At 33.8% G+C, this 144,179-nt stretch overlaps 1 protein-coding gene and 1 long non-coding RNA gene across 2 annotated transcripts; one reads left to right on the top strand and one right to left on the bottom strand.

Annotated features, from left to right (window-relative positions):
• Positions 1-20,238: 20,238 nt before the first annotated feature.
• On the bottom strand, positions 20,239-45,114 carry LOC116423133. The gene is made up of 4 exons (XR_004233599.1): positions 44,702-45,114; positions 31,545-31,635; positions 30,165-30,244; positions 20,239-20,595 (listed from the first exon to the last, which is right to left on the bottom strand). It is a non-coding gene; the product is annotated as an uncharacterized LOC116423133 (long non-coding RNA).
• TXLNB (taxilin beta) lies at positions 41,722-105,540 on the top strand. Its single transcript, XM_003769504.3, has 10 exons — positions 41,722-41,915; positions 55,513-55,974; positions 69,532-69,623; positions 81,857-82,027; positions 90,894-91,088; positions 93,553-93,672; positions 94,935-95,009; positions 99,000-99,092; positions 102,963-103,058; positions 104,286-105,540. The coding sequence occupies exons 2-10, from the start codon at positions 55,527-55,529 to the stop codon at positions 105,072-105,074; spliced, it is 2,079 nt and encodes a 692-aa protein (XP_003769552.2). The 5' UTR covers positions 41,722-41,915; positions 55,513-55,526; the 3' UTR covers positions 105,075-105,540.
• The last annotated feature ends 38,639 nt before the right edge of the window (positions 105,541-144,179 follow it).

Consider the following 144,179-nt stretch of genomic DNA (forward strand, 5'->3'; position numbering starts at 1 on the left):
GATGTGCCCTAAGTCACACAGAAGTTAAATATCTCAGGTCAGACTTGATTTTTTCTTTCTCACTACTGGCTCAGCACTCTATCCATTGCACTACCAGCTGCCTCAAATAATCCTGACAGAGAAAAAAAAACCCAAAATTTAAAAAACAAAATCATTTAAGAAGCTGTGCCTTTGAGAACTGCTAAAGACACAAGGAGGTGGAGGTTAAGTGATTTGCCCAGGATCATACTACCAGTATGTATCAGAAATGGAATTTAAACTTATGTCCATTCTGATTTTCAAAATCTTTTATCTACTTTGCCACACAGAAGCTCCAGCTCCCTCCCATCTTGAAATCTCTGAGCCTATGATCCTGCAACCCAGATGGGTAACTTATCCAATATTTTCAATTATCTTCATGAATATGGCCCTTTGATAAAATGGATAATAAAGACTTTATTAAAGAAATATCTCAGTTTGCTAGAATGTGTCCCCTTCCCCCTCAACAATGTTTCCAAAACAATGGCCAAAGAGATGCACAATTAAATATATGAGATTTAAAGGATAAATATTGGACCTGTGATGTCACTGATGCAGAGAACTCCAAGATAAACAAACAACTACCTTCTCTGCAATTTAAGAATCTTAGAGTCTTAAGTAGAGCAATGGAATAGAAACTAAGCCATTGATCCATACATAAGGATCCTTGCAGTGGCACACTGACTTAACTTTAAAATACAGTTATCCATATTTTATTGCATTATTGTTTATTATGTTGTATATTTCCCAATTCTATTTTAATCTAGTTCAGGCCTCACTTAGGACTGTTGACCATATGTTTCACACCTCTGACCTAGGAATTGTTGTTGTTGTTCAGTTCTTTTTTCAATCATGTCTGATTCTTTGTAACCCCATTTGGGATTTTCTTGGCAAAGATATTAGAGTGATTTGCCATTTCCTTCTCCGGCTCATTTGACAGATGTGGAAATTGAGGCAAACAAGGTTAAGGGACTTGCTTGGGAACAAACATCTAATAAGTACCTGAAATTAGATTTCAACTCAGGCAGATGAATCTTCCTGATTCTATTCATTATGCCACCTAGCTACCCCTGATTAAAAGTTTACTTGAAAAAAATTTTCAAAAAAAGTTAAAAATAAAATAAAAATAAAGTTTTCTAAAAGTTTAAGGGTTGCATGGCCAATGTTAGAAAAAAACTTAAAACCCAGGACTTCTCAGCTCCAAAGCCCCACTACTGCATTGCCTTTAATGATAATAAAACTTTAAAATTAACAAAAACAAAACAAAAAATCTTTTCTCAAAGTGCTTTGATGAGAAAGAAAGCAGGAAAGCAGAACGCATCTAGTTTTGCATAGAGATTATCTGGTCCAACTTTTTCATCTTATAGATGGGGAAATTTTTGGAGATTGACTTTCCTCCAAAGCCAATATTCTTGCCCTTGTTTCATGCTGTCTGCTTTTCAGGTTAAGAAACTGATACTCCGAGAGATACAGTGACTTGCCACACAGCTGTTACTTAGCACATCTGGAACTAGAATTCAGTTCTCCAGGGTCCTAGCCCAAGGCCTTTTCCACTAATCTGTGCTCACTAACTCTCCATTATACCTAAGATTTAATGGTTTCAAGAAATATATTTTAAGGGCAATTACATACCCAGGTTCAGTTGTGGCATTCTGTCACCTCTTCTTTTTAGGTTCTTTTCTATTTTCTTTCTCATTAATAAATCTTCTCACAATTAACTTTGCCAAATTACAATTTTATATGTTCAGAAGGCAGACAAATATTATTTTGTAAGCTGGTGCTGGAAAGTTTCTCCCAGTGATTAAGAGCAGGGCTTCTTAAAAGTTTTCCATTCATGATTCCCTTGCTGCCTTGAAATTTTTACATGATCTCAGTATACAAGTATATAAAATAGGTGTGCAAATCAAATATTTTACTGATAATAAAACATCAAGAAATTTATTTTAAAACAATTCTGCTATACATATAACTTTACCATTTATTAAAGAAGGATGCAAATTTGCATACTAATGAACGGATGTACTTGTTTATTTTTACATAAATAATTAAATCTTGGCAAAATATTTGATATCTTTAACTGTTGCCAAATTTTTCATGATCCCCATATTCAGTTACACAATCCCATATAGAGTCACAATCCATAGTATAAGAAGCTTTGATTGAGAAGTACTAGGCACCAGCTTTTTTTCCCCCAAAATCCCCCAAAAGCCCCTTAATAGACAATAAGCCTCAAGCCTAATGCAGGGCTCTGAAATATTTTTTTTCTGGACTGATTTGTAACTTAATTGATAAAGGTAAATACTGGTGAAAAAACTTCCTCTGCCAATACAAATCAGCATCTTTCTCCATAATTTACAGTCTAACAGCCTGGAGGTTAAGTAAGAACCTTGCCTAAAGACAGTGTGTATTGCCAGAGGCAGGACTTGAATTTGGGTCTTTCTGACTCCACTGATAATTCTCTAGCTTCAGTACTATACTAAGTGTCCTGCTGCACATAGTAGATATTTAATAAATGTTTGCTAATGATGAATGAATGATAAAATGTAAGCTCCCAATTTCTCTCCCTAAGAGAATAAAGTGTCACGATAGATTTTGCAGATCCACATATTTGTTGGGAATGCTAATGTAAAAAAACCCAAGGCAATTAGAATTGTTTTTAGAGTTTATTCTTTCATTAACTATTAAAAAAATTTAAGGAACTAATTAAGAGATAAATTACATTAACACTATAAAATATTTGCAAAATTCAGTCTTTGGCCACTAGATGTAGCTGAAGGCTTATGAGTGATTTGACTAACTTGTTATTTCCCAAGTAGTTATGTCAACATCACCAACCAAAAACCCAATTAAGCAGTTATATGCTTAAAGAAATATTTTTCTCTTCCATATGATTATAGCATAAAATAGCTATTTACTTTGATATTTAAAACTAGAGTTACACCTATATATTTTGATATATTTTTGACCATATGCAACCATATTCTATATATTTATCCTCTTTTTCATTAAGATACACCTAGACAACTTAAGGATCATTTTACTGTTTTATCCCAGAACCTCGTAACTGGCCATAGATAGCACCAGGCCTACTTTTTTTCTTTTCACAAATTATAGATAAAGGAGGAACTTCTAGGAAATGGTTCAGTATATAATGGTTCATTATATACTTATAATAAATAATATATAAACATTCCCCTTATATTTTCTATTTAATTATGTTATAATAGCATTGTTATTTTGTCATGTATTAATGTGACTTAAAAAGATGATTGTTTATACAATACAAATATAAAGGATCTAGAAGATTTCCTAGATATAAGGTGAAACACAAATTTGGATATTTCTTTAATATTAATGTTTTTGAATTATATTTTATATCAACCTCAGGCTATAATTTAAAACCAAGTCAGCAAGTATATCTTTCTTGTCCAATCAGTAGGAATCCTGTAGCTTTATAGGGTGGGAAGTTTGTACATGTGCACTGGAATATTTTTTTGTGCAAGTATTACAGAAAAATTAAGAAAACTACAAGACAGTTTCAAGTGCAATATCATTCAGTGTATACATTTTACATTTAACTGCCATAATGGGAATGGAGGTGTGGGGCATAAGCTTTTGGGATGATTACTCTTCACAAGGAAAGAACCTAGAAAATATGGTTCTCACAATGATGTGTAAGGGAAGTCATCTGGAGAAACTGGAGTATGTATAAGCCCACTATTACTAGTTCTGGACAGCCAACTATATGATTAAGATAAGGCATTTTAACTACAGAATCATTCAAAAAGCTTTGTCAGCTTTAACCTCTTTCTCTTTGCCTATGTGTTCTTGGGAAAGCATAGTGAACACTGATGAGAATAAAGTCTAAAATTTTGTGAGTTTGAAAGGTCCAAAGGATTCTTTGATATCCATCATTCCAAAGTCCAGCTTTTTACCCAGCACAGCATCCATGCCCTAAGGAATAAAAACTGATGTGGGGGATTGTAGTCCAGTGAGCCAAAAACTAATCAGGCAGGGATGCTATCTTTGGATGTAAATTTAGTGGGACTTAACTATTTAGGAGCTGAATTAAGTTATGAGCTTAATTTCCTCCCAGTGTGCCACTGAGGTTCTAATGAAATTTTGTGTATATTTGTTAAGTAAATATCCTTTTATAAGAGCCAATGGATGTTAAGTGATAAAATGGAACCAGGCTGTTAGTTATTGGCCTAAATAAATTGGAGGGACACAACTAACAGGTGCTCAAGTAGTAGAAGACAGAGATTCTACACATCACTTAGGACCTAGCTTCTCAAACTGTAGGTCATGACCCCATATGGAATCTTGCTACTTATGATTTATTATCAGTAAATATTTGATTTGTATACTTATTTTATATACCTATATATCCAGGGTCATGTAAAAATTTCTTGGGCGAAAAGGGGTCACCAATGGAAAAAGTTTAAGAAGCCCTGTCTTAGGATACCATAGCATTCTTAGAGAGAGAAATAGTATGTCTGTCACTGAAAGGAAAGGACAAAGAACATTTGATATATAACCTCTCTGGTTAGTTAATGGTAGGCTTTGTAGACTTAAAGAAAATGGAATATTAAATATCTAAAATATGCTGGCACTGCTACTGAAGTACCTCGTGTCACATGGAATCCTCACAAAGTATACATCCAGCCTAGCTAAACCTGTGTTAAATAATTGGTTTCAAAGCACAAAATATCATAAAAACTTTTCATTCTCCTTCAGAATACTTCTTTAAAATTCTTTCATTCTCATTCATTTTTCCTCTTATACAGTCCTACTTAGTGCTCTCTTCTGATTTATATATATATATATATATATGTATTATATATATATATAAAGAATCCAAAGTGTATATACATATATATGTATAGCTTATACATATATATGTATATACACTTTGGATTCTTTCATAAAGATCTTGATTTCTTTATATTATTCACATTTCTGAGTCTTAATTACGTTACAATAATCCATTACATTAAGATTCCACCATTTATTTAACAAATTGCCTATTACTGATCATTTAGTTTGCGTCTCATGTTAATCTCATTAAATAGCTACAATATATTCAAATCTAGTCTAATACTTTCCTCCCAAACCTTCCTTTCTTCTTCAATTAAACCCCAATGTTATATATTTTAATTATTATGTATTATACATAGTTACACATATAGTTTTTGAACAGAAACACATCTATACAAATAACACATGTACATATATATTTACATATACATTATTATATGCACATTGTATATATTTGTATATATTCAAATGCTTAATAACTAAAATAATAACTAGCTTTTATGTAGTGCTTTAAAGTTTGCAAAGTGCTTTATATATATTATCCCATTTGGTCCTTGCAACAATTCAATCCACATTTTTTAAAAATGAGGAATATGAGGCAGAAAGATATTAAGTAATTTGTCCAAAGTTGTACAACTAGTGTCTTCAGGCAGGATTTTAACTCAAGTCTTCCTGATTCCAGGTCCAGCATCCTGTCCACTATACCATATAGCTGTTATGTATATGTATTCACATTTTACAAGTAAAGAAACTGAGTCTCAGAGAGATAATTGAAGATACTTAATGACAAGTTCACATTCAGGTTGCCACATATACCTCTAAAGTCACTAGAAGGAAAGGACTAAAATTCTGAGGAATTGATGGTGTCCAGTTTCTTTTCCTGCCTGGGTTTCCAAAATTCAGTGCTGTTTATTATTCTGCTTCTGTTCAAGAAGAGCTACTTCTTTTCCATATTTACAGTTCAGTAAAAGTAAGTTCTTCAAGACAGAAGCTGTTTTTCCTTTTCCTAACTTAGTCCCTTGCATTTAGTAGGCAGCAAAAGCCTGCTAAGACAACAAACACTAGATGGTATTGGGCCGGCTCCAGGGTTTTTTCCCTTCATTTCTATTAAGCACAAGATATTTTTCAACTATGCATTTAAAGTTGTGTCATTGGCATTTCAGGACTAAGAACTCAGTGAATTCTGCTATTTAAGCAGCAGCTACACTATCTAATGCCTGAACTGACAAAGAATGATTTCCTCACAGGGCTACTCCAGGCAACATTGATTCTCTGATTCTGACATCTTATACCACTCATTGTCTGTATTGTTCATTTGGCACTTACTCAAATGCTGCCTTGCAGTATTTGATAACTATTTCATGTAAGCTGTTTTCCCAGTGAGATTGAAAGTTCATTGATGGTATGTCTTAAAAGAAAAATAATATCTCCACCCAACTAGCTATGTATAGCATAATGCTAGGCACATAATCATTGCACGATAAATATTTATTAAGGGTAGCACATAGAATTTTTTAGCCTAATGCTTTTTTTGCAAAATTGATAGAAATGAAGTTTTTGTGTTTGTTTGCTTCTTCTTGTTGTTTTAGTGGCATTAACCCAGGAAAACTGTTAATAATGAGACTTAAGTCTTTATATATTCTCATGGAATTCTTTTCCAAGTGACCTGTGAGTTATAGGATTCCCAAATAAGCACAGGTAAAGGAGGTATTAGAGTACTTTCTACAACAAAGATAAACTCCTCACAGTTTCTATTCCAATCCTTAGATCTTGACAATGAAAAACCTCTGAAGGACTAATCTAGAACAAAGCTACAACTGAAGAGTTGTTCAGAACTAGACATGACTCAGTTCAGTTCTCTGATAGTTTAGATCAATATTGAAATTAAAATAGCTACTCACAGGCCATTCAGCAGTTAACAACAAGATACTTATTTAACCAAAACAGGAAAAGTATATTCAATAAGAAAATACATGAAGGATATCACAAGTGGATCCATCTTAGAAAAACTCACCAACCTCTGAGTTGCTCATGGTGGTCTGTCAGCCAGAACCAGGTTGATCATGGCTAGTTTTACTGAAGTTATGCCAAAAAAATATGTCAACTACACAATTGTTTGGTCTCCTGTGCCAATCTAGTTAAAAATATGAGTCCCTAAAATTCTACAAAATAGGCCTTAAAGTAAATCCAATAGTGGATTACATTTTCATCTATACTAAGTAAAAAGTACAAGTATACTAAGTATACTGTACTAATACTTCTTCTATACCTGGCTTGAAAAAACTTAAATAACAAGAAGCCATATTTCCATTTGCTAGAATGAATGCTGCTCTTTGTGGTAATACCTGTACCCCCTTTCTAAATTATTCTCTTTCTCCTTTCCTCATCTACATGTCCCCTTCCTCTTCTTGTATATTCACTGAATCCTCAGACCAACCACTCCATCCACTAGTTCTAAACAATCTCCTCTGAGGATCTTGTAGCTATAAGACCCTTCTTCTGGGAGCCACTTTCCCCCACCTCCACACTCTCTCATGGCTAAGTGCTATCATCATCTGCATTTCACAGATAAGGAAACTGAAGCAGACAGAAGCTAAGAGATTTGCTTGGAGTCACACAGCTGACAATTAAGGCAGAATTTGAATTCAGGTCTTCCGGACTCCATTGCTCTATTTATTGTACAACCTAGCTTTCAGGAAGAGCAGAAGTCGAGTTCCAAAGGAAAAGGGTTATGTCCCTCTATTTTTTAATGCGTGTCCAGTGGTGAGTGAGTTGTTAATAATTCTTGGGGAGGAAAAAATTTTGTATTTACTTTCAAGATGTTGTTGTAGCATCTGTTGCTCTGGCATTTGAGGCCCCCAGAAAAGTTCCTCCTGACTCAGGATATCTGAAGCATCCACTCATATTTGTATTCACTCAAAACTATAACCAGAGCTATACAGCTAAGAAGTGTCTGAGACCCTATTTAAACTCAGGTCTTGATGACTACAGGCCCAGTAATCTATCCATTTGCAGATTTCCCCAGATTTTTGAAAGAGGAGAGCAAGATGGTTCAAACCAGTGGCGAAAAAGATAATCTGATCCTTTTATACAGCAGGCATTTATCAGAACACAGAGGTTATGGAGTTATAATGCAAGATTTCAACAAAAGACCAAATGCTGTCAAGGTTGATTTTAGGTCCTATTTCTCATGACTGAAGAGTATCAAAGGACGACTTAGTTCCTATTTCCTCTCTCCTATCTCTGTCTACATATATTGTTTAGTTCATGTTCAATTATTTGTGATCCCATTTGGGTTTTTTTTGTTTGTTTGTTTGTTTTTTGACAAAGAGTGATTTTCCATTTCCTTGTCCATCTTATTTTACAACTGAGGCAAAGAGGGGTCACACCTATTAAGTGTCTGAGGCCATATTGAACTCGGGTCTTCCTGACTCTGGGCCTGGTGTTCTATCCACTGCACCATATTGTTTCCCATTCTGTAAGTTTCCTTTAGATCATTTCTAAAAACTTTCAAAAGTGATGTCTCCTTTATCTAGAGAACACCAATTTATCTGTCTCGGTGGGAGGAAAAGACAAATACATAGATCCAGGCTTATGCTAGGGTCAAATTTTCAGAAGTCTTTAAACCTCAGAAATTAACAAATACAACCAATCAAAGCTTGATTTATTTTTGTCTATGTGCAAGAAAGGGGTGAAGAAAACATTAATAATGAAGAATAACCTTAAAAATGTATCCTACCTATACTTTTATTTTTTTAGGAGCCAGTTGTTAAATATTTGCCAGCCTATTCCTTCATAGAACTGACCACTGCAAGCATTTCTAGACATTTGCAGATTCATTTTCCCTGGCAATCTGAGCCTATTGCTTTTTGTTTTTAATAGTGTCTAATGTTCCACAGAGCAGCTCATGACTCACTTTGATTCCTGAGATACTTTGATTCATTTTTTTAGGCCCTACCATTTCTGATCCATTCTCCCCTCTTCACATAATATCTCTATTTCTGGTTCATTTTCTAGAGCCACTCTTTCTAAAGTAACCTCTTTACCTGTGTGTTATAGCCTCTACAATAGTAAAATCAATAAGAATATTTTTCTTTCTAGACAGGTTTTATTCCAGCTGCAGGGAAGGAAGCACAAGATCATCCTTCAATGTGGATTTTTTTTTTTAAAGAAAAAGAGGTCTAGGGAGAGACCTATTTGCTGAAAGATGTCACCTTTGACAAAGGCTTAAATAAAATAGTAAGTTTTGATAAATCTGTATCCAGTTCAAACACTTTTTCTTCCCAATCAAATGTCTATGAGTCTTTCAGGAACAAAGCCTTCTCCACAAGGACTATGAAGGATTCAGACAAAATCTCCTATAAGAGACCTACCTAAGGGATTCCTTTTTACCTTTAGTGAGTCCATTAACCAGCTTGCCAAATTCTCCGGCATAACAAAATTATAGATAGGTTTTCTCTTGGGTGAGCTGAAATGGTGAAAATTGCCCAGAGAAAATTGAAACCCTGATAATTGATTTTCTTCCTGTTAAAATTTCAAAAGATCTGAGTCTTTCTGAGATTAAATTGAAACAGCTTGGGACAAATGCTACCAGAACCATGGGGAATACCTCTAAATTCTTAGAACAGTTTGCCAGCTAAATCTATGTGTGACACTTCTTCAGAAATAGATGGAGAATTAAATTATTTTCCTAAAATAGATAGTTCTATTCCCCTTGGGCTTGTGCAGAATCAGCTAATTTGGTTGTGTTATTAACTTTGTCATTGGTATCTGGAGTTGAAGAATTAAGGAGGAAAATGAGGGAGTCTTGACTGTGAGAAAAAAATGCTTCAGGTCATGAGATGTTATTGGAAGACAAATCAAAATCTCTTTAGTCCTTTGAAGAAGTGCTTGTGCATAAATTCTGTTGATATAATGGTTGAAATGTGGAGCAGTGAGTTGACATCTGAAAATCAGGCCAAATGGCCATACTATTAAAATGGATCATAGGATAATAGAGTTATCCTACTGTAAGGTTATCTAAAAGTCATCTAGTTCAAGCTTCCTCATTTATAATATGATTTATGTTACCTAATGTACCTTCAAAATGGCACATATAAATATGAAATTAAAAAATACCTTTTTTGACAATGTAAGTTTATTTTGCAAATTTAGTAGCATTTTAAAGAAAATTAGGCCCCCTCCAAACATATCTTAAATATTAAGTGAGATTTTACATCTTTACAGGTGAGGAAACTCAGGTCCAGAGTGGTTGCAAAGTCACACAGCTACTAAATGGTAGACTTGGGATTCAAACCTAGGTGCTTTGTTATCACTTCCTTTTCTTATAGCTACACATAAGATATTATAGCATTCCTCTAAGGCATTTCCCAAATTAGTACTCAGCTGTGGAAGTTAGGTCTCCTTAACAATCAATCACACAATTTTGTTCAGTCATTTTTTTTCAGTCATGTTTGACTCTTCATGACCTCATTTGGAGTTTTTTGGCAAAGATACTGGAGTGATTTGCCATTTCCTTCTCCAGTTCATTTTATCAATAATGAAACTAAGGCAAACATATTTGCCCAGAGTCACACACATAGTAAGGATCTGAGTCCAGATCTGAACTCAAGAAGAAGAGTTTTTCTGACTTCAGGCCCAGCATTCTATGTCTTGTACCACCTAATTGCCTGAATCAGCCAGTAGACTTGATTAACTCCCTGTCCTCTATTTACTATGGCTTCTGCTTCTCTGTCATTTACCTCCTTTAGGGCATCTCCTCCTTCCAATCCTAGACACTCTTCACCTGAATCCCCAACTCTTAATAGGTGAGCTTTTGTCTCACAATTGGTCAAAGGCCAAAAAAAAAAGGAAAGGAAAACAACACCTTGAAAAGTAGAATTAATCATATGGAAAAAGAGATACAAAAGTTAACTGAAGAACATCATACATTAAAAACTAGAACTGAGAAAATGGAAGCTAATGACTCAATGAGACATCAGGAACAAGTCGAACAAACTAAAGAGAATGAAAAAATAGAAGAAAATGTAAAATACCTCATTGGAAAAACAGCTGACCTGGAAAATAGATCCAGGAGAGACAATTTAAAATTTATTGATCTACCTAAAGGCCATGATCTAAAAAAGAGCTTGGATAATATTCTTTAAGAGAACATCAAGGAAAACTTCCCTGAAATACTAGAACTAGAGGGCAAAATAGTTATTGAAAGAATCCATCAATCACTTCCAGAAAGAGATCCTACAAGGAAAACCCCAAGAAATATTGCCACAAAATTCCAGCAAGCTGCCAGGAAAAAAATAATTCAAGTACTGAGGAGCCACAGTCAGGGTTTGGCAGCTTCTACAATAAAATATCAAAGGACTTGGAATATCATATTCCAGAAGGCAAATGACCTGAGATTATAATCAAGAAGAAAAGGGGGAAAAAAACTTAATCAGCATAAAACAAAAACAAAAAAAAAAAAAAAAAAAAAAAAAAAGGTGAACTTACTACCAATAAAGAAGAAATTAAAGCAGCAATTAGGAGCTATTTTTGCCTAAATGTATGCCAACAAATATGACAGCCTAATTAAAATGGATGAATAATTTACAAAGATATAAATTGTTTAAATTAACAGAAGGGAAAATAAATAACTTAAATAACCCAATTTTAGAAAAAGAAATTGAACAAGGCTATAAAAGAAAATCTCCAGAGCCAGAAAGATTTACAAGTGAATTCTACCAAATATTTAAAGGACAATTAATTCCAATACTATGTAAACTATTTGAGAAAACAGGCAAAGGAGTCCAACAAATTCCTTCTATGACACAAATATGGGGCTAATATCTAAACCAAGAAGAGCCAAAACAGAACAATCTCCTTGATCTGCATCTAATATTGGTGCAAAATTTTTTATTTATTTACTTATTTCTGTTTCACTGCTTATCCTTTTTTTTAAATTATTTTTAACTTTAAAAAAATTTTTAAAAAAGCTTTTTATTTTCACAATACATGCAAAGAGAAACCTTGTATTCCAAATTTTTCTTCCTCCTTTATTTGCACCCTTTCCTCCCTTAGACAACAAGTATTCCAATATACGTTTAACACATGCAGTTCTACTCAACATATTTCTGCATGTCATGGTGCAAAATTTTTAAATATAATATTAACAAAAAAGTTATAACAACTTATCAACAAGTTAATGTACTACAACTAAGTGGGGATTGTACCAAGGATAATATAAGGAAAATAATTGGCATAATTTCCTATATCAGTAACAAACTTAACAGAAACCACATGATAATCCCTATTAAAAAATCCTATAGAGCATAGAAATAGATGGAGTTTTCTTTAAAATGATAAGCATTATCTATCTAAAACCATCAGCAAATATTATTTGTGATAGGAAGAAGCTAGACACATTTCCAATAAAATCAAAGATGGAAAAAGGATACCCATTATCACTACTATTGTTCAATCTTGAACTAAAAATGTTGACTTTAGCAATAAGAAAAGAAAAAGAAATCAAAGCAATTAGAGGAGGCAATGCGGAGACGAAACTATCAATTTTTTCAGATGATATGATGATATACTTAGAGAATCCTACAGAATCATCTAAAAATCTGCTTGAAACAATTAACAGCTTTAGCAAAGTTGCAGGATATAAAATCCACACAAAGAAATTCCATTTAAAATAACTGTCGACAAAATAAAATATATAAGACAAATCCAGGAATTACAATTATAAAACACTTTTCACACAAATAAAGTCAAATCTAAACAATTGGATAAATATCAATTGCAAATAGATTAACTGAATTAATTATGACAATTCTATCTAAATAAGTCTACTTATTAAGTGCCAAACCAATTAAACTACCAAAAAAATTACTTTATAGAGCTAGGAAAAAAAATTCATTTGGAAGAACAAAAGATCAAGAATATCAAGGGAATTAATGAAAAAAAAAATGCAAAATATGGTAATCTAGTGGTACCATACCTAAAATTCAATTATAAAGTAGCTATTATCAAAACCATATGGTACTGACTAAAAAACAAGAGTGGTGTGGATCCATGGAATAAATTAGATACACATGATATAATAATCAATGACTATAGTAATCTAGTGTTTGATAAACCCCAAAACTTCAGCTACTGGAATAAGAACTCATTATTTCAAAAAATTGCTGAAAAAACTCGAAAATAATATGTCAGAAACTCAGCATAGGCCTTCATCTCACATCTAAAAACAAAATAAGATCAAAATCGGTACATGATTTAGGTGTAAAGGGTGATAATATAAGCAAAGTAGGAGAGCAAGGGATAGTCCTCCTTTTAGATCTTTGGAGAAGGGAGGAATTTAGTCCAAATAACTAGGGAAGATTATGAAATGCAAAATGGACAATTTTGATTACATTAAATTAAAAAGGTTTTGCACAAACAAAGCCAAAGTAGCAAAGATTAGAAGGGAAGCAGAAAGCTAGGAAAAAATTTTTACATCCAGTCTTTCTGATAAAAATCTCATTTCTAAAATATATAAAGAGCTGAGGCAAATTTTGTAAAATTAAAAGTCATTCCCCAGTGATAAATGGTCAAAAGGAATGAACAGATGATTTTCAGATGAAGAAATTAAAGCCATCTATAATTATATTAAAAAGTTCTAAATCACTATTGATTAGAGAAATACAAATTAAAACAACTCGGAGGTATCACCTTAAACCTTTCAGATTGGCTAAAATGACAGGAAAAGATAATAATAAATGTTGGAGGGGATATAGGAAAACTGGAACAGTAATGTATTGTTAGTAGAATTGTGAAATGATCCAACTGTTCTGGAGAGCAAATTGGAACTATGCCCAAAGGGCTATAAAACTATGCATACCCTCTGATTAACCAGTGCCTCTACTGGGTCTGTATCCCAAAGAAATAATAAAAGAAGGGGGAAATGTGAAAAAAATTTTGTAGCAATTATTTTTCTGGTAGCAAAAAATTGGAAAATGATTAGACGCCTATCCACGGGGAAATGGATGAATTATGGTAAGTTATGGTATATGAAAGTAATGGAATATTATTTTTCTATAAAAATGATAAACAGATTTATTTTAGAAAAGCCTGGAAAGATTTACATCATCCAATGCTGAGTGAAACAAACAGAACCAGGAAAACATTGTACATAGCAACATCAGAAGTATTCAAAGATCAACCATGACAAACTTCGTTCTTTTCAGATGTTCAGTGATCCAAGACAATTCCAATAAACTTTGGATAGAAAATGCCATTGACATCCAGAAAGAACTATGGAGACTGAATATAAGTCAACACATTCTATATTCACTTTTTTTCTTCTGGTTTTTTTTTTCCTCTCATGTTTTTTCCCTTTTGTTCTGATTTTTCTCTCCCTACACGATTTATAAGTAAATATGTTTTTTTTAAAAGAATGTTCATGCATAACCAAAAAATGATATTTTTACATATAATGGAAAAAATATTTTTTCTTTTTTTATTATAACTTTTTATTGACAGTACATATGCATGGGTAATTTTTTAGAACATTATCCCTTGCATTCACTTCTGTTTTGATTTTTCCCTTTCCTCTCTCCAATCCCTCCCCTATATGGCAGGCAGTCTAATACATGTTAAATAAGTTATAGTATATCCTAGATACAATATATGTGCATAGAACCGACAGGAAGAATTGGATTCAGAAGGTAAAAATAACCTAGGAAGAAAAACAAAAATGCAAGCAGTTTGCACTCATTTCCCAGTGTTCCTTCTCTGGATGTAGCTGGGTGTAGCTCTGTCCATCATTGATCAATTGAAACTGAGTTAGGTCTCTTTATCAAAAAAATCCACTTCCATCAGAATACATCCTCATACAGTATTGTTGTTGAAGTATATAATGATCTCCTGGTTCTGCTCATTTCACTCAGCATCAGTTCATGTTAAGTCTTTCCAAGCCTCTCTGTATTCATCCTGCTGGTCATTTCTTACAGAACAATAATATTCCATAACATTCATCTACCACAATTTACCCAACCATTCTCCAGTTGATGGGCATCCATTCATTTTCCAGTTTCTTGCCACTACAAACAGGGCTGCCACAAACATTTTTGCACATACAGGTCCCTGTCCCTTCTTTATAATCTCTTTGGGATATAAGCCCAGTAGTAGCACTGCTGGATCAAAGGGAATGCACATTTTGATAACTTTTTGGGCATAATTCCAGATTGCTCTCCAGAATGGTTGGATTCGTTCACAACTCCACCAACAATACATCAATGCCCCAATTTTCCCGCATCCCCTCCAACAGTCATCATTATTTTTTCCTGTCATCTTAGCCAATCTAACAGGTGTGTAGTGGTATCTCAGAGTTGTCTTAATTTGCATTTCTCTGATCAATAGTGATTTGAAACACCCTTTCATATGAGTAGAAATAGTTTCAATTTCATCATCTGAAAATTTTCTGTTCATATCCTTTGACCATTTATCAATTGGAGAATGGCTTGATTTCTTATAAAGTCAATTATAGAGTCAATTCTCTATATATTTTGGAAATGAGGCCTTTATCAGAACCTTTAACTGTAAAAATGTTTTCCCAGTTTATTACTTCCCTTCTAATCTTGTTTGCATTAATTTTGTTTGTACAAAGGCTTTTTAATTTGATGTAAACAAAATTTTCTATTTTGTGATCAATGTCAATCTCTAGTTCTTCTTTGGTCACAAATTCCTTTCTCCTCCACAAGTCTGTGGGGTAAACTATCCTATGTTCTAATTTATTTATGATCTCATTCTTTATGCCTAAATCATGAACTCATTTTAATCTTATCTTTATGTATGGTGTTAAGTGTGGGTCCATGTCTAGTTTTTGCCATATTAATTTCCAGTTTTCCCAGCAGTTTTTGTCAAATAATGAATTTTTATCCCAAAAGTTGGGATCTTTGGGTTTGTCAAACACTAGATTGCTATAGTTATTGACTATTTTGTCCTGTGAACCTAACCTATTTTACTCATCAACTAATCTATTTCTTGGCCAATACCAAATAGTTTTGGTGACCGCTATTTTATAATATAGTTTTAGATCAGGTACAGGTAGGCCACCTTCATTTTTTTTTCATTAATTCCCTTGAAATCCTTGACCTTTTGTTCTTTCATATGAATTTTGTTATTTTTTCTAGGTCATTAAAAGAGTTTCTTGGGAGTCTGATTGGTATAGCACTAAATAAATAGATTAGTTTAGGGAGTTTGTCATCTTTATTATATTCACTCGACCTATCCAAGAGTACTTAATATTTTTCCAATTATTTAAATCTGACTTTATTTGTGTGGAAAGTGTTTTGTAATTTTGCTCATATAATTCCTAACTTTCCTTTGGTAGATAGATTCCCAAATATTTTATGCTATCAACAGTTATTTTGAATGAATAAAAATGTTTTTAAGTTGATAAGGCTATTTCTACTTTTTGACAAAACCTAAATTTTCACTCTGATACTCTAAGTTAGTAATTGAGCTTAGTCTCACTGGTCATATGGCTTTAGGATGGTATGTGCTATCTTTTTTTAAAAATTCTTAATTATTATTGGTATCTTTGTTTTTATGTACCTTTCACTTCATCTATAAATTTACAGGATTGGACCAGATGATCTCTAAGTTTTCTTTCAACTCTACATTTATTAACATATTCATTCTACCACTATCCAATGAAATATTCTTTATAACAAGAGTGTCATTATAAGGAATATAACAGCAGAGTGAAGAGAAGAAAAGAAGTATGTATTCTCACCTCTTCTCTGGGATCAAGACTGGTCATTTTAATTACATAGTATTCAGTTTTGTTTTCTTTCCATTTCCATTTTTATATATAGTAAATGTGGGTATATATGTATACATGTACATACACATATACACACATGTGATTGTGTGTGTAAATTTTCTGGTTATGTTCAGTTCATCCTTCATCACTTCACATAAGTCTTCCTATGTTTCTCTGAAAATTTTTTATCTATTGTTTCTCATGGTATATTACTATTCCATTATGTTCAGGTACATGTCATGTCTTTATTAGATGCCTCCAAATAGTTCAAAACAGTCTTGTTCCATTTCAAAATTTATGCCTCTTTTAAAGTCATCCATTAAGCGCCTGTTTTCTGTGTGAGCAGATTCCCAATTCTCAACTCATCTACAAAGCAGAGATCACAGTCATATCCTGAATCTAATGAATTAGCTCCTTCTAAGCTCAGATTCCTAGCTTTCTCCTCCTTATCAGATTCTCTGATCACTCATTTCTACTTTCCCTGTCCTCCTACGTACTGATCTACCAGAATCTTATTTTATTTTGGCTACTACATCCTACAAATGGAACAATCAACTCTCTAGTAGAAGATGGGAAGGGGAAATGAAAAGGAATCATAAGATCACAGATTTAGGGTGAGAAAGAATATCAAAGAACATCTAGTCCAATCTTGTAGTTTTGCAAAGAAGGAAACTGAGGCCCAGTGTCATTAAACAAAAACTTCCCTGTGATCACACAGACACTGAGTAGTATTTTCAGAATTTAAACCCACATCCTTGTCCAAATTTAGTGCTCTTTTCTTTAAATGGCCCTAGTTCCTTAACAATCTTTTTCTGGAGCATAAAAAGCAGGGTTCAAGTTGGGGAGTTAATAAATAAAAATGGATAAGCCAGATGGGGTTATTACCAGGATGTTTGAAGAGAACTGAGATTTTAAGAAGTTCAAATGAGCATGAAAACTGAAAATTGTCAAAACATGAATTCAGGGTCAGAAGAATTATACTGGTATTTTTTGTCTAAGCCTATGATTTCATTAGTATAATGAACTCTTAGTAAGTAGATTCCTTCTGCTAAAAGAGATTGGCAACTGTTCTGTGATTTATGGCCTCATTAAGTTGATTTCAACATTGACAGATTAAGAACCTTGTTGATGGTCCTACAACCAGGACTTCCTAATTCTGAGACCAGCTCTCTATCCACTACAGTACTGTATCTCTTTTTGTACTAAATTAGGAAAGTAAAAATACAGTGTAGTAAGAGTGGAAAGCTCCCCTTTGTCTGAAAATTCAGTTCTGATTCAGCCAATCCTGAGTCATCAGTTCTTCCGCCTCTACAATCAAATAGATCTTTTATCATAACAGTACTCAATCCTGAGCCATTTGCAGCACACAGTTATGGCCAGAAACAGACTCCTCAATGTCTCTATATTACTGAATTGGAAACAAGCAGAATGTACAAGCACATATTCTAAGGACTAAAACTAAGCAGGAAATATCTGCAAATACTTCAAAGATAACTCTCCTACAATTGTCCTGGCTTCCCCACCAATACCACATCAATTTCTTACAATCAAAAAGTACAAGGAAGTGGTTTTTCTGGCTCAATTTGTTCCTCTAAAGCTTTTGTATTTCACTGAGTTTTCTGCTTTTTTTCTGCCCAGTATAGCTATGCCAATAAGATCACAAATGAAATCCAATAAGCCTTCTCCTGACTTAGCCATTTCCAATGAGTCATTTCTCCCAGAAATTCCCTGAACTTCCAGGTTATGACTAAATAGAATGGCATAGTTGAAAGATGTCTACAAATTCTACAGGGTACACATAAAATTTTAGCCTCTATAGTCTGTCTTCTAGGAGAAGGCAGGCCTATTACCATTGAGGTACCTTGAACAATGTATTTCTACCTTTCTATTCATAACTTGCAATGTTAGTCAAAGAGCTGAACACTACAAGTATCCAAATTTAGATTTTTATTATTTTCCCCTGTCCACAGATGACAATGTCCATAAACCTAGGGAAAAAAATGACTACTAGATCTGGCATTCGGATCATTTAGAACTTCTGGATGGTCTAAAAGTTTTTTGGATTATTACAGCTAATGCAAATAGTAATGAGGTACCCCCTCAAAGATGATGCTTCCTTCTATCAAATGAAGCTTTACCTTGGAGTAGGTTTTCCTTCCAGAACATATAATTCTTATCAGCAATTATCAGTTTGCAGAGTAATTAGGGGCCAGGGCTTAAAGTTGTCTAGAATGATCTGTTACAGGGCAAATCTCACAATAATATTGACTGTATGAGTACTGCCAAAAAAAACTGTTTTTATAAATCTAGATTATAAAAAGAGAGGCTGAATTCCAATAGACTTGTGATAGAGAGAGCATCTGCATCCAGAAAAAGAAATGTTAAGACTGAATGTGGATCACAACATAATATTTTCATCTTTGGACACAAGGTTTTTGCAAGGGTGAATGTTGAAAACTATCTTTGCATATATTTTGAAAATAAAAAGCTATTATTTTAAGAAAGAAGGGCTTCAGCGTCCCATAATCATTAAAAAATGCCTCCCCTTGCCCTCTGATCTCTAGTGGAAAGTCTTGGGGAATTTCTACAAATCATGGATGCTGACACATTGGAGGGCCTGAAATAAAACAGCCTCAATCTCCTGTCAAACTGAGGAACTACACTGCTGATTGTGAAGGATCTTAAAATATCAGCTTGAAGAGATTGTATCTTATTTTAATGGGGTGAGGGAACCACCCCATTGGGGTTTTTTGAGATTTTTGAGAAGCAAAGTAAAGGGGAGACATATGCTTTAGGAATATCATCTTAGAAGCTACCTGACTTGGAGAAAGAATACCAATTATGGAACAGGAAGCAGAGATAGCAATTATGTAGTTAAACAACAGTCTAGGGGGAAAGTAATGAGGGTCTAGAAAAGGGTCATGATTAACAAGAGACATTGTTTCCACTAAAGGAAGCAGTTCTGTTGCATCCTGTTAAATCAGAACATTATGAATCACCATCCTAACATTCACTGTGGTTATTACTATCAAACACTTTCAGTAGGTTTCAACTTTTGCAGGAAGGTAGGAAGCCAAATTTGGTCATGTTATTTATGGAGCAATCCCTTAGCAATTTGGAATCCAACAGTGATTGATCCTGTCATCTCTCCTTCCATTCTCCCAGCTGCTTATCTTCTCAGTCTTCCTAAATCACTCTGTAATGGTTTTTATCCTATCACCTACTTTACAATTCACTTATAGACAGACTGAAAAACCAAAGAGAAAGAATCAAATAATCATTTTCCATTAAAAGAATAACATTCACTTCTTCCTCCTCCTAAATTCAGATAAAATGTTTTATTTTATGTTCATCTACTTCAATATTGCCTTTTAAAAATAATACAAGTGCCTTGAGAATGGGTGATAATATCTTTCTGAATTTCATATTATTCCCAGTTATTTATTATAGCCACCAAGAGAAGTGCTATGATTTTGATGATGAGTAGAATAAATAAGGAAAGCAGATTTAAATGTTTTTTGGCATTGATAGTAATTGGACCCTTCCCCCAGTAGGTGGTTGATTCTTTCCAATTCTTTCTCCTTTGTAATACACTGACTTTTTTTTTTAATATCTATAACACTTTTGCATCAGGAAAATTATTAATGGAGCAAAGGAGAGAAATTAAAGCTCAAACTTAAAGACCACAGCTACAAAATGCAAAACATGCAGAGATGTAAGGGATTACCAAGTTCCCCTCACAAAAAGGAGAAAATTGGGGCAGTAAGAAAAGTATACAGGAAGAACCAGGCAGAGGCAGTGGAGAGTACTAGAGACATATAGTAACATTTTTATTACCCAAAGCAGTACTTTGCTAGTAACTCTCTACTGGAAATTTTCTGAAAAGAACACTGATCTCTTGGTTGAAGGATCTGAATTTGAGTCCACATTCTGTCATGTTACCCAGAATCTCTGCACTTCATTTTCCTTACCTACAAAAGGGAAATAATATTATTTACACAACTTAGCTCAAAATTATTATGAGTTTCAAATACATAAATATGCATAAAGAGTATTATAACACAGTCAAAGTTCTCTATCGCTCCACCTCTCTGGCAATGCAGAGCTTGATTTTATCTCACTTCTAGAGTACCCAAGGACAAGTGATTTAGGGTATCTCAAAACAAAAGTACTACCGTGTAGGTGGGAAAAGGTAAATTGGAATTTAGAGTTGTTTCTTTTCCAAAACAAGTTTCTCTTTTATGCCCACAATGTAAAATAATTGACAATTAAGTGCCCAATTATTTTCCTCTATGGGTCTTTTAATGGGGTATAAACATGGCCACAATGATGCCTTAAAGTTAACAGCCCATTACAAATGAGTAAGTAGCCATTGAAGCAGTGATACTAGTCATAGAACAAATAAAATTGAAGTGCATTTGATTGATAAACTAAATGCCATTCCTGAAGTTTTGTTAGGACTTTTTTTTAAAGAGATCACATTAGAGTCCACACTTTACAGAAGACAAATTAACATTTCTGAGATTATGAAAAATCAAATGGAATCTTAGAAATTTAAGGAAAAAAACAACTAGTTTCATCTTCCACAATTAGTAGTGTTAATTCCTATAAAAACAAATCCTTGAAAACTACATATTAACCTAGAAATTCACTTAATAATTACCTATTTTTATTTATTTTCTTGAATATTTCTCAATTATATTTTAATTTTGGTTTGGACTACATTCAGGAGTTGGCTGTTGGTTTGACATTTCTGTCCTACATGATGCCTGGCATATTTCGGCACCTAATATGTACCAGACATTATGTAAGCTATTAGATGTGCAAAAATGAGCAGCAAAAAGAAATTAAAAGAGAAAAGAAAGAAAAAAGATAGGAAAACGAAAAGAAAAAAGAAGGAAAAAAGGAGAAAGGAAGGGAAGAAGGAAGGAAGGGAGGAAGGAAAGAAGAAAGGAAGGGAGAGAGAGAAGGAGGAAGGCAGGGAAGGGAGGAAAGAACAAACGAAAGGAAGAGAGAGGGAGGAAGGAGGGTAGGAAGAAGGAGAGATGAAGGAGGGAAAAAGAAAAAAGGAAGAGAAAGAAAAAGAAAGGAAGAGTTTATATTTTATAGAAGCATGCAACATGCATATGATAATAATAATAATATCTAGTATTTATATGGCACCTACTAGGCACAGCTCTATGCATTATACAGTTATCTCATTTAATTCTAACAACAGCCCGAGGAAATATTGTTTTATATTTTACAATTGAAGAAACTGAGGCAAACAAAAGTTAAATGACTTGCCCAAGGTCACATAGTACATGTTTGAGGCTAACTGTGAACTCAGGTCTTCTGACTTCAGATCCAGTGCTCTAATCACTTCATCACCTAGGCAAGGGCATGGGTGTGGGTGTATGTATGTGTGTACAGTTGGGATATATATTTGGAAGAATAAGGAAAAACTCTGTGTAAAAGGTAATGATTGAGTTTAATCCTGATGGAAGAGGACAATTATATAATAGGGAATTGAAGAAAACATGCATTCCAGAGAGGAGGAAAAGGGGAAACAAGATGGAATGTGAGGAACAGAGTAGACTAGTTTGTGTGCACTATAGGAAAGGAAATAATGTATAATAAGATTGGAAAGAAAAGAAACTCAATGAATCATTAAAAATAAACAGAAGAGAGTCAGAGAAAGCTCAGAAGAAGAAACTGACAAATGAAGCAATGACGAAATTATGATATTAGATTTTAATTGTGAAAAAAAAATTCAAGCTGTATCTAACAGGGAAATATATAGTTTCATTCCGAACCCCTCTTTTTTTTGCTTTTCTTTATATATTGACATTTTGCTTAAGTTCACAATAAAAAAGATCATTTAAAACAACAAAAATAAATAATTTAATTTGGTAATTGAGAGATCATTGGTAACTTTGGAAAGAGTTGAGTGATGAGGTCAGAAGCCCAATTGCAAAGGACTGAAAGACAGAAAAGTAGAGCAAAATATTAGAAATAGTTTTGTTTTTGTTTTTCCCTTAGGAGTTGGTTGAAAAAGAGAAGAAATATTTAGGATGACAACTTGAGAGAATGATATGATCTAGTGAAAGTATTTTGTTTTGTTTTTTAAAGGATGAAGACACAGGCACATTTGAAGGCAATAAAGAAGAACACAGTAGAGAGGAAAAGATTGGAAATTGAAAGAAGAAGGGATGATAGATGGAACAATCTTTTGAAAAAGGGAAGGGATCAAGATCATATATATCAGGAGTTGTCCTTGACAAGAAAAAGAGCTTCAACCTATGTTATACTATGCAGAATATATAATGGAGTGGTACTGAAGCCTCAATGTTTGGAGTTCTTATTGACACTTATTATGATAATTTTGTGCCATTGCTATGATTGGAACCAAAACATGTAGACAGATCTATGAGTTTAGAGTAAAGGAATCTTTACTTTTTGTGGCCTACACATTGCAGAAAGATACAACTGAAAAAGGATGACTCCTCTAACTACATTTACAACTATCAATCCTGTGATCATCCACATCAACTTTGTGACAGTTCTTGCCCATGCGGAATTGTTCAAATCTTTTGTGAAAAGTTTTGTCAGTGTAGCACAGAATGCCAAAACCAATTCCCCGAGTGCTGTTATAAAGCACAATGCAACACTAAACAATGACCTTGCTATTTGGTTGTCCACAAATGTGATTTAGTCCTCTGGCTGACTTATGGAGCTACTGATTACTGGGATAATAAAAATATGTCTTGCAAGAACTGCAGCACTCAGAGAAGATCCAAAAAGCAGTTACAGATGATTCCATGTGATGTGGCAGGTTGGGAATTTTCATCAAAAATTCTGTGCAAAAGAATAAATTTATCTCTGAATACTGTGGTGAGATTATTTCTCAGGATCAGGAAGACAAAAGACCAAAGGTTTATGATTAAGTACGTGTGCAACTTTCTCTTCAACTTGAATAATGATTTTTGGTGGATGCAGCCTACAAGGATAACAAAATTCATTTTACAAATCATTCAGTAAATCCCAGCTGCTATTCAAAAGTTATGATGGTTAACAGTGATCATAGGATAGGTATTTTTGCTAAAAGAACTATTGAGACTGGTGAAGACCCATTTTTGGACTACAGATGTAGCCAGGCTGATGTCCTGAAATATGTGAGCATTGAATGAGAAATGGAAATCCCTTGATATCATCCACTCTCTCCTTTTTAAAACAGATGCCTTATTTTCAGGAATTTCTAGTACTGTGGGCAATTTTAGAAAAATAAAATGCAACTTGAAATTCTGAAAAAAAAATTAATGAAATCCCCAAATTTGAAGGTCTTCAAGAAGGGACCAGTCAACCACTTAAGGAATGGAGAAGTGATTCTTAGCCAAGTATACATTGGAGTAAATGAAGTCTGAAATCCTTCTGTGTTATATTTCTGTTATATTATATGTGTGTTATATACATGTATTTGTCATATTCATATCATATATCATGTTATATTCAATTAGGTATAAGGACTTTTTTCCCATTAATGAAATGATAATAATAACTACTGTTAGTATTCTTACTGTTTTCTTGTATTCATCTTTTTTTTATGGGGTTTAGATGAAAGCAATCTAAAAACAAATTACTATACTGGGTATATATTTTTTAAATTTAATGCTCTGCAGACTATTGTGCAGAGAAATAAATTGAATTTTTTTCAATTGAAGAAGTATATTGAAATGTAAACAACTTCTGTGGACTCACTGAAAATGTCTTCAGAACAATTCCCAGAGCAGGCAATGGGATGATATCTATCTTAATCCTGTTCCCACATTATTTTAATATCTCCTACTTTCTACATTTTGAAAAGCTTTTCATTCTATGCAGTTTGGAGATTAGGAGTACCTGGTATTATTAATAACATATAGCATAAACATTCTGAAATTTTTATGGATAAGTATAATATATTGGTTGTTCTTTCTGAAGTGATGTTTTGGGTTTAAATACATCCTTCAAAGAGATAGTTTGCTGGATTTTTCTAGGATATTTCAGGGCTTATATTTTTAGGAAGAGGAATTGTCATCAGTTGTTAGTTTATAAAGGACAGTAAACTTCTAGTGTATTACTATAGTCATCTGATCTTGTCTGTCTAGGTATCTAGTAGATGCTAAATTTGTGTAACATGACTTAATATGTTACATTATTTCTACCACTTCATTGACCAATTGGTGTAGATCATTAAGCACAGACTACTACTCAGAGATAAGCTTTTTGTAATTTCTAATGGCAACAGGTTGATCTTGAATTATTATAATTACCATCTTGTTCTCATCTTTTATATTCATTGTCATCATTACCATTATCTTGTTTATCTCTTTCTCCTTTCCATCCTTTTCCTTCTCAATGGCTCTATGAGTCAGTAATATAGTTACTGCTGCAAGTCAAAAATCCATTTATGCCTTCTCTTCCCTTGTGACTCTCATTCAAGTCCTTCCATAAATTCTTCTTATATGACTCACCCAATGTTAGATGGTAGTCTTCTGGGTTTCTAACATTTCATCAGTGCAAAACATCAGCGTAAAACACTGGTAGGAAGTCTAGTCCTCTAAGGTCACTACAGGAGCACTGACCATTTGTAAAAAGGTAACTTTACTATTCTTTGACTGTTACTAATTATTGCAGAAGCCATCACCAATGTTAACAAAAGTGAAATTAAGTGAGACCAAGATGCATGTACAAAAGGCAGAGGACCAACTGATAGATTTTGTAATAACCCAGCTGAAGATGAGAAGGCCAACATTTTCCTAGCACTACAAGGAGATCTGATCATGACCCTAACCTAATATTGTTGTTTCAGGATATTTGTATTATTAGAGATGAAATTTGGGGAAAGGGTAAAGGTTGGTCCCCCTAGTTTCCAGCCCTGGTATTCCCCCATTGACAGAAAACTGGAAAAAATAGTCATTTACCATCACAAGGCAGTGTTCTCTTAGGGGGACGGTGAATTAGAAGAAATTAAGGGATATTCAGAGGAAATAAGGAGCTTACTGCCTAAATATTACCAGAAGGAAATGGAAGCTTTAAGGGATTGGCTAGTGCATTTGTGGGGAAAAGAAACCAGCACTGATTTATATTCTGATGATAAATTTCATAACTTTAGAGAACTAAATGAAATCCTAGTTGCAAGGTCATTCTGACACCCTATACAGTTGGGACAGGGATATATATCTCTTTCAATGGGCTCAGGTGGGAATCAGGCAGATTTAGCTCTCTAAGGATGAATTCCCTTCCTGATCTGTTCAAAAACTCTAGAATAATTATCTAAAAGATCTGGGAGTTCTTGATTGGCCATATGATATGGAATAGTTGACACTAAAGAAACTCCATTCCCCTTATGAACACCCTGTTTCAAAGGTCATTAGAGCTAAAAAGCTCCTAGAAGGTGCTCCTCCTATCTGGAAGTAATTGCTTACTATGGGACTTCCTCTGTTTGTTACAATTCAGGATATGCTTTTGAAGTTTGAATAAATTGGATCTCCTTGATTTTAAGTAGACACCAGTAGTGCTGCCCTCTCTGATGAGCCACTCTAAAAGCATGGGAATCTAAGAAGTTTTGTTTGGAAGGAGACCAGGAGTCAAGTTATAAAAACATGGGATTATGAGAAAGATTGGTAACCATTTTTTTTTAGCATTACTGATTGGATTAGGGTTAAGATTAATAATAATGGAAGAACATTCCAGATAAGGGCCTGATGAACTCTGAAAGTAGACTGAAATATACTTGTTTCACTTTATCTGAGTTTTTTGTTTGTTTTTTTCCTTTTGGTCTATTTCTCCTTTCACAACTGTAATTAATATGGAAATATGTTTATATATTTGTACATATAATTTATATCAAATTGCTTATCATTTTAGGAAGAGAAAAGGGGAGGATGGAAGGGAGAAAAATTTGGAGCTTAAAATCTTGTACAAATGAATGATAAAAATTGTATTTACAGATAATTGGGGAAGTACCATTAAAAAGTTTTTTTGAAATAATAAAAGAGGAAGGAATAGGCAAATGGGTCTTACCTAGTTTCCACTGATTCCTTTGGACCATAAGCTTATGTGTAATTTAAGGATCGCCAGGAATGGAGCCAAGCCCTCCAAAGTTGTTCAATATTTGTATAAAAATAAAAGTGCTTCAGAAATACTGGGCCAGAGTAACCCCTTATTAGATGGATGGTAAGGTTCAGATCTTTAGGGATCTTCTGGATACCAGAAACCAGGTGATCATTACCTGGAGAGTTCTCATTTGTATTAAATATGGAATGCAGTAGGAGATTTAGGGGAAATCACTATGAGGAACAAAAACCACTAATTCACTAAAGGTAGGGCAATATAATAATGGTATTATATATATAAAAACAGCCTGGCATAGTAGCTAGGTCACTGGAATTGGAGACATTAAATATATGATCATGAACAAATCATTAATCTTCACTGTGCATCAGATTCTCCAGCTGTGACACAATGGCATTTAAGCTTTCTTTCTTCTTAGAAGCCTATGATTCTATTACAGTTACAAATCAGCCTGAGTATATAGTGGGGATAGATGTCTCGGTTTTGTGAGACTTGCTTCTAGTTCAAGTTATTCTTTCCATTAATAAACACAAATTTTAATATAATGAATAGGACCAGAAATATGTTAAGGCTGGGTCCATTTATGCCAGCAGTCATAAAACTGAAAACAATCTCCTTAAAGGTGTTATTCCCAATGAGTTTCTTTCTCTAACACTATAATGCTTAATTTGCAAACAACTCAATCCATTATTGGTATGGTATCCATTGCTGCTCCATCACTAATAAGAACCCAAAGGCTCCAAGACTTAGACAGTACTTATAGGTTTCTCTTTCTAAGAGTAGTAAGGAGTAGTAAATAGTAGTAAGGAGCCTAGAGGCTCAACATTTGAATCATTAAGGGGGATAACCTGTGGGGGCAGGACCAATGAACCATATTAGCACTCCAATGTATGTTAGGGTAGACCATATCAACACAACTAACAAAAAGATATTATCTCAGCTAGAAAAAATAATACTATGGATTGATTCTTTCCTTTTGACCATCCATATGTCATTTTCTTGGCTTAAGGGACTCTACCTCCCATACGGATAAAGAATGTTACCCTCATCTCATGCTAATCTAATTGTTACAATTGTTTGAGCAAAATAATTTCCCTGAAAGCCAAGGAGGGTTTGGCAGAGGAGGGAGAGATGGTGGGCCCATCATAAGGAAACAATATAAAGGATGGTAAGAACACATGGGGAAAGTACTTCAACCAATTAATCATTTTTGCCAAATCCATGTATTTAAAAGTCAGAAAGACAATAAGACCCTTAAGAAATCTGGAAATTGTTGCTCTGGATCAGAGGGTATGGTTTCACTCACCTGTATGAGAAAAAGATGGTAGATAAGGTTTTGGGGTGTATAAGATGGGTTGCTGAACAGGAGAGGAGAGACGTTATCTCAAACCAAAAGACACATTGAAAGCAAAGATTATAAACCCTCAGCTTCTTATTCCAGTTATGTTTCTTTGTAGATATTCTGTAACAAAATGTCTTCTGATCCTTCTTAATTTTCTATTGACCTCTAGCTAGACAATAAACAATAGAACTTTAGAGGTCCAGGTAAATTTCCTCTGGGTCCTTATTACAAAGGGCACCTGAAGTTTCCCCAATGGATTCCTGCCACAGCAAAGGTAATCCAAGTGGAACTGCAAACTCACTTGACATGACAGGTAAACTGTTAGAAAAATAGCAAAGAAAGTCAAATACTTGGGCATTGTCAAATATTTGGGTAAGCAAAACTTACACTATGAAGTCTCAGGGCATAAAAGAAAAAAAATGAATACAAGCCATTTTTAACACCTCATTTTCTTTAATACCATTTCTTCTTCTTCATACAGCATTTTAAGAACTGAAATGTCAGAGTCCAAATGTAGGCATTAAACTGCCATTGGTGAAGAAAATAATTTGCTACAGAAATTTTGGGAAAGCTTTCCCATTTTTCTTGTCTTTTCTGTTTTTATTGTACATCTTCAAATGATCTGAATTAGGTTTCATTCCTTAAAATTTTGTGATTTTTTTTTCTTTCCTTCCTCTGCTTCTCACTTTAAAAAAAATGAAGCGTCACTCTTCATAAGCTTCCATCATTCTTATCTGTAAAGTCTTGACAATGAATCTATATTCTAAACCAATGTTGCACTTGGAAACCATGTTTATCTGCTTGAGAGATAAAGTGTTCGATGTCTGAGAGAGTTCCTAGCTTTTCTGGGTCCCTTTTTTTGTGGTGATTGCTTTACATCTTCCCTGTTAATATTTGCTTCTCTATACATGTCATATATTACAGCAATACCTTATTTAAACAGATCAGATTATAGTTGTTCTAATTGCATGTTGTATTTTATGTTTATAACTTTTAATATGATATTGACTTTAATATTTTCTTTCATAAGGAACTGATCTGACTGTACTTCTTCAGTGATGACTCCCACATTGATAATACAACTAAATTAAAGTCCCTTTAAATTTCAAAATATGTCTTAGAATCAAGCTGAACTATTTGGCATAGGGACATCCCAATGAAGAAATTTTCGTTACTGATATATATTAGCAGAGAGAATTCCTGCAATTCTTTGCGAGTTCCTATTACTATTGAAATACATTTGTGTGGGTCTATGTAGGTACAGTATGTGTGTTGCCGATGTGGTTTATATGTATATGCACATTGCTGTCATTTTTTAGTCATATCCAACTTTTTATGACTCCCTTTTGGGGTTTTCTTGGCAGAGATAGTCAAATAGTTTGTCCTTTTTTTCTCCAGCTCATTTTACAAATGAGAAAACTAGAGCAAACTATGACTTTCTCAGGGCCATACAGCTAGTAAGTGTCTGAGATTGGATTTGAACTTAGGAAGAGGAGTCTTTCTGAATCCAAGTCTAGAACATTATTCACTGCTCCACCACTATATATGCATATAGATGTGTCTAAATATAATTCAAAGGGAGTGTGTCACTGGAATCTTAGTCACCAGTCACCAAGAAAGACTTTGATTATTAGCTGGAGAGTAGAAGATTGATATTATAAGGCTGTCTCACTTTGCTCTCTTCAAACAAGGTATAAGAGACTAAAATTATATATGTCTGTCCCCTAAATATTACTAGTCTAAGGAAAATTGTTTTAGATTCAAGCCACTTTCCTGGTTGATATCCCTTATTAGAAAGGAGTAACGAAAGTTATATCCAAAGAATTGATTCCCTTTCTACCATGTCATTTAGACAAAGGCAATCACAGTGGTAAATAGAGAATAAACTTATAGATCCAAGCTGATAGCAAATAGAAATTAGATAAATTCTAGAGATTGGTTAGTACGAAGTGAGTTTTACCACTGAGAGTAAGATAGTTTAGACTGACCAAAAGGAAAACACCCAAGGGGAAGTTCCTTGAAGTCTCTAGTGAGTAAGCTGGAAAACATAGGTATAGAATATACATATATATAAAACATATACAAAGGATATGTTCAAGATACCAGCTTCTCTTTCTTCTCAAAGTCCTTCTCTTCCTTCAGGACCTCTCTCTGAAGAAAGCCTGGGACCACAAGTATCCTCTCTAGGAGAGAGTAAGACAGAGAAGAAAAAAAAAATTTCTCTCTTTCCACAGTCTGACATCAACTCTCTTCCTTATACAAGCACTGAATGTCAAGTAAGTCTTCTCCCAATCATTCAGAAAACATGCTAGGTCTGAATTCTAGAATTGTTTTTTTCTAAATCTAGATATATAGTCACACTCACATATATATTAACTATAATGTATATATATATATATATATATACATACATATGTAGATATGTATATAGAGCTATGATTTCCCAGTTACAGAAACTCTCAATAACAAAATCTACTGTTAATATGCACTGGTACCTATGTACCAACCTACTTTATATATGCATGTACAAATATGAATATATATACATATATGCCTTGTATATATGTATATAGATGTTGTTCAGTCATTTTATCCACGTCTGACTCTTCATATGGTTTTCTTGGCAAAGATACTGGAGCAGTTTGTCATTTCCTTCTCCAGCTCATTTTACAACTGAGGCAAATGGGATTCAATGATTTGCCCAGAATTACACAGCTAGTAAATATCTGAGGCTGTATTGAACTCAGGTTTTCCTGATTCCAGTGCTCTATCTACTGTGCCACCTAACTATTGTGTATATTTGGATAGACAAAAATATAGAATACACACAGATATATACAACATATACCTATATACTGTTTATATTTCTGTATGTATGTATGCATATCCATATATTTATAGACATTTACCCATATGAAGTATGTGATTTCATTGTAGAAAGACCTTTGGATAGGTACTAAATTAATATTTATTAAATAACAATATATGATTAACTTACCACAGGGCATCTAGTTGCCACTGAAGCATTAGTAACATCAAATTATATATTCTTTACAGTAATTTAATGCCAGTTTAATGAGATTTGACTGTAGTTCTAGTAAACATTTAATTTGAGGACTTTTTCCCCTCTGAACATAATGCATGCATCATTCATTATTTCCAGTCATTTCCTATGATCCATTTCTTATTTATTAAAACCTAATTTCTTGTGGCCCGAACTCTCTTAATAAATTTTCTCTTTCTACAGTTTTTCCCCTGTTTCTGGTCTCCTGATATAGTGGCTTGCCTTCAGTGCTACCAGGAGTTATATAGAATAGAAAGAAAGTCTATATAAATTTTATTCATCTCAATACAAATTCTTTTTCCTCTCTCAATTATTTTGTTCTCTTGCAGAGTCTCAAATTCCCTCGTCTGGAATATCCATCTTTTGCCCTTCACATTTTTAGTAACACAAGCTATTTAAACAGAATCTCAAGCTCTCACTTTTCTCTGGGGATGTGACAAATATTCTGTTTGTATGAGCTTTGTATCCAAATATTCACTTCTCCATTATTTCATTCATTTGAATCTTGCTCTGTGGGAAAAAAAAAAAAGATGAATAACAAATAATTATACACAATGCAGGCCTCATCCTGAGAATACAAAGATAGTGAATTTTATGAGGTAATTTACTCTCTTCTAGTATTCACAGATATAGAGAACAATAACATTTTCTTCAGAAAAACAAATTTGCAATCCCCCAAAAGAAAAACCATGTGTTATTCCAAGTATAAGTTAACCTCCAATTTGGGATCTCATTTTATGAAAAGAACTTAGGAATTTATTCCAAACCAAACATTCAGTTTAAGTGACAAGCTTGCTGTTCTGGTAGCTGAAAAAAATCTGCATTCTTGCCTTCATTCTGTAATTAACTAGTTTGATGTCAGACAAGTGACTTAAAATCATTTTTAATTCAACTCTCCAATCTGAAAGGCAGTCAGACTTTCTCATAGGAATCTTATAGAGATGAAAACATATAAAAGATACTTTGAAATATTTGGGAAAATGGGAGTTAAGTAAACTAGCATTTTTATTGTTTAAAATTCTATTCAATACTTCAATATGGGGAGCGTAAATTCTTAGAATGATAGAATTTAGAGTATGAAAAGACTTCAAAAAACATCCAATCAAATACCCATTTTATAGAGGAACAAATTGAGGTCCAGAAGGATGAAATGGCCTGCTCAAGGTACAAAGATAGTGAGTGGCACATCTGAGATTTGCATCTGTATTCTCAGTATTTATACTGTAGGACATTAATGAAAGCAGTTTTGTAATATTTTGAAATATTGCATCAATATTTATTAGGGATATTGGTCTACATTATTTTTTTCTAAGTTGTCTCTCCCTGGTTTAGGTATCAAATGCATATTTGTATTATAGAGAGAAGTTGAAAGGATCCCAGTAAATCTTAGTTCTCTGAATGACAGAATTTACTTGTTCTAGAGTTTTACTGCAAGATTTCATTTATAGCTTATTCAATTTCTTTTCCTGATAATGAGTTATTTTTTTCTTTTTAGTTATTCTAGCTATTTCATCCTTTTTTAAGTATTCATTCATTCCCCCAAGGTTATTTTTGTTAGCATATATATTTTTTCATATATATATGTATATAACTGGACAAAATTGTCTGATAACTTCCTTTGTCAGTTATTGTGAATTATTCATTTTCTTATTTGATGTAAAAAAATTTGGTTTTATTCTCTTTTTAAAACCAAATTAGCTCTCTATTTATGTTTTATGGTTGTTGTTTTTTTAATTACAATATCAACTAATATGCCAGGATTGTCTGTTTTTTAAAGGATGAGTTTTCATCACTCATTGTCTTTGTACTCTTCTCCCATAGTATCCTCTCATTATCATATAGTGAAAGTGGAAGAAGCTAAACTCCAAGCAATAAAGATGATTCAGTGAGAAAAGAGCAAGAAATTGGAGGAAAAAACAAGACTTCAAGAGAAGCAAAGGAGAGAAGCATTTAATTTTCAAATTAATATTCAATATTCATCTCATTCTTGGCCTCTAGACTGTGCACAATCAATATGTTTTTAACTTGCATCCCAGGCTGTGCAGATGATTCAATTATCCAAGCAAGTTCCACCAATATACCAGGTGACATTTTCAGCACCTCCTCTGGAGTAACATTCAGTACAACAGTGCTGAATGTTCTCTGCTCTTCAGGTTGATGAGTATTTTCTTTAGGTCACCACTTTTTTTTTTTTTTTTTTTTTGCCACAGTTCATTGATCTGTTCTGCAGTTGTATGAAAAGAAAGATTTCCAACATGCAAGTCACAACATTTCTTAAGCAGTTAGTTTCTTTTGGATCACTGTTTTCATCTAAGAAGCATGGATCACAGTGCTGGCTTAGTTCCACCAAGACTTCTAAGCAGTCACTTGGCATTTGGGGGACAGTTGAGGCTCGTGTAGTTAGTGAGCATGAGTAGAATCAGGTATATTTCTGGACTGTTTATTCAAATCAAGTCAAATAAAATATATTGAGCAAGTGGTGATCCTTAAAATTTGGGAAATGTAGAAGGAAGATAGCAAATGATATAAAAATCAAACTTAATACATCAAGGATTGAAGCCCACCAGGACCTGCTCTAGAATCCAATGTAAAATTTTCAGTATGAGCATTTATACATTAGAAATCAGCAATCTTTACAAAGCAGGGCTTGATTTATTATTTTGTTGATTGTCTAGACTTAAGAAAGTGCTAATAATGCAGATTAAATTTAAAAGTATTCATGCATACTTCCCCACACACACCCCAGTTGTTAAACATTTACTGGCACACCCACTTACTGCTCAATAAACACTGCTGGAGCTCAGTTGGCACACAGTAGAAGGCTGGGAGAATGATGTCATAATTGGAATGAAGGCCTAGTTACTGAAGGCTAATAATAATAATAACCAGAATTTATATACTGCTTTAAGTTTTGCAAAGTGCTTTACATTTCTGAAACTCATAAAGTCCCTGTAATAAATTCTCTCTTTCTCTATCTCTGCCTGTCTCTCTGTCACTTTCTCTCTCTGTCTCTCTCTCTCTTTCTCTGTGTCTCTCTCTGTGTGTGTCTCTCTCTATCTCTCTTTGTGTGTCTGTCTCTGTCTCTCTGTCTCTCTATCTGTCTCTGTGTGTGTGTGTGTCTCTCTCTCTGTCTCTCTCTGTGTGTCTGTCTCTCTCTCTCTTTCTTCTCTCTCTCTCTTTTTTCTCTCTCTCTCTCTCTCTCTCTCTCTCTCTGTATTTCTCTGTGTGTGTGTCTCTCTCTCCCCTTCCCTCCCTCCATCCCCCTCTCTTTCTCTCTCACCCTTCTTTCCCGGTGTGCACTCGCACACGTGTGCGCACACACACACACATACACACAGTTTGGAATCAAAAAAGAGTGAATTTGGTAAATGAATAAGAGTTAGAAATTAATATATGGATTTGGGATTCCTGGACCCCAGCTTGAAATTTAGGAATGGCTTTTGACCAAGAGTAGAATACACATAATGAGACATAGTAAAATATATTAGCTGTATTATAGACTTGCAAATATTATCCAGAGGGCTTTAAATTTGAAAATGAAGAGGGAAGTTATAACAATTCATTTGGAGGTGCCAGAGAGAGCAGCACAGTTCATACTTTGGGAATTTTCCTAACTAAAAATGTATTTATATAACAACAAAGCATTCAGGAAGGACATTCCCACCTTTGCAACAATGCCAGATATTATCCTAGAATGCTTGATTTCTGGCAGCCATAATCTTTCATCCCCTGACACTTATAGCTCTCTAGGGTAAGGGAATGGCTCACAGGGAGTATTTTAAGAAATACTTTGATCTCAACAATTCTAATCATCACAGCCTTTGTCTAGGAATAAATATCCTAATTTCCAGGCAGTAAGTAGCATTCAAAGCTATAATCAGCATGATTCAATTCAAATCAATAAGCACTAAAGCATTCCCTCTGGCAAAGACACTCTTCCCACTGGATATGGGAAGACAAAAATGGAACAATTTTTGCCCTCAAGATGCTTACATTCTACATTCCTTTATGTTTCACTGACCAAGTATCTTCATCCCTATAGGGAAGACAGATTGGGGCATAGTTAAATGCAGCATATAAAGACCACACATTTAGTATGGTTTCTGACTTAAGCTGGATTTTCTTTCAAACTCTCCTCATCTTCAAACTTACTGGCACATATGGACAGCATAGTTAGTCTCTTAAAAATACCCCAACTACTTTATTTAATTCAAATTAAATGCTTAAATATTTGGCCTAAGTGCAATACTATTTAGAAATATTTGTGTGGTCATTCTCTACTTTATCTTAATTGTATTGGGAAGCTCCAGCATGGTGGAACCATTACAGGAGAATCTATATTGCACAGAGATGACAAACCTCCACTGGTTATTGGGCAATAGACACTAATGTGTGGATATGCACTCAAAACTTTTTGAGCTTACTAGGATATGGCAGAACCTGCGTTTCACTGGCATGGCTTTAGAGAATCCAGAAAACTATATTACAGCTGTAGAGATAGAAGTTAGGAGATGCTATCTACACAGTATTAGTCAATCTAAAATTCTCTTGGACAAGTAGCTAACAACTGAAACTTTCAGAATAGAAATATCTTTATACTTTAGCCATGAGAAATTCAAATAAATATAAAAATAGTTGTTAGCTTCCATACCTCTATATAATGAATTTTCCCAACATGGGTTGTCACCTGCCTCTGTACTAGGTAGTCAAGGACAGAGGTAGATGGAAATAACCATTTTCCATCTGTAGGCCAGCTGGAGTTAAAAAAACAAAACAAAACAAAACCCCACTAACACATCACAATGTCTCAGACACTGTAACAGTTATTCAAAGAAGACCTTTCATAATAATTGGAAAATCAATTGCACCCTCATCAAAACAGATTTTATCCTTGAAGTTTTCTCAATGCTAAAATGAACTGTCAGGAATTCATGATTAAAAAAAACTCTGATCAATCCAGACTCCATTAATTTGGAATTTGCAATCTTTAAGAGGGGCAAAAGTTTATCTCAGTAAAAAACAAAGTACTTTCAAAGACTTGCAAAGAACCATATAACTAAAATTCATTATTTATTCTTACATTAATGACAAGGCAAGTACACAAAGAATTTTTACCAGATAACCTAATATGTTTCTATAATTTTTATCCTTTTTTGAATTTTCAAAAATTCACATTATAATTCAAGAAAAATATTTCATTTACCATTATATCTCAGTTTTGCATATAGTAGGTATTAAAATATGTTTTTGTTTAATTAAATGTGGAATAACTTTCACTAATCTAGATTGATTATCCCCAAGCTCAAATTAATTAGATTTTGCCATATTTTTTCTAGATATTTAGACTAATAAAAAAAATGAAGTCAACTTGATTACAACCCTATCCTATCTACAGGAATAAAATGAAGCTACAATCCTTGCTGAATATGAAGACAAGGTTGACACAAGTTTATCCTGTTCTAATCATGTGCCTCCTCTTTCCCCTACTCTGGAGTATTCCAATAAATTTGTAATAGTAAAAAAAACTTGGCTTTGATTCTAGAAACCACATTCCAAGACAACACAATTTCAAAAATCTGTTTATTATAAATCCCATTCATTCCCCTATTCTGTCTAGCTTTTCATACTTAACACCATTAACTGTTTGGTGTTAATTAAAATAAGCTATAAATCCTTCACTTAAATTTAACCATAGAATCCTAAAGTTGGAGAAACTTCACAGGTCAAGTCCAATATTCCTTTCAAAATAAATAGAAAATGTTTTCTATGGTATATCTAACACAAAATCATTCAAATTCTGCTTTAAAAAAATTTCAGTGATGGGGATTTAAAATACTTTGTGAAAGGTTTTACTATCATTCTTTTATCTGTAGAATTCCTGCCATATGGTATGTCTATCCTTATTTGCAGCTGTCTCATCTGACCCACCTCTATCAGGCAGACATACTGAAAGTATCCCAAGTTATGGAGCTACAATTAAAAACAACTCGCTATTGTTCCTAATAGGGATATTTCAATTTATCCTCCTATAATATAATGGTTCTATCGACCATTTTCATAACAACCCAGACCAAAGTTTCCTTCCTGGGCCCTAAATGTTTTGTGTTGGCTCCTTTTAAAATATAAGTCCTTTGAAGTCAGGCACAGTCTTATATTTGTATCCTTAGAGCTAGTTACAAAGTGAGCACTTAATAAATGCTTTCTCATTTTTCTATTGTAAGATACCTTGTTCCATCATTGGATTATTCCAATTGTTAAACAGTGCTTTGAAATATTATCTCAGAGACTTGTGTAGCCTTAATTGAACTCCCATTTTTACATATGAATCAGGTCTCTAGAAAAAAACACATTTCTATATTTCCTCCTCTGGGTTCCAGAGATATTTTTGAGGCATTGGGAAATTTCATCTCTAACACTATCAGCTTGAGATCCCATTCTGATGTATGCTGCCAGTATCAATCACCATTGAATAGGACCTTAAAGTCATTTAGTCAACTAATATGAATTAGTTTTTTTAAGAGATATTTGCTGAGAAAATATATGAACAGAAATATAAAGCATTTTCCCTAGGGCCATGAACTACTAGGGCATATTAACTGTGAAGTAGTGGCGAAATTAAAGGTCTTTGACTTCTCTATCTCCGATGATGACTTTGAATTCTTCTTCACTCTTTACTGGTTCACATTCAGGTAGGAAGGAGGATGAACCTCACTGTGGTCATCCAAAAGGACCTGTTGAATATATACCATTTCCAATTCAGCTAATTAAAATGACTCCTCTTCACCACAGGGAAAACAGACTAGAACAGTTACCAAATGTCTGGGCCAGCTCTAAATCATCTAACCAGACCCTTCCATTACAAATTATCATACCTTTCTTATAAGCAGACTTGCAGCCTCTTCCAAGAAAGGATCATATCAGCTGAATACACTGTGCCCTCTCACCAGTCACTCTTTTCACTTAGAAAATTAGCTTCCCAAGCTTATCTCAGAAGGAAACCTGGTCCTTACAGAGCTTCTCATATTATCCTAAAGGGATTGAGCTCAATGGATAGTCACCCCCTCAGCTTCAGGTGAGAAACAAAATAATTTGCTTTGTTATCTGCAAACTATGTGGAGAAGGGATTGTAATATTTTGTTCTTTCCATATTAAACTAAGCTCCCCCCTCCTCTGCAGGTCTACAATCATAGAGTGTATTTAACACCTTGAAATTCTTCTGGGACCCTGCAACATCATAAGGCATTCAAATTTTTCTCCAGGGATCCCTGAAATTCAAAGAATATTCATCTGAAAGTCCAGAAAAAGAGAGTCCTCAGATGCTCCTTCCCATATAGAGCACAGCAAGATCTTTTGAATTATATTACTCACTTAGATAAGTTAACTTCAAAAGGAAACAAACTCAGAAAAACCTTCCAAAAAGTGTGGGGCTTCCCCCTCCAAAAATGGTTAAATATTTAGGATTGATTACTAAGAGTTTCTAGATCATGGAACAAATTAAAAGTTTTTCCCCTCAATTGTATTTTATTTTCCCCAATACATGTAGAGACAGTTTTCAACATTCATTTCTGTAAGATTTTGTGTTCCATTTTTTTTCTTCCTCTCTGCCCCCACCCCATTGCCCTCCCCAAGACAGTAAGCAATCCTATTTAGGCTAAACATGTACAATCCTTTCAGATATATTTCCAAATTTTTCATGTCACACAAGAAAAATCAGAGCAAAAAGGGAAAAAATCCACAAGAAAGAAAAACCAAACAAACAACAGTAACAAAAAGGTAAAAATAGTATGCTTAGATCTACATTTAGTCTCCATAGTTTTCTCTCTGGACGTGGATGACGATTTCCATCCCAAATCTCTTGGAATTGTCCTGGATCACTACATTGCTGAGATCTAAGTCTATCCTAGTAAGCAAACTTTATTTTGAAGTAAACCTTATCTGTTTAAAAGCATTAGAAAAACAAAAATATTTATCTGGGAGGCTGATACACTTGCAAGATTATGACATCATAAAGGTGATCACATTTTAGCAATCCCCTAACCTGATGTGGACTGCCAACTCATTTAACAACAGCAATAACAATAACAAAGATTAGAAAAAATAATTTCAGACTTTCACAAACATTGTCTACAGAAATGCATGAATTGCATTTTTATGAATACAGTTTCACTTCTCCTTAAGCTCACTAAAGATGTCCAGTTGTTACTAAAGGAGAAAACAGAGAAAGGCTAAGAAAGAATAGTCAGTATGAAATAGTGGAAAGACAACCGAATTTGGAGTCAGAATATACGAGCTCAAATTCCCTTTCTTATTTATTATCTGTGTGACTTTGAGCTACTGTCCTCCGATCATCAGGAAAGTAGTAGATTGGACAAGATTCTATCAAAAGTCATTTTTTTTTAACTTCTTAAATTCTACCACACTACTTTAGAATCTTTCCACAATAAAAGTGTATCCACATAGTTGCCATGGGAGACTTTATATACTATATATCCAGTATTAAATGTGATGAAAACTAAGGGAAAGTATCCATTCATTCAGCAATCATTTATTAAGCACCCTCTATATGCTAAATACCATAGGTGCTAGGGATAAACAGACAAAAAAAAATTAGTCTCTTTAAGGAGCCTCATTCTATTAGGAGAAAGTGATATAAAAACAAGTATATACAAAAGATATTCAAATTAAATACAAAGTAATGTTGAGGGGAGAACATCGGAGAGAAAAGGAAAAGCCCTTCTGTAGTAGGTAAGTACTTGAGTTCTGTTTTGAAGAAAGCTAGGAATTAGAGCTCTGGGCTTGGAGTCAGGAAAACCTGAGTTCAAATCCAGCCTCAGAAACTTAGTAGCTGGGTCACCTCAGACAAGTCACTTGATTTGTCTACCTCAGTTTTCTCATCTGTAAAATGAGCTGGAAAAGGCAAACCACTCCAATATCATGGCCAAGAAACTCCAAAATGGGATCACAAAGAGTCAGATGTGACCAAACAACAACAAAGGGAAATGAGAAGAAAGCTCATTTCAAACATGAGGAGAGCTTTTGCAAAAGCACAGAAATGGGAGATAGACTTTCACATATATGTATTTCATATATATAATAATGTATAGTATTAGTTTGGCTGGATGTTGAGTGAGTGAGAAGTGATAAGAAGTCAGTCACAAAAAACAGGTTGAAATCAGACTGAGAAGGACTTTAACTACTAAAGAGAAGGATTTTTATTTTTATCCTAGAGATATATGGAGTCACTGAAGCTTCTTGAGCAAAGGAGTGACATATTTACACTTTTCACTTTAGGAATATCAGTTGTGCAAAGGTGTGAAGAATGGATTGGAGAGCTATATCAGCAGTTGTTGAACATTTTAATGCTAGAGATCATCTAAGTAAATGCATGTACATTTTTGCAGATGATATAATTTAGAGAAATAACAATTACTCAGATTTGTGATAGAAGAGCTCTTTTCTCATTACAACCCAGTTAGGTTTAAGTATTGTTGACTTCACTTTATACTGGAGAAAATGGAGATTACTATAAGTCGTCTGAAATCAGAACTAGTTATAGGTTAGAGCTGGAGCCCAAATCTAGATCTTCTAAATCCAAAAAAGAACAGCACTTCCTTCCATATGCTGCTCCTTTCCACATGCTACAATGACTAATTATTAATTATGTAAGCAATCCCTAAAAGTCTCACAATAGAAAGACTATTCCAAATCTAATAAAAATGTTTCTATGCTTAGAACACCACAGTATTTTCTATGTCATTCAGCACAGTGTTACAACAATGATCCACTAGAAATTGGCATCCTTTTATTTGCTATTGCAGAATCATGAAGGAAAATTGTAAAGTTGGAACTCAGTGACACCTTACCTTACTGTCAAAATATTAGCAATATCTTCAATTACTACCACTACAGATATTTTCTCTGAGGGCATGTTAAAATACTAATAATAAGAGAAAGAGTTTAGCCCTTCTTGGAGAAAATATAAAATAGATAAAATTATACATCAGGACAGGAAACTTTGCTATTCCATTTTGTTTGTTTGTTTGTTTCAAGGCTCACAAGTAAATATCAATTACATCATAAAGTTTTTCAATTATTACAGTTTTCAAGCCAATATCTCTCTTTCTCCCATTCCTGCCCAATGATAAATTTTATCATTAAGCAATTTGATACCACATACCCAAGAACAAAATAAAACTAATTAATTAAACTAGCATAGGAAGGAAAAGGAAGAGAAATCATAAATCATAGCAGAAATATATCAAGAACTGGGAAACCCTGAACACCTACATGAAAAGCCTTCTAGGTTGAAAATATTAACTGACCCCAAACAGCCATCAATATTTCTAGCTTTCACTGCAGTGATTGTCTTCAATTTTCTTAGGAAAAAATCTAGAGTGGAAGAAACTGTTAAACCCCAGAAGCTGCCAATTATCTCTGAGCCACCACCCCCTCCCCTTCCAGGGGGTATCATGCTTAAATTTTGCATAGGTCTTATCCCTTGTTATTTTTGTCATCCAGGCTTCAGTCCCTTGGTTTGCCCCACCCTCATCTCTCATTGCCTGTACGTGTGTGTATGTGTGTATGTGTGTGTGTGTGTGTGTGCGTCTTGTGTGTGTGTTTCCATGTGTCTCTCTCTTTCCCTCTCTCTCTCCAACAGGAACAGGGGCGAGTGTCCTGCTTTGATTCCTGCTCTGATCTGTTGATGGTACTTTGGGGGTTTTGTTTTGTTTTTTAACCACCTTCTTCCTCTGGCCCTCTCTTCCTCTCTTTGCTTTGTTCCTCATCTACTGGTAAGTTCAACAAACACTTTTTCAGGCAACTTGAAAAGATATGAGGTTGGGGTTGGGAGGAGGTGTTCGTCGCCCAAACAGTTCAACTTGGAGATTGACTGTGAACTACTGAAGCCCTTTCCATTGTTTTTTATTTATGCTTAATAATAAATGCCTCATTGAGGGATAGGGGGTCCTATAACCTTCTGCCAAAAGTGGGAGTAAACAGTTTTTAGTTAGAACAAAGAAAAAAAAAGTCAAAATAATAGAGTTTATACAAGAGAAAGTTTTGTAATACTTTTTTTTTGCCACCAGCAATTAATTAGAAGATCAATATTTGCTAAGAAAGGGACAATAAAAAAGGAACCCAGAAATTTTCCCAAATTAGGCTTCTTCCTGCCATTGCCAAACTACTCTTAGGAAATAAGAGTTCCTGGGTGTTCAGTGATTCATTATTCCTATTTAAAAGCAACTATAATGTGAAAATCCAAAGGGCTTATAATAGATTTACTATATGGAATTAGAGCAATTTAACACCTGAAAAGTACAGGGCAAATTCATATGCAATTTCATTGGTTCAAACCCAGGCTATTATTTATAATTATTATTTGTACAATCTGAGTAAATTTGAATCTGATTTCAACCAAAAAGGACCTTTTTAAAGTACACAAATATTTATATGAATGTGTTATCTAACCATTTTAATGTACATATTTTAACTCATTAATTCTTCCCATCTTGAATTTAATTTTTAAAAATAATGTTCTCCTTCCAAGGTTTTGAAGGATGAAGTGTTAACTAAATACCAAACCTCCTTTTAGAAGAGCTTAAAATAACTTCTGGCTGGACAAAGGGTGCCATGTGTCTTTCTGCTTGGTGGTGTGGGGAGAGGCAAAAGCTATATATAGATGGACATGTGTACCCTATGGAGGTCAAATTTAAAATGCCTCTCATTAAGAAGGTAAAAAGGTGCTTTATAAAATTGATTGAGAAAAGATTGGCTAGATAGAAAGAGTATAAAGATTGGAGAATTTATTTTTTTTGTCAGTATTTAGCTGATGCTGTCAGGTTGCAGTGTTTAATTCTTTGACTTAGAGGGGGGAGGAGAGAAGGATCTGTCTACACTGAAGAATATTTTCTGTTTCTTGTTAAGATTCTGGCATTAAATTCCTGGTGAAAGGAAGGGTAACAGATCCTGCATCTATCTCATATAGTATCTAAACTTATATTATTCGACTCCATATAGCAAAACACTAGGAGCCCAAAATGGGGCTTCTTTTGTAAGAGTAAACAACTTTACTGTTAAATATTCAACTGATAAATGAATCACTCAGTATTAACAGAACTGATGTCAACAGGGGCCTAAATGCTGGATTAAGTTAAAGTTACTACAATTTAATAAAGTGTATATAACAGGTGTGAGCATTATTTATTCTGTGGTACTTGAGAGAACACAGGCTGAGAAAATCATATATTCCAAGGCTTACTAGGACTGAGCTTTGCCCAATGATTCAAATAATTTCAGCCAATATTTATATAAAGTTTTGTGGGTTGTAAAGTTTTTTTATATCATTTGAATCTTATAAGGTCAATACTTACTATTATTATTCATAATTGTTATAAATATTATTATACGTTATTAATTTCTTTTTTTACAGGTTCAAAAACTGAAATTCAGAAAAGTTAAAAGTCTTTACTATGGTCACACATTAAGTAAATATCAGAGGCAGAAAGCCAGAATTTGGATCTTCTGTCAGGAATCCAACTTGAGTCACTTGACTACAAATACAGAATTTTTCACCTTTAAAATCACACACATTTTCTCAGTTTTCTAGTTGTTGGATAGAATGTAAAACAACAATATCTTTGTTTCTAAAATTTACTTAAGTTGAGGACTGAAAAAATTTGTTTCCAAAAGAGCACAATGTGTAATTCTCCTTGTCCTTGGTAGTAAATCAAGTTCTTTAAAGCATTATTTAATGCACCTATTAGTATCACAGAATTAATCATCTTACTTGATATTCACTCAAATGCATCCACAGTAGCATCAGTATGGATATTCCTTCCAATGATGCAAATGACAAATCATCTATGACTGCTCATCCAATATTGTCCCCAAAGTTTGCCATTGGTGGACTTTCTCATCATCACTTAAGAATATCATTGAAGCACACCAAGTACCATTTATGTCTTGATCTTACCACATAACCAGCACATCTATCTTCTATATATTCTATCATATATTTTTCATCATCCTTTACTCCAGTTTTTCTTTGTAGCACTTTATGTCCACTACAGATGTACATACACACATTTACAATACATACATGCATATATACATGCTTATATATCCACGTGTTTCTCTATTGTTCTTTGAGTAATACTAATTTTTTAATTCTTCAGAAACTGTAGTGTTGTATTTTAAAGCTTGTCACCATATAAGTTGGATAGAATGTTGGTATTTGAAAAAATAGTGCTAAGTTTCTGGGGAAAATTTTAAGGTACTTAAGAGACCATCATCAATTTCCTAAAAAAGCCCTTGCTCCTCCTGTTTAATTCTAATCTCAACTTCTTGTACATTTGTACTGATTATCCAAGACGAGTGTGTGTGTGTGCGTGTGTGCATGTGTGTGACATATATATTTAAAGACAGACACAAACAGAAAGAAATAGACAGACACATAGACTAAAAGATAACTTCTATGATTTTTTTCATCTAATTATGTCATGCTCAAAAACTCAAATGGATAAGTGGTCTCATTATTTGAAAGTTCCCACTAGTAATGAAAATCTTGATCTATTAATACCTTCTCAACTGGTGTGAGTCTTTATTTGTATTCTTCCAAAAGTTTACCATAAGGGATACATCCAATGTGCTGGATGCCATTCCCACTTTCTCCCAACATTACAAGATAATCATAGAATGGTTTGGTTGTCCACTTGTCATATCTTAACCTTGTCAAATGACCAACCTGTCTTATCTTCCTATTATACAATTCCTTTATGACTTCCTTCACTACTATTCTTTTTCAGAGTTTTCTATTGGAGGAAAATATGTAGCCTGCTCATAGTTACCATGTGACATTCCATGGCTCTCTATGCAGGTCATATCTTTAGAATTTTGTAGGTAATGGTGTTATATGTCTTATAGCTATAGCTAATAAAATGTTAATCTTGCAAAAATGAAGCTTTATTTTCATGATAAGCTTGAAGTCAGTAAAAGATTTTCTCTCTCTCTTCTGTGTGTGTGTGTGTGTGTGTGTCTGTGTGTCTGTGTATCTCTCTCTGTGTCTCTGTGTCTCTCTGTGTGTCACTGAGTCTCTGTGTGTCTCTCTTTATCTTTGATTTTTTTCTCTAAATATATGCATAAACACATACACAAACACACAGTTGGATAAATTCTATAAGATATCCATCCAAATGCATGTTGAAATCTGTACAATAATCTTTCTTCCTTCATTTGTCTTTTCCTGCACTGATAATAGGCCACATTCTTTTGCATGATTACAGATTCCCTCGAGCAGTCTCTACAATGTTAGAAGATTTGATGAAATCATCATAATATCATCTGCAAAAAAGGAGTATCTTAAAGATCATATTATTCACAAAGAATCCCTTTTCATAGAGGTCTTTGTTCAGTCTCTGCCATCACAGGGGTGACTACCATTGGAGAATGTACAATTCATTGTTTTATACCTCAGCTGATGTTTGTTATTATTGTAGATGTGTTCTACTGTAGACTATTTCTTATAATAGCTTTCTTGTTCTCTGTTTCATCAAAAATGCCCTTGCAGATGATTCTCTCAAAATTTTTAGAGGGATGGGCAAGTAACCACACAGGCTTATAGTTGTGGATGTTCTCGTGCTCACTTTGGTTAGTGGTGGGGCATCGATAAGTTTGGAGAATTTTCCCCCCTTACCTTTGGTACTTTCTCCTCTCTCAAATATTTTGTAACTCAAACATGTTCCCATAATTTTGCCCCCTCCAACAGAGATCTGTTGGTCAATCCAAAGCAAGCCACATATACTTGCTCTAACCTACTCAGTTTTTCTGTCTTTGGTCTCTTTAATACCTTTTCTATCTCCTTTATAAGCATATCCAAGATTGTGATATTAGAGTCCAGATGTGGTGACTCTATTATCCTAAGTGATGAAAAAAGTTCTATTCACAGTATGCAAATCTTTGCAGATCTTTTCCATTTTGTAAAATATTAGTTGTCCTCCATACAGTTTGCTCTATTGGAAGGGTTTTATTTAATTGTGTTTCTCTATGAGGTTTCTTTAAAGTAGCTTTATAGCTCCACTGCCTCTTTCTGTGTTGAGATAATGCTGTTCATTATTTTACATTATTCTATTATATAAGATCTTGTTACTAAATTTGTATTCTAAAGAGGTGTTACTTATGGCTATCATTGATCTCCACTTGTAGTTAAGTCAAGTGTTTCTGACTAAGATGCTTTTTAGACACTTTTGACCTTCATATTATAACAGTTGATCTATATTAGTTAAATTTCAGTGCTAAATTATTGTAATCAACCTATGTCCTTTCAATCAATTAAAAATTTATGAAGTACATACTATATGTCAGACTCTATGCTAAGTGCTGAAGATATAAAAAAAGGAAAAAGATAGTCTCTGCCCTCAAGGAACTTATAATTTAATTTCTTCCAATCCTATTCCATTTTCATGATCAATATCTTGATTAAATAGATTTTTTTGTTTTAATTATATATAACATCTTTTTATCATTTTTATTCTTTTATTCTGTCTATATCTATATTAATTTTAATCTTTGCTCTAACAAATAAGTGTTCTTACTATAAACAGCCAGTGTTTTAAAGGAAGAATTCTATAGCTAAGTACAATGTGTATTCAGTGATCTCTGCTGCTTAGGAGGTTGAGGTTGGCAAATTGCTTGTATTCAAGAGTTCTAAAAGGTAAATCCAGTCAAGTGTCCTCACTAGGTCTAACAAAAATATGGTGATTCCCCAAGGAACAGAGGACCACCAGACTTTCTAAAAAAGAGCAAATGGGCCCAGATCACAAAAAACATAAGTTAAAGCTTTTGTTCCAAACAAGCCTATGAATACCTACTGCATTTTCAGCCTGAGTAAAAGAGGCATATGCAGTCTTTTTTAAAAAATTAATTCTATGTCAATAATGATGAATTTCTTTCTGTTATCATATAGCAAATTTCATTTTTTGTGATGTTATTACATATTCACCGTGTCTAAGACATTCCAAAAATTTTCTAAAAGAAAGTATTCACAATAGGCATAAAATTTTTGTGTAGCAAAAACATTTCTGGCTTTTCTTATATGTGCTCCATATCCTATAATATGTTTTTCATTCTCCTTACCTAGTCTCACCTTTGCTCTAAGGTCACTAAGCATTAAAATTTGTTTGTTTGACTGTATATATGATTATATTGGTGTAGGAAATTCCCAAAGAAGAAACTCTTATCAATGCAGATCTGTACCCCTTTTGCAACTTATAGTCTTAGAGGGTTATCTGTATTCAGTAAGAATTTAAGTGACTTGCCCAGAATCTAATAGGTTTTTAAAGCAAATCTTCTGATCTACGAGACCAGTTCTCTACATATTATGTCACATTTCCTCATCAAAGTATGTAGATTTAAGTCAGAAGGGCTTCATCAAATTTTTCATAGAATTTCCCTATTTCTTCATCCTCTGCATAAGTATATAAATTGAAATTATTTTCTTGATTTTAGTAAACATATCTATAATACAAGATGAAAAAATGTTTCTTGAAATTATGTTTCTTGTTATCATTAGTTCTCAATAAAAGCAATTTCACTAACTCTTTTATTTGGTTCTCCAAAGAGAACCTGTGACTTAACCTTCTATTGGTTGAAATTCCCTTCTTTGATTGTGTTTATAGTAAGAATATCAGAATTGATATTAATGAATGGTCACTTAGTCACTGGATGGAAATTATATGTAAAATGTTGTAATTATATGTAAAATGATGCATCATCTGTGCAAAAGCAGAAGGGGCCCCCATAAGCCCAAGGCTATTTTGTTTTTGTCTTTCTTTCATAGGTTGCCATAGCCAAAGAATGAATAATTAAGTGACCAGTCTATTTACTAGTTTTATACCTCTCCAAACCTAGCTTGGATAGCCCTCTTTAAAGAAACTCCATCTATTACCTGATTTATATACTTCAAACTTTTCTGACCTGCTTGAACTTGCCACAGTGTGAGTTCTACTGGCATGGACTTCAGAAACCAGGATCATTTACACATCACAATGAGTCATTACAATAGGATTTTGTGAAGGCTGTTCAGTGCAGAAATGTATTTTTATTATCTAAGGATCAGTGCTACAACTATGATCCACACTGTAATTCGGCAATGGACCTTCCTTGTATATGAGTGGTCCCGGATCAATCCAAATTCCATGTCTTCTGTTGTATTTTGAGACTATCTTGTAACTTTAATTAAGTCACCTGAAGGGCAGGAATCATGGCATAGTTGAAAGAGACACAGATATAGAGTCAGATAACTTGTGATAAAATTGTAGCTCTATTGTTCATTTACCTTTGAGATCGTAGGTTAAGGTAACTTTATCCCTATGGAGATAATTTCCTTCATCTATAGAATAAAGGAGGGTCATGTCTTTCTCTAGATTGCAAAACAAACTGTGATGTGATCAGACGGTAGTCTACAGGAGATCAGGATCAATTGGGGTACCTTGGAAGGGAGTTAAATCATTATCACTTGTAATCTTCAAGAAAGGTCTTGATATCCATGGGATATTTAATAGAGGTCTTCCTTGTTCAGGTATAAGTTGGTCTGGTTGGTCTTTGAAGTCAACAAATGTTTATTAAGGGTCTATTATATGTCAAGCACTGTAATAATTGTTGGGAACTCAAAAGAAAAACAAAAATGGAAACCAAAAAAACAGTCCCTCCTCTCAAGATACTCACAGACCATGGAGATAAAATTCAAACAGCTAATACAATAAACTACATGCAACATAAACTGGATATCAACAGAAGAAATGAAGTAGCATCGAGAAGGCTCCGGAAAGGCCTCTTGTAGATCAGACTTTAATTGAGACTTGGAGGAAGCAAAATTGAGACTAAGACTAAGAGGGAGAGAATTCTGCCTGTGAAAATGCAATCAGGAGGTGAAGTTAGGAACTAGGAGGACATTGTTACTGAACAGCAGAATGCATGATAGGATAGAAGGTATAAGAAGATTGTAAAGGGACGAGGAGACAGATTAGAAAGAATTCTGAATATCAAACAGAGGATCCCCTGGAAATGATAAGGAGACATTGTAGTTTATTGAAGAGCAAATGAAATGGTCAGTCCTGAACTTGAAGCATTTATTTGGCTGCTGAATGGAGAATGGACTGGATCAAAAAGAGGCTTTTTAAAAATAATCTTGGAGTAAGGTGATAATATCCTTTAATAGGGAAATGGCAGTATTAAAGAGGGAATGTTACAAAGGTAGAATTGAAAGGACTTCAACATAAATTGGATATGGGATGGGAGAAGAAGGAAGACAGAGACAGAAAGAGAATGTTAAGAAAGTTAAGGATGACACCTTGGTTTTGAGCCTAGGAGATTGAAAGATAGTGGTGGCTTCCATGGTAATAGGAAAGGGAGAAGATTGAAGGGAAAGGATGATGAGTCTGGTTTTATACACATTGCATATCTATACCCAAGATATCTATGAACATTAAGTTCAAGCTTGTAGTACATTAAAATAATTTATTGGAGCATGGATAGGGGCACCACCCCTGAAGTCAGGATGACCTGAATTCAAATTTAACCTCAGACATTTAACACTTCCTAGCTGTGTGACCCTGGGCAAGTCACTTAACCCCCATTGCCTCAAGAAAAAAAAATTTAATCCAAATATTTTTCAGACTGATAATTTTCCATGCAAGGACATGTGGGAGCCTACTTGAACCAGTCCAAATAAGTTAGTTGTTAAGTTCTCACTATGAGAATTATATCACAAAAGTCAGCAAATGCTACAAATCAGGACTTGATTTATAGGTTTTGTTGAATATCTAGAATTAAAAAAGTAATGGAGAAAATGTTATTGATGCTGATTAAATTTAAAAATGCATCATATGTACTTTTTTATTTCACAGAGAGGTAGTTGTTAAATATTAAACTGTTGCTAAACATTAGCTTGTGACCATGTCACTCCCATTTTATGCTTGTGAAATTGTTTTTCTGAGCCCAAATGTAAGATTTCACACTTATCCCCATTACATTCTATCTTTTTTTGTTTGTTTGTTTTGTTTTGTTTGTTTGTTTTATTTAATAGCCTTTTATTTACAGGTTATATGCATGGGTAACTTTACAGCATTAACAATAGCCAAACCTCTTGTTCCAATTTTTCACCTATTACCCCCCACCCCCTCCTCCAGATGGCAGGATGACCAGTAGATGTTAAATATATTAAAATATAAATTAGATACACAATAAGTATACATGACCAAACCGTTATTTTGCTGTACAAAAAGAATCGGACTTTAAAATATTGTACAATTAGCTTGTGAAGGAAATAAAAAATGCAGGCAGACAAAAATAGAGGGATTGGGAATGCTATGTAGTGGTTCATAGTCATCTCCCAGAGTTCTTTTCCTGAGTGTAGCTGGTTCAATTCATTACTGCTCTATTGGAACTGATTTGATTCATCTCATTGTTGAAGAGGCCCATGTCCATCAGAATTGATCATCATATAGTATTATTGTTGACATATATAATGATCTCCTGGTCCTGCTCATTTCACTCAGCATCAGTTCATGTAAGTCTCTCCAGGCCTTTCTGAAATCATCCTGTTGGTCATTTCTTACAGAACAATAATATTCCATAATATTCATATACCTCAATTTATTTAGCCATTCTCCAACTGATGGGTATCCACTCAGTTTCCAGTTTCTAGCCACTACAAAGAGGGCTGCCACAAACATTCGTGCACGTACAGGTCCCTTTCCCTTCTTTATGATCTCTTTGGGATATAAGCCCAGTAGTAACACTGCTGGATCAAAGGGTATGCAGTTTGATAACTTTTTGAGCATAGTTCCAAAGTACTCTCCAGAATGGTTGGATTCATTCACAACTCCACCAACAATGCATCAATGTCCCAGTTTTCCCACATCCCCTCCAACAATCATCATTATTTTTTCCTGTCATCTTAGCCAATCTGACAGGTGTGCATTACATTCTATCTTAATGGACTCAGACCAGTGTTCTAGCCTGTCATTATCTTTGACTCTGTCAACCAATGTTAGCCATCCTTCCCAGATTTTATCATGTGCAAATTAATAAACATTCCATCTATGCTTTTATCCAAATCATTAATAAAAATGTTAAACAATACAGAACAAAAAACATATTCTAAGGTATACAGCTAAAGACCTATCATTTTGTTATTGAACCATTAATGACCACATTTGGAGTCCAGCATTCAACCTATTCTGAATACATATATTTGTATTATTGCATAGTCTACATCTCTCCATCTTCTCCACAAAAGTAATATATTATTAATATTAATAGTGTATCAAATATTATTAATAATATATTATCAAATGTTTTGCTAAAAGGTAAATAAACTTGAGGTAGCTAGGTGGTGCAGTGGAGAGAGCACCAACCCTGAAGGCCTGAGGATCTCAGTTCAAATCTAATCTCAGACACTTAACACTTCCTAGTTATGTGATCACGGGCAAGTCACTTAATCCCAATTGCCTTGGGTGGGGGAGAGGGGGAAGGTAGATAAACTATATTAAAAACATTGCTCTTATCTATCAACTTAGTAACCATGTTTTAAAAAAGAAACTAAAGAACATCTGGTATGACCTGTTCCTTTGTTTAAATATATATATATATATATATATATATGTATGTGTATACATGTGTACATATGCACACATACATATATATTATATATGTATATATAAATTTGTATCCAATATGTAAATTTATTTCTTTATATTGCCAAGATTTCCCCCTATTGCTCTTTTCTCTCTTCTCTCCCTCACTTCTGCATTAGAAAATCATTTTTCCCCCCCTGAGACAATTGGGGTTAAATGACTTGCCCAGGGTCACACAGCTAGGAAGTATCAAGTATATGAGGCCAGATTTGAACTCAGGTCCTCCTCACTTCAGAGCTGGTGCTCTATCCACTGTGCCATCTAGCTGTTCCTCAGAAAGTCATTCTTTATGACAGAATTGGAAAAAAAAGAAATAAAAAAGGAAGAAGAGAGAAAATAAACAAAACCAATCAATTCATTGAAAATCATCTGACATTGTATACAGTATTTCATATCTGTAGAACTAACCATAACCTCTGCAAAGGAATTAGGAAGAGACCTCTAGGAATTCTTCTTATAACATTCATTTTTAACTATTTTGTTGCTCTTTCCATTTATGTTGTCATAGTAAATGTATATACATTTCCTTGAGTCTGCTTATTTCCCTTTCTATCAGTTCGTGTAATCTTTCCTTGTTTCTCTATATTTATCATATTATTCTTTTCTTATAACATAGTAATATTTTATTATTATGTAGGACAACTTGTTAAGTCATTACATGATTGATGAGCACCTCCCAGTTTCTTCAACTAATTATTTCATGAAATAGATTTTAACCCCTTCATTATCCTGGTACCTAGAATTAAACAGTATTTCAGATGGCCAGGCAGAGTACAGTGAGACTCTCAGTTCCTTATTTTTGGAAGTTATGTTTTTCCTAAGGTAGTTGAAGAATGCCATATCACATATTGATTCTTATTGAGTTTATAGCACACTGAAACCTCCAAATACTTTTTAATATTCTCTAAGCATGTCTCTCCCACAAAAAGTTATATTATAAATATTTTAGTAGATATAGTTTTTCTTTTTGTCAGTGAATTCCTTGGGGTATATATTTAGCAATGGAATTTCTGGGTCAATAGTTATGGACATATTAGCCACTTCATTTGTATAATTCCAAATACCATCTCTATTTTGATTAAACTCAAATCTACCAATCTTGTTCCAACCCTCAGCTGAACTTAATATCTCAAACTGCATATTCAGTAGATATCTGAAAGATATCCAAAGCCATTATCTTTCCTACTAAAACCTATCTCTTTTCTACCTTCCCTATTACTCTGAGAGAAACATTATCTTCCCAGTCTCTCAGGCTGACCACTAGAAGTCATTCTCCATTCCTCAGTGTCTCTTACCCCCCAAATCCACTCTGTTGCCAAGGTCTCTGTCAAGTTGAACTTTTCAACATCTCTTGGGGAAAAAAAAAACTCTTTCTTTCTAATACTACTACCACTCTATGGGTCTGCCTGCTAGAAATTTCTCTTTATTCCAAGCCATCCTCCCTTCAGCCACTGAAGTGATTTTTCCTAAAGTGTAAGTCAGACCATGTCAAATGTCCCTAATCTCCATAAACCTCAGTAGCTTCTTGTCTCTTCCAGGATCAAATACAAAATCTTCTGTTTGGCATTCAAAGCTCTTCATAATCTAGTTACCTACAACTTTTCCATTCTTCTTAGACCTTACTCCCTGAAATATACTCTTTGACTTAGTAACACTGATCTTCTGACTGTATCAGGAACAACACAATTCACCAATTAGTTCTGGACATTTTCTCTTTGTCCATATCTAGAATACTTTCCCTCCTCAATTCTGCCTACTGACTCCGTATGTTACTTTTAAGTCCCAACTAAAATCTCATCTTTCAAAGGAAGCTTTTTTCAACCCCTCTTAATTCTAATGCCTTTTCTCTGTTAATTATTTCCTATTTACCTTGCATAAACCTTGTTCATACATGTTTGTTTGCATGTTACCTCCCCCATTAGATTGTGAGCTCTTTGAGAGCAGGAGTCTTTTGTCCCTCTTTGTATTGCTAGTTCTTAGTACAGTATCTGGTACATATTAGACATGTAAGTAAATTTATTGATTGATTCTAAATCCACTGTCTCTTCTTAACAGGTATATTCAAAGCACATTCCCATACTTCTACTAATGTATATCATTCGTAATGTTCTTTCTTGCCCTCATTTCATATTCACCTGTGTACTTTAAGACTCCTACCCAAATTGTGTGTACATAGAGAGCAAGGAAGGGAGAAAAAGGAACTGCTGCCCCTCCTAAAAAATCTTCCAAAAGTCAGGAGTAATATTTATTTGATGCATTTAAAACAAAAAAATTGTCCTTTTTTATATTTTTTGTTTTTATATTTTAGAACACTGCTATAATTTGAAAATTATCAAACTATAATGTTTACATTTGCAGGAATGTCCTGGTAAACATTTGACAATTGGTTCTGCTGGGAAAAGTATGAACACTCTTCTACCGTTGATCTGTATTATTAACATTTTCTCCATCAGTTTCTTATGTATAAAAACCATCCAAACAATAAATCAATCATTAATTTGTAGCATTTATACATTCCCAATATGTAATGTTCACACTTAAAATTTAACAATTGGCTCTGGCAAGCTATACAGACTGACTCTAACATACCCTTGAGTAGCCAAAGCTGCAATATTTTCATATAAAAATTTTTGCTTCATCTCTTCTTTCAATTTTAATGCTGGAACAAAATATGGTAAAGCGTATCATTATTGTTGTTATTATGTTGTTGTTTTTCATGCTAGTTAGATCAATTAGATCATAGAATTTTAGAGTCATAAAGAATCTTAGGAAGACAAAAGAAATACTCTTTGTGAAAGGGCTTCCTACAGATAAAATACACTTTATATAAGCAATTATTATTGTCTAGTTCAACTCCTTCAATTTATATATTGAAATTGAAGCTCAGAGAACATTGCTTAGTAACTAGTCCAAGGTGATACAGCTAGTGTTAAAGCTGGGACTAGATTTGGTGACCTGCCTAGAGCTCTTTCTACTACACCACAGATGGCTATTTTGATTGGTATTGATTGGTAAAACTCTTAGGTTTTATGATTTTATTTCTAAATATTATACTTATTATGTAATGTTATTATATAATAATGGTCATTTTAAAATTATAGTCAAGCAGAAGACTGACTCATATAAATTAGGATTTTAGTTCCAAATTTGTTTTTTATATTTAACATTATAATTGAGAAATCTTCCCCAATTATAACTGTGATATTAATAAAATATATACAATATGAAAAAATATTTATAATTTTAGGGGTCATTTACAGAGCTATTCTCCTCCCCAATCATGACCCTATGATGTACTAGATAAAGTAAAACTGCTCAGGCTGATCCACCCTGAGTCAAATGTCAATGGGAACATAGGAAAAATAGATTGTAATTATGCTTCCATAATATTTACCTCTCTACTCCCTGCCTCCAAAGTGGGGAGAGGAAGAAGTTAAGGGAGGATGGGGAAAGAAAAGGAAGGGTAGAAATCCTGTGTTGATAAGAGTGCCTTTAAAAGGAGAAATGGCTTTGAAAAACATCCTTTCCATTCCAATTATAATAGAAATTTATGAATGTGAGTTTTATTTAGATAATAGGCCTATAATAGCCATCTGTTTTGGATATGTGTGATAAATTCATTCAAAATCAACATTGCTCTATCTCATTCATGCACAATTGGGAGAATTACATTAAACGTTATTATGTTTGACACCAGGTACCAGACCAAGCATGGAGAGTAATCAGCATACAGAGCTGTCTGCTGAACAGCAGTCACCCCCTTCAGCAGAGAACAACACTTCCTTGCTACCTCTTCAGAATGGCCTGAACCAACAATCTGAGCAGGATCCAGAGCCCAAGTCTCAGATATCTGACAAAGAAGAAACATCTGCCCTTGAAAATATGGGAAGTGATATTTCTGAAGAGCTCAATCGGCAGCTGGAAGACATTATAAAGACCTATGGGTCTGCCTCCAGCCTAATGGGGAAAGAGAGCAGTGTGAGAGATGAGAAGTCTGAGAAAACAGAACCATTCAACCATGAGGAAGGGGAATATGAAGAAGTAAACGATGATAGTGAAAAAGAACCTATAGCTGCTGGAGAAGCCCCCACATCTACAGTCAGGGAGCCTTTCAATAACAAGGAACAAAAACGGGAAAAGAAAATCCTGAAAGGACTAGGCAAGTAACTAATAGAGAGCCCTTCTTTATTCATTTCTGACAATGAGTAATAATAACAACTAACATTAATATAGTACCTTAATGTTTGCAAACCATTTTATATATATTCTCTCATTGTAGCTACATAACAACTTTGAGAAGTAGGTAATAATACTATTATCCTCATTTTATAGATGAAGAACATAAGTCTGAGAGAGATTAAGTGATTTTCTCAGAGTCATACAAGAAATTAATTCAGTTTTTATTAACGACAAATCTAGTACTCTTTCCACTATACCATTTCTTCTTTGAGTCTTCATAAAGTCCCATAATCAATTATAGAAATGACTGTCTCTTAGTAATGATACTTTGTGGAAATCTGTATCTACACTAAAAATTCAATCCATTTTAACAAATATTAACATCTACCATGAATGGGCAATGCCTTATGCTGGGTCCTAGGGATATAAAGACAAAAGCAAGATAGTCCTTGCCCTCAAGGAGTTTACATACTCTTTTTGGGGAAAAGGGGTAGAGGGAGGGCAGGAAAAGGAAAATTAAATATGAATAGAAATAAGTAAATATAAAGTATAGGAAAATTATACAAAACAATTTTAGGAGATAGAAAGTGTTAATGAGTAGAGATATAAGAAAAAATTGCACAAAGAAGACATGGGCTTTGATGAAACATAGTTATCCTATGAGAAAGAAGAGGGATTTCATTCAAGACATGGCCATGGAAGTGAGGAGTCAGAGGGCAGGGATAGTGTGTCCTAGGAACAAATAAAAGGGCAGTCTGACTAGCACAGAGATTGAGGAAAGGGAATTATATAAAACAGGAATGAAAAGGTAAAGGATTGTGAATGTCAAGCATCTTATTCTAGAGGCAAAAGCCTCTAAGGGTTTTGAGTATGGCATGGTCAGACCTGTGTTTTAGAAATAACAATGTGACAGATATTAGGGGATATTTTAGACAAAGAAGAATTTGGAGATAGTAAGAACATTCAGGAGGCCATTGCATTAGTCCAGGGGAGAGGTGATAAAAGACTGGACTAAAGGAGAGGAGAGACTATGTGAGCACAAAGTAGGGGGTGACTGCAAGATCTGAGGTCTGAAACTTGAATGATTTGAAAGTAGGATGATGTTCTCATCAGAAATAGAAATATCATTCTAAGAAGTCAGTGTGTTCTAGTGAAAAGAATACTACATTTGGTGTCAGAACTTGAGTTCACATCCTAATTTTACTTTATATAGTTAAATATTTCATTTGTTCTCCCTAGATCTCATTTTTCTTATCAAATAAATCAAGTAAATAAGTTTTATCTCTAAGCCGCATGATCCAGTTTGGAGAAGTTTTTAGAAGGAACTGAGACAAACTGAGATTTTAAAAAAAGAATAAGATTGAATTGACTTTATGAAGCCAAGATTGGCTAGGATGGGGCAGGGAAGGGGGTGGCATTCTAGGCAAGATTCAGTAAAGACCCAGAAGCAGGAAATCACTTAGTATATTTGGGAAACAGTGAGAAAATATATAGCTACATGAAAAGGGTTCATAATGAACATGGAGGTGATAAAATTTTACCTACATGAAGGATCTTGTAAAGGAGTTTGAATTTTATAGACAATAGTTCACATTCAAAGGAGTTTGAATTTCATAGACAATAGTTCACATTGGAAGTTTCTGAGCAGGAAAATGACCTGATCATAATAATGCTTTAAGAAGATTAATTTGGTAGCAATGTAGGATGAATAAATAGGTTATAAGCTCCTTCAGGTCAGAGATTGATTGTAGTGTCTTGCTTAATAAAAGATTGTTGAATGAATGACTACTTGACAAAATGATTACACAATAGATGCTAAGGGTTCAATGCCATCCATAAAAGTCCCCAATTCTCTTCAGTACATAAAATGAACCTTCACTTGACTATAGGTTCCTTCTATTATAAAAATCAGTTTGTAGACTATTGCAATAATCTAGGAATGTAGTAAATATAGGGAACAAAAGCAAAATTGATCATTTGTAGGAAAAAATTATTTTCCCATCAATCATTTATAATACCAATGGGGAAAGAGAGCTTAATCATATAATTACTAATTTTTAAGTATGCATTTCAAACTTAATTATCTTGTAATTGATTTTGGCATTTTAAAAATGAAACATAGGGACAGCAGAACATAATTGGATGATAGAAGATAATTTTATGAGATGTCTCATCCTGTCATTTAACAACAACCCCAAAGCACACTAAATGTTAGCTTTCTATCAAATAGGATGCAAAAAGCAAATTTTCTTTTCTTTTTTTTTTTTCTTTTTTTTTTTTTTTTTTTTTTGTTATTTAGGTAAAACTAGCAGAAAAGCTTTAGAATAAGAAAGGATGGAAGGAAGAAGAGAGATAGGGGGTTGGGATTCCCAGAATCCATTAATTTTTCAAACAAATAGTAGTGTCACCCTCAGGCAAACTCCTTTAATCTGTTAACTTCACTTTGTTTATTGATCCTTTGGGATCCAAGAGCAGAATGCATTTGATCAGTTGAAAAGTAATTCTACACTATTATGGAACATCACCATGAGGTACAAAACTACACCACCAGTTAACATTTTAAGAAAAGCTAAAAAAACGTATTAAGGTAACTGCCTTGGCACAGTTGATCCACCCCACGTTAGAGATTAGGATTAAAATAACAGAGATAAAATGGGGAGGTGGAGGAGGAACCCAACAAGTTCAAAAGTTCAAGGTTAAATTCAAGATCCCTTTGGTGTGACTGGCAGAGATTTAAATATCACTTTAGCATTTGCTCATCCTAAGAAAGACTTCACAGCTGCTTTCTCTCCCGGTCTCTGCGCAAACTTTCCTATCTAGGGTTTTCCTATCTATACCTGTTATTTTTAAAGGACATAGCAATATTATAGACTATTAACAACACTTTAGCTTTAGGAATGACTTCAGCAATCCCAAATTTAGGAAACTAGAACTTTTGTGTTAAATCCCCAAAATTTAGGTCTCAAAATTTGATCATGTTTACTTTTGCAAAAGGAAATTAGAATTAGAAAGATGTATGGTGAGAGTGGGGAAAAGTGGGGAAAAGAGAAAGGGAAAAGAAAAACTGATTCTTTGTTTATTTCTTCCTTTGTCCATTTTAGTTGTTCATCTTTCCAAAGCTTTCCAATTTCCAAATTTTCAGAAAAATTGATAAGGGGAAAACTCATCTAGCTTCCCACAAGTCACAACGCACATAGGTTTGGTTATGTGATCTTTTAAGAAAGATGTTGTAAATCTGGGTTTAAATCCAGCCCCTGACACTGTATCACTAAACAAGTTACTTAAAGTTCCAAGTCAAGTTTCATCTTCAGTATCACTTAGTTACTATAATTCAAAACCGTAAATATATGTAAAGTTCTTTGTAAATTTTTAAGCAGATAGTGTAAGTATACTTCTACCCCCAATCCTTTTAAATTTTCAAGTAAGTATTAATTTATCTATTACTTTCTTATATGCTATTTGTTTCAAGCTTGGGGGGAAGGGGAGGATGGGACTCCCTGGGGAACTGAGAAACATAATAATAAAAATAAAAGTTCACATTTACAAAGAGCTATTAAAGTTTACCAAGTACTCTCCTCCCAATAATCCCTGGAGGTTGGCAGGTGTTATCTCCATCTGAAAGATACTGAAACCGGCTTGGAATAGCTAAGGAACTAGCCTTGGGGTTACACAAGGGAATGTCTGAGCCAGTTTCATTACTTTGGTTTCTCTAAAGAGAATGCTTAAAACTATAAGATGAAAGTCCCTGCCTTCAAGAAACTTTCAGTTTCACTGCAAAAACCATCCCACCACAAAGAAAACAGGGACCAATATAAGTAGTAGATAAATTTAATGAAACAAACTATAAGCTCAAAGATCAATGAAGCTTGGCCTAGAAATAGTCAAGAAAAGTTTTGGAGGGGTCAGGTTTTGAACCATCTGGAACAGTCTTGATGTTTCCCCTCATTCCCATAAATATTTATTTCCCTCGTATTTATTATCTCCTCTTTTCTGGGAACAGTGGGCAATACAGTAATGTCTTAATCTCAAATAGGATGATGCTTCTCTTATTCCTATTTCTTTTTTTTTAAATAAAAGGGGCATTTTGTTTGTTTCTTCTTTCCCTTCCCCCTTCTCAAAACCAGACCTGTCAAGATTTTTAATATATTTTTTTCTTTGCAGTTCCAACCACTTAATTATCACAAACATCTACATTATCATTCTTTTCCCTACCCAGTTAATCTAGAAAGAAATCTTGAAATTTCTTCTTTGTCTAAATGTAATGCCAAGGCATATAGTTTGGTGAAATGAGAAGAATCCTAGACTGAAAGTGAGAAGACCTAGATTTTAGTCCTGGCTCTACCGCTCATTAATTAGCAGTGTGACCTTGAACAAATCACTTCTTTCTAGACCTTAATTTTCTTTTCCATAAAAAGAAGCAGTTAGAGAAGATTGTCTCCAAAATTCTATTTCTTAAAAATTGATTGGATAGTAGAATAAAGAATTTCATACAGGTATTGTGGTATAGTGGATAGAGAACTTCTTGTCACACTTATTGGGGTGAGACTCCTGATAAAGTCAGTTAACTTCTTAGTAACCCATTCACTGGTTTTCTTAACCTGAGGTACTTGAACTTTTTCAAAAATATTTTGGTAACTATTTCAATATAAGTGATTACCTTAGTAATGTGACATGTTTTATTTTAATGCATTTAAAAACATTATTCTGAGAAGGGGTCCATAGGCTTCACAATATTGGCAAAGGGGTCCAAGACACAAAAATCCCTACTCTAAGATTATTAATTGTAGAGCAAGTGCTAATAATCTTCAGTGATAGTTTTCTCATTGAGACTTCTCTACATCTATAAGGAAATCACAAGCATAGTTATAAACATGATTAAGTCCATAAAAACTCGAAAAAGAAATAAAGAACATTAAACTACAGGACACAAAGTTGTTCAAATGTAGACTATAATTAGCAAAGGTTAAAAGCATAAATTTGTAAGCTTAAGTTTAATAGAAAATATTTAAGTTAACTCTAATCATAAATCCTATAAGTCAAACAATTTAATATAATGAAATAAGTATGAATAAAATTTTAAAATCTAATAATATTTTATCAAATAAAAAACTTTTAAATCAAGTAAAAATAAACAGTAAAAAAGTTTAAGAGTATAAATATTCTCTAAAATTTTTTTCTCAACTGTTCTTAGCAGTGTTAAAAATATTCATTGTAAGAACTATAAAAAGTTACAAGAATCTTGGACTATCTAGTTCAACCCTCTCGTTTTATAGGTGAGAACACCGCAAAAGGTAGGAATTGAGGTGGGGCAAGGAAACTAGAAGGGAAGAAAGGAAGAGAAAAGCAAATTTATAAGATTTGGTAAAGCTAAATAAAGAATCCCTGAACTTGTTATAAATAATCATTCTCAGGCTATAAGTTTAAACAGCTCCCAGACCACTTGTGTACAGCTGGTTTCTCATCTTAATTTAAGATTTTTTTTCTTTGATGTAAAAATAATCTCTTAATATTCCACAGCTCCCTCAGACTACATCTGCGCAGTCCCCACAGCCATATGTGGGCCGTTGTTATTCTTGCCGCGCAGGTGGCTGTGCTCCCTTTTATACTCACTACATAAACTGAACATTTCACAGTATGGGGACCATATGCCCACCACATGCCTTACCAAGACTGAACACAAAAGAGACGCAGATTTCTTTTGAATGACACTTTGGGGAGAATTCAGTTAGTACTCTCCTTTTAAGTGATTCCCTGCATAAAAGTAGGTTTTCCCTTTTGTGTCTGTCCCTCTGTTTCCTAAACTACCCTCACTTCCCCTTTGCTGTAATTATAGCCTTTCTGGAAAGACAGACAAGTCCCTTTGTCTGATCACCCTAGGCCACAATAATCCCACATAACATCCCAGTGCCGGGGAAACCTGAAGCAGCCGAAACAACACAAACTCTTTACTTTAGCAAAGTCACATCCTCTACACCCACCCTCTGTGCCTTCATAGCTTTCTGTTGTAGTTCAGAAATTACAGCTATATCTAAATATTATCTAATATTTATAAGGTATATCTAAATATTAGACTTCAAGACTAAAGAAAAAATTGGTTGATATATAGGAAGGGGAAAAAATATTGTAATCACTTCAGTGTTTCCAATGCATCAAGAGGGAAATTACTGATTTTTGATAACTATTGCTTCCTGGGAGGTTATATTGTCATCCAATTCAATCAGTCCAATGTATTCCAACAAGCAATGATTTATCTATTAAATGCCAAGCAAATCACAGGAGAGAAAAGGAGGAAAACAGCTTAATCTCTGTTCTCCAGGATCTTATGTTCTACCAAGGGGATGTGAATGTAAATGGATCAATATATAAATCAACATTTGTGAGAAGGAGGGAGGCAACACTAGCAATTAGTTAACAATTCTCCTGTAGGAGAAGACACAAAAGCTGAGCCTTGAAAAAAGCTAGAAGTTCTAAGAGATAGAGATAAGGAGGAACACTTTTCAAATACAGGGGCCAGCCCATTCATTGTCAAGAAGGTTGGGATTAACACATAACTTTTGGAGATCAAAAGTAGGAGAACTCAGCAGAAGAATAAAGTAACATGCAATAATCCTAAAAGGTAGAAATTAAGAAAAAAAGTACTTATTAAACATCTGCTACCTACTACGCACTGTACCAGGCATTTTATAAGTATCATCTTAGTTGATCCTCATAATTATGCTACAAAACAGGTACAGTTATTATTTTATAGTTGAGAAAACTGAAACAGGCAGAAGTTAAATGAATTACTCAGGGTTACGTTGGTATTAAGTGTTTGAAACCATATTTGAATTCAGTTCTTCCTGATTCCACAGCCAGACCACTATCTATTGAACCACCCATCCAGTCTGTCACTATGACCACTTATTTCATTTGATTACAACAGTGTGTGGATTGTAAAATATAGAAGTATGGCAGTAAAACATAGAAATACAGTAATAAAATAATAGGAATATAGCAGGAAGAATGATCAATTTATAAGATTCATGGAAAGAAGACTATGTTGTATCTGTTTTTCAACCTCATAAACATTTTCCATAGAGCTGTTGGGCAAGCACTCAGTGCAGTGTTAATGAAATTATAGGTTTGAGCAGGAAGGGAGTTGGGAATTATCTAGTCCAATCCTCTCATCTTACACATGAGGGAATTGAGCCTAACTTGACCTGAGTTGATAAGATAGAATTTGAATTCGGGACCTCTGAGTTGAAATTCTGTGTTTTCCATTATGCTATGCTACTTGTTTTTTTTTGGCCATAAAGGCAGCTGGATGGATAGAGTGCTTCATCTGGAATCAGGAAGATCTGAAATGCAGCCCTGAAATACTAGCCATGTGCTGGGAAAGTCACTTATCCCTATTTCCCTCAGTTTTCTCATCTGTCAAATGAACTAGAAAAGGAAATAGCAAACTATTCCAATATCTTGAAAAATCAGATACAACCAAACGACTCAACAACAACACAAGAAACATTTTTGTTCATTTGTTTTTCATTCTAGACCTGTGTTGTCATAGTAAAGGGAATTCCCTCTAAGTAATTCTACAATTTATAGTTTTAGTGATTTGCCTAGAACACTAGAAATTAAGTGATTTGCCTTGAGTCACCTAACTAGTAGAAAGAAAGGAAATAAGCATTTATTAAGCATGCGCTAAATTACTGTGTTAGGTACTGTGCTGAGCACTTTACAAATATTATCCCATTTGATCCTATAACAGTCCTGGAAGGTAAGTGCTTATATTATTCCATCTTCAGTTGGAAAAAATGAGGCAAACAAAAGTTAAGTAAAGTGCCTAATGTTTACACAGCTAGTAGTATCTTAGTTTAAAGTCAGATATTCATCTACTACAATTCTGTTATGGTTATGAGATTATTATCATAAATTAGTAGTAGCTATAACAGTAGCAGCAAATCCTAACAATTTGCATTTATATAACATTTTCGTGGTTTACAAAATGCTACAGATATCTTGCAAATGTATATTTTGCTTACAGTTGGGAGAACTGGAACAATAAGACAAAGTATAGCTCAACATAAATCCATCCTTATTATCAAAAAAATATCATTCCCAGTACACTTTACAAATGTAAGTCTACAAATGATGAACCAATAGTGTATTGGAAGAAGTCAAAAGATCTGGTTTTTATATCTATGTAACTTTGAGCAAAAGACTTCACTACTCTGAGGTTCCTCATTTGCAAAAGAAGGAATTATATTATATTATTTCCAATCCCCCTTCTAAAGTTGCATTCCATTATCTCACCTCAAAGAAAAATGCAAGCATCCTTTTTTTGTAAAGGAATTAAAGTTTTGTTTTATTTTGTTTTTTACTTCTATAATTTGGTACTAAAATGATTTAAGAAAATTCAGATAAATCTAATGATTCTATTACTAATTCGTTAAATGACTATGAGTAGTCATTCTATTATATTATATATTCTATTATATTATATATTATAAAGGCTTTTCTTTAAAAAAAATTTTTTTTAGTTTTTTTTTTAATTAGTAAGCATTTATTTTCTCTTCCTTTTAGAAAAACTAAACCCTTATAACAAAATATGTATAATCAAGCAAAACAAATTCTTACATTAGCCATATCAAAAACACATGTCTCTTCAATCTTTCACATCTCTCAGATAATGGGCAACATGTTTGTTTCATCATTAATCCTCTGAAATCATACTTGGTCCCTGTATTTATCAAACTGCTTATTATTCCAAAGTTCTTTGTCTTCATAATGTTTTTGTTATTGTATAATTATTTTTCTGTTTCTGGTCACTTTACTTTTGTGGGCAGTTCATATGAATTTTACCAAGATTCTCTGAAACTGTCCCTTTTTTTCTTCAGCACACTTATTATTTATTTTTGTTTAGTCATTTTTCATTCATGTTAGACTCTTCATGACTTCATTTGGCATCTTCTTGGCAAAAACACCAGAATGGTGTGTCATTTCCTTCTCCAGTTCATTTTACAGTTGAGAAAACTGAGGCAAAAAGTTAAGTGAGTTGCCCAGAGTCACATGGCTGCTAAGTAAGTGTCTGAAGCCAGATTTAGCATACCAATATTTCAGAATTTATACATTGTAGTTTGTTCATTAATTCTTCAATTGATGGGAACTCCTTTAGTTTCCATCCAGAAAGGGCTATTATGAATATTTTTGTACACATGGATACTTTTCCTCTTTCTCTTATCTCTTTGGGATATAGGCCTAGTAAATTATCCTTAGGAGAAAGAATATGAAGAGTTCACTACATTTTTTAACTTCTTAATCTGTAAAAGAAGAGACCTGAGGAAGATAATCTCTAAAGTCGCACCATCTGTAACTTTCTATAATTCTGTTACTTATCTATCTTTGCAGGAAAGTAAATACAAAGGCTAAGTATTGATAAGGACAAACCAGATAAGACTCTAATCTTTAAAAGCAAATTTTCCTAAAGAAAGAATGTCCTATGAGAGTGTGGTGCAGGTGGAGGCAGAGAGATGTAGTAAAAAGAATGTTGGAAGAGACATTGAGTTCAAGTCCTACTTTTAACACTTACTAGGTTTGTGACCATGGACACAGATCACCTATTTGTGCTTTAATTTCCTTATCTGTAAAATGAAAAGTTTTAATTTAAATAAATTCCCTTTTAGCTCAGGCTTTATAGTTAGCAAGATTGTGACTTGATACCCTATGGTTATTATCTGGATCTCTCTATTCAACTAATGAGTGTTCCTTTGTAGGGGGAGGGGCAGTTCTTAATGAACCAACATCATCACCAACTACTATCTGATTTTTATTTATTTATTTATTTATTTGCTGAAGCAATTTTGGGGTTGTGACTTGCTCAGGGTCACACAGACAGGAAGTGTTAAGTGTCTCAGGTCAGATCTGAGCTCAGGTCCTCCTGACTTCAGGGCTGGTGTTCTATCCACTGCACTACCTAGGTGTCCCAACCATCTGATTTTTAAAAAAATAAATCAAGTAAATAATATAGTTCCCTGTTTTACTTCATTGAACCCCATCTAGACATAATCTGAAAGATAAGATAATAACTATCACAGATAGTCAAAAGTAATGTTGTGTGTTAAGGATAACAGATCTGAAACAAAAACTGAATGCTGAAAGACAGGAGGGCATAAAGTAAAATCTAAAGAATAAAAGAGGAGGAAAAAGGAATATTCTTTTATTCCCTATAATAAAAAATTAGAATCATAGAATGAAAGAATTAGGATAGACTGATGTTGAGGGCTGAAACTTTGGAGAAGTATACTTGAAACAAGGATACTTACAACAAGGTGTTAACTCAGTGGAATTGATGAGATGATGGTTCTTTAATAATAATAATAATAAATATATATATATATTAAAGAACCTAAAGTACTTAGCATGGTGATGTAATAGTTCTCTAATTTATACATAATCAATATGATGTAATAATGTAATTACAATAAGGTACATAAGGGCTAAGAAGCGCTGGAAATGAGTCATTCCATTTTTTGACCATCCTTCTGGTGGCTCTCCTGTCTTCTGCAATCCTCCACTAAGATCAAGACTGGGACAGAATAAAGACTCTAGACTCTATTCCTGACTATTCTTTTTGTGTCTATACTGCTGAGACCAAGGCCCATCCAAAGGACCTTCAGAAAGCTAGCCCAGACATTACAATCCTCATATGACCAAGAATCCTGCTATAACATTATTAATCGACTACCCTAGTTTTCTTCAATATATCGTTCACATTCCACCTTCTGTAGGAGTCTTTTCTGGGCTCCTTATAAACCAAACACACAGCAAAAGCTTTCTCTCTGAGACTGCCTTCCATTTACCTTGTATGTATCTTATATGTATTTTTTTTTGCATGTTGTCTTACTATTAGAAGGGGGGCTCCTTGAAGGTATTCTCTTTTCTTTATACCCCTAGGACTTAGCATAGTACCAGACACACAAATGATTAGTCAGCTCATCTATTGGCAAGTCAACAACTAGTCTCAAAATTTCATCCTTTCCCTAGATGGCATATTTGTGCACATTTTAATTGTTAAAAAGGTTTTCTACACAGAAAACAAAGTCAAATTTTCTTTGTACTATCTACTCTTTGTTCTTAGTTCTGCCCTCTAAGAAGCAACAAAAAAAGTCAGATATTCCACAATGGAGCTAGAAACAGGTCAGAGATCACTGAATGGAAAAGAGGTAGGACTTTAACAAGAAGACAAAAGGATTGTCAAATTTGGCCCTAGAAAAATTATGAACTGAGTCTAAAAAGAGAACACAGAAAGAGAAGACTCTGGCATTAGTGAATTTCTAAAATGATATGCTGTTAAATTTAACTGACTCTCCAAAATTCAGGACACACTTTTGAGTCTGATCTGCATTGTTAACATTCTCTTCACCACTTTCTTAGGGCAACAAAACAATAAATTGAGCCCTTATTTAACAGTTGCTCTTGTCAATAATGAGAGCTGGCTACAGCTCATCTCTGGGTTTATAATATAGGAACCAGAAGGACCAGGTTAGGATCCAAAAAAGAGAAATCTGGGAGTTTGCTCAAGATATCTAGCCCCTATAGAATGATTGTCTAGTCCAATTATATTATAGTAGAGATCATCGGCATCTAAAGAAGACAATCTGTGTTATTACCTAGTTTTTCTTGCTTTGTGTTTCAGAAATAAGACATATTTGTTAGGGTTCAGGATAAAGAATTCTGATAATTAAATTTCATTAATTTCAAAGACTCAGAACCTTGCCCGACTAAATGTGATACCTTCCTGACAAAATCAACCAATTAATAAATATTTACTGAACCTGACTTATAGAGTCAGATTCTAATGTACCATATCTAATGCACCTTCAAGACACTAAAAATAACTATTTTTAGATATTACAATCTAGAATTTTTAATATTTTTAACCTTTCAAAATTATTTTAATTGTACATAATGTAGTAAATCATATCTATGGCACATAAAATGAAACATATATCTCAAAAGAGTAATATGGATACACAAGGAATTCACAGACCAACTTTGATTTTTAAGAGATAATATACTAAAATTGGCAACAAGAGAGCTGGTAGCTAGAGATGAATACACAAGCATATAAGAATCTTGTAAGAATTCTTATAGGCTGTCACCAAGAATACTAAAACTCAGGATAAGTTGAGGATGAGAAATATTAAGGACAACAAAAAAGAGATCAGGTAGTAAAAAATGAAACTCAAAGAAGGATAGAATCACTTGATGACTAAATGATAATAGAAAAAGAGAAGGTACAACTCCCAAATTTTTTATGCTTTTAAATCTCTTTCAAGGAGAATAATCTTTGGATTTTAAAGAACATTTTAAATATGCCTGTTAGCAAGGCAAAATCCAAGCAGAAAAATCTAAATGTGTTGTCTCCAGAGGGCAGAAGTCAGAACACAAACAAAAGCTGCCATTTTCAAGTTCCCATTGCTAGACCCAAATGAACCTTAGTCCAGGATTATGAAAGGGCCTACACCAAACAGTGAGTGATTACTGAGTTAGAATTAACTCCCTTCCCAACAAGGTCAAGTGGTGTGTGTGTGTGTGTGTGTGTGTGTGTGTGTGTGTGTTTGTGTGATTTAGGATTAAAAAATCCTTGTCACTGATTTCATTTTTTGATTGCCCAACTAAACACATTCAGAATCATTTTCTACTATTGACCCTTTCAACAAATGTTCAAGGGCTATTTGAACTCTCCATTCCCCTTTCTCAACTCTAAGATCCCTTGTATTCTCCCACAAAAAATAAATAGGAATAGGGAAAAGCAAAAGACAAAAATTCTAGGTATCTCTGCCCTCAGTTCTTTGTTCCAGATACCTTCTTTTATTGTTTATATGGCTTAGAAAAAGCTTTGAGAATTTTTAAAACCCAAATTAGTATGTTTTAATAAATTTATTTTTAAATTTCATCTAGTTATAGGCTATATCCTGTTGAGGTTTTAGATTCAGAATTTTTTCCATTTCCATGAAAATCACAAAAAGTGATTATTAGACTACATGGAATAGTCAAAAGAGCATAATCATGAGGTTAAAGCACATGGGTTTAACTTCTGCCTTTGAGTCTTTCTATGTGACTTGGCCAAGTTATTTAAGCTTTGCTGGCCTCAGTTTACTCAACTATAAAATGATAGGATTTGACTAGATGACTTTTGAAGTACCTTAAGGTTCTAGATCAATTTTAATTCCAGAAGTGACTGGAGATAGGGATTAAACTTTAAGTTGGAACTGAACAATTAACTATGAGCCTGATTTCATGAATTAAATAAGTCAATTATCACATATGTAATGAAAACATGCTATTTTCAAGGCACTTTAGTTAAAGAAATTGAATACAAAAAGCATAGTTACATATGATTGCCATGGTCTCTTGTTCACTAGTCCTTTTTCATTCATTCATTCATTAAGGAAAAAAAATTCATGAAGACTCTCCTGGGTATAGAGAACCTGGTGCTCAGTGTTGATTTATTTCCACTTTGCTTTCTAAAACATATCTTTTTGTCCTCTCTAAGGTAAAGAAGCTACACTGCTAATGCAAAATCTGAACAAACTGCCAACAGCTGAGGAAAAACTTGACATTTTATTCAAGAAGTATGCTGAACTGGTCAGTATGTTCTTTGTTAGTTTCTCTGTGTAATAAATATTATTTAATGTAATAATTATTATTAACAACTTAATAATTATGTGATTTAATATTTTAAAATTTAATCATTATTCTAATAATTACTTGATTTAATTACCTATTTCATTTTGCTTTTGTTTGTTTTTATATGTACCTATGATTTCAAATGTATGAAGAACTCTTGTTATGGAAACTCCCTCCATGAAGATTGTTGATTAATCTATAATTTAAGATCTTAGTTGCTTAAGACACTAAGGAGTTAAGGGGCTGGCCCATGGACATACCACATAAGTGTCAGAGTTAAGACTAGAGTGAGATTCTCAGTCATTTAGTTAGGAGATTGAAACATAGAGACAAGATATCAAGTTATTTGGAATAGAGAGAATGTTTTATCCTTGGGATTATGTTCTTAACTTTGATTGGATTGATTCCTAATTTTGTTGTCTCTGGTGTTGTCAAGTATCTGGCTTTTCCTTTGGGGATGATCCTCTATAATTAATCTCATCAGACCATCTTGATGTGGCAGAGGGCATAAGAAGTCAATCTCTAGTCAATTTATCAGAATATCCAGGTGGGGTAAAAGATCTCTAAAATAGTGGAAGCCTCCTTCAAGACAGAAATTGTAGACTTGTTGAATTAAAAAAAAAATCAGCTGAGATTCTGTCTATTTATATAACCCTGAAACTCCTTTTCTTTGACCTTTAAGCTTACTTTTCTGAGGACAAGCTATTTCCCCCAAACTCACAGCATAGAGGTTTCATCCATTTCCTCCACAAACTCTAAAAACCATTCCAATTTTCAAACCTTTTAGGCTTTTTTTTTTTTAAATAATCTGTACCCCTTCAGTTGGCCAACTGAAATCGGTCACCCATAGCCAAAGGCCCCTGTATTTTCTCACAGCTCAGATCACAGCTCTGACTATAGTCAGACAACTCATTTTCAGTTTCATTTTTGTCTGTGGTTTTTTGTTTGTTTAATTCTTTCTACCCTATTGGTATTAAAGAGGCAAAGACATGAGAATAAAACCTATGTGTTTATCCAATACCAAAACTGCCTTAAATGATCAGGCAAGCCAACAGCCTGCTCCCATTTGTTGGCTAAGTCAGTGCCACTGTTATGGCTGCCTTCCTGGATTTTTTTGTTCTGCTGTAATTATACACTTTAAAAACATAGTTCTGGGGAAGAGATCCCATAGCTTCACCAAACTTCCAAAGGAATCCATTACACAAAAAGGGTTAAAAACCCCTTATCTAATAGCACAGTTGCCTTTTTTATGGATGAATAAATTAATGGGGGAATAAAGGAAAGGAGTAAGGAATTTCTAATAAAGAAACTTCCTCTATCTATGCAGATCTGCATCTGTTCTGCAAATTATGGTCTTAGAGAGTTATTTGATGATTGAGAAGTTAAGTGACTTGCTCAGGTTCACATACCTACTTTTCATTAGAAGCAGGATTTAAACAGGTCTTCTTGACTTCAAGACTGGGTTTCTATCTATTATACTATAATGTCTCTCATAAATGAATAAATACCTTCTACAAAATCCCTGAGAAGTATTCAAACTATGTCTGTACATCTATGAGAAGTAGCTCAATTCATCATAAGGCAGCTTATTTATTTATTTTAAGCAGCTCTGATTTTTAGAAAGTTCTTTCCATCTAAACAAAAATTTACCTCCCTTTAATACCCATCCATCCACTAACATTTTATCATCCAATACAGGAATCCATGCTTCAGTTTCTGGACTAATTGTCCTACACAGGTAGAACTAAACAACCTCTTGAATCTAATACAAGAAGCTATTTAAGGGAGCTATGACTTAAGTGCTAAAAGGAAACTCAGATGTCACTATCATTTTACAGATAAAGGAACTGAGGTTCATAGAGGAAAAGTGATCTTTCCAGGGTCATACAAGCAATAAGTAGCAGAACCAAGATTCAGCACTAGTTCTGATTCTAAAAGCAATGTCTTTTCTATTGTATTGTACTGTCCACAAAAGTACTTGTCAAACTTACTTAAAACCTGTCCATGGGGCCAAAGTCTTCCATAACCTTTGGTATTTGTGCTATAACCTGAAAGCAGTCAGATCTTAATGAGATTTTCCAAATTAATTCAATATTCCCTTTAATACTCAATGATTTCAAAGCAATAGGGGATTCAGAAAAAATACTATTCTACAGTTGCCATTTTTAACAAAATCTTACCCAATTGAAAGTATGATAACAGACTATTAGTATTTCAGTCAGTCCCTATAAAAAAGCATATTAGAAAATTGGCTAAATGAATAATCTAGGACTGAAAAACTGTAATATTTCATTGTTTTAATTGCTCATTGCCAATCCTCTGCTCCCTACTTTGGATGACAACATAACAAATGTCCAGTCACTTCAGTCACATCTGAGTCTTCATGATCCCCGGCACAGTGAATACAGAAACAAACCTGGAATCAAGAAGACTTATCTTCGTGAGTTCAAATCTGGCTTAAGACACTTACTAGCTATTTAACCCTGGACAAATCACTTAACTCTGTCTCAGTTCCTTCATCTGTAAAATGAGCTAGAGAAGGAAATGGCAGACCACTCCAGCATCTTTGCTAAGAAAACCCCAAATGAGATCATGAAGAGACATAACTAAAATATGACCAAACAACAACACAACAAATATCAGAATTTTCCAGGTTAACATAAAACATTTTCATCAAAGTTCTTTTCAAGATGCTAAGGTAATTTTGAGTTCTTGAAGACTTAATATGGACATGCTTGGCTAAGTTATTATCTAATCACTAGAAAGTTGGTAATTAGCTGACTTTTTTTTTCTTTTTCTTTTTCTTTTTTTTCTTTTTTTTTTTTTTTTTTTTTTTTTGCCAAAGCAACTAATAAAACAGCAAGACAAATAAGAAAATTTTTAGTCCTTCACAGCCCCTTCTATATTTTGGGTGATGATGGCTGACCAGGGAGAAATCAAGCAGAGGGTGCTAAAAATTTCAATTTTTAAATCCACTACAAACATTAATTCAGCAGATAGTACTTTTTATCTTAGTCTCTGCCTAATGTAACAGCTGATCTACTACTAGAGAAATCAAATCATAATCATATTGATTTTCTTATTATGGATAAAAACAAAAGATATAAAAATTATTCCTATAAAGAAATTTGGCCTGCATGTTCTCTTTGAAGATGCAAATAAAGAATAGGCAAAGAATCAATTTTCTCATAGCCTCAAAGACAACAAAAAACATTGTTTAGTTGAATTAGTTTTGCCTTCCTTGACTTATGGTATATATGAGAAAGCCATAATTTGGAATCCCAGTGTCTAAGGAAAATCCATTTGTTGGGATGGGGAGAAGAATCCTATCTAATCAAGCATAATTATACTAAATTAAGGGGCAGCTTACCCCATAGAAAACCTGACAAACCTCCTTGACCCTCTTAATCCACAGGAAGAGGCAGCAGGCAGGGAATATGGAAGCAGGACAAAATCTTGTAGCAATAGGATCATTGGGCTTAGTGACTTTAGACCAGGCAAGGGAGTAGAGGTGGTAATGTCAAGTAGTATGGGGCTACCAAGGACAGTGGACAAAAGGACCACTGCAGAGAATCAAGAATGCTTTCTATATATCAGTTACACTTAGTGCTCTGGAGACAAAGCTCTAGTCACCTAAAGCAAAAGTAATGTCTCCATATAAAAATAAAGCAATCACAGTAAAGATAATTATATTTTATATATAAAATGGATGTTTATTCATTGCAGAGGATGAAGCAGAGAAGTTCTGTGAAGAACTTGACAAGAGCTTCCAAACTAGCTTAATATATACTTCAATACTTAATAACTTCAAATAAAAAATGGGAACAGGAAAAATATGGTTGAATATAAATTTACTAAACTAAGACCATTCAAAAACTTCACACTCATTAACAATGAATTTTTTTTAAATAAAAAGGATAGAATTGGAAGGCACTGAATATATATATATGTATATATATATATATATATATATATATATATATGAATGACAGCATCACTAGAAATGAAATTGACATACTAATAGACAAGAAGCATTAGTTTGCAAAGATAGTAATCATCTGACCAGTTCTGATGGACCTGGTCATCCTCAGCAATGAGATCAACCAAATCATTTCCAATGGAGCAGTAATGAACTGAACCAGCTACGCCCAGAGAAAGAACTCTGGATGATGACTAAAAACCATTACATTGAATTCCAATCCCTATATTTATGCCCACCTGCATTTTTGATTTCCTTCACAAGCTAATTGTACAATATTTCAGAGTCTGATTCTTTTTGTACAGCAAAATAACAGTTTGGTCATGTATACTTATTGTGTATCTAATTTATATTTTAATATATTTAACATCTACTGGTCATCCTGCCATCTGGGGGAGGGGATGGAGGGGGGGTAAGAGGTGAAAAATTGGAACAAGAGGTTTGGCAATTGTTAATGCTGTAAAGTTACTCATACATATAACCTGTAAATAAAAGGTTATTAAAAAAAAAAAAGAATATGAACTGTCATACTTGGATATTTGTATTCCCAGCCTTTAGAAGAATGCTATGTACATAGCAAGAGCCAAATAAATGTAGTTTTTCAACCCCCCCCCCAAAAAAAAGATAGTAATCATCTCAAAATTAGCTGAGTGCAGTCAGACCATTAATTGGTTAGACTTAATTTTAAAATTGATTCTATATTGACAAATGATAAAGATAAAAAGATTCTGAAAATAATTAAAGTAGTTCCAATCTAACAAAAGTACTTATTCTGAAAGGAGAAAAGGGGAAAGAAGGGTAAGAATATATACAAAAATAAAAATGTTGATTTTATTGTCATTTCCAAGAGAAATTTAACAAAAGTAAAACAGTCACATGATGAGAAAGTCTAAGAAGACCAGAAACCATGTTAGCCAACAAACACTTAATCTTTTTTTTTTTTTTATCAGAGAAATATAGCAGTCAAGAGAATCATAAGTTTAGAGTACATGCTGATATGTAAAAAAACTGCAAAGAAAAAATGATGGTATACTATGATTCGTACCATTTCAAAAGGGAGTGGGGGGTGGGGAAGGGATGTGGCCAAAGAGAAAATGACCCCATAAAGAGACTGGCATTTGTTCTATTACTGCCAAATTATCCAAAGTGTATCTGCAGTTAAATTAGTTGTAATTAACAAAGATACAAAATAGAACAGATTTGCTGGTACTTAACAAAATGATATATTTTCATCAGAAGCAAAAGCAGAATCATCACCGTTGCACTCTTCCCATTCTATAATATAAAGTAGATTTAGGACTGGCTTAGGAAGCTAAAATCTAGAAGAGTGGCTGGATTTGACCTTGCACTGTGAACTTATTGAAGAATTCTTGTAGAAGAAATCTTTACCAGAACTAACATAATTTTAAAGGCCCTTGGGGTCCATTTTCAAGATTTCTTAAGAAGGGGAAAATAGCAAAAGAATAAAAAGACAAAAAAAGTAATGAAGAGTTCTTACCAAAAAAATCAGCTGAGCAGACATCAGCAGCTACTGACTTTTATGTCCATTTTCAGATATCTATAAGATTCTTTATGAGAATGTTTTATATATAGTATACATTGAAGAAATTCTGAAAGCCTAGAAAAGGAAAAAAATAATTTTCTATAGAGGATCCCATATTTATAATCACATAACTGAAGATGTAAAAAATATAATATCTTGATATGGTTAGTGTTTATTGATTTCAAGAAAACATTTCATTCAAAAAACAAAATGTAGCCTTTAAAGCTTCCCTCATATAAGTTGTTTGATCAAAATCATATTTGAAATTATGATAGATATGATATCACAGATAACTTAATTCAACAATATATCGAATTTTGACAAATGGATTGTTAAAAACTGTTCACCAGTATCACAGAAGATGCTTTGCATAAGAGTCAAATAAAGCAATGATTTCCTATTTATAATGAGGTATTCTAAATATCCCTATTCCTAGATGATGTCATTTTAATTTAATAAAGTTCTGAAATACCACAAAGCTTTATCAGAGAACTATATTATCATATCAATGAGACTGGTCTAACCAAATGCATAAGAAACATAGTTTTAAACTTTTTTATGTGCTTTTAAACATTTTCATTTTTATATATAGTTTTAATATAGTTTAAAATATTTTTCCCTCCATTATGACAAGCAGATATTTGGTCATTCAGATGAATCAGTCAGCTAATGTGTGTATCTGAGACAAATACTGTAGATGGACAATGAAGTTGGCTAGAATAATAGGAAGAAAAAAAAATAAAGATGGACTGCGTTTGATAAATTGTGTGTTGCTTTCAGTCCCAAATTGCCCATTGCAGCAAAAGTTTATGTTTTTAACGCTAATATTCTCCAAAAAATGCTACATCATAGAATACTATGAACTCAGAAAAATTTAAATGAAAATGTATCAAAGTGTAATTAAAAATATGTGGTATGTGTAAGCAAATTGTAATATGTTACTATCAATGGCACATGGGGAAGCCATGTAAAAGACATTTTTGAAGACATTTATGATCAGGAAAGGACACATGAGCTAGTCATATAGCAATAATGAGAGGCAACATAAGTAGTACACTGATATCCTTGAGATACTAATGAAACACATGCATTGTTTTGATCTTCTCTGGATGTTTAATGAAGAATCGTAGACAAGTAATAGTCAGAATGAGAAGGTATAAAGGAATCTATGTTGTTTGAAGTAGCATCCATACTAATGAAATCATGAATCTAGCAAAACAGACAAATTTCTACAATTTGGAGTTATGAATCATACATCCCTGGAATGTGTTCCCCTTTGCACAATTTGAATCCTCTAACATTTCTGGTTTTGTTCATTCATAATTAGAGATAAATAACATACAGCACACAGATGAATTAAGAAATTATTCAAGAGACAATTTCAAATTTCTTGAATTTGAATGAGATTAAAACACCATCTGTTTACTCTGAAATTCTGCTTCAAAACCATCAGATGGACAAAGTTGAAAAAAAGAGAAAAAACAATTGTTAAAGAAACTGAAAGAAGATAGGCACATTAATGCACTTTTGGGGGAGCAGTGAATTGATCCAACAATCCTAGAAAACAATTTAGAACTATGCTCAAAGAGCCATTAAATTTTAAGTTCTTTAACTTAACAATATCATCATCAAGTAAGCATATACCCAATAAAAGGTCAAAGACAGAAGGAAAAGACCCATAGATATTCAGAGCAGCATTCTTGATGGAAACAAAGAATAAGAAACAAAGTGGATGTCCATCAACTGAGGAGTGATTGAATAAATTATGTTATAGGGATATAATAATACTGCAAATTATTATTATACTGTAAAAAATGATGAAAGGAATAGATTCAGAAAAATCTTGGAGGACTTACAGAACCAAGGAAACATTTTTACAGTGACTATAGTAATATAAAGAAAGAGATCTTTGAAGGACTTAAGAACATTAATCAATGTGACTTCAAAAAACTACTGAAGAGTGTTTTTTTTACCTCTTATCGAAGAAGTAATAAAGCAGAATTAGATTCACATTATCAAATAAAGCCAATGGGTATAATTTTTTTTGTTTGATTGTACTTATTTCTTAGAAAGGAAGGTTGCTTTGCAAAGAGAAATAAATTGTGAGGTAAAAGAATTGATGAATAGCTAATGACGCAATTTTTTTTAAAAAAAGCATCAAAGAAACATTTTAAAATACACATAAAAGAACAGAGGGAAATTTGAAAGGAAACACAAAATATCAAAATAGTATTACTATTGAATAAAATTTAATATGCTTATAAAACAAATTACATATTATGCAAGTTCATGCTTTTATATTTTTTCTGTTCGTTGTATATTTAATTGTTAATGCTTATTGATGTTTGATAAAATTATTTTTAAAAAAAGAAAACAAAAAAACTTATTTCATTGGTCTGTAAGATCAAAAGATTCATTGGCATACTATAGTTCATTTGCCTAGGCTAAAGTTGGCAGGGAGATCATGAACACACAGATATACAAGGAAGGATATTTGTCTCCTAATAGGAGGCATTGGTCCTAGAGAGGGTCCTAGTGGCCAGAAGCCTGATTTCTGAAGGCTTAATGGTCATGAAGGACTAAAACACTTGGTTTTTTTATGTGATTTGGTGAAGAAGGAGAAAACAGACCATGATTCCACATAGTGCAATAGATTCTTGGATATAGGGGTTCCAAATCCAAGAGAATCTGGAATTTAGAGGCCCTCTTCTCACTGGTTCAGTGATGGAGAAGGAACAGGGAGGTGCTGTAGCAGAGACTTGGAGGTCAGTGATGGCCTCCTTTTATTGGGTTGCTCAGTGGCCACCCAAAGCTAACTATTGTTTTCTCAGACTACATCCCTGCTCCCCATGTGGCAGCTGGTTCCACCCATCTGGCCCTACTTCCCAGAGTACCCAATTGTAATGGAACACTGAGATATCACTTTTAGATGGCTGCTTCAAATGGTTTAATGATACAGTGCCAAGCAAATATTCCCTTCATAGTTGACAGTAATTTCCAAGAGAGAAGGTTTCCAAATCCCTGAGAGAAATTCAGCAAAATTATAGTTAATAAATTACATAGGGTCCTGCTGCCCCACTGGGCAGTGGATTCAAAGCAAGCAGGACTTCAGACCTAGTACCTGAGTGGGGTTGGGATTGGGGCATCTGCAATCATTCGTCAGATCATGATAGCTCCAGTGCTGCTCCATCTCATTACATCTAGTTAGCTTAAGCTTTAGGGTCACTGCTTCCTCAACAATATGTGGTTGGAGCTCTGATTGAGCTCTGAATATCCTTTCCAGTATTAACATTCTATCATTAAAAGATTCTATTTTTAAACATTTAGTTTCTTTCCTAAAAAGAAAAAGGGTTTTATAGATGAAAAGTTAATATATCTGTTTTGGTCATGTATATACAGTTTATCCCAAAAGTCAGTGTAGTTTATTACATTTTAACAATAAGATTGTGTTCACCTTTAAATAGATTTTGGTCTTTGGCCTATTGTATATACTGAAAGCATAACGAGGGAAAAAAAGGGACTCAGTACAGGCAGTAAACTGCACTAAGATTTTTAGGACCCTCTATATGCTAGTGTTAGACCCAAAGATATTAAGAACATTTCTAAAAGAGTATGCCTATTCTAAAAATTTTATTTAATTTAACTAAAATTATTTCCCATCATCAAAGACTTTAAGCACAGGTTTATAGTATTAAAAATAAAGTCATTTTTACCTCCTTCCTTTTTTTATAGAGGAGGGAGCCTACGTATGTATAATACTTCAAACACTGTTAGACACAGTTGATATATTGTTGGCTTTTTTTCCTCTGTTAAATTCTTTATTCCAAAGGACAACTTTTTAGGCATAGAAATAGGAATACAAAAATAAAGATGATACAAAAACAAAACTTAGCCAAAAAAAATATTATTTTTTAAAAAGTAATTTTGAATTAAAAGAAAAATGTAACCAGTAACAGAGAAAAGAGTTTTCATTCTTAGATAGCCTTCATAGTGAATTTCGATTAGAGTTGGAATCCTGTGATACAAGAAAATATAATATGGTAAAAGGATAAGCTTTGAACTCTTTCCTTCTACTCATATTACATAAAGATATTATATATTGTCACTGAAGTAAATCCAGAGTTCCTAAGTTTTTAGTCCTTCAAAGGAAATCATTTCACAAATTATTTCTGTGAAAATTAAAAAAAAAAATTTTAGGAATTAAAAAAAAATATTCACCAAAAGCTAAGAATAAACATGAGAAGTTTTAGTTCAAGTGTAATCAAATTACATCTGTCTAATAACTGGGTTACACAATGAAATAGGCCTTATTTACCCCCATAAACGAGATTTTTGTACAAGAAACCATGTAACAAAATGTCACTCATTTTCTAATTGTGCTTTAATTAAGATACCAATTCCAGTAGCAATTCATCATGTATATCTGTCTAATTTTTCCCTAGGCTAATTTCCCCTGATTTAAGTAGAAATTGTTCAAAAGTACAAGTGCAGAATATGACAGTGTGTCTCCCTAGTATATTCTGTGAAGATGAGAGTGACTTTGGTTTTTGTTTTGTTTTGTTTTGCTTTGTCATTTTAATTCTTGAAAACTCAAAAGAGTTACTGTGAAAGATTCAGTTCCTTAAACAAAAGCTCTTATTTCTCATATGATGAACACTATGGCATTTGCCAGAGTATAATGTATTTATAAGCCAAAGAGATCAATCCGGGCTTTGACGATCCATAAAAGCTACTCATGGAGTAGGAGTTCAGAATCAAAACTAGGGCAGGCCAACTAGGCCTTGGTTTTGAATGCAAAGATGGGGAAAGTATGCTTTTTCTCTCCATCATTACCATCTATGTACCTCACAGCTTTCTCCTTGAGGGAAAACAGTTTCCAGAAAGAGTGAAGGGCCATAGGCTATTGGATATAGGGGTGGAAGGTAATGGTACAGATTACTCATCTAGTTATGACTGATCCACCACAGAAGATAAGGGAAGGGTGGAGGAAGACAGACTATGAAAGTGAGGGTCTAGCAGAGATAAGCAAAGAAGGGAAATGAGATAGGCTGCTCCTTGCCAATTTACTAAATATACTGCACTGGCCCCTGGAGAGAAAGGAAATCCAAAATATGGGGAGAAAATGTGGGCCTGGGACCGAGAGTGAGGAAAATAAAAAAGTTACCCCCTAATAAGATTGCTACAGTTGCTCCCCTTAATTGTTTTTGCCCCAGGTGGAAAAAAGTCCCAGATGGGCCTCTGTTAGCTAGCCTTCCACTATGGTGTCCTGGGATGTTACCTCCTGGAAGATCGCCTACAGGGCATTGCAGTTTATTCTGAAGGGACTCTCGTTCAAGTTTAGGGATAGAAGTAGTTGCACAAAACCAAAACAAACCAAAAAAATTAGTTTGACTGTTCCTTTCTAGCAGCTGTGCTAATCTAAACAGCTGAACACATTTACTCCTTTAGTTTCTAGAAGAGATTTGGTCCCCATTCTCTCTGCCTCTAGAGAGGTAGATCTGAGCCAAAGCATAGCAAAATAAAAGCCACACTGCCACCCAATGGCTATCTCAGTAGCTTTGGGTAAAACCTGACAATGTTCAGGTGTTTCAGCATACATTAGTTCCATGTTTATTGCACCATCTCTTCCTTCAGCAAGCCTCCAAGGAAAAAAAAAAAGCCGCACAAGAAAGAAGATTTTATGCTTCAGTTGTTATGAGATTCTCTTTCCCCCCTTTCCTCTTTTTCCCACACTTGCACAAAAAGGGTCGTTTTGAGGAACAAGGCAAATAATGATAATAATAATTCAAAAGCAAAGCAAAAGAAAGAACCAAAAGAAAGGAGTACATGTAAACTACAAATATATGAGAACAAAAGTGATTTCAGATGAATAGACAAATAATCTTATAAGGACTTAATCCTGATGGAAAAATTGTTGACATGTTATATTGATATATATTGAAATGTTCTGACAGTTACTAATCAAGTTTTATTGATTGTATTGAAATTCATTATCAATCTTTTAATTAAACATTGAATGTAATAGCTTATATTTATAGTCACTATAAGATCCACCAAGAACTTTACATAATATCACCTCATTTGATCAATACTAATGAGATTTTAACCAGTGACAAGGTGGATGCTATTACTATGCTCATTTTACATAAAAACAGGCTCAGAGAGACCTCAATTAGCCCAGGGTCAAACAGTAAATATATGTATGAGATGGAATTTGAACCCATGACTTCTTGACTCTGGTCATTATATTATGCTGTCTTTCAAAAAAAAAAAAAAAAAAGTAAATATGCTCCTGAGAGGTAATTTCCTAATAATTATGCCATCATCTGATCTCTGAAATCTGGCATCATTAATAAATTCTAAGAAAGTCTTCTTGTTTTAAGATTGGGATCATGACACATAAGTCCAATAATAACAAAACAATCAAATAGTAACTCAAAGCAGAAATGGGTGAAAAATTAAGAAAGAAGATTTATAAGCTTCTGGGTTCCCATAATTATTTCTGAGGCTACTAAAAAGGTGAGGAGATTGGGAATAGACACAGATGGGGATGAGTTCATAAACATTTTCAAAAAGCCAATTTCAAGGGATTTTTTTTTCATCTTTTGCACTGTTTATCTCCCCCACAAGAGAATTCATGTCTTTCCTCCCTCCTTCATGCACATGCAGCTGGAAGAACACCGGACTGAGCAGAAGCAGCTGAAGCATCTGCAAAAGAGACAGGCCCAAATTATCAAGGAGAAGGACCAGTTGCAGAGTGAGCACAGCAAAGCTATCCTAGCCCGCAGTAAGCTGGAAAGTCTGTGTCGTGAGCTTCAGAGACACAACAAAACTCTCAAGGTGAGTGGGCTAATTTGGGAGCAAAATTTGAGCTCCACAAACTCACTTCACCACTCCTACCACCCTCTATTTCAGTTCCCTGAATGGAGCAGCCCAGTGTATTCTGGATACATTCTGGAGGCTTTCTGATACACTTTCTGCTTTCTGCTACACTTTTGAGGCTAATTTTTTTCCTGTCAAACCCAAGGACTGGAGTGCTGGTGACCCCTACTGGTACCAGCTCTTCTCCACAACTGGCTTTCTGAGCTTCTGCCTGCAGGAGAGAGAAAACACAGATGGCCTTTTCTCCTTCTCCCTGTTCCTTAAAAATTAGGCTCGAGCCAAAAAAAAAAAAAAAAAAGTTCATTAATTAGCACTCAAGTATTAAAATACTACTTAAATCTTAATGAAAACTACTTGGGGGTTAAAATGATATACTCAGGGAACATTAGGAGATTAAAGAGGTCCTATGCTAGTGCTATATGCATGTTTCAGGAGGTAAATATTTCGGAGGATTTTTTATCCCTTTGTTCTTGAAGTTTTGCTCTCCTATCATTTATCTTGAAAAAGAAAACAGAAGTCAAAATTTCCCCTCCCCCAAAAATAATTTAAGCTCCAGAGAGAAGGAATTGTTTCATTTTTTTCTGCTTTATATCTCCGGGGCCTAAATGCCTGGCACACTTAATAAATGGTTGCTTTTTAACTGATTAATTTACAAATTCAACAAATATTATTAAGTGCCTACTATATCCCAGGTGTTGTCCTCTCTTAGCTTCCTGACCCTCATTCCCTCACATAGTCCTACAGATAACACTCTTGATCCAGTGGAGATAGAAGGGAGAAAAGATATGAACTGGACCTATTTGACCTAGGCAGTTTCTTTTCATCTTGGAGGGTCTTCTAGATCTATTAATATACCATTAATATGGCAGCCTCCATATAAATCATTTTCTAGTCTGGGTCAAGATTATTTGAGTTTCAATTTAGAGGATGAAAGGATTGAATACAATGATTTTTTAGGTTTCTTCCAGCTCTAAATGGTCCCATGAACTGTTTCCTACATAACCCTCTCTTATTTCATCTACCATATTAAACTAATGAGATAGGTGAAATAGGGATTATTATCCCAATTATACAGTGGAGGAAAAAAAAAAGGCTTAGAAAAGTGAAATGATTTTCCCACTATCTCAGAGCCAGGAAGTAACCAAGCTATGACTCAAACCTAGATGATAATAATAATAATGACATGCATTATTATTATTGCTATAATAACTAGCATTTATATAATGCTTTAAGGTTACTTTCAATATATTGTGTCATAGAGGTACTATTATTATCTCCATTTTATAGGTGAAGAAATTGAGGCAGGTAGGTAAAGTGGGTTGCCCAAGATCAAACAGCTGGTATCCAAGGCAAAATTTAAACTCTAGCCTTTCTATCTCCCAATCCAATATCTATTTACTACTCCTCACTGCCCATCATTTGACTCCTAATTCCAGAGCTATTACCAATATATTCATCATGTTGTTTCTTCATTAGTTTAAAGTGGCAACTTTCAGTCCTATCCATGTACAAATTTTCCAAGAAGCAAAAACTTTTATCATTTACAATGGGAATCCCCAAAAAGGTTTGAATTTAGATGAAAAAATTACAGACAAGGTAATTTACAAGGTAATGTTATAGTAAGCATTAAAATAGTCATTCTTTAAATAGGCACATAAAAAAGATTGGGAAAACATGGGAGCAATAATTCCAATTATTCAGACAATAATTCCTACCAAAAATAATGGAGTGATCACTTCACTTGTCTGTATGTGTTTTCACTAATTATGGCATAAGCCTTCAGCAGTGTGGTTAATTTGATTACACACAGACACTGGCTCTGTTCAGTGCTGGCAAGATACTGCTCTCTAATAGATAATACTTCCCGCTTCTACAATACTCCTTTTCAGCTAAGGATCCTGAAGCATTTGACAAACATTAATTAATTAACACCAATGTTCCTATGAGGTACACAGTATTACTCGTGCTCACAAGGGGATAAACTGAGACAGAGGAAGATTAAAAGACTTTCCTAAATGTGCAAACCTTAGACATAAAACCAGGAGCAAACTGTAAGGGTCCTAATACCTTGACCTCTTCTTTAATCAAGAGATCACATTTGTTCTCTGGGAAATGGGGAATCCAGTATGATGAACATCTCTAATTCTCAGGTTACCTCGTTGCCAGGAGTGATGGTTTCAGTAACATTCAAACCTGGCATCATCACAAAGGCTGTGCTGAGGAAAATAATAAACAAAGAATGGGGGAAGGGAGTAGGTGTGGGAAGTCTTTGTAATTTGAGAATTGTATTCACTAGCAGTAGTCTGATGTATTTATCTATATTCTCCTCTTTAATTTCTAATTTAACATTTAAGGATCTAGGTTCTTAGAGCTAAGAGGAACCTAAGAGATCATCTGTCCTAACCCCTCTTTTTATAGATAATGAAACTGAGCCTCAGGGAGGAGAAATGCTTTGCCTAAATTTCCAAAAGTAATTGGTAGCAAAGACCAACTCAGGTCTTTTGACATCAAACCTAGGCCCCTTTGCAGAATTCCTGACTTTTTCATTGTTTCAACAAAGTTGCAGTTGTAATTTTTAAAAAGTTAAATTTGAATTGGAAATAAAGAATAAAGGGATTTGAAGATATGGCAGATAAATTATATGGATTGATATATAGAGAAAGAAAACACTATTTGCCATGATCACACTCAAGTTATTATAACAAGCTTGTAATTATTCTAGGAGGTAGGACAAGGGAGATGGAGAGAATGCCAGCGTGCTATAACCTTCCAAAGTTGTTTCCACCACTCCTGAAGGAAATATAACCTTCTTTCTTCAATGGATCAAAGAGTTATTCTTTTCATATATGTGTGTATGTGTGTGTTACATATATGTGTATGTATTTTATATATATATATGTTTGTGTGTATTTATATTACTATATATGGGATTGTTTTTAAAGAAATAATATATGTGCATGTATTTATATTACATATATGTGGCATGGGATCATTTAAAAATATATGTGTCTATATATTACATATATATGAGATATGGTATAATTTTTTTAAAAAATATCACAATATACTTGCAAGTAATAAAACTGCAATTAAGATTGGTAAAAAGTTGACTAGTAGAGAAATTGCTAGGATATCTGCTTGATTAAAAAAAACAATTTTATAATTATAGGTCTAGTTATAAAGCTTCAAGGGAATTTAGGAATCATCTAGTATACCACTCACCATCACTTCATTAATTTAAATTGGCAAATCTGAAAAAAAGATTCTTAACTTGGGGTCCAAGGGCCCCCTCCATGGTAGAGGATATTTATTTTTATTATTATATTTTATTTTTATTATATTTATATTTTATATTGTATTTATATTATATTATTATATTTTTATTAATTGAACCTAAACTTTTTCCTCAATTATTTAAGAACATGATTCTGAAGTCCATGGATTTCACCAGCTTGCTCAGGAGTCCATGACACAAAATAGGTTAAGAACATCTGATCTAAAGTATTTGAAGGTGCTAGAGAAAGTTTGTTCCTATATGCATTTTAGGTATTTTCTCTTGAAGTTTTGTTTACATTTTTAATCTGTATGTTTTATAAAGACTTTGCTTAATGATAACAAAATACTTCAGCTCAACTAGTAGTGAAATGATAGTTTTCAAGATAGTGGAATCAAGAGTTAAGCATTATTTTACCTGCTTTTCTTTACCTGTTAGCAAAGTATCTTTTGCAAAATCCCAATATTGTCATATCATGGTACAAAACTAAATAAACATTATATCATAAAATGGACAAAGGAGGAGTCCTGAGCAATGGATTCTAGTACCAGCCCCTCCTCAGTTTGTATATCCCCAAACTAGTCAATTAAGCTTTCTGAGCTTCTGCCTTTTCATTTTTAAAAAATATTATTAAGGTATCTTCCATCTAACATTCTGTGGATCTGGTTTTGCTTCATGCTGTGAAGATTTCCCTTTCCCTTCCTACTGTTGACTAGCAAAGCAATAAAAGATTCTTATTTTGTGGTTTTTACATCCCTCCCAGAGAGAGAATATTGAATAATGAAAACCACATTGGATAAAAAATAAGGAGATACATACAGTCTTAGCTCCCGTAAGTAGTTACATGACCTTGAAGAAATCATTTTGGACTCCATTTCATCATCAATAAAATGAAATGGTTTGATTAAATTATCTCTAAAACTCTTTCATCTTTTTGTATCTCTACTGCTTAGTATAGTGCCTGGCACAATTAGGCGATTCCTAAATAGCTGTTAACTAAGCAACATCCTATGGTAACAGTATCTTATGATTATAGGACCATCAAATTAGAATTAGAAGGGAACTCAATGATATCTAATTAAAACTTCTCATTTTACATTTGAGGATACTGAGATCCAAGGATGTTAAGTAATGTGTCAGAATTTGGGGATTTGAACACAAGTCCTATGCCTTGCCAACAGAGTCCTGATTCTAAGTTGATCAGAATTTTCCCTGTATCTATTCCTTTTCAGTTCCACAATAATCTATCAAGAGTTAAGATTATCTATTGTTTTAAAAATAACAGTTCTTAAAAATTACATATACACCACAAGGGTTGGTATAATCATATGTATTTTGTAGAGATGATTCCTCAAAGCCAGCCAATATAATCTCTCTTAAACCTCCATAATACCTCAAAAATAGGACTAGATACAGAAATGTCACTCAATAAATATACGCATGCATACATACATACATATATACATACACATATTTATTTTTATATGCACACGTATTTTAATTCTTAATTGTAATTCATATTTTTGCATATTCAAGAGATCTAGCTTTGTCAGTGTCAAAATTCCACCTTCTTTTATTAGCATAGATGGCAATCCCTTTATACCTGAGTAGACAGTCTTGAGAATTGCTATGACTGGAAAATTCATTGTTCTGTGATGAACTCAGTGATAAGTCTTATCAAACCAGCCACTCTGATCTTGGCCATACCTCCACTAGAATAGCCTTAGTGACATTCATGAATAAGTCATATTAGAATGATGGAAAACATTAGAAGAAAATTTCAAGAGGAATTACTCTACCTGTTGATAAAGTATGCTTTGCAAAATGATATATATGTTTTTAAAACTTCACTGTATTTATCTAGAAACATGACTCAAACCACACTTCTCTTGGCTTCAATTTTCTTATTTGTAAAATAGAGGTACAATTCAATTCAACAAACATTTATTAACTACTATATGCAGAGGGCTGAGCTAGGCATTTGTGGAGATTCCAGGTATAGATGAGACATGTTCCCTTTTCCTTACATCTAGCAGTACCCCAGATGTAACATACAGATTCCCAAAACACATATTAATATTTGATAAGGACATTACAGAGACACAAAACAGGATCTGAGATGGAAGGTTGCTTCCTACAAAGTATACAAAGGAAGGCTTTACATAGAAGATAGTTTATGAGTTGAACTTTAAAGCATGAGTAGGAATTCAAAAGGTTAATGAAACAGGAAGAAAACATAAGCATAGGAAATAATCTGAGAAACTCAAAATATGCAGTTTAGCTGAAACATAGAATGTATACTGAGGAGAAATTCAAGTTAAAGTTAGAAAGGTAAATGTTTGTAATTGAAATGTGAATTCATTCCAGGTTGTAGAAGGCCTTCAATGTCAAATCAAAAAAGCTACAACTTTTTTTGTAGGGAAATAAAGAGCTGCAGAAGATTTTTAAGCAGAAATGTGATATGACCAGATCTGTGTTTAAAGATTAGTCTGGAAGAAGTAAGAAGTATAGATGGAAGGGAGACTATGGAGATGAGAAGACCCATTAGGATTAGGAGATTATTGCTATAATCCATGTAGGTTATATTGAGACCCTGTCTTAGGATGGTAGCAATGGGAATTGGGATGAATGAGACTATTATGCATTAATAAAATGCATAATAAAATTATGTAAAATTAATAGGAACTGGTAACCAGTTGAATATGAGTTGAAAGAAAATGAAATTTCAAAGACAACACTAAAACTCTGAATACAGGAGACTAGGAGAATTGTAATACTCTTAGAAAAAATAGTAAAGTTAGAAGGAAAAGCAAGTTTTGGAAGAAAAATTAAGAAGTATGGATTTGGAGATGTATCTTTTGGTACTAGAATTTCATTTTTTATGATGATGTTCTTTGTTAGTATTCTTCCTACCTGTCTAACCACTTTTCTGTTCTCTTTGCTGGCTCAACAGTTTTCTGTCCCCACTAACCCTATGGGGTTCTCCAGAGGAGTTACCCAGAGCTCTATGTAGGGTCCTTTCTCTCTCTCTCTCTTTCTCTCTCTCTCTTTTCTCTCTCTTGCTCTCTCTCTTTCTCTCTTCTCTCTCTCTCTATACACACACACACACACACACACACACACACACACACACATATGTTTTTTTCAGTTATCTCATCAACCCCAACTTCCAGGGGTCCAAGTATTATCTATATACAGATGATTCTTACATTTACATTTATCCATCCTTAATCTGCAAAACTGCCAGTTGCTTGCTGGATACCACCTTGATGTCCCATTTGACACCTCAAATTTAACATGTTTAAAATTAAATTAATTATCTTTATCTATACACCTTCACCACACCACCCCATTCTATTAAAGGCAATATTTCCAATGATCTAAGTTCAGTCTCAAGAATTATCCTTGACTCTTCTCTCTCCTTCAGCTTACTCCTTTCCAATCAGCTACCGTGATTTGTTAATTCTATTCCCAAAATATATCTCTAATCTATTATTTACCTTTCTCAAATCACATAGCCATCACTTAGTTCAAATTCTCATTACTCTCACATGAATGAGTATAAGAGCCTTTTCATTGGTCTCCCTATGTTGCCAATATCTTTCCCTTTCTAATCCCTCTCCAAATAGTTACCAAAATAATTTCCTAAAACACACAACTAACCATGTTATTCCCTTGCTCAAAAGCTTTCCGTGGTTGCCTATTGTTTCTAGGATAAAATACTAACGCCTCCCCTAGCATTTAAACCCCTTTACACTCTAAATTCCACCTGCATTTTCAGACTTACTGCCTACCATTTCCCTTCTTGACCAAATGAGATTCCTAGGCATTTCTTGGACTTAAATTTCATTTCTTGCCTCCTCACAAGTCATTTCTCCATTTTCAAAATGTATTCTCCAAATATCCATTGGTCAGAATACTCATCTTACTGCCGGCCTCAATTCAGGTGCCACTAACTCCTCAAAGAAGTATCCCTATTCCTCCTCAGATCTCTCCCTCTTCAATTTACTTTGTATTCTACTTATTTCTTACATGCTATGTCTAAGAGTAGAATATAAGCTCCTTGAGGATAAGAGTGATTTGAGATTTTTTCCTTCTATTTCCATTATCTCCACAGTGGTTTACATATAGTAATAACTTAATTAATGCTTATAAAGTGAAACAAAATTATCTGCAGTAAGTACTTTTAATCTGTAAATATAATATGAACTATAAAATAATCAAATTCTCCAACTCTGACTGTCAATTTGAGAATTCCCTCCAACAATGACTCTTATCCATAGTAAAGACAAGGCATAAGTATTGTTTACAGAATTATTCTGCCTTCCTACCACATATTCACATACATATATACACATACACATACCAAACCACACCAAGAAATGTTCTTCAGGACTTAATTTGACTTCTTAGGCATTTCTGCTAGAAACTTCTGTACTATACAGTTTTTACTTTCCATTGGTGAATGCATAAAATATCCTTGTATATTATAAATTAATCTAACAGACTATAAAGGAACCCATCAATGTCTATATGTGATTTGCCAGCTGTATGTCTCTATCTTTATTTTTACATGGAAATATTAAACCCTTTTACTCTAACAGAATGAGAATAAGACTCACAAAGCAAACAGCACTTAGGATAGATGTGTGGGAAATTTTGGTATATTGTTAGTGGGTCTGAGTGAATGGAGAGTTTTGATTTAGAAGGAAAAGGGGAAAGAAATGACATTTGAAAGTTAATTTCCAATTCTACCATGCTAAGAAAGCAAAAGAAGGGAAAATTAGATGTTTCTTTTAGCGTTTTTGAAGGGTTTGAAACTTATCATTGCACTCAGAATCAGAATTTTCCAGTCAACATGTTAATTACCCTGCGTGACACATGATTGTTGTTTCCAGCAAAAGCCCACTATTCAGCAGGTTTGCTGAGATTAGTACAACTGCTCAGTAACTATTTTAAATCACCTTATTGCTGATTTAGAGAACTTTTTTTCTTAATAAAGAGAATGTACTATTTACTACGGTATACTTATGGCATTTCAATATTTTGAGGCAGTTGATGTGTCTTGGTGGCAAGGCCAATTTTTCTCCTTCTTATAGCAAGCCACAAGAATGAATAATTTGAACCATCACTTTTAACTCCTGGCAAGGAGGTGACCTTTGTTTTCAGCCAAACACAGTCAGAACAGAATTGAGTATTGTGGGTTGAGCAGAAATTGCTGCAGTTCATTCAAACACTCAGTTGGAGCCTACTCTATTCATAAATAACTACTAGATAAAAGGTGTTCATAGCACCTGTTTTCAGGAACTATTCACCTATCATTGACATTTGTGTGTTAGTCTATAATATTCCTTCTATATTTACTTCTTAGTGAAGTAGTACGATTTAGAAAAGAACTCAAAACCCCTTGTACACATGTTTAATTATTCTTTCTCTTCACTTTGTTATAGATCTTCAGACTGATTTTTTTTTTTTTTTTTTTTTTGTAAATCTGGGGACAGGGTAGTTACTGAAACTCTCAAACTCAAATATTGTTCTTCTTTTCAACAGGAAGAAACTCTCCAGAGAGCACGTGAGGAAGATGAGAAAAGGAAAGAGATCACAAACCATTTTCAGGGCACACTGAGTGACATCCAGGCTCAGATTGAGCAACAGAGTGAAAGGAACATGACACTATGCCAAGAAAACACAGAGCTAGCAGAGAAACTGAAAAGCATCATTGATCAGTATGAACTGAGAGAAGAGGTGAGAAGTTTATTAAGCCATGCAAAATAGGGACACTGAGCCACTGGGGTAGATAGATGGTATGGTGAATAGAATTCTGCGTTTGAAGTCAAGAAAACCTGAGTTCAAATCCTGCCTCAGACACATCTTAACTGTGTGGCTCTGGGCAAGTCAGTTACCCTCTTTGGCTGCAGTTTCCTTATCTGTAAAAAGGAAGATAATAATAGTGCCCACCTCCACAAAGCTATTTCATGAATAACGAGTTTTGAAAAACTTTTTTTTTAGAAAATGTATGATTTATTGTTTTTAATAATATTTTATTTTTCAAATACATACAAAGATAGTTTTTAACATTCACCTTTGCAAAACTTTATGTTCCAAATTTTTCTCCTTCCCTTCCCCCCCCCCTTTTCCCTACTCAAGACAGCAAGCAATCCAATATAGATGAAACATGTGCAATTCTTCTAAAAATATTTCCATATTCATCATGCTGGAGCTTTGTAAACCTTAAAGTGTTCTGTAAATGCAAACTATTATTAGCTTAGGAAATTGGAGGAATTAAATTTTGAGACACTCTTTAATGGACTAATATTTTGAAGCAACTTTGTAAACCAAGAGAATCACAGAAAATATTACTAATTTGAAAGGGCTTAAGAAATTCATCTGAATTTCCATCCTATCCTTACAGTAGCTAAAAAGAAATAAAAAGTGAAATGAGGTTATATGATCTAAACCACAGCTTTCCCTTAGGAATACCTTCCCAATACCCAATAATGCTAGAAAAAGAGAGATTTTATTTTTTTTGTAACCTCCTCTTTCTTTTTGAATAGGTACACAATTCTATGAGTATGGGTGCTCCTTTCACTAATATAGATTGTAACCTCTGTAATCCTGTACAACAAATATCCTATGTTTTTCCATAAATCCTGGTATAGAACACCTCCCTAATGGAAGAAAACCTACTTTTGATTTTTTTTTTTAGAATCATCAAAATACCAATCCATACCACTCAGACTATCCTTCCATAATGTTCAAAGTCTCAAGACTCAATTCCTTTTCTGGTCAAACGATTCTTCAATAGTGTCTTTTACATTGCTTTTTGAATGCAGATTGTTGATGGTAATATATTACAGGCTTATGCCTGCCATGTATCTTCACTGCCTTTACTTTTTCATAATTTTAAGTCTTTAAAAATTATGATATTCTGTGACTCAGCTATAAAATATATATATTTTGCTGAGGCAATTAGGGTTAAGTGACTTGCTCAGGGTCACACAGCTAGGCAGTGTTAAGTGTCGAGGTCAAATTTGAACTCAGGTCCTTCTGACTTCAGGGATGGTACTCTATCCACTGCTCCACCTAGCTGCCCCTATAGAATATATTCTTAGGAAATCAGTGGAAGAAGGGGAAATTTTATTTCGGTTTTGGTCTAAATCTAAACCTTATCAGTGAAGGAAACACCTCAAGTGAAAATTATATCTACTAAAAGGCAACTTGTCTTTGAGTATTGCATTTAGTTATAGTTAGCATGCTAAATAAAATAAGTATTATAATTTTGAAAAAACATCATTGTAAATCTTCACCAATCACCTTGTAGAATTCTGACTTCTTTGGGTCAGACAGATTGAGTCAGAAGATATAGGAAAGTCACTTCATATCAGCCTCATTTTTCTCAGTTATAAAAAGAAAGAACTATAGTAGATGATCTCTAAGATCTTTTCCAGTTGTAATGATTCTCTACTTCTCAGACACTTAAATACAGTAGGTGAATTAAGAACAACGAAGATAATAGAATAGGAGAAGTAGATTTTCACTTCAGGCTTCTCTAAAATTATTGGATATTTCAACTTAACAGACTTGATATTTTAAAATGCAGTGATTATATAAATTATTATTTAAAATGCAAGGAACGTTACAAAGGGACCATAATGCAATGTTAAGCAAGCCCCGGAAGCAAACTGAGGAGAATTTACCTATAATAGAACCTAAAAGTTTCAAGCCAATAGGCTTCAATAGGAGACAACTAGATATAGTAGAAAGAACAATGACTTTAAAGTTAGAGGATCTGGATTCAAATCTGCCTCCAAAACTTGAAATCTTTCTGACCTAGATCAAATAACTTCACTTTTAATTTACTCATCTGTAAAATGAGGGCATTGGACCAGATGGTCTCTTGTGTTTTCTCCCAACTCCATATCTATGATTCTAACAACATGAAAACATAATTAATGCCTAATACAGGGAATTTTTGTAACCAATAATGACATTTCCCTTTCTTCTCCAGAAGAGGGAGCAATATATACTTTTCTTTATTTCTTAAATTCTGTTCTTTTGACATTGGATCCTTTTTTGTCATGGAATCTCAAAGGAAAAGCAAATAGGTTTTGTGCTGATAGGAATATTGTCTAAAAATTATCAGGTTCTAGGATATAAATCCTCTTTTTTTTTCTTCCTTTTTTCACATGTGTGCTTTGTTCTCCTCCAGCATCTGGATAAAATATTTAAGCACCGGGAACTCCAACAGAAGCTGGTGGATGCAAAACTTGAAGAGGCCCAAGAAATGATGAAGGAAGCAGAGGAGCGACACCAGAGAGAAAAAGAATATGTATTTATCAATTTAAACATCTGCCTGCTATATTTTATCCCATGTCATAGAGAAACTCCTAAGTCCTTTGTGTTCATGAAAATTCACAGAGGGACAGGGATCCATTATTAAATACAAATGGAAACAATGGTTTCCTCACCCTACCCACCCCCAACAGCAGGAAAGACCAAATTTTATCTTAAGAAACACCTTGGTAGATAATCAAGAGTCTGGGAAGTATCTGTAATCTATACTACTTTCCCTCTTAAATTTTAATTGATGTCCTTTGTTTTTTTAATATCATTTATTTCCTGGTGGTATTACTTGGTAAAGACTACTGAGGTCTCCTTTGCAAAAATTAATTTGTCCAGTAGTTGCATTCAACTGAGACAGTTTTGATATGCAATATTCACTATCTATAGTCTTTACCAAAAAGAAAGAGTCACTTTTCCTGATTTGTCCTTGGGAGTCAATATTGGTCTTTATTTTATTTTTTTTTTATTTCAGCTGACCTTTAGAAACAAACATTTCTACTGTGTTCTAGGGAAAGAACTAGCATATTATATCTATACATGTAGTATATTAGGACATAGATATAGAGAGACAGAGATAGAGAGAACATCCTTTAATTTTTTCATCTCTATCAGCTTATAGGCTCCCAAAGAACAAGGACTATGTTGTATTTAATATTTGTATCCCCAGCTCCCAACATAGCATCTTGCACATAGTAGACAGCTCTTAATAACTTGTTGAACTAAAAAATGAAGGCAACAGTCATTTATTAAGAACCTATTATGTCCATCATTGTGTAGGTTACTGTGGAGAAGCCAAAAGAAACGAGGGCACATAGTTTCTGACTTCTTAAAATTGAAATCTGGCTCCAGAAGCCCAATCATCTATATACATGAAATAACTTGGGAGCAACATAAGGTATTCATATCCTCAAAAGTTAGATGCTGTGGGAATTTAGAGAAGGGAAGAATCAGTGTCGGTTAATTTACCCAGGGAAGTGCTAATAAAGGTTAAGCTTTGACTAAACTTTGAAAGAGGTATTTAGAATTAGGATTGCTAGAGACAAAGGGTAAAGACTATCTCAAGATGGGGGAAAGCCATAAGTAAAGAAATAAAAGAAAAAAATTGTAAAGCATTAGGCCTGAAGCTTTTAAAAAGAGCTAACAGGCAGGAAAAGTACTAAAATGTATATATTAGGTGTAACAACAAAGTTGCTTAAAAGATCTTTTGAATGTAATATACTTTTGCCTTTGGATATGTTTTTTACATAGTTATTGAATCAAGCAGCTGAGTGGAAGCTTCAGACTAAGATGCTGAAAGAACAAGAAACAGTCATGCAAGCCCAGGTAAAGTAGGAAGAGTTAAATGCATGATATGTGCCTTTCTTTATTTGTTTCCAAAGTCTTCATATTGGGCATAAATAAGGGGAAAACAAGAGTAAATTCACAATTGTTAAAAAAAATTGTTAAAATTCACTTACTTAGTGAAGTAGGACAATTCTACTCATCTACATGACCCATTCTACATGCCCGTCTTATAAATTATGGAACCACAAGTGTCAGTCAGGACAAACCAGTGTCCAAATAGACATTCCTGCACTCACATCTTTTCCCCTTTCTCTCCCCTTCTTTAAATTAATCTTTGAAGGTAAGAATAAAGAGTAGTTTAAGTTTAGACTTATTATTGACAAACATAAATATTCAAAATCTCTTCTATATGTTTCATTTCCTTTATTTTACACGTTAGTATACCAAGTAAGGATCTATGAATGTATTAGTGAAGGAGTTTTCTCTAACTAAAAGATCCTGCATATAACATAGTGTATGACTTCGAAAATTCTGAAGCTCAGAAAATTTAAATAACTTGTCCAACATAATACAGCTAATAAATGCCAGTTTGGGTGCTTCTAACCCTGATCCCAGCACTCTTATCTGTTAAAACATACTACATTTTAAAAATTAAAGCAAAAAAAAATAGATTTTAGTCAATTCTCAAATAAGGAAGCTAAGGCAATGATGAGTTCAAAACATAGGATAATCTAGAATTAGTTTCTGTTTGGCTAAGGTATATCTTAATACTTACATTGGAATAAGAATGTGTCTTACACATCAAACAATGGTGCCCCAATGTAAAGAGATGACAAAAATCTAAGAAGTTGGACAACTCCCTCATTCTTACTACAAGCTGGAGATGTGAGATAAGATGTGGTAGAGACCTTCCCAGATGTAATTTATTATCCCATCTCACTGTCACTCTGGTTTGCACCTTCATTTTGATTCAATTAGACAAAAATGCATTAGAGTAATTGAATTTGGCATCTTTGTACATGAGCCTGAATCCTAATTTTTCAACTCACTTATCTTTTGTCCTTGGATACTTGTTCTGTGACTCAATTTTCTCATATGAGAAAAATGAGGGCTTGGGTTCAATGGCTTCTAAGGTCCTTTTCAGCTTTTTACATATATATTTGTTTGTGTGTGCATACATATATACATATATATATAGGCATACATATACATATATATATATATAGTCTTATGATCCTATAAATATTTTAACCCATTTAAGTCTAATTTCCTCGTCTATAAAAAAGAGAGTAGGAGGAGTTGTATTCAATGGCTTCAAAGATCCCTTCCAGCTCCAAATCTATGTTTCTGTGATCTTAATTTGTGCAAGGCCCTATGATAGGCACTTGACATATAAAGACGAAAGACAAAAGAAAAAACAACATTCCTCAGTCTTAAGGAATTTATAATCTAATGGGGAGGGGATATAATGGATTACAACCAAAGGGAAAAAGAATAAATTTTTATATAGCACCAGTACTATGTACCAGGCACCAGGCTAAGAGAATTTTATAAATACTGTCTCAAATTCTCATCATTCTTTCAGGTAGGTGCTATTGTTAATATTCACAGAGCTAGTAAGTGTCTAAGATCATATATGAATTTAGATCTTCCTGATTCCAGGCCTAGCAGGCTCTATCCATTTTGACAACAGCTATATGCAATTCAATGCAATAAAATACGTACATTATTTGCAAGATAGAATGGAGACTAAGTAGAGATTAATATAGAATATTCTAGGAAAAATTGAGGAAGCAAAAATCACGTTCATCTAAAGTGGGGGGAAAAGACAGAGTGAAGTGGGACCAGGAAAGGTTTAGTGGAGTGGGTGGTCATTTTGTTGGATATTGAAGGAAGAGGTTTCCAAGAGGCAGAGACTGGGAGCTATTAAGTTCCTAGAATGGTGGATTATGTCCCAGAATGAACAGAGGCAGCAGAGAATGAAAGATGAAACCAAGAAGCATTAGTAGTCCTCCCATGAGAGAAGAGGCAATGACATATTTAAATAAAAGACTCTTCCCTGGAATCCTTTAAACAGAGTTTCCTAGTGCTTCAAAGAGAGATGCACCACTTATTACAGAATACTTGGGGAATAAATCAGCAGGAGGTGAAAAAGTCAGAAGGCTTCCAAATTTAGCAGAGATAATGCAAGAGTACATACATCCATTTGCATATAGTCAAGAACTAATACTTATGAGAGGCTGAATAAATCTTTTTATGTTCTTTTATGGGTGGGAAGCACTCGTGAACCAAATTTGCCCTTCTATTGTGATTTATCCCATACTCTATTATAAACATAAACACACACACACACACACACACACACACACACACACAAGTAGGCTTGTTTTAAAATCTTGTTGTAGTCCATCTTGTTTCACTTCATGCTCTCCCTATTGCTCCCTATAACCCACTTCCCTATAAGGCAAGGATGTTTCCAGAAGCCTCTTATGCAGCCACTTTTATTTAATTTAACCTTGCTCTTCTTCTGGCTTTCCATATCCCCAAATTTGAATGTCAAAAAAAAATCCACCAAAAAGACAGAAAAAAACCAAAATCCCTAAATTTAAAAGAATTTCCCTTTTAAAACAGCAAACATTGTGCAACTAGGATGGTTTTTTGTTCATTTATTTGTTTTAATCACAATAAAGTTAAGTAGGAGAAAATTTTTTAAAACTTGTTTGTAAGGTACTACAATATTCCTGAATCCATTTTAAAGGGCTTCTAACAGATAAGTATTGTCAGAATCACAAAATATTAGCATTAGAATGGAACTTTGAGATCCCCTGAGTTGGTATTCATTTTTGAGGTCTATATTACAACTCAATGTAAGATTGTGTTATTTTCCTAGACATTTATTTTTCAGTCATTCAGGATGAAAGTACAATGTTCTTAAAAAAAAAAAAAAAACAGTGAAACATAATTGCTATTTAAAGATACAGTTTTCTTAAAGTCCCAAACAGCAATTCAACAGGGAGGAACATTCACAGATTTGGAATGCTAAATTATCAACAAAATAACACACTCACACTATCAAAGAGGAAAGAAGATTCAGAAAGTCAATGATTGAAACAGTGTAGCTTACATAGCCTTTTAAATTTGAACTTCTTAGGACCATGATTCCTTTTACAGTAAGGGAACTTGGCTATAGAGTTCATTATAAAAGGAGAATACCATACACCCCACAACAGTCTCTTTTGTTGATGGTCATTGTACTTGTTTCTAAGGTTAATCCCATGGGTCTTTGGACACAGATCCTAAATACAGAATTGTGTTTTACATTCTTTGAATGCTTTTAAACTTTTATTCATTAAAAAAAGAATATAAAAAAATTTCTTTTAAATGAAATAGATCCAGTCATTATTATTTCTAAATGAAAGAGTGCCTTGGTACAAAGCTAATCTCAGAGTTTGGCTCAGAGATATATCTTCCAGGGAGATTGTAATGGGGAATCTTATACAGGTAAAGATTGAACTTGATGTTTTCCAAGGTTTCTTCTAATTCTGAACTGCTATGAGTATGTTGGAATTTAAGATGACATAGTTAGGAAAGATTAGAGTTTATATTTCTCTTTATGTATCTATCTTGTATTCATTTCTTGTTGGTTTATTTGTCCTTTCCCTCATATTGAATGTAAGCTCCTTGACAGCAGAAACTCTCTTAACTTTTTATCTGTATCCTCAGTGACTGTCACATACTAGACACTCAATAAATGTTTGTTGATTGATTAATTGATATCAGTTGAGAATCCTGCAGAACCTTACTTCAGTGCCATGCATACAGTAAGCACTCAATAAATGAGTTGAACTAGATTTCATTGAACATTGACCTAGGCTCAGTCCATGAGAGCTATTAGAGCTATAAGTATTTCTAGAATCACCTCCATAAAACATTTATCTTCCCAAATAATAATCCATAGCATAGCGTTTTGATCTTAAATCAATCTGAATATAACTCCTATAATAGATCTCTTCTTTCCTGTGCTTGCAGCTTACTCTCTATTCTGAGAGGTTTGAAGAGTTCCAGAATACGTTGACAAAAAGCAATGAGGTATTTGCCACTTTCAAGCAGGAAATGGATAAAGTGAGTACCACTTATCATCCAGACTATACGGGTATTTTCCATTTTGACAACCAATTCTCCTTTGGGCTCATTCATCTCTGGCTATGACACTGTGATGCTTCTCACAGAATCATGAAATGTTTATAGATTTGGAAGAGATTGTGGTTATATTTTTTATTGGTAAGTTTGTGGTAAAATAGTCTTAGCAACTGTCCAAAGAAAAAGAAAATGATTCATTCTTACTTGTTTTCTTGGTATGGGGAGGGAGTAGAAGGGAAAGATACACTTTTTTTTTTAATGTTTATTGAAAGTTAAAGAAAGGATAATCCTTCAATATGCAATAATCTGATAGGCACTAAAGTTAAAAAGAACTATTCTCCTAAATTGCAAGCTATCCCTTAGAATTTAACTACTATATTCCACCCCCCCCAAATGCAAATAGTTGCTTTAATTCTCCATTTTATAACTGTGGGATATTAGAGTGGGAACAAACCTTGGAATTATTAGCCTAACCTCACTATTTCATAGATGGGGAAACAGGGTGGAATGATATACCCAAAGTACAGATAATTAGTAATGAATTTGAACTATACCCCAGCTCTCCTATCTAATTCTATTCACCAGATCCTTCTACTTTAGATCATCATGTTATTTTTCTTATTTCTTCAACATAAAACTAGTCTCTATTTGTAGGTGCATATCTCTCAGAAATGTTTATGCACATGTTTCATTTTTCTTTTTAAAAGCTAAGTTTTATCAACTTTTAAAAACAATTTTAATAGTTATTTCCTGATATATACCCCTGACATCAAATCTTCTCTTGTAACAAAGAAAAATAGTCATATTGTTTTACTCTTAAAAGAAATCAAGTCCCCTTTCCATTCATTTCTTTTATAACAGAGTCAACATAGAGTTATGCTTAGGAAACAGCATATACCAACTCATAAATACAAGAAGCATTTAAGAATAGATTCATAAGTAAGAGTGAGAAATATGTCCACATATAATATGCACAGATATGGATACAATTTGTGAGCAGTCTAGATCTTTGATTTTTATTAGTGCAGAAAATGCCTAATACAGAAATTACCTCCATCATTAACAATCACCCAAGGCACTGAGAAGTTGACTTGCCAATGGAAAGAGCTTAAACTCAAATCTTCCTTATCCCAAGGTTGGCCTTCTATACACCACATATTCTGATTCTCGTATATCTTATAGGATCATAGATCTAGAACTAGAAGGGACCTTAATGACCATCTAGAGTGCCAAGGGCCCTCAAACTTTTTAAATAGGGGGCCAGTTCACTGTCCCTCAGACTGCTGGAGGGTTGGACTATAGTAAAAACAAAAACTTTGTTTTGTGGGTCTTTAAATAAAGAAACTTCATAACCCTGGTGAGGGGGATAATCATTCTCAGCTGCTGCATCTGGCCCGCGGGCAGTAGTTTGAGGATCCCTGAATTCTAGACCAATTCTTTTATTTTATAAATAAGAGAAATGAAGCCCAAAGAAGTTAACTGATTGCCCAAGGTCACATAAGTAATACATAGCAAAGTTGAAATTTAAACGGTAGTTTGATATTCTTTTCCTCTTCAGGACACATATGATTTGTGTGTGTGTGTATACATGCACATAATTATATATGTGTGTGGATCTACATACACACACACACATACATATATATATATATGCACTTAGGTACATATGCATATATATATATAGCATGAGATATATAGCATAAATATAACATGAAATATATAAAGTAAAAATATACAATATAACAATATAACATAGTTATACATACACACAAGTAATTCTTCAATAATACAGCACATGTGCAACCAAAAAGTATGGTGCTAAGTAAAATTGCACAATAAAACCCACAGAACTTATAATTAAAATGGAGTTGGAGCACAATACTCAAAAATGTTTATGGGTCATCATAAGGGTTGCCACTTATAAATTATAGAGAAGGGGTACAGTTTTCTGAGTTCTCTCTCTGTTTCTCACCAAAGAAATCACACAAAAGAAAACTCAAATTTGAATTATGAGCACAATGTTCTCTACTACAGTATTCAAGTTGGAAATAAATAGCATTTTTGAAATACTTATAGGTGAACTGTCTGTGTATATATTTATTAGGCAGCAAATATTAAGAACCTTTACCAAAGCCAATTTCAAATTAGAAATTAATTCTCCCTTTCCAGAGTGATCAATCTATTAAAAATTTTAAAAGATAGAATTAGTAAAAAGAAAAAACAGGGACTTAAGATGACTTCATTTGTTACAATTAAAAAACAAAGTTAGAAAATATAGAAAAATAAAACTTTAAATCAAAAATGAGATTGTAGCTAAAATGATTTAAAATCATGATCCATCTTCATTGCTAATTTGATTTGAGAAATTATTTTCTCTTTTAAGTATGAGCATGAAGCCATGGTCTTTGAGGGTTGGATTTTCATTTAGCTATTTGTCAATAATGACCTTTTCTAGTTGTAAACTTGTATATATAAGAAACAAAGCAAAATTTTAATGAAAGGACAGAGTAGCTAGCCAGACTTCACACATAAAGCCAGAGAAAAATTACCTAGATGTGTCAAATATATTTCAATTATATGTGTATTCTAAATGAATTTTTACTCACTTCCCCTCACTCAATTTCAGTTTCCTTACTTCTTAAATGAGGGGATTGGACTGGATGGTCTAAGGACATTAGAGCTCACAATCCTCTCTCTGTCTCTAAAATACTACTTAATATAGTGGTAGATATTTTGATAAATGCAAGAGTAATACAAGTCTCTGAATGAATCCTCTAAACTTATGAAGGCAAAAACAAGAAGAATAGCACCTAATAAGATGAAATTTAAAAGAGATAAATTTACACTTAGATTCAAAAAGTCAACTTTACGCAGAGATTCTCTCACACAAAAGAAGGTATCTATTGTTAGATGGTAGCAGTTAATCTGTAAGGGATTCAGTGGATTACAAATTCATAAGTCAACGATGTGATATGGCAACAACAAAAAAAGTTAAAGTAAGCTTTAAGTTGCACTATTACATACTAGATGAAAGAACAAATAGGTCTAGAGCTATATACTGGGAACTAAAATGCAAAGAAGGAATAGGATACAAGGGGGGAAAGGACTAGATCTGAGAAATTGTGTTCAAATGTGAAGATCAGCTATATGGGACACTGGATGGACTTCTTGGTCTAATGAGGAGACTCATTTTCCTGAATTCAAATTTGGCTTCAGACACTTACTAGTTTTGTGACCCTGGGCAAATCATGTTTGCCTCAGTTTCCTCATCTGTAAAATGAGCTGGAAAAAGAAATAGCAAAACTACTCTATTATCTTTGCCAAGAAAACACTAAATAGGGTCACAAAGAGTTGGACATGACAGAAATCTTCTGAACAGCAACAAAAAGTTGGAATCTGTGTATAAAATAGGGGTTGAATTTCATGATGTATAAGGCCTCTTATAACGCTAACATTCTGATAATCTTAAATCTTTACTCTCCTTTAGAAAATCCATTTGTTTCAGTTGGTAATAAATATCTCTTTTTTGGAAGGGGAAGAAAAAGATGGGTTTTTTAATACTCCTCTTATGATTTTAATAGAGGCAGCTAGGTGGAAGAAACTAAATAGCTATGGGACCTGAAGTCAGGAAAATTTAAGTTCAAACTTGATTTCAGATGTTTTTAGCTATGTGGCCCTGGGCAAATTATTTAACTTCTGCCTTAGTTTCCTCACTTCTACAATGAAGATAATAATAGCACCTAACTTCCAGGGTTGCTGTATGGATAAATTAAGATAATATTTAAATAAAGTTCTACAAACTGTAAATACTAACTATCATCATCATTTATCATCTCATTATTACTATTATAGACAACAAAGAAAATGAAAAAACTGGAAAAGGATACAGCTACATGGAAATCAAGATTTGAAAACTGTAACAAAGCACTCCTGGACATGATTGAAGAGGTGAGAAAATTCTGTCACAGCTTTTCTAGGTTCTAGCCAAAACAGCTATGCTAAGAGGGCCTGCAACATAATGGCAAAAATTATTGTCTTTGAAAAATAGCCAGATTCTTCAGGGACTTGCCATATTAAAACATAGCCAAAGATAATAAGCACAAAAATGATGTAGAATTAGACTAGGGATTGTAAGTAAGTTTGTGACCCTAACTCACACACTTTTTCTTAATTCAAAAGCTCGTCCCAGGGGAATACCATCATTTTAATTTACTACTGTTTCCTCGACAGGAGGCACCTGCCTGAATACAAGATGAATATGGTTGGTCATTTCAGTAGAGCATCTTAAGTACCTTTCCCCATCCCTTGTCCTTTCTTCCCTTTCCTTCTCCAAGTACACACAATGTTGCTGAGGAGGAAGAGAAACAGAGATTATCAGTCAGTATAGATGTGTAATAGTTTTTTTTTTTTCTAAGAACAAAATCACATATGTCCATGCAATATAGTGGATCAAGCTTTGGACTTGGAGACATGAAGACTTGATTTCAAATCCTGCCTCAAACATTTAGTAGGCATGGAATCTTTGGCAAATTACTTACCTCCTTTTAGTCTCAGTTTTCTCATCTGTAAAATGGGTGTAATAATAGCAGCTAAATCATAGGATTGTTATAAGGATCAAATAAGATAATGTAATAAAAAATACTTTGCAAACTATATAAAAGTCATAAAACTACATAAACTACACAAAATCTATATAAAATACCAATTGTCAGTTAATTACTAGTTGCTATTATAAAAACAATTATTATTATTCATCAAAAGCTACACCAATTATGAGGTTTCACATCACCTTATTCACTACCAAACAGAGTTATTAAGGGAAGGAAATTCCTCCTATAGTCTTGATCAGAGTCTTTGCTTTCCTCTTCCAATTCAATTCTCAGAACCAGCAATTCCCCTGGTGTTTCAGATTTCAGAAGTTCTAAATAAGAAGCATGAAACTGCCTCATCCCTTTCTTTCCTAAAGAAAGCATCAGAGTAGGTGAGATTCCAAGAGAGATGGATAGATATTGTAAAAGAAAAAGTAGTCATGCTTAGATTTCTACTCCAGCTATCTCCACTTATATTCTTTTAACAATCTTTGAAGGAAAAATTTTGTTTTTTCAAGAGATAATTTTCTTAATTTTTCTTTATATCCTATTTTTGTTGTTTTTCTTCTTCTTTCTAAAATCTCAGAAAGCAGTGAGGACTAAAGAATACGAGTGCTTTGTGATGAAAATTGGAAGGCTAGAAAACCTCTGTAGAGCTCTGCACGAGGAGAGAAATGAGCTATATAAAAAAATTAAAGAGGCTAAAATCCCTGAAAAAGAAGAAAATGGGAACACCTCAGAAGAAGAGCCTGACACAGCTGATGGAATAGCTGATGCACAGGTAGCCGGTACTGATGAAAATACACCAAGGAATCTGGCAACAGCTTTCATGGTAACCCATCATGTGGAAGTTCCACATGACCAATCCTGTGAAAACACGGAGCTGAAATTATATAGTTCTCAAGCCTGCAGCCCAGGGAGCTCCCTAGCGCAACCAAATCCTCCATCTAAGTCTGAGGAATATGAGGAGGTCACATCTCCACCAATGACTGACAATCAGTCCCTCTTACCAAGGGCAGTTTCCCAAAGTCAGTCCATAAAGCCTACAGCAAGGACTGATAGTCATCCCTTCCAAGCACCAGCAGAAGGAGATGGTCAATCCCTCCCACCAATTGGAAAGGTTCCAAGTCAGTCCCCACAAATTGCAGGAAATATTAATAATCCACCCCCACAACCAACCCAAGAGGCCAACAGTCAACCCTTACAGTCTAAAGCAAGTGACCAATGTCAACTTGTGCAATCTGTATGTGAGTCCAACAGTCAGCCCTCAACATCTGCAGCAGAGAGCCAAAGGCAAACTTCACAGTATCCAGCACAGTCTCCCAATGTGACACTGATGCCTAAGCCAGATACTGATGTGGAACAAGTCAATTAAAGGCTACTTTTCTGGCTGACCTCTGTGAAGTTTGCATTTTGACTTCTGACTGTTTTAACAGGAATAAAAGAATGGGAAATGGGAGGGAGGCTGTCAAGTAAAAGTTAATTAATTTCAAATGTCTTCAATTCTTTGTGGTATACACCTTCAATTTAAGGCCATCTATAATTAATCATTGATTTGGAACTTTTCTAGACAATAAGAGTTAATGATCTGGTATTCCCTAATGGCAGTGAAACATGGCAAAATGATACTACCTCACCCTTAAAAGGCATTTGATTTGATTTTTAAATCAAAAATAGAATTTTATTTAAGAAACTTCATTTAACTATAATCCATGCTGTTTGTTTCTCTGAATCATGATAATGAACACTGTCAATGGTATTAGTGGTTTCAGTATGCTTTTTAAAAGTTGGTCATTATGGCAACAGAGCACATATTTCAAAAAGTTGGTCACTCATCTCTCAAACATATTATTTATCAATCCCTTCCCTGCACTCTCCTTCCTGCCTAAGCCATACAACACTTATATTATGGTAAAAAAAAATATTAAATTTTGCATTAAGCACTTCAAATAAATGATGTCTTTTGTCAGTTTCTACCCGAAATAGATTCTACACATGGATTTTCATGTTTTTATAGTGCTAGACAAAATACAACTAAATCACTGATGCATCGGTATAATGCAATCCATTGAACCAAAAATCAAAGTGAAATCAAGGCATTTGATGACAATGAAGATCAGAGATCCAAACAACTTTCTGTCTTCTAGTAAACAAAATACCAATTGAATCTTTCTTTGCCATATTCCACATGATACAACAGAAACTCAGAACTGGAAGAGACTTCAAAGGTCCTCTAGTAATACTCATATCTAAATGAATCTCTACTCTATCTTGACAAATAGACATCCAACCTCCAATTGAAGACCTTCAAAAATGAACAGTTCATCAGATTAGCCCACTCCACTTTCAAACAACTATGAAAATGTTGAAGTTTTTCTTTTGTGGAGATTAAATTTGTCTCCTATTAACATTTAGCTACTGACCCTACTTTTGCCTTTTGAGGTCAAAAAATCTAATTCCTTTTCTATATGACAATTCTTTAATGCTTGAGGGCTTGATGTCCCCTCATTCGCCTCTTCTTTGGGTAAATAGCTACATTTCATTTAATTAGACCTTGTTTGGTATAATTTTTTATTCTTCTCATAGTTATAGGGATGCTCTTCTGAAGTAGTTTGTCAATGTACTTTATAAAATTTACCATAAAGAACAGAACTCAAGAGTTGTTCTTGGGTTGACATGACAGAATATGGTAGAACTAACCCCTTCTTTCTTTAGTGTATAGTTCTTTTACATCAAGTCAAGTATTCCTTGACTGAGGTCATATCTTCCTATAGACCTATATTGAATTTTTGTTGGACAAAAATCCCCTCATCCTTTCCATGTGACCATGATTTGAATAGTTTGATCTTGTAAATACTGCAAGCAATGGCCAAATTCTAGTCAATATTTTCTTTTTTTTTTTCTTTTTTTTTTCCATAATTTAGCTTACTTTTTTTTTTTTAATAGCCTTTTATTTACAGGATATATACATGGGTAACTTTACAGCATTAACAATTGCCAAACCTCTTGTTCCAATTTTTCACCTCTTACCCCCCCACCCCCTCCCCTAGATGGCAGGATGACCAGTAGATGTTAAATATATTAAAATATAACTTAGATACACAATAAGTATACATGTCTAGTCAATATTTTCATAGCATCTGGTCTCAGAGAGAGAAAAAGGAGCTGACTTCATAAAGAGCAGTTTAGCAGAGAATTTACACATTAGGAAGAATCCCTATTTGGCTTTCTTCATGGAAGTGTTAATTGCTCTTATTTTTCTCACATTAATGGCTACCATCTGTATGATTAAGTCAAGAGCATGCAACAAAGACTTAGGTCACATCAGTATAGTGTTGGAGGAGTTAGTGAAGAAACAAGATGCCTTGTTGTGCAATAAACTTTCAGCATGTAATAAATTGCTAGTTTCATCTTTCAAAGTTATAGAGTGAATATAAACTAAGGCAGTCATCAGGCCCAGTAAAGTAGTGGTAAGCAGTCACTTGTGTAGCAATCTTTTCACTGCCATTAGCTTTCATTCTTATAACTTTGGCCTGTCTCGTGAGGTGTCAAGATACACTGACTTGCTAGACAAGAAGGATTGAAGTGAGAAAAGAACTTCAGAGATGGGACCATGGGTAAACCTTGCTCTTCTTTGCTGTATTGTTTTAAATATTCTGTTATAAACAAAATGCATAATTTCATTCTTCCAATCCCTTAGTCTAGCCTCATTTACAACTATTACATTCTCTTTCATAGGCATATAAATCTCTTTTTTAACATTACCTGTCTTCACTTACCCAACAAAAAAGGAAGAGAAAGATAAAAGAAAGGATAAAGTTGCTGCGTGAGGAAAATTAGATTGAACCCTCAGCCCAATAAATAATAAGTGAAAATTATTTTTATTCTAAACTGGATAGTTATACAGAGTTTTAGGAAAAGAGGAGAATCTATACCAAGCCAATAAACCTCTTTCCCAAAAAAATTCTGTACTTGCCAAAAGAACAACAGAAAAAATAGAGTTATGTTTAAAATTCTTAGGGAAAAGAGTAAGAATCTGGAAAAAAGTTAGGAGGCTAGTTTCATGTAAGCCAAGTAAAATTTTGGAACCTCTTCTATTGTCATCAGTTGCCCTAATTAGGACCACAATAGTTCATAATTTAAAAAAATTATTCACTATCCTCCCCCTTCAAGTGTACACACAAGTAGGGGAAAAAAGACTAGTCTTTTTTCTGGTCTTAAATTGCTTATGTGTACATGGCAGCAATCTTCAACAGGATTGGTAAACTCTGCATAAAAAGTATCCTAAATAGACAATGATGATACTGATTGGTATAAATGCTAAACTTAAAAAAAAAATCAGGCAAAATCATGTTACTATTTGGAAATCATTGTGTTTTGAGGGCTTAAATTGTTATGACAACAATAGATTTACCAGCCAGATTCAAAATGTTACTGCCAATATAGGGATTTTGATTGTTCCAATAACTCAGTACAGTGTATTCAATTTAACCATCCAGAGGAACTCAGTTCCAACAGTTTATAGACTCAGAATACCCAAATATTGGAGGATATTACATAAACATGGTAAAGTTATAATCTGAGTGAAAAGGATGAAGAAGAGGCAAGAAGGAAGCCAAAATCCAGAAAATGGAATATTACTACTCCAAAGATTCATTTGACTCATCCAAGAGAAATTTGTTGATTTAAAGTTTTATCTGAGCATGAAATAGTCTTTGGAAGGATTATATTATGTTCAAAGCACGTTTTATTACAGTTGTTTATGTTGGAGTTTGGCCTTGATAATTATAACAATAACTCTCAAGAGCTGAAAGAAGAAGGAATTTATATTCTCTTATAAAGTTCATTTAATTATATCTATAGACAGCAAGTCTGTGTCAAACAGAAATGCAGCTGTTGGAGTTTTCTAAATTAAATTATTATAATTTATGTATCTATTAAAAGTTATTTCCCTTCCTGACTTTTTTTCTTTTGGTGGTGGTAGTTCCTTTCTATATCTTTTTCTGTGTTTCAATCTTTGACACCAAAAATATATCTAATAATATATATAATATCAAATAATTTTATTTGACCTCAGTTGTGGGCTAATTGCTTTCCTTAGAGGAAAATTGTATTTATACAATATTTTCAGAACATAAGACTTGTGTATGTATGTGTGTATGTGTGCATATGTGCATATATTTATATTTACAGAGCAAAACTCCTGGCCCAAGAATTTATCTCCAGGGAAATCTAGTTAAAGCATCCAGGCTTCAGTAACAGGCCCAATCTCTTCTGACTCAAAGAAATAAGAGGAAGGGACTGAGTAGAATAAAACTCTCAGAGGGTTATAGACATCTCTTGTTCCTGAGGTCTGATTAAATGGTAAGAAAGATGCTGAACATTGTTAAAAAATCAAATTCTCACTTCTCATTTACTTCTTATGTTCCTTTCTGATAATAACTTGATGAATGCTACCATTCAGAGCCCTTTATAAAGATTTTGGATGCTCAGGTCAAGTACCATAAAACAAGATAAAGCAAGTTCTCAGATTATATTAGATACATCATTCAAACATTTACTATTTTGTGTGCTAGGTACTATATCAAATGTTGGTAATACAAACAAAAATAAAGACAATCCCTGCCCTCAAAGAGCTTACATTCTTGTGAGGAAAGACTACATATAAAATGGAACTGAAAAGGAGGAATAGTCCTGAGACTAGGGCTAAATTATTTTAGAAATAAGTACAGCTGGCATAGGTATTTCCTCAAATGGAGAATCCAAGGAGGACACGGAAGTGCAACATTACTAACCATCAGTGAGAGGGCTACTGGAGTAAAAGTAGAAAAGTCAAAATTCAAAATTCCAACAAAAGTTGTTGGAGAGTGAGCTAGATTAGAAGTTAAGAATAAACTTCCAAACACAAATTTAATTGAGAAAGGATGAATTAGGAAGATCTCTAACCATAGAAACTTTGGAATCCCATCAGGTTGCTATTGGTAAAATCACTGAAGATTACATCAGGGCTAAGGAGGAGCTCCCCTGGGGAGTTATTACACAAGTTAGAGGAGGAAGCATACCATCCAGCAGCTTCCTTTTTAAAATAATTATTCTTGCTAATTAAATACTAAGCTCAGTTGTTTCTACCTCTAAATATCAGTATCCTGGGACAAACCTCTTGCTTTTCTTCTCTATCTATAGCTCTGTTTGTATTACTAAATGCAAATCACCATTTTTTTTTTCTGGTTTTAGAAGGTCCTTACAGCAAGACTTTTCATGAAAGAGATAGATATGGGGCAGTGACGTGGTGCAGTGGATAGAGCACCAGCCCTGAAGTCAGGAGGACCTGAGTTCAAATATGATCTCAGACACTCAACACTTCCTAGCTGTGTGACCCTGGGCAAGTCACTTAACCCCAATTGCCTCAGCAAAAGAAAAAAAGAAAGAGAAAGATATGCCCCAAGAAACATATAAAGGTAGAGCTGGAAAGGGCCTTATAAATTGTCCTGCCCAACTCACAGGAAACTCAGGCTTATAGAGGTGGAATGAGTTTCCTAAGATCACAGAGCTAATAAAGGTCAGGGATCCAATTATTTTTACTTCAAATCTAGGACTCTGCCTATCTCTTAAAAAGATTCTTTCTCTCTCTCTCTCTCTCTCTCTCTCTCTCTCTCTCTCTCTCTCTCTCTCTCCTCTTCTCCCTCTCCTTCTTCTTCCTTCCCTGCCTCCCTTTCTTTACCACACACCTTCTCTTAACAATCATATTTAGATTGGAAAAAAATGTCAGTATTAATGTCCAATTGAAACTGCAAAAAAAACACAAAAAAACAAAAAACAACTTATTTCTAGAACTTCCCAAATTTATCACTGATATTTGGGGTAGATTTGTGATGCTACCTGCATATGATATTCAACCCTTGTACCTCAGCTATCACCTTATATTTTTCCTGTTCACAAACAGGGTCTAAGAAAAGCTGTCTTCAGTCATTGGTTCTGCTTTCTCCCCTCCCACTTGCTATTTAATCTTGTTCAATGTGCCATTTAACCCACCACTTGACTGAAATTACTCTTTCCCAGGTTCTTAGGAAACTTTTGATTGCTAAATTGCCTTGTCTCAGGCCTCATCTTTTCTGATCCTTCTCTAACTTTTGAGTTGACCATTTCAATTTAATTCAATCAATATTTATTAAGTGCCTGACATTTAAAAAACTCCAGGGAAACAAAGACAAAATACAAGTAGTCCCTGACCTCAAAGTGTTGCTGTAAATTAACAACTATTTCCATGGACCTCTGAAACTCACTTTCAGCCTTAATTTCTTCTTCTGAAAACTGCCTACTCACATCCTTTGACCATTTATGAACTGGGAAATAACTTGTATTCTTATAAATTTGATTCAATTATATGTGAAAAATGAGGCCTTTACCAGAAAAAACTTGCTGGAAAAAAAAATTTCCCTCAGTTTGTTACATTCCTTCTAATCTTGGCTACAATGGTTTTGTTTGTGCAAAAATTTCTAAATTTAATATAATTAACATTATTTTATGTCCCACAATATTTTCTAGGATATGTTTTGGTCATAAACTCCACCTTTATCCATATATCTGACAGATAAACTAGTCTGTGATCCCTAATTTGCTTATGGTATCACCCTTTTTGTACAAATCATGTACTCCAGTCTGTTTTACATTTCACTTTTATGAGTGAATTCATTGTATTTACTTTTCACAGTTATAATTATATTTCTGGGTAGTCAAATAATTCTTAAATTATCTCTCCTTGATCTATTTTCCAAGTTAATTGTTTTTCTAATGAGATATGTGAATGTAAAATGTGAAATTTCATGTGAAATGTGAAAACATTTTCTTCTTTTTTTCATTCTTTTGAAAATATTATTGTTTCTTGATATCTCATGAAGCTATTAGCTTCCACTTGCTTGATACTAATTTTTAGGAAACTATTTCTTTTAATAAGCTTTTATACTTCTTTTTCTACTTGGTCAATTATACTCCTTTTTTATAGCTTTTTTTTTATATGCATGGGTAATTTTTCAGCATTGACAGTTGTAAAACCTTTTGTTCCAACTTTTCCCCTCCTTTCCCTCACCCCCTCCCCCAAATGGCAGGTTGACCAATACATGTTAAATACGTTAAAGTATAAGTTAAATACAATATATGTATACATGTCCATACAGTTATTTTGCTATGCAAAAAGAATCAGATTTTGAAATAGTGTACAATTAACCTGTGAAGGAAATCAAAAATGCAGGTGAACAAAAATAGAGGGATTGGGAATTATATATAGTGGTTCATAGTCATCTCCCAAAGTTCTTTCGCTGGGTGTAGCTGGTTCAATTCATTACTGCTCTATTGGAACTGATTTGGTTCATCTCATTTTTGAAGATGGTCATGTCCATCAGAATTGATCATCATATAGTATTGTTGTTGCTGTATATGATGATCTCCTAGTCCTGCTCGTTTCACTCAGCATCAGTTCATGTAAGTCTCTCCAGGCCTTTCTGAAATCATCCTGCTGGTTATTTCTTACAGAACAATAATATTCCATAACATTCATATACCACAATTTATTCATACATTCTCCAATTGATGGGCATTCATTCAGTTTCCAGTATCTGGCCACTACAAAGAGAACTGCCACAAACATTCTTCCACATACAAGTCCGTTTCCCTTCTTTAAAACCTCTTTGGGATATAAGCCCAGTAGCAACACTGCTAGGTCAAAGGGTATGCATAATTTGATAACTTTTTGAATATAGTTCCCAATCGCTCTCCAGAATGGCTGGATGTCCAATTATACTCTTTAAGAAGTTTCTTTTATTCAGCCTCTTTTTTCATTTGGTCAGCAAATTAGAAAAACAAAAGATAGTTTACCTCTCAGATCTGTAAAAAAAGAAAGGAATTTGTGGCCAAAGAAGAACTAAAGTACATTATGAAATGAATGCAAAATGGATAATTTTAATTTTATTAAGTTAAAAAGTTTTTGTACAAACAAACCCAATGCAGACAAGATTAGAAAGGAAGCAGAAAACTGGAAAAAAAATTTACATTCAAGGATGCTGATAAAGGCCTCATTTTTAAAATATATAAAAAATTGATTCAAATTTATGAGAATACAAGCCATTCTCCAATTGATAAATGGTCAAAGGATATGAACAGACAATTTTCAGATGAAGAAATTAAAACCATTTCTAGTCATATGAAAAAATGCTCTAAATCACTATTGATCAGAGACATGCAAACTGAGACAGCTCTGAGATACCTCTACACACCTGTCAGATTGTCTAAGATGACAGGAAAAGATAAAGATGGAGATTTGAGGGGATGTGGGAACACTGGGACATTGATACATTGTTGGTGGAATTGTGAACTGATCCAATCATTCTGAAGAACAATATGGGTATATCCTTTGATCCAGCAGTGTCTCTACTGAGTCTGTATTCCATTATAAAAAAGGGGAAAAGACCTACATGTGCAAAAATGTTTGTAGCAGTCTTTTTTTTGTAGTTGCAAGAATCTGGAAACTGAATGGATGCCCATCAGTTGGAGAATGCCTGAATAAGTTATGGTATATGAATGTTATAGAATATTATTGTTCTACAAGAAACAAGCAGCAGGATGATCTCAAAAAAGGCCAGGAGAGACTTATGTGAACTGATGCAAAATGAAGTGGGTAGAACCAACAAGATTTTATGATTTTTATGATGATCAATTCTGATGGATGTGGCTCTTTTAAACAATGAGATGATTCAGGCCAACTACAATAGATTTGTGATGGAGAGAACCATCTGCACCCAGAGAAAGGACTATGGGGATTAAGTGTGGATCACAAATGGTATTTTCACTTTTTTGTTGTTCTTTGATTACATTTTGTTTTGTTTCTTTTTTTTTCCTTTTTGATCTAATTTTTCTTGAGCAGCATGATAACTGGAAATATATATAGAAGAACTGCATGTTTAACATATATTATATTACTTGCTATCTAGGAGAGGGGGCAGGGGAAAGGTAGGGAGAAAAAAATTTGGAACACAAGATTTCACAAGAATGAATATTGAAAACTATCTATGCATGTTTTTTGAAAATAAAAAGCCTTAAAAAAATATCTCTGATTGCATCAGAGAATCTTGAAAGTCTTTTAAAAATTTATTTCCTCTTATTCTAAACTTGACAAGCAGCATAAACATTCGAAAATACAAAGAACATAAAGAAATTACATATGAAACTTCAAATCTAAATTATGTACAGCTTGTTTTTAAGCATTTAATAAATTCAACACTTTAGTTCCAAAGCTGTTCTACTTGTCTCTGTCTCCCTCCAAACTTCCTTATGCTTTCTTCTGCATTTTTAAAATGTTTCATTGATGCTCTTTTCTACCTTTTCTTTTTGCCAACACTACTGATAGTCCTTCTCTCTTTTCACTCCCCAACAATAAAAACAAACTTACTCTTATAAAAAAGAGGCATAGCCAAGCAAAAATAATTCATATGTTGGCCATGTCTGAAATATGTCTCATTTTGCATCACGAATCAATCATTTTTCTGTCTGAAAGTGGAAAACATGGAGTCAGGATTAGTCGTTGAATTGATTAGGGTTCTTAGGTCTTTAAAAGTTGTTTTTCTTTACATAGTTATTATACACAATCATGTGAGATCTTAGCATATTGATGAAGAAGATCTTGGAGAGAAAGTGTATTTTGCTTCACCAAGCCAAGTGATTTTTCTGCAGTCACAGATCTTAAATATTTTTCCATAAGTCAGTTAGGTGACTGGGAAAATATGATCTATCATAGAATAAGGATCATACATTTTGACCTATAAAGGAGATCATCTAGTCCAACCCAAATCATTTGTAAAAAATTTGCCTATTCCACATCCCAAAGAGATTAAAGAAAGAGAGAAATGACCCGTAAATACAAAAATATTTATAACAGCTCCCCTCAAAAAGGAGGGGGAAAAATGAAATCTACAGGGGATACCAACCTATTGAAGAATGACTAAACAAATCATGGTCTATGAATATAATGAAAAATTGTTACACTATAAGAAATAATTAAATGGAGATTTCAGGAAAATCTGGAGAAATCTGAATGGATTGATGTAGAGTGAAGCAAGAAGAACCAGGAGAATAATATATGTAACAATATAAACGTTGTGAATACAAGTAATTTAGAAAGAATTAATACTCTTATCCATACATATAACTACCCATGATGTACTTGCATATTAACTATATTCTGACAGATGATATACCCAAGATGCACAATGAGACATATATTTTTGGATGGCCAATATGGTGATTTGTTTTGCTTGATTATGCTTATTTATAACAAATGTTTTAGCATTTTAGGATTTTTTTTTTGTTTCTTTCTTTTACAATGGAGGGAAATGAAAAGAGAAAGGCAAAAAATTCATGGTACCAAAAAAAAAATTAATGAAAGCTTACCTCTTCTTATCACATTTCCATTAAGGCTAACTTTGATGTATACTTTGAATATTCTCACATTTTACAGATGGGAAATAGGCATATTGGTCATTAGTTACTAATGTCTTCTCAATCGTATTTATTTAGATAATAACACAATCTGTAATCTCTTCCATTTTTTAATCTTCTCTTTGAAAGAAAGAAAATCAAGTCCTGAATGTCCTTAAAATTATGTAGCCAGGAGCATGGATTTCTTCTTTGTGCATTTGATCGGGTCCAGTCACTCTTTCCAGTTTCATCATGTATTATCATTTCTACTTCTCCATATTGAGTTTTGATGCAAAAGGGTCTAAATATGATGGTTCCATTATCATCAGTATAAGACAGAATAATATAGTTCCCTTTCACAGTGGTCATATCATACTTTCACCTTCATTTATAAATTGTCTCAGGATGACCTGGCTTTATGAGATCTTGGGCCAAGCTTTCTTCAAAATTGTATGCCCTTCCAAAATTTTCCATTGTTTTGTGAGACAATTCTGCTTGAAATCAAACATCATTCTCCTCCATAATGTTTCACAAATCTTTTTTAGATTGAGTACTACCCTTGACTTACAATGAAGATTCAGTCAATAAAAAGGCTTGTGACCACCTTAAAGAGGAAATGTACTTCCCCAAATATTGGTATTCTGGGGGCAAATTTCCATTAGCCCCTGCTAGATATAGTTTTGAATACAAAGCATTCATTAATTACATAGCAATTACAAGTCCCTCTTCTTGGATTATTAATGATATAGAAGATAAGTATTCATAACTCCTTTTCCTTCTCTCTTCTAGATGTTTTTGGAGGAAGGCTTAGGTAATTTGAATAATTCTGCCCCACATGTTTAAGGAGAGAGAAGGAAGAATGAAAGTATAATTAGGAATAAAGTAGGTATTTCCCTGAGCCCCTAAGTCTAATGGAAACAAAATACATGCTATTTAGATGGTCAAATGAGAAAATATAAACTCCTATTTGAAAGACAGAAGAGGGGAAACCAATGAAGGGTAAAAGGAAACTGTAACAATTATCTTTTGGAGGCAGCATGATACAGTAGAAATAGTACTGGATTTTGAAGTCAGATAATATGTTTTCAAATCCTGATTCTATTACTTATCACCCTGAGCTAGTCAATTAATCTCTCAGCTTCAATTTCCTCATTTGTAAAAGAAAGAGGTTAGAGTAGTTAACCTCTAAGACAGTTCTCTCCCAGATTTAAATCTGTTGTCCTGTGATCTATAAATTCTTTTGTTTGTTAGTTTTTCATTTTTAATAGCTTTTTATTTTTCAAAACATATGCAAAGATAGTTTTCAACATTCACCCCTGCAAAACACTGTGTTCCAAATTTTTCTCCCTCCTTTCCTCCCTCTACCCTCCCCCAGACAGCAAGCAATTCAATATAGGTTAAACATGTGCAATTCTTCTAAACATATAGCCACAATTATCATGCTACACAAGAAAAATCAGATCAATAAAGAAAAAAATGAGAAAGAAAAAACAGGTAAGCTAACAACAAACAACAATAAAGTTTAAAATACTATATTGTGATCCACATTCAGTACCCACCATTGTCTCTCTGGGTGCAGATGGCTCTCTCCGTCACAAATCTATTGGAATAGGCCTGAGTTGTTGAAAAGAGTCATGTCCATCAGAATTGATCATCATATAATCTTGTTGTTGCTGTGACAATTTTCTCTTAGTTCTACTCACTTCATTTAGCATCAGTTTATGCAAAACTCTCTGGGCCTTTCTAAATGATCCTGCTGGTCTTTTTTTATGGAATAATAATATTCCATTACATTCATATACCATAACTTAATTCAACCATTCCCCAATTGATGGGCATCCACTCAGTGTCCAGTTTTTTACCACTACAAAAAGGGCTGCTACAAACATTTTTGCATATGTGGGTCCATTTCCTTTCTTTAAGATCTCTTTGGAATATAAGCCCAGTAGAAACACTGCTGTATCAAAGGGTATATAAAATTTGATAACACAGTTCCAAAATGTTCTCCACAATTCCAACAACAATGTATTCGTGTCTCAGTTTTACCACATCTCCTTCAATATTCATCATTATCTTTTCCTGTCATTTTAACCAATCTTAGAGGTATGAAGTGGTACCTCAAAGCTATCTTAATTTGCATTTCTTTGAGTTCTTCTTGATAGATCTGTTGTGTTTGAGGTCTAGAACTGTAAGAACTAAGTTACAAAACTGGACGTCAAGTAAATAAACCAACAAATATTCCTATATTTGTGCTAAGGCATTGTGCTAAGTTCAAGAAATATGAATACAATCAAAAATTGGAACTGTCTCTGTCCTCAATAGGCTTAGATTTTAATAGGAGAAAACAAAGAGAAGTTGAAAAGGAGTTAGGTATGAGATAAGGTGCTCTTAAGAAGACATAGTGGAAAAAGAGTCAGGAATGGAGCTTGGAACTTGGAGAAATATGAAGGAGCAAACCTAACTTGTCTGGGCCCTTAAAATCAAGGTTCCAAGAGTAGTTGACCAATTTAAGTAAAGGGCTACAGGGATGCAATGATCTTCTGGAGTAAGAATGCCCCAGTATACAAGTGAAGTTCCAGCATGAGAAAGTTGCTTCAGCATAATGGAGAAAGAAGCCTAGAGCCTCAGGAATGGAGCCTGAAGAAAACTGGTCCAGAAGTGCTTATAGAATTTTCTTTTTTACTATAAATATTCTTGCTACAGATAAAGACTCAAGAGTGTTTTTTACCCTACAAGTCAGTTGCCAGAGAGCTTGTTTCCTAGGAAACATCTATACTAATACACACATTATTGGAAGTATATCTTGTATATATATACATTTCCAAATCCTGGATGATTTACAAAGACTTCCTTGTAAACGTACTATAAATAAACTGAAGTAAGATGGTCAAATGTTAAGAACATATTGGGAGCAGAGGAGCAGTATGTGGCACAATAGAGGGAATGCCAGTGTTGGGGTCAGAAACACTCATCTTCCTGAGTTCAAATCCAGCCTCAGACACTTATAAACTATGTGATCCTAAGCAAATCACTTAATCATATTTGCCTCCATTTCCTCAACTGTAAAAATGATCTAGAGAAGGAAATGGCAAATCACTCCAGTATCTCTGCCAAGAAAACCACAAATAGGAATTGAACATGACTAAAACTACTGAAATTAACAACAATTGAGAGCAGGGGAAAAAAACTGTTAAAACCTTTAAGCAAATCCAAGTAATCTTATATAGAAAAAAATTACTAAAACTGAGATAAGGAAGAAATATGAACTTAAAAATTAATAATATGCAAAGATACCAGGCCTGAAAGAATACCACCAGGTAAGTGATATTTTTAACAAAAATTTCAGAGACTAATGAGATTAGTCTTGTGTTTCGTTAGGCAAGCAGATGCAGAATGGCAATAATGGATAGAGCAATGGAGTGGGGATGAGAAAGACCTGGGTTAGAATCCTATCTCTCATGTCTTATGATCATGGGCAAGTCAGCCAATTTCTCTGACCTTCAGTTTCCTTAACTAATAATTAGAGATAATATTTTTAAATATTTTATTTATAATATTTATTTAAAATATTAAATATTTTAATGTATTCCTCAAAAAGTAGTTGCATAAAATCAAATGAAATAATTTATAGGAAGCACTTTGCAAACTTTGAATCATATAAATTTTAATTATTATTGATATTTACTAGCAGACTATATATATATATATAATATAATATATATATATATACACATCATATAGAAAGAATTGATTAAAATGTTGTGAACCTGACTTCCCCCCAAAAAAGCTCCAGTTTATCTACAGCTATAAAAAGCAATATAGGTCACAGAAAGCCCTTATTATAAGAAAAACATGAAAGAAAGAATTTCATATGTACAACCTTGGTATGATAGGGAACTCATTTAGTTTATATTATCTGAAGTCTTGAATTAAGAAATTAACAGGCTGGAGTATATCAGGCATGTTGGCTGTCTGCAATTATTGGCACTGATGAGGTGTGATATGACAGCTCAAGCCTGTTAACACATTGTAAATAAGACACCCAGATCCTAGGAAAAGCTAGCAGCTTACAGCATGAACTAAGGAGATCCTAGCCAGAGAAAATTTGCTTACAATATAGGATGGAAAGATGAAAGAGATAGGAGATGTCATAAGCCATATCCTAGAATCAGGAAAGAGCTTACAAAAGGAAAGTAAGCCCATAGAAAAGAGTAAACTCCCAGCAAGCATAATATTGCTGCTGTATCCTATTCCCTCTAATAAAATGGAAAGCACTACTCTCTTCCAACTCGGTCACCAGCTTTCTTCCTAGTCTTTTGGAAATTTTTCCCTCATGAAAGTTCACTTCTTTTAAATAGAATTCATTTTACAGCAAACTTAACAGGAACAAAATCACTTCATAAAGCAAAGGATAATCTAATGCCTTATATAACTCATTCAAACCCAAGCATATTATTTCTATAGAAATTTGTCAGATTGGTAATTGTATCATATTTTAAGAGCAAGATCTATTTCATATTTACATTTGAATTCCTTGGACTTTGTGTAGACACATAATAATCACAATAAATGTTTATTGATTAATTGATTTTCGTCTCTCCCCATCCTTCCCCAGCCAGAGAATTTTTACTCTCTTGGTAGAGAACTGCTCAATTTTATGCCCATCCATTCATCCTCCTAGTTGTTGGTGCTTCCCTCCCCCATTCATTAACCCTGTGTATGTTTGTGTACATAAAACTGACTGGTAGATGTTATCACAGAGAGAATGTAAGGAGCTTCCAGGAAGGGTGTGATTCATTTTGTCTTTTTATCCTCAAAACCTAGCACAATGAATAACATTTGATAAACACTTAAATGCTTGCTGATTGATCTTGTAACCAATGTCAGTTTTGGTGTGGAAGGGAATCCCCCTGGGCTATTTAACCTTATATGGTAAAGAACAACTTGGTTTGGAAATGAGAACAAAGATATCATCCCAGCTCTGCCCAAAGCATTCTCCAAAAAATAAATGGTCAAAGAATATGAACAGACAATTTTCAGATGAAGAAATTAAAACCATTTCTAGTCATATGAAAATGTTCCAAATCACTATTGATCAGAGAAATGCAAATTAAGACAACTCTGAAACACCTCTCAGATTGGCTAAAATGACAGGAAAAGATAACAATGAATGTTGGAGGGGATACGTGAGAACTGGGACTCTAATACATTACTGATAGAGTTGTGAACTGATGTAACCATTCTGAAGAGCAATATGAAACTATGCCCAAAGAGTTATCAAACTGTGCATATCCTTTGATCCAGCAGTGTTACTACTGGGCCTGTATCCCAAAGAGATCTTAAAAGAGGGAAAGGGGCCCACATGTGCAAAAATGTTTGTGGCAGCCCTCTTTGTAATGGCTAGAAACTGGAAATTGAGTTGATGCCCATCAATTGAAGAATAGATGAATAAGTTATGAAGGTTATGGAATATTATTGTCAGTAAATCATCAGCAGAATAATTTCAGAAAGACCTGAAGAGACTTACATGAACTGATGCAAAATGAAGTGAGTAAAATCAAGAGAACACTGTACACAACAACAACAAGATTATATAATGACCAATTCTGATGGTCATGGCTCTTTTCAACAATAAGGTGATTCAGACAAATTCTCATAGACTTGAGATGGAGAAAGCCATCTGCACACAGAGAGAGGACTGTGGAGATGGAATGTGGATCCCAACATAGTATTTTCACCTTTTTGTTGTTGTTTGCTTGCTTTTGTTTTCTTTTTCATTTTTTTCTTTTTTGATCTGATTTTTCTTGTGCAGCATGATAATTGTGGAAATATGTATAGAAGAATTGCACATGTTTGACATATATTGAATTACTTACTGTCTAGAGAAAGGGGAAAGGGAGGAAGAAAAAATTTGGAACACAAGGTTTTGCAAGGATGAATGTTGAAAACAATCTTTGCATATATTTTGAAAACAAAAAACTATTGCTTAAAAAAGCTACTATTTTAGGATATCACCAGGAATCTAAGATCATAATCCTTTAATTTTCCATCTCCCCTCCATCATGACCCTTTGTGACTACTGCTTACTTATTTTATTATAGCACCTACCCCACAGAATTATGGTGAGAATCAAATGAGTGAATATTTGTTTAGAAACAATAATGGGGCTCAGAACAGTGCAGAGTACATATGAGGTGTTATATAAATGCTTATTCCCTTCTTTTTATCTTTATATTCACCAACTATCCCTTTAATAACATATTTTAGAATTTTATCAGGAATTTAAATGAACTATTATGTAATACATAAAGAATAAGATAACATTGAGCAATATTTAGATCCTAGTCCAAGTCTAGGAAGGTTCTACCTTGATCCATCCACATTTGAAGCATTGTGTTCAGTTCAATTTCATTGGTCCTTTCAAAATGGAACTCTTTGTTTTATTTATTAACTTCAGTTTTGGGAACGAGGAAAGGAGATGGGGAAGATTCGATTCTACTAATCCTAAAACCTTTACAAAGAACTCCTTTCTCTTGATTTAATATCTCAGAATTTTACTTGATGATCACTTTTCACTTGTGTACCAATTTCCCCTATTTTTTTTTTTAATTTAGACTTTATTTTTTCTTCTTCCCACTCTTCTATCATTGGGAAAAACAAAAACAAAACCCTTCTAACAGATATGCATACTCAAACAAAACAAATTTCCATATTGTCCCTATCCAAAAATATGTATCTAATTTTGTACCCTTATTTTATCATCTTTCTTTCAGAAAATGAGTAGCATGTTTCATCCTTAGATCTTTGGAATCACAGTTGACCAATGTATTAATAACATTATGAAAAATCTTGGTAATATTGTGGGGAATTAAAAATATATATTTTATCTTTGTATATTATTTCAACTTTATCTCATCAAAAGACATTAGAGTGAAGCCAAATCTCCTTTCACCTTCCATAAATCATGTTTCAGTTTCTTCTATTTTCTTATAATAGGTAAATTATCCTTTGAAATCCATGTTTAAGATGTACCTTTTTATTGATGATTGTCTGATTACATATAAACCTTACTTTTTAGACATATCATTTTTTTTTTTCTTTTTATTCTTTTTTCCCCCAGTTGAATAGTAATCTTATTTTTGCTGCATTTTCTGGCACTTGTTAACTGACAATTCAGACTGAAAATTTTAATTCACATTGATTGTATTTTTCCATTTTACTAATATCTTTTTTTAACCTATTTACTGTGTTCTGTTTTCACTTATGTTAGATTTCTCATTAGGTATACCATATCTTTCTTAATGAGTGTTAGATCTTTCTCTTGAGATACCATATCTTCCTTCATTTTCTTTAAAATGTTTATTATCCAATTTGAAGTGTCTCATTTTAGTTCTGCCTTCATTTCTTGTGCTATTGAATTTAAATTATTGTTTTTACCCTCTATTATCTTTCCTTCAGAATCTTTTGATCAATTGTGATTTTAAAATAATTGATAATTATGTTGCCCTTTTATCCTCATCTCAGAGACATCCTTCTTTGAGGTTCTTTGTTTTTATCTCTCCTTTCCCTTTTTACTTATTTATTTGGTGTGGTTTTATCTATTCATGCAGGAGAGGTTAAGAAACTGGGTATTTTGTAATCTCTGGCTGCACACACTTGCCAGAATCTTTTCTATTTTTCAAAATTTAGGACATCTGCCCTTTTCTAGTCTTCCCCTTTTTCTATACAGATGGATACATTAATTAATTTAAAAGTTTTATTAAATGCTTACTTTGTACCAGACACTGTAGTATTTAATACTTGTTTTTCATTGTTTTATCTATATTAAATGCTATAGATAAAACTATGAAAAACAAGCAAGTTATTGCCCTCAAGGAGCTTATTCAATATGTATGGGAGAGTTAAAGCCAAGGAAGAGTTTTTTGGTCTTGGGAATCAGAAGAATGGTAGAAAATAGGGCAACTGACTGACTCATCCTTTCCAAGAATGAGTGTTAATTTGATTTTAAGTTTTATTTTTGTCTTGATGATTGCTTTGGTCTTTATCGTATTCCTTTCCAAACATAACCCCACTTTAATTCCATCTAGTGGGGCTTTGCTTGCAACAAAGGTCACAAAAACAATTTGGTGAAACCAAGCAATATTGACTGAGTCTAACAATACATGCATTATTCTATATTCATACTCCTCCACGTCTCTAATAAAAGGAGGGAGATCTACATGATCTTTCAAAGAGCATTAATAGTGACTCAGCTGTACACTTACCAATTCCTTCAATATTCTGAAATGTATTTTTATGGGCTTGATAACAAACTCAAAAAGGGAAGCTAGGTGCTCTCTTACTGTCTTATCTTGAATTTCAACTATTTACTAGTAATTTCTGCTACAGCTTTTCCTGTCTAAAGATCATTCTTCTTGATCCCTTTCTTATTTGTCAGTTATTATCATTCCATTTAGCCTACACTGTAATTCTTGACCTTCTATGATTCTCTTATTCTCTACAATATAGTTTTTTTTTAAAAATCCAAATCAAGAGACTTCTGTGAGCCAAGATATCAGAGTAAGCAGTGAATTCCTGTAATTCTTTCACATTCACCTCCAAACAACCATTTGAATAGTGCCCCAAAACAAGTCCTGGAAGGGAAGAGAAGTGTGAAAAAATTTTCTAGACCAGGAAATTTGAAAGATCAGCAGGAGAGGTCAGGAAAGGAAAGAGCACAGTCCAGAACAGGAGGCATCCAACTGCAGCAAACGAGCAAAATTTCCTGAGCCTTAGTACTGTGGAGCAGGAAAGTGTCAACACCAAAATCCCTCCCCCCCTACATGTGTCTCATTGTAGCCAGGGGAATGGGCAGACTTTAACTTCAAGAGCTGTCATGTGCTTCAGCATAGCCCTATGCTGTGGGTAAACAGGTAGCCACCAATCTTGAGGGGCCTAAGCAAACAGGTAGCCTCCAGCAGCCAGTCCATCATATGCTTCAGTGTAGCTCTGATGAAATGTAGATACATCCCACCAGCCTAAACACACTCCAGACACCAGCACTGTGATCTTGACTCAACACCAGATAAACTGCCAGACTCCTATAGCCTCCAGAAGCACCAGCTACCTTCCATCCCACCCCCTCAACATAGCACCAGACTATGAGACACAGAGTTCCCTGTGGGTCTCAGGGCAACATCAACCAGGTAAACAGACAGATTCTAAAGTCCCTGATCCGAGACAGTGCCGAATTCAAATTTGAAAGAAAGGAAAAAGGCCAAAAAAAGATGAGCAAAAAACAGCAGAAAAATAATCTGAGCAATGAAAATTATTATGGTGACAGGGAAGATCAAGACACAAACTGAGAAGGGGAAACAATGTCAAAACACCTATGGACAAAGGCCCAAATAAAAATGAGAAGTTGTCTCAAGTCCAGGGAGAAAAATCCCATGCAGGGGCTCAAAAAGGAGCTTAAAGTCATAAAAGAGAGGTAGAAGAAAAATTGGGAAAAGAAGTGAGAGTGACATAAAAGAAATATGAAAAAAGAGTCAACCTCAGCAACTTGGAAAAAGAAAACAACTGCTTAAAAATATAATTGGCCAAATAGGAAGGAAAATACAAAAGCTAACTGAGGAAATTGGGCAAGTGGAAAATGATGACATGTAAGACATGAAGAAATAAACAAAAAAATTAAAAATAAAAAAAAAATAGAAGAAAATGTAAAATATCTCACTGGAAAAACAACTGACCTAGAAAGTAGATCCAAGAGAAATAATGTCCAAATCACTGGACTACATGAAATCCATAATCAGAAGGAGGATGCAGATATCATCTTTCAAGAAATTATCAAGGAAAACTGTCCTGATATTCTGAAACCAGAGAGTAAAATATATATTGAAAGAATTCACTCATCACCTTAGGAAAAAGATCCCAAGATAAAAACCCCAAGAAACATAATAGCCAAATTTCAGAACTATCAAGTGAATGAAAAATCACTGCAAGTAGCCAGAAAGAGACAATTCAAATCAGGGAGCCACAATCGGGATTACACAGGATTTAGCAACTATAATATTAAAGAAATGCAGCTAAAAAACCTAGAAAAACACCAAATTAAAAATCCCCAATTAAACACCAAATTGGAAATCCTGAAAAAATGAAAAATGAGATTAATAAAATTAAAAATAAAAAAAAATTGCACTAATCAATAAAACTGGGAACTGGTTTTATGGGATGGGGAGAGCAATAGAATAAAGTCATTAGTTAATCTTACTTTTCAAAAAGAAAAATAATAACTCCAACAAGGAAGAAAGTAAAGTAATAATTAGGTAATAACATGCCAATAAATTTGACAATCTGAGCAAAAACAATGAATATTTATGAAAATATAAATTACCTAAATTAACAGATCAGGAAATAGAATGCCTAAATAATTTCATCTTGGAAAAAGAAATTGAACAAGTCTTTAATGAATCATCTTTTTTTTTTTTTAATCCCTTGGGCCAGATGGATTCACAAATGGATCTTACCAAACATTTAAAGAACAATTAATTCCAATACTATATAAATTATTTAGAAAAATAGACAAAGAAGGAATCCTACCAAATTCCTTTTAAGACATAAATATGCTTCTAATCCATAAACTAGAAAGAGCTAAAACAGAAAGAAAATTATAGACCAATTTGCCTAATGAATATTGATGCAAAAATTTTAAGCAAAATACTAACAGACTGATAATATAGCACAAGAATTATTCACTATGACCATATGAGATTTATACTAAGAATGAGGAGTTGATTCAATATTAAGAAAACTATCAGAGGAGCAGCTAGATGGCACAGTGGATAGCGTATCAGGCCTGAAGTCAGGAGGACCCGAGTTCAAATCTGATTTCAGACACTTAACACTTCCTAGCTGTGTGACCCTGGGCAAGTCACTTAACCCCAATTGCCTCAGGAAAGACGAGAGAAAGAAATCAGAATAATTGAATATAATAAAATCAACAAAATTCATATTATCTCAATAGATGCTAAAAAGGTTTTGAAAAAAGATAGCACCCATTCCTATTAAAAAACATTATGGAGTATAGGAGTAAAAAGGGCATTTCTTAAAATAATAAGCAATATCTATCTAAAATAATCAGCAAGCACTGTTTGCAACGAAGATGCTAGAAGCTTTCCCAGTAAGATAAGTGAATCATTTAGAAACCCTCTTTGTCATTCATCAAGGTAAAATATCATTGAAGCATAGGATGTTGAAGGGATATCTTAGAGACATACTAGTCCAATTTCCTCATTTTACCAGTATATTAAAAATGAAAACGGGAACATAATCCATTCAAGTTCACATGGGTACTTAGTAGCAGAGATGCAATGAAAACTCATGTACTAGCAATATTTTGTGAAATTGTAAATGCTCTCCCTAATAGAGACTACATACAGATTAGGGGGGAATGAAAATTATGTAAGAAATGTGACTAAAGTATAGTTCCTTACAGAATTTATAATAATAATATCTCATATGTATGTTGTAACAGCTGGAAAGGCTGTTAAAGATCATTTAGTAAACCCTGCATATTATTTTTTACATATGGTGAAACTAAAGTCCACAGAGTAGACTTACCTAAGTATACATCCTGGGACTGATATTTAGGTGACTCTCAATTAGATTGACTCCCAATCCATATCAACCTCTGTTTCTCTAGAGAACCAAATTTCTAACTAAAGTAGCTTTTCCAGGAGCAGAGGGTATCAAAAGTTCATAGCACTCACTGTCTCTGTTAGTCATTCAGTCAGATGGAACCTAACCCCCCAAATAGAAGACATTTTTTTCTGGGCCAAAAGCCGGGGGAACAGCAAATGTCCAGTTTGTGCTTTAGGTGGTGAGTCAGCAGGCAAAAAAGCCGAAGTTGATTGCTAAGCCTATAGCCAACTCAGTCATTTGCAGTGATTCATTTTTAGCAGAGAGATTTTTGCTGCAATAAAAACCATGTCCCAAAATATACACTATTGAGTATCTCCTGCTGTCATATCTGAAACAGCTGGCTATACCCTAGTTCATTATTAAGGAACTGATTATGAGGTCCTCTGATTTGGTCTGGAAGAGATTTAAAACAATCTCCACAGGAGGGCAAGTAGGCTTGATTTAAAGATGGCTTTTTAAAAACAGATTAATTGCCTGCCATAAAAGCTAAAATGTGGGGAAAGTGACCTCAAATGGCCTCTATGGGGCTGTAGACAAAAGATGAGGAGGGAAGGAGCTTAAAATATTAACTATTAGTTTGGTTATGTTAAAATGCTGTATATAGTCTCACCTCTCAATTTAAATCCTCTTAACTCAATTTTTATGGTCATTCTTTGTAATGAAAATCCTCAACCAAAGACAATACAATATGGTGCATTGATTAGCCCTACCTCTATTCAAAGAAACTGCATAGAAAAAAATATTTTTAATATTTCTTGATCTAAATCTGTGATTTTAATGAGGAAACTCCCTTTATCCAGGGGAGGTTGACAATTTATTTTATTTTATTTAAACATCTTTATTTAAAATTCTGAGGTCCAAATTCTATATCACCCTCTCCTTCCCCTTTCCTAAGATGATAAGCAATCAGACATAAGTTATACATTTGCAATTACAGCAAACATTTCCATATTAATCATTTTATACAAGAAGACTTGAATTTAAAAAATGAAAGGAAGAAAGTGAAAATAGCATGCTTCTGCCTATGTTCAAATAATATCAGTTCTTTCTCTGGAGGCAAATAGTATGCTTTATCATTAGTTCTTTGGGGTGATCTTAGATCCTTGTAAAACTGTGAATAGCAAAGTCATTCACAATTCTTCATGGAACAATATTGCTGTTATTGTATACAACATTCTCTGGTTCTGCTCATTTCACTATGCATCAATTTTTCTGGTTTTTCAGAAATCATCCTGCTTGTCATTTCTTATAGTACAAGAATATTCCATTGCAATCATATATCACACGTTGTTTAGTCATTCCCCAATTAAAGGACATCTCTTCAATTTCCAATTCTTAACCATCACAAAAAGAGCAGCTACAAATATTTTTGTACAAATAGGTCTCTCTCTTTTTGAGAGGGTGGGATGTCTTTAGGATATATTCCTAGGAGTAGTGTTGCTGGATCAAAGACTATATACAGCCCTTGGGGCATAGTTCCAAATTGTCCTGCAGAATGGTGGGTTCAGTTCACAACTCCATCAAGTGTGAATTAGTGCCCCAGGTTTCCCATCTCCCCTCCAACATCCAACTTTTTCCTTTTCTATCATATTAGTCAATCTGATAGGTCTTAGGTGGTATCCAGTGTTGTTTTAATTTTCATTTCTCTAATCAATAGTGATTTAGAGCTATGACTAGATAGCTTTTTGTTTGTCTGAAAACTGCATATTCATATCTTTTGACTATTTATGAACTGAGAAATGGCTTCTACTTTTTACAAATTTGACTCCATTTTCTATGTATTTGAGAAATGAAGCCTTTATTAGAAATACTTATTGCAAGAAATCTCAGGTTTTTGCTTTCCTTATAATTTTAGTTGCATTAGTTTTCTTTGTGCAAAAACTTTTAAAGTTTTTATAATTAAATTATCTATTTTACATTTTGTAAAGCTCTCTATATCTTCTTCCTTTATTTCCCTAATATATTCTTCCCTAATCCATAAATCTGATGAATAAATTATTCCATATTCTCTTCATTTGCTTATGGTATCACCCTTTATACATAAATCACATATCCATTTTGACTTTATCTTGATATACAATGTGAGATGTTAATCTGTACCTAGTTTCTTTAATACTGTTTTCCAAATTTCCCAATAATTTTTGTCAAATAAGGAGTTTTTGTTTCAAAAGCTTGTATCTTTAGAATATACTAAATTATTACAGTCATTTACTATAATGTAATTTGTACCTAATTTATTCCACTGATTCACCATTCTGTTTCTTAAACCAGTACCAGATTGTTTTGATAATTACTACTTTATAATAGTTTGAGCTCTGGTACAGCTAAATCACCTTCTTTTCTTTTTTGTTGTTTTAAATGAGTCCTTTGATATCCCTAAGCTTTTGTTATTTCAGATGAATTTTGTTGCTATTTTTTCTAGCTCTAGAAAATAATTTTTGGCAGTTTGATTGGCTTGGTCTACCCATGAGCAATTAATTTTTTTTTCAGTTACTTAAATCTAACTTTATTTGTGGAAAAAGTGTTTTATACTTGTGTTCATATAATTCTTGAATTGGTATTGACAAGTAGATTCCCAAGTATTTTGTGTTATTTACATTCATGTTAAATAGAATTTCTCTTTTTACTTCTTGCTGCTAGACTTTATTGGATTTATATGGGTTGATTTTGTACCCTGCAACTTTACTAAGTTTGTTAATAGTTTCAAGAAGTTTTTGATGATTCTCAAGGATTTTTTAAGTTTAACACTTTATCATCTGCAAAGAGTGATAGTTTTGTTTCCTAATTAGCTATTCTAATTCCTCTATTTTTTTCTCCTCTTATTGCTATAGCTAATATTTCTAGTACAATATTAAATAAGAGAAGTGATAATGGACATCCTTGCTTCATCCCTAATCTTTGTGAGGTTTCTCGCTTATTCCCATTACAGTTAATGCTTGCTGATGGTTTTAGACAAATTTTACTTAACATTTTATTCCTATGCTTTCTAGTGTTTTTAATAGGAATGGATACTGTATTTTTTTCAAAACCTTTTCATTATCTATTGAGATAATGATGATTTTTGCTGACTTTATTGTTGATATGGTCAATTATGTCAATAGTTTTCCTAATGTTGAACCAGCCCTGCATCCCTGGTATAAATCCCACTAGGTCATAATGTATGATCCTTATGATTTATTACTATACTTTAACTGCTAGTATTTTATTTAAAATTTTTGCATCAAAATTCATTAGAGAAATTGGTCTAAAATTTTCTTTCTCTGTTTTAACTCTTTCTGGTTTAGGTATCAGTACTATATTTGTGTCACAAAAGGTATTTAGTAGGACTCCACCTATTTTTTCAAAGTTTATATTGTATTGGGATTAATTGTTCTTTAAATGGTTGGTAGAATTCACTTGTGAATCCATCTGGTTTGAGAACTTTTTTCTAAGGAAGTTCACTGATGGCTTCTTCAATTTCTTTTTCTAAGATTGGGGTAAGTATTTTATTTCTTCTGTTAATCTGGGCAATTTACATTTTTGTAGATATTCATCCATTTCATTTAAGTTGTCAAATTTATTGGCATATAATTAAACAAAATAACTCCTAACAATTATTTTCATTTCCTCTTCATTGGTGATGAATTCATCCCTTTCGTTTTTGATACTAGTAATGTGGTTTTCTTTCCTTTTTTAATCAAATTAACCAGTGGTTTATCTATTTTTTTTCAAATAAAACCATTCATTATTTAGTAATTCAATGTTTTTCTTTCAATTTCAGATTTTCAGAATTTCCAATTTCGTATTTACTTAAGAGATTTCTAATTTGTTCTTTTTCTAGGTTTGTTTTTGTTGCCTGCAACGTTGATTTGGTTTTTCTCTATTTTACTGATGCAAGCAATTAGAGATATAAATTTCCTAAGTATTACTTTGGCTGCACCCTATAAATGTTGGCATGTTGTCTCATTATTGTCATTTTCTCTAATAAAATCATGTTTCCATGATTTGTTCTTTTTATAATGTGTAAGAGTGTAAATTTTATTTTTTATAATAGCTTTTTATTTTTCAAAATACATGCAAGGATGGTTTTCAATATTTGCCCTTGCAAAACACTATATTCCATATTTATCTCTCTCCCTTCCCCTCTTCTACCTCCCTTAAACAACAAGTTATCCAATATAGGTTAAACATGTAAAATTCTTCTAAATCTATTTTCACATTTGTCATGCTGTATAAGAAAAATTAGATCAAAAAGGGGAAAAAAAAAAACAAAAACTAAGCAAGCAAACAACCAAAAAAAAAAGATGAAAATACTATGTTGTGATACACATTCAGTCCTCATTAGTCTTCTCTCTGTATGCATGTATAGCTCTCTCCATCACAAGTCTATTGAAATTTACCTAAATTACCTCACTGTTGAAAAGAGTCATATGCATCACAATTGATCATCACATAATCTTGTTGCTTTATACAATGTTCTCTTGGTCCTAATCACTTCACTTAGTATCAGTTCACGGAAATCTCTTCAGCCTTTTCTGAAATCTACCTGCTGATCATTTTTTATAGAACAATAATATTCCATAACATTATATACCATAATTTTTTCAGCTATTACCCAATTGATGGGCATCCACTCAGTTTCCATTTCCTTGCCTCTATAAAAAGGGCTGCTACAAAAATTTTTGTACATGTGGTCCCTTTCCCTCCTTTAAGATCTCTTTGGGATATAAGCCCAGCAGAAGCACTGCTGGATCAAAGAGCATGCAGTTTCATAGCCCTTTGGACATAATTCCAAATTGTTCTCCAGGGTGATTAGATCTGTTCACAATTCCACCAACAATGTATTAATGCCCCAGCATTGCCTTCAGCATTTATCATCATCTTTTCCTGTTATCTTAACCATCCATGATTTGTTCTTTGTCACACTTATTTTCTGATAAGATTACTTAATTTCTAATTAATCTATTAATTTATCTTTCCATTGTCCATTATTGAATGTAATTTTTATTTCATTGTGATCTAAAAAGGATACATTTGCTTCTGTTCTTCTGATTTGGTTGTGAGGTTTTTAAGTACCAATATATAATCGATTTTTGTATACATAGTCAATTTTTACATAGGTTCCACGTATTGTTGAGAAAAAGGTAAATGCCTTTCTATTCCCATTCAATTTTCTCCAGAGATCTATCATACCTAACTTTTCCAGAATTTTATTCACCTTGCTATCTTCTTTCTTATTTGTTTTTGGTTATGTTTATATAGATCTATGAAGAAAAAGTGGAAGTTCCCCACAAATCTAGTTTTATTATTTATTTTCTCCCATAACTCAGTCAACTTCTCCAAAATTCTAGATGCAATACCATTTGGTGCATATGTGTTTAGTGTTAATATGACTTCATTATCTAATTATCTTTAAGCAAGTACAGTTGTAATGCCAGAGAAACTGAACAAGATAGAGATTAGAGAGTATTTAATAGTTTATTAAATGGAGAGATATACTGGGACCAAATGGATCCATGGTTTGGTCCCAGGACTGAATGAGACCATCATCTCCAAGAATCCAGCAAACCATCAGAGTTCTCAAAGACATATATACATATGGCTCAGACACAGGGGGCAGATTGAGGCAAGGGCGGAGTCAGGGTACTAAGAGCGGGAAAGGAACTCTGGCAAGGTGGGGTGAGCCACTGGACATGAAATGACATAATCAGGGGGAGGACATGGGGAGAGGCATCTTGATAAGACAGTATCTGACATTCCAATAGCTTGGGATGGGGGAGAGGCATTCTGATATTCTAAAACATAAGATCTTTTATCCTTATCAAGTATTCTGATAAAGTGGGAGGGGAGGCTTTGCAGAACTGAGAAGCAGGGAAATGGAGGCAGGACTGAGTCAGGATAATTAGGGAAACTGAGTCAGGACAATAAAAGAGAACTGCGGCATAACAGAGTTTCCTTCCTTTTAATTAGATCTATTTCTACTTTTACTTCATCTGAGATTGTGATTGCTAAATCTGCTTTCTACTCCATTGTGTGTGTGTGTAGGATTCTGTTTTTTAATTCATTTTGCTATCTGCTTCCATTTTAAAGGTGAGTTCACATCATTCATATTTATAGTTATGGTAACTTGTGTTTTTCCCTCCAAGCTATTTTTCCCTTGTTTATTCCTCTATCTCGCTTACCCTTCCCCCCCCAACTCTTTCCCTCCTCACAAATGCAACTGCCTTCCCTAATCTATCTCTTTTTTATCAATTCCCCTTCTATGATTCTCAATCCTTTTTATTTCCTTATATATTAAGACAGATTTTAAAATCAAACTCTGCATGATATCCCCTTTTTGAGCCAATTTTGATGAGAGTAAGGTTTATATTTTGCCCACTTCTTCCCCCCCCCCTCCCCAACACACACACATCTTTCCCCCATTCATGGAACTCATTCATGCCTCTTTTACATGAGATAATTTACTCCATTCAATCTCTCCCCTTCTTTTCTTCCAGGCAATTTTCTTTCTTACCTCTTTATTTTGTTTTTAGGGATATTATCCCATCCAATTCGCTGTATTTCCATATCCTCTGTTTATATATATTCTTTTTAATTTCTTTTATGTAATGAAGTTCTAGAAAGTTACAAACATCATCTTGTCATATGGAAAGTTTAACTTTATTGAATATTTTGTTTTCTTTCTTGTATCTTTTTTCTTTTCTTTATTTTTTTCAATACCATTTTATGTTTTTCTTGAATCTAGTATTTGGAGGTTACACTTTTTATTCAGCTCTGGTCTTTTAATCAGGAATACTTAAAAGTATTGTATTTTGTTAAATATCCATTTTTCCCTGAAAGATTATATTCAGTTTTACTGGGTAGTTGATTGGTTATAATTCAAGCTCCTTTGCCATCTGAAATATTATATTCCAAGCCCTCCAATTCTTTATCATAAAAATGACTGTGTCTTATGTAATCCCAACTGTGGCTTCATAGTATTTGAATTGTTTCTTTCTGGCTGCTAGCAGTATTTTCTTTTTGATCTTATAGTTCTGGAATTTGGCTACAATATTCTTTGGAGTTTTCATTTTGGTATCCCTTTCAGGTAGTGATTCATAGATTCTTTCAATTTTTATCTTGCTCTTTGATTCTAATATATCAGGGTAGTTTTCTTTGATAATTTCCTTTTTTTTCCTTTGGGGCTTCACATGTAGTCATTTTGACTAAAGACAAGTATCTACAGTTTTTCTAGCCTAGGAGCAGTAAACCATTGAACCATGATATTAAAGAATGCACCTTGCCCTTCATTATTAATATATGATTGGGGAAAGGGAGATTACTCTTTAAACTTAGTGCTTTCCTTTTGTGTGAAAGGCACTAACCCAAAATACTCTTAAAAGTCACAAGTTGGAGTTTGCCAAAAGAAGTATCTTATTTCACTGTCTTAGACACTCTGTGGGGAAAGCTGCTACTGTAGTTCTGTAATCCTAGGAAAACTATAGATAGATAGATAGATAGATAGACAGACAGACAGATAGATCTCTAAGGAAAGAGGAGGCTCATAAGAGAGAGAACTGTTTGGCTATTCACAATCTCAGGTTCAAGTCCTTCCTGCTTTATATTGGATTAAATGAAATCTTCCTTATTTGTGTTTTGTGTTAACCTGAGAACTTGCATGGGAGTTGAAGGCATTTTTCCCCTTTTGTGTGGAGACTTAGGTACAAGTTAAATTCTGTTGTTCACAGGAGAAATATTGACTGGGGTCATAAGCCAAAGAGAGGAAAAATATATTCTCAAGATGAAACTCAACCCACATGAACTATCTTTTTTTTTCCCCTTATGAGGCAATTGGGGTTAAATGACTTGCCCTGGTCACATAACTAGGAAGTGTTAAGTGTCTGAGGCCAAATTTGAACTAAGTCCTCCTGACTTCAGGGCTGTTGCTCTATCCACTGCCCCACCCAGATGCCCCAAACTCTCTTTTTTGTCAAGACCATGGGTTACATGATTGCAAAGTGCTTTCCTCACAAAAGTCTGAGAATAGGCAGTTCAAGTACCAGTCTTTCAGTCCCTTAGCTTGATGAGGGCACAAATCCACAAAATACCAACTGTATAGCCTCATGCTTCCTATTGCCATTTCTTTTCCAAGGAATCAGAACACTGGTGCTCACTACTGCAAATTTCCAGCTCCTGTTGGCAATTTGTGGTCCTGTGAGATCCAGATGGTTCTGCTAATATCCTTGTTATATTGTAATCTCCTAATATCATTGTTATATGATTCATCCCCGGCATCTCTATATATGACTTACCTGACCTGTAGAACTCTCTCCCTCTTATGAAATCACAATAAAGACTGTACACATCATTCTTTTGTGTGGTGTATAACCACAGCCTACATTCTTGACTATGGATCACATTTTTGATGCACTGATTACCAGTCGCTTGGCCAAATGGGATATTTTTGCCCCAATTCTACTAAATACTTTTTCTTTAGTCACTTATCAAGATGTGCTTATGCTTTCTTGTCTATTCGTCTTCCATGCTATCATCCAGCTAAAGTTGGTAACAGAGGTATAAGCTTTATTCCCCTTTTACATATGAAGTAAATGGAGTTCATAAGACACACTGAGGTAACTTTAGATTTTAGATTTTGCTGATAAGAACACTGAGGCCCAGAAAGACTGAGTTCCTTGCTCAGGCCAGCATGCAGCAGATTTATATTCAAGTCCTCTGACTATATGTTGCAATACCTGAATTGAAATTCAGGGCTTCTGATTTCAAGTATAAGACACATTTTTGCTAAAAGACAGGATTTCCTACCAGCGCTTCTTTGTCTCTCATCGCCCATAGGGACTTAAGCTTTTGCAAAAACCCAAACCAAACCAAACCGAAAAAGCAAAAAAGCCTGAATGGTTTTCTATTATACTGTCTTATGCTATGTCTGACAAACTATATAAAAGATGTGGCAAGTGTCAGCTTTGTCGAGACTGGGGCAGGAAAAGGGTGGGGAGCTGGGCTGATTTTAGAATCCTGCCTGGGATTCCAAGGGAACAACCACAAATATAATCTTGCCACGGGTTTGAGATTATCTGGACACAGCCCTGCATGAGGCTCCTGTCGGTGCATTTCTATTTCTATCCTTGGACCAGCAAATACTTTTACAAGGTTAACATCTCACAGTAGTCCTGCAGATAGAAACAGCCGGTTTTGTCTTTGCCTCCAGGCTGCTCCAGATCAAATCTGTTGGGAGCCTGATAAGTGGCCCCAACCTATTTTTTACAAGTGGATTAAGCTGCATAGAGTCTCAGGCCTCATGGTCCAGGGCCCCTTAGAAACTCAGTGACTGCCTTTGACCAGAGACTGACAAGCAGCAGCTGCAGCTACACTGATAACCCGTTTTGTGCCTTTCCCCACCCTAAAGGGCTGCTTTGTATTGATAATTTGCATTCCCGGCTGCCCCAACCCATTGCCATAGCATTGCAGCCAGCTTCAGACACCTAGAGAATGGGAGCGCCACCTACTGTAACACCAAAAGATTTCAGTGTTCAAGCAAGTGCAATTTAGCTCAACCCAAGGCAAGTCCTCTCACCTTGTGCTGGCGGCGAGCTTTGTTAGCCGTAGTTATTCCTGGGAATCAGCAAGGAAATCTATTCTGGACCGAAAAGCTAAAGCCGGTAGCAGATTGGAGATGGGCTGCATTCCACAGGAGCAACAAATGTGTGAACTCTCAGATGTCTGCATTGAAAAAGCAATAGAATTTAAGCCTTATAAGGGTATATCTATCAATTAACAGAAGCATACTCAAGGATTCAGGCACAAACTCACTCTACAGACAGCACGCCCCAAATTTTATAGCACTCTGGAGCAGTGGGGAGGGGGCCAGAACCAGATCTCCCATCTGGCACTTGTCATTATCCCAGCTGCTACCAAATGAAGTGCCCAACACTCTCCCCTCCCCCTCCAGTTTTTTCTACGTATCCATTCTGTTACCTGTGCAAATAGCTCAGATAAACAGCATTCTGAAGGCTTTCAAGCTCCCAAACTAACTGATTTCCTAACTAACCCTGGCACAGTTCATTGATGATCAGCTACATATAACAGTAGTTGGTATGGAGATGTGGTGCTCCCATTGAGCAATGAACTAGACCTCTACACCAATATTTGCAAAAACTTCTGAGCCAAGGATGTCATAAAATATTACTAGATGAAGATGGTTGGAAAAACACCAGGAAGTTAGGATGGGAAATATTTTTGAGATGAATTGCATCAGGTGTAAAGTTAGGAGAATTAAAGTAACTTGTACAAATGAAAACCTTAAATCACATTTCCTAAAGATTTGGAGATTTTTGCTTTTTTAATGATAATAATATTTAAGTTAGGATGAGGCAGCTGTTACATGGCCAGAATTTATGATATACATTTTCATAGAATAATAGATCTTTATACTTGAAAGAGACACATTATGGGAAGGAAAAGAAATAGGGAAGTGAAAGGAAGGGAAAGGAAGAGAAGGGAAGGAAATAGGGAAGGAAAAGGAGGGAGGGAGGAAAGGAGGAAAAAAGGAAAGAAAGAAAAAAAGGGAGGAAGGAAGGAGAAAAAAATCTACTTTTATTTTCATGTCCTTTTAGAATATAGTACAGAATTGTTAACATCTGAAAGAGTTTGGCCACATTTGACCATTATTGTTAATATAATATAGTAGAAAGAAACAATGAACTTTGACTCTAAAGGCCCATGTTGAAGCCCTTATTCTATTACTTACTTCCTACATGATCCTTGGGCAAGATACTTCCTATCTCTGGACCTCAGTTTTTAACCTATAAAATGAGGTGGTTAGTATAGTTAGATGGTCAATGATATCTTCTGGTTCTAAATCTATAATCTTATGACTTCATGATCTTTAAGTTTCCTTAAAGTTACAAATCATATGATCCAAGATTTTATTAGGTTGGGTTTTTGGGGGGTTTTTTTGGGGGGAGGGGGGTTCTACTCTGGAATTTCAACTTTTTTTTTCTTTTGCTTAAGATCCTACATTTACAAGTAACCCAATCTTTTTACAAATCGACTTTTAAAATAGAGCAAACCCCTTCACATGAGTCATTCAGCACACGGACAACTAGATTTCTAGATTTCTGAATATGCAAGAGTTAATGAATAGGTACAGTTAAAGTTCTAAATTTATGGAAGCCAGATTGTTGCTGGCTTTTACACATTCCTTATTTGAGTGATGGATAGGCTGCTAGGAGAACAGGTGGACACTACTAGGGAAATAAGAACACCTCTTTGGAAACTTGCTAAATCTCAAGCCTAGCCCTAGCTCTGGATTCCTCTTAGTGTTTCCAACTGTTGCCTGAACAGCTGTCCAATACCAAGACTGCTTACATACCAGTTACTCCCTTTGGAAGTAGAAAACAGCTGACAATTATTGGCAAGAATTAAGAGCTTGAGGTATATAAATCTCTCTTTCTCTTCCTCCTATCTACCTCCTCCCGTAGGACTAGAAAAAAAAAATTTGCCTAGGAAATTATACAAGCAATTTTCTAAAGCCTATCAATAGTCTTTATTATAATAATTATATCACATACACACAGAGTAATAATTCTCCACTCAGTTTTCCTTTAATGATCATGATGGCCTGGAGATGACACTGTAGTCTAGAAACAAAATGCAAGGTTGGGCAGGCCGTACCAATCTGAAAATGCATTAAGTATAAACCCTGTAGCACACTGTGTATCAGTCATCTGATAAGCAATCTAACCAAGTTTGGAAAACTTCAGCACCAAAAGTTGGACCACCAGGTAACAAATATTCTTGATCATATCAAATTACTAGGTAAATCTATCTATATAGTGTGTAGAAGTTAAAATCAGAACATTTGGTCTTCTCCAGATCTCTAACATCCCTCTAACTTGCCAAGATTTTTAAAAGATTTCTTAAAACAATCCATAAAACATGACTGGCAATTCTTTCAGTACCTTAGGATATTGTTCATGTGAATAGCTAGGTGTTCTCTCACATCTCCTCTTTTATCTTAGATTTTAAATTCCAATTAATTATTTGTGCTCTACTTTTTCTAGTTTAAACATCATTCTTTTTGACAGAGAAAACAGCAGAAAAAGGAGTTGAGTAGTTCTATCTCTTTTCCATCATTACTATTGTCCTATTTGTGCTGAGCAGCAATTCTTTATCACAAATTCTACAACAGAGGTCATTTCCTACCAATGTTCCCATCATTTCTATTTCAACAAGCCCTACATTGCCTTATGTCAGAAAAAAAATAATATATTAGTAATATTCCCCCCAATTTTTTCAGAATGAAATGTTCAGGGATATGGGAGCTGGATTTTTTTTTATAGTAGCAAAGAACTGGAAAAAAATATGTCATCAATTAGGGGACAGAAAAACAAATTGTAGTACTTGATATAATGGAATATTATTGTACTGTTGAAATGATAAATATGGTGAGTAGAGAGAACTTAGGAAGTTTAATTATGAACTGATGAAAATGGAAATTAACAAACTCCAAAAATTACATATACAATGTATGCAATAATGCAAATGAAAAAAATCAACAAATTAATGAAAATTGACTGATATGAAATTAAAATGATCAAGATTGATCTCCCAAAAGAATTCATGAGAAGGCAGCTGCCCATGATTCCTTGGGAAAGTGGTAGTATATGGCTATGGAACTTTGCATTTAATATCAGATTTTTTTCAATATGTTGGTTAATTTTGCTGAACTTCAATTTTTCTTCCTTTTTATTTTATTTTAAGAAATAGTTCTCTGGGAATGAGAGGGGAACTAGATGTATTAGAAAACAGGTTGTATAAAAACAAAATTTATCAATGAAAATTTGTTCTTTTAAAAAGAAGATATCATCAGCTCTGGCTTCAGTAGAGAGAGCTTCAGGTCATGTCTAGATAGTTCAAATCTTCCCTTATTACTATCCTGTGCCTCTGTGATAGAAAAGCAATGGTTAGCTACTAAAGTAGAAATGATGGGAATATTAGAAAGAAATAAACTTTTATAATAGATGAAAAGACTAAAATATTCAGTTTTCATTTTGTTTATTTTCTGTCAATGAAAATGATACCTAAATTTGGAATCAAACAAAAATGTTTAATAAGAAATTGAAACCCAAGATAAGTAAAATGGATAAAGAATACTTAGCTACCCTAAATTAATTCAAATTACCAACACCAACTGAACCACATCCTGAATCACACAATACCAAAAGATATTGTGTATGTGACTACTAAATTACTGTCAATGATCCTTTTTTAAAAAAATCATGGAGAACAAGAGGAGCTGAGGGAATGAGCCATTATTGTAATGATTTTCATAAAATGAAGAAAATTGAATTTTCATAAACTAGAAAGCCTTTGATTCTTGGGAAATTATATCATATATTAAAGTATAGGTTATAAGTACTATCAACCAATATAGGTTCTCACCACTGATCATTTGATCATTCTGATTATATTTCAGTTTCTTTTCAGATAGGGCTACAAAACTATTAAATCAAAAGAAAGTAATGCATAATACTGTTATAATTTTAGTATATTTTATAGTATATCTTTCATAATATTTTTGTGGATAAGATGAATAGAATGTAATCCTGATGATATTGCAGCTACGGGTCCATGATGTTGACATACAGTAAAGTTTTCAGGATCTTGACAAGACCCTTAATGCTACTTTATTCATTATTCTATTTCATTCATTTTATTAAAGACTTTGACAGTGGCATTGTAACCTGACTGCTTACTAAGTTGTTTATAAATAACACATGAAAGCCATGATAATGTTCTGTGGACCATATTTGAATATTGAATCTCTTCCACATGGATATAAGAATAATAGAAAGGATTGCAAAAGAGGAATTATTGAGACGGTGCTAAGATTATTCTGTAGACACCATTGCTTTTCCTCTTTAATTACTAGTTAGTCAATAAGCATTCAATAAGTGCCTACTATGTGCCAGGCATTGTACTAAACACTAAGGATACAAAGAAAGGCAAAAAAAAAAAAAAAAAAAAAATCCTTCCTTCCCAACCTATTTAACTACAGAGCTTTAAAGAACATACATTATTTGAATCAACAATTCTGAGACCAGATTTTAGACAAATTTTGCTAAGTACTGGGGAGGTAAATAGAAAACTAAGATGACTAGTCATTACTCTTAAGAAATACTATTAAGAGAAAATGAACCCTAAAAACACATTCAAGGTCAATCTGATATTCTCAGACTAAAACTTGGCAGATGCTTCCCCACCCCCACCTTCTGCAGTAAATTAAAATGGTTCTTGAAGTAGATAACTTAGATGCTCAATAATGATCTTCTGTACAGCCAGCTTATCTCCATAGAAAAGAAGCAAATGTTTTCAAGGCCAGACAGATTGAAATAGAAAGATATATACAAGAACAAAGAAATATATCCCTACCATAGGGAAGTAGGAAACAATGATATCTATGTATTCTGTAGCTTGAAATGTATGTGCAAATGTGGATGAGACATACACTGCAAAGCAGTTTATTGGAGCAGGGGGTTGTGGGGGAGGGCACTCTTCCCTTCTTGCTCTTTTTTTTTTTTTTTTATTAACCATTTATACTTGTTTTTAAAAGAGTGATTTTGAGATGTTGGTGTGGTGATTTTTCACCAATTTTATTTCTCTAGTTCAGAGAGGAGCTCAAAGGATTCTTTCTCTTCCTACCCTACACCTTCTCTGCCTGCTTCATTGATCCCACCACCACTGAGACTGAGGGGATCAGAAACTCTTGCTTTGGCCAAACCTGCCCCAACAAGAATAATCTGACAAAACACTGAAGAAAGTCTATTATTATTTCTTCCAAACTTCCTAGAAATATTCTAACTGCAAGCTATAGCCTCCATTCTTGGTTCTAGTATTCTATCTCTCTGTGTAAATCTCTTCTCTTCCTTTTGAACCTTAGTCCTATCTTTCTGTGTATGTCTTCTTTGTCTATGATCTATATGAGTTACTATTAGCTTAACCTCTAAAATGAAGAATGAAAATTATTTGATTGAGCAACTTCACACCACACTGTTAACCTCTGTTTACTTCATCTGCAAAATGAAGATAAAAACAGCATCTATCTCCCCTGGATATATATATATATATATATATATATATATATATATATATATACACACACACATATGTGTGTGTGTATGTATTTATGTTTTGGAAGAGCTAATATTAGCTATTATAATAATATTATGATTATCACTAAACTGCATTGTAATTTAATTAAATATTTTATGTATTTACAAATTTTAAAACTTATAATTATTGCCATTTTTTGAAAAAGATTTGCCTATTTTCTATAAACTAAAATTTTCCATGATTAATGTATTTTAATTCTATGATTAACAAATTACTCTCTTGTTTTCAAATAAAATTTGTGTGTGAATTATGGATAATAATCTACATAGTGTTATCAACTGCTATCAAAACTAAAAAAGTTCAATTCAGAACTCAAGGAATATGTGTAAATGAAGCATATAAATGACAGGAATCTTATTATTAACATAGATGGTTTGCTTAACAAATGTGATGAATGCATGAAACTAATATTTGAGATAATAAAACAGGGATTCAAAAAATTTGCAGCCAGCTAGGATGATGGGTCATATCTCAAAAAAGGCAACTTCTTGGGGATAAATATAAAGTCTCATACTTGGGCTCCAAAAGTCAACTATACACAAATATAGAATGAGAGAGGCACACAGTCCATGTATATCTTAGATATAGGTTTTAATAGATTATAAATTCAATAAGTGAGTCAATAACATGAAACATCATTTTCTCGAAATTTTAAAGGTGGGAGCTAGTCATCATCTATAACTTTATCTGTATCAGTAACTCTAGATTTGGAGATTCCTTCCAGCCATTCAGAGGAGTAACTTCTCTATTACAGATAGTCTTGGAGTTGCCTGGAGAGTTCAAGTGATTTGCTCTTGGTCAAATGGAAATTATGACAGTGGCTAGAATCAACCCCAAGTTTTTCCTGACTTTTAAAGCTAAATCTCTATCACCCTAAATTCACAGGATAATGAGAGAAGTTATAGTCTTCAGCAAATCAGATATCTGGAGTATTCTGTTCAGTTCTGAGCATCCCATTTGGGTAAGAATGTTGACACGCTGAAAAGAAATCATCCAGGATCGTGAGAGAACTGAAGACACAGTACTACATGAGTTGAAGGAACTGAGGATATTTAAGCTTCAAAAGGCAGAGTGAAATAGTTCAAAATGTGCTGACTTTGGATTTAGAGGAACTGGATTCATAGCTACTTAGTATCTTGTGATCTGGGGCAAGTCACTAAACCTATCTTGACCAGAGTTCCTCATTTATAATACAAGAGGCTTGGACTCAATAGTGTCTGATCCTAAGACTTTCAAAAGAGGTGATCATTGTCCTCAAGTATTTGAAAGGTTGTCATTGTGGAAGAAAGATTTGTTCTGTGGCATTAGAGGAGGGCAGCAGAGCAACAGACAGAAATTACAGAAAGGACATTTTGTAACCATATAAGTAAAAAGAGCTTAACAATTTAAACTGTCCAAAAGTGAAACAAACTACCTTAGGAAGTAATGAGTTCTCCCATCAATGAAGATAATGGTCCAGAGACCAGATAACCCCCTATGGTTCAGAGATGTAGTAGAGAATCTATCATTTCAGATACTGGTTAGACTAGATGGATTAAAGGTCTCTTTTCACTCTGATTTTTATGATTCTAGAAAATGTCATTAGAAAAAGATAAAAAAAAAACAATCAATTTTTATTTTGCTTTCATCTTTTCCCTCAGAGTATAATCTTTATACCAAAAAAGATAAATTAGATATAGTTTAAATGGCCTTGTACAGTAAGGGGAAATGCCAGCAAGATGACAATCATAAGAAGATACTCTACTTCAGTATTTCAAAAGATAACTGATTTCACCAAGATAGATAATTCCTCCATTCAGAATGCAATCTTTCTATCTGCCTTAACTCTGTCCTCATATCTCCAAGACATATACAAATATATACTCCTTAGAATACAGTTTCAATGAGTTACTATGACAAATAAGAGAAAAATTCATTACCTCTTGCCCATTCATTTAATAATAAGTCTCTCTGTGCTTTTCTAGTATGGTCCTCATATAATAATCAATGATGAAAGACTTAATCAAAGACTTTTCAGTTTGGTAAGATCTGTCAGAACTTACTTTACACAAAGTTTTAAGAAACTAAGATCAATCTCATGCTTCAATGAGGATTAGAGAGGAATTCAACAAATATTTATTAAGCCCCTAGTTTGTACCATATACTGGGCTAAGTACTGGGGAACCAAAAAGGCATTTACCTAGAT

The sequence above is a fragment of the Sarcophilus harrisii genome, chromosome 4, assembly GCF_902635505.1.
Source record: "Sarcophilus harrisii chromosome 4, mSarHar1.11, whole genome shotgun sequence".
In the NCBI taxonomy this organism is placed as follows: domain Eukaryota; kingdom Metazoa; phylum Chordata; class Mammalia; order Dasyuromorphia; family Dasyuridae; genus Sarcophilus; species Sarcophilus harrisii.

What these genes read in the sequence shown, in the direction of transcription:
- TXLNB (XM_003769504.3), top strand. Translation starts at nt 55,527, where the DNA reads ATGGAGAGTAATCAGCATACAGAGCTGTCTGCTGAACAGCAGTCACCC. An exon ending in GAAAATCCTGAAAGGACTAG is followed by an intron (nt 55,975 to 69,531) that starts GCAAGTAACTAA and finishes GTCCTCTCTAAG; the next exon opens with GTAAAGAAGCTACACTGCTA. An exon ending in TCAAGCAGGAAATGGATAAA is followed by an intron (nt 99,093 to 102,962) that starts GTGAGTACCACT and finishes TTACTATTATAG; the next exon opens with ACAACAAAGAAAATGAAAAA.